Genomic DNA, 144,179 nt, shown 5'->3' with positions numbered 1-144,179 from the left:
TTACAGTGGGCCACTGAAAAACTCTGCCAGTGGGTAGTCTTGCAACATCCAGACACCTTACATAATATTTTGCAATTGTGCTAGATACTATTGGTGGAGCAGAGAAGAAATCTATTCACCTCATTGGTGTAAAATCAGCAGCCCCCAGAGATTCCAGACTACCCACCGCACCCCCACCCATCCGGCCCCCAACCCGAATGAAACACTCATCCTTTACCCCTACTGGAATTTCGCTGACCTTTTTACATAGGGGAATCCTGGTTGAATTTGGCTCCATCCCAAATTTTGGACCACATCTGCAGGTCCACCTTTGTATTACCACTGAGCCCTATTGGAATTTCAGGCCCTAAATGCCAGCTTTTCTTAGTTGGAAGAATTATTGCCTCTGAGCCAAAAGGTCATGGGTTCAAGTTCCAGTATGGAATTTAGCTGACACTTCAGTACAGCACTGAGGGAGTGCTACATTGCCAGAGGTGCTGTCTTTAAGGTGAGACATTAAACCAAAGGTCAGTCTGCCATCTCAGCTGGATATATAAGATCTCAAAACACTATTACAAGAGTAAGGCAAACATTAATTCTTCAATCACCACCACCATTAATAGCACCATTCATTTGCTGACAGCAGATTGGCTGCTGTATTTGACTATATGACAACAGTGAATGTGCTTCAAAAGTAATCCATTGCTTGTAAAAAAACACTTTGGGATGTGATGAGGCACTACATAAATGCAAGTTTTCTTCGGCCTGTTATTTTTCACATGGCAGTAAGTAAGCATAAACATATCAAACAATTTCTGTATAGGCCCAAAGCCGTTTTTCCCTAACTCACTTTTTAATCCTTCTTTATTCTTCTTACTTTGATTATTTGGTTGCATTTTTAATATTGAATTTTCATTTCTGCTATTTATTTTGTCTCTTTTTTCCCCACTGTGTCAAGTGATTTGCCTGAACATTTATGGTCCAAACTGTTTTATTGTATGGATAGCTTTGAGCACTTTCTTTGCTTTTTTGTATTGCTGGTGAGGCCCCAGCTTGACTATTGTGGCCAGTTCTGGGCACCACACTTTAGGAAGGTTGCAAAGTCTTTAGAGAGGGTGCAGATTTACGAGAATTTACGAGAGAGTTGACATATTTACTGAGGCATATGAAAGCATGGGTTTTACGCTAAACATCCGTAAGACAAAGGTCCTCCACCAGCCTGTCCTTGCCGCACAGCACTGCCCATCAATCATCAAGATCCACGGCGTGGCCCTGGACAACGTGGACCACTTACCATATCTCTGGAGCCTCCTATCAACAAGAGCTGGTATTGACGATGAGATCCAACACCGCCTCCAGTGTGGCAGTGCAGCCTTCGGCCGCCTGAGAAAAAGAATGTTTGAAGATCAGGCCCTCAAAACTGTCACCAAGCTCATGGTCTACAGGGCTGTAATAATACCCGCCCTCCTGTCTGGCTCAGAGACATGGACCATGTACAGTAGACATCTCAAGTCGCTGGAGAAATATCACCAACGATGTCTCTGCAAAATCCTACAAATAACCCGTGGGAGCACAGGCGCACCAACATCAGTGTCCTCGTCCAGGCTAACATCACCAGCATTGAAGCACTGACCACACTCGATCAGCTCCGCGAGCAGGTCACATAGTTCGCATGTCAGACACGCGGCTCCCAAAGCAAGTGCTCTACTCAGAGCATCTTCACGGCAAACGAGCCAAAGGTAGGCAGCGGAAATGTTACAAGGACACCCTCAAAGCCTCCCTGATAAAGTGCGACATCCCCACTGACACCTGGGAGTCCCTGGCCTAAATGGAAGAAGTGCATCTTGGAGGGCGCTGAGCGTCTCTAGTCTCAGCGCCAAGAACATGCAGAAATCAAGCGCAGGCAACAGGAAGAGTATGCGGCAAATGAGTCCCACCCATCCTTTCCCTCAACGACTATCTGACCCACCTGTGACAGAGTCTGTGGCTCTCGTATTGGACCGTTCAGCCACCAAAGAACTCACTTCAGGAGTGGAAGCAAGCCTTCCTCGATTCCGAGGGACTGCCTATGATGATGATTGTTATGTATGTAATAATGTAATACTTGCCACCAGAGGGCGCGACTGTTGGAGTCCTAATGGTCACCTACACACACGTGCAGGGTCAGTATAAAAGGTTGGCTGCCATGTTGTTTAGGCACTCTGGAGTTGTAATAAAGAAGACTAAGGTCACACTAAGTTTAGCTCACAGTACTCAACCTCGTGGAGTTCTTCTATACACAACAATTGGCGACGAGTAACAGAATACGAACCTTCACGCAACCATGACTGCCATTGGAATATTAGGGAGATTCGTAGAGGATGATGATTGGGAAGTCTTTGTCAAGCGTCTCGACCAGTACTTCGTGGCCAGTGAGCTGGAAGGAGACAATAACGCGGCCAAGCGCAGGGCGGTTCTCCTCACCGTCTGTGGGCCTAAAATATACGGCCTCATCAAGAATCTGCTCGCACTGACAAAACCAATGGAGAAGGAATATACAGAGTTGTGCACGCTGGTTCAGGACCACCTCAAGCCGAAGGGGAGTATCCTCATGGCCAGATATTGTTTTTACACGTACCATCGCTCTGGGGGCCAGGACGTGGCGGATTATGTCGCCGACCTGAGACGCCTCACGGGACCTTGTGATTTTGGAACTGCGTTGGAGCAAATGCTGCTGGACTTTTTCGTGCTGGACATCAGCCACGAGGTAATTCTTCAAAAGCTGCTGGCTGCCGAAACCCTAGTCCTGAGCAGGGCCATCATGATTGCCCAGGCATACATGGCCACGGATGATAACACCAAATAGATATCTTCTCAACATCGAAGCTCATTGGCAAGTACTATGCATAAAATGACATCACTAGCAGGCTGAACTGCATATGGCAGCGCCTATACGTCTGCGGATTAAGACCTGTGATGATTCAGAGTCCGCCATCGGGGATGAATGTGAATCCATTAGCACCGTGTTGGCGCTGCGAGGGTAATCATCGGGGCCCATCAATGTTGATTCAAGCACTATGTGTGCAAAGGCTGCGCAATGATGGGGCACCTCCAGCGAATGTGCAAACATGCTGCGACATACCACATGGCAGAGGATGATCGATCCGCCGCGGATCACACAGCACAGGCAACTCAACCCGAGGAAGAAGTGTATGAGGTACATACCTTCACCACCAAGTGTCCTCATATAATGCTGAAAGTCAAATTAAATGGAGTTCCAGTATCCATGGAGTTGGACACGGGTGCCCGTCAGTCAATAAAGAGCCATAAGGCTTTCGAGAAACTGTGGGGCAATAAAGCACAAAGGCCCAAACTGAGCCCTATTAATGCAAAGCTGTGTACCTACACCAAAGAGCTCATACCAGTCATTGGAAGTGCGGTAGTATGATGGAGCTGTGCATGACCTATCATTGTGGATTATTCCAGGCAATGGCCCAACGCTGTTCGGCAGAAGCTGGCTAGAAAAGATTAGATGGAATTGGAACGACATCAAAGCAATATCTTCAGTGGATAATGCCTCGTGTGCTCAAGTGCTGAGCAAGTTTCCCTCGCTATTCGAACCAGGCATCGGCAACTTCATAGGCGCCAAGGTACAGATCCATCTAGGCCCCAATGCACAGCCCGTCCATCACAAGGCTCAGGCGGTTCCGTACGTAATGAGGGAGAAAGTTGAGATCGAACTGGACAGACTCCAATGCGAAGGAATCATATCGCCAGTCGAGTTCAACGAGTGGGCCAGTCCAATTGTTCCGGTGTTGAAAAGCGATGGTACGGTCAGAATCTGTGGAGACTACAAGGTAACGATTAACTGAGACTCACTACAGGACCAGTACCTGCTGCCCAAGGCGGATGACCTGTTCACAACATTAGCGGGGGCGGGAAAGTCATTCACCAAGTTGGACCTAACCTCCACCGACATGACGCAAGAGCTGGCTGAATCTTCGAAAAGACTGACACGCATCAACACATACATAGGGCTGTTTATATACCACAGGTGCCCTTTCGGGATTCGGTTGGCTGCAGCCATTTTCCAGAGAAACATGGAGAGTTTGCTGAAATCTGTTCCGCGCACCGTTGTGTATCACCGGTCGTGATACCATCGACCACCTACACAACCTGGAAGAGGTTCTAAGTTCCCTAGACAGAGTGGGACTCAGGCTGAAACGCTCCAAATGTGGTTTCCTGGCATAGAAGTCGAATTTTGGGGGGAAAAGATTGCAACAGACGACATCAGGCCCACAGACTCTAAGACAGAGGCTATCAAGGATGCACCCAGACCACAGAATATGACGGAGCTGCTTTCGTTCCTGGGACTCCTCAACTATTCCGGTAACTTTCTACCCGGGTTGAGCATGTTGTTAGAGCTTTTGCACATGTTACTCCATAAGGGTGATGACTGAGTTTGGGGCAAATCTCAAGACACAGCCTTTGTGAAGGCCAGGAACCTTTTATGTTCAAATAAGTTACTTATACATTATGACCCATGTAAACGTTTAGTGCTAGCTTGTGACGTCTCATCGTACGGGGTTGGCTGTGTGTTACAGCAAGCCAATGTATCCGTTTATGACTATGTTGTCCGCCACAGACCAGACACTGAAAACTGTGCCGATGCTCTCAGCCGGCTACCATTACCCACCACTGGGGTTGAAATGGCGCAGCTCGCAGACTTGTTACTGGTCATGGATGCTTTTGAGAGCGAGGGGTCACCTGTCACAGCTCGCCATATCAGGTCCTGGACCAGCCAGGATCCTGTGCTATCATTAGTAAAGAGTTGCACCCTAAATGGGAACTGGTCGGCCATTCCCGGGGAAATGCAAGATGAAATTAAGCCATTTCACCGACGCAAAGCTGAAATGTCCATCCAGTCGGATTGTCTCTTATGGGGTGATTGCGTGGATTTGCCAAAAAAGGGCAGGGAAACATTTATACGTGACCTACACAGTACCTACCCGGGCATTGTCATGATGAAGGCAATTGCCAGGTCGCATGTTTGGTGGCCCGGCATTGACTCGGACTTATAGTCATGCGTGCATCGCTGCAACACTTGCTCACAACTGAGCATTGCACCAAGGGAGGCGCCACTGAGTCTGTGTTCATGTCCCTCCAAACCGTGGTCCAGGATCCACGTAGATTTTGTTGGCCCCTTTCTAGGAAAGATGTTTTTAATAGTTGTGGACGCTTACTGCAAATGGATTGAATGTGTAATCATGTCATCCAGCACATTCATAGCCACCAGTGAAAGCCTCCGGGCCATGTTCGCCACCCATGGTTTGCCCGACGTCCTTGTCAGCAACAATGGACCATGTTTCACCAGCTCGGAATTCAATGAGTTTATGACCCGCAATGGCATCAAGCATGTCAGGTCTGCTCCGTTTCAGCCCGCATCCAATGGTCAAACAGAGCGGGCAGTCCAAATAATCAAACAGAGCATGAAGAGCGTGACAGATGGCTCCCTGCAGACCCACTTGTCTCACATTCTGCTCAGTTACCGGACGCGATCCCACTTGCTCACCAGAGTTCCCCCGGCAGAATTGTTAATGAAGAGAGCCCTCAAAACCAGGCTCTCCCTAGTCCACCCGGATCTTAATGATCACATGGAAACCCGGCGACAGCGACAGAACATGTACTATGATCGCGTGGCTGTTTCACGTGACATTGATGTTAACGACCCTGTGTTTGTCCTGAATTACGGTCATGGTCTCAAGTGGGTTGCTGGCACTGTTTTGGCCAAGGAAAGGAATAGTGTGTTTATAATCAAACTGCAAAATGGCTAAACGTGCAGAAAGCATTAAGATCAGACCAAATTGCGATTTACTGACAACCAGGAACGACTTGAAGAGGACATCACCATCGATGATCCACCAACACACACCCAACCAGCAATCGACCTCGCTGTCAATCACGAGGATGAACCCACCGTTCCTGACAGTCCGGTCAGACCAGCCGTGGTGCAGTGCAGCAATGGTCTGGCCAACTCACACACGCCAGGGTTTGAACTTAGACGATCAACCAGGGAGCGAAGGGCTCCGGATCGCCTCAACTTGTAAATAACTTGTACCGAAGAATTTTGGGGGGGGGGCGGGGGAGTGATATGTATGTAACCATGTAATACTTGCCATCAGAGGGCGCGACTGTTGGAGTCTTAATGGTCACCTGCTCACACGTGCAGGGCCAGTATAAAAGATTAGCTGCCATGTTGTTTAGGCACTCTGGAGTTGTAATAAAGAAGACTAATGTCACACTAAGTTTAACTCACAGTACTCAACCTCGTGGAGTTCTTCTATACACAACAATGACAATGATGATGACCAGTTATGTGGAGAGACTGGGGATGTTCCCCTTTGAGCAGAAATGGTTCAGGGGAGATTTGAAACAGGTGCTCAAAATCATGAAGGATTTCGATCGAGTAGATAAGGAGAAACTGTTTGTAGTGGCAGAAGGGTCGGTAACCAAAAGACACAGACTTAACGTAATTGGCAAAAGAACCAGAGGTGACATGAGAAAAAGTGAAAGGGAAAAATTTACAGGGCAATGGGGAATGAGCAGAGAAGTGGGATTAATTGGATAACTCTTTCAAAGATCCAGCACAGACACAGTGGGCGAACTTCTGTGCTGTATCATTCTATGATTCTAAAAATGATTCTAAAAATGACAGCAGACTATTCAGATCTGACGAGGACATTTGGCTGACTCTGGGCTACTGCACCTTCCCTTTCTCTCTGTCCGCCTTCAGCCACTACAAGCTGTAGTTTTGAATTCTCTTCCTAAACCTCTGATGTGTTACATTACTTTCTATCTTCCAAGGCCTCCTCAAAAGCTACCTCTGACCACGTCTCAAGGCATTTTTTTTTGCTCACACCTGCCATTTCCAAAATAGCAGTCTAGGCATCACAAAATTATTTTCCTAACTCTTGCTTGGTTTCCAGCTCTCCACTTTTTGAAATGTCTTGAGACCTATTTAATGCTTGCCGGGAATTTCCTTGGATTTGCTCCCTTGTCACCGCTGTAACTTTATCAGAAGTATGGTGGAAACCCTGTTTATGTCCAGCCACTATATCAGTGCAAGTGTTGCTGGTATATTTTGTGATACGGGTACATAAAAGCCCTATGCATGTGCATTCTGTCATGTATCCTACATGTTTACTGCTTGTACTATTACATATGATGTGCCACCAGAGGGCACTACTATGGGAAACTTGTACACCAACTGTATGGTCACTAAGGTGTGCCACCAGAGGGTTACCTGTACAGGTGTGCCAGGCCTAGTATAAAAGGCAGGCCACCATGTGGTAGCCTCACTCTGGAGTTACATTAAATGGACTAAGGTCACTACAGTTCAAGTACAACACATTGCCTCGTGGAGTCATTATCAGAGCATCTGAAGACATAACACATTCCTATGTGTATGATTATCCAGGCAAGCTGATCAACCAATATTCTTTGGTCTCAACTAGTTTGAATAAATTACTTTTAATAAAAACAAATTTTTCACTGAGTTATATTAATGAATACAGGAAAACACTGGGGGGAAAAGTTCAGGTCGTTTGCGCCTCCTGTTAGCATTCCAAGGGAGCGCTAATGGGGCACAAACGACTTTTCGCCTGGGCGCAGTGCCTCTACCGACTCCCACGAAATTCCATGGGGGTTTAGTGGCGCTCCTACCAGTAGCGTCCCGGGCCGCTGCATCGGCGCTAACAACGTCACCACCGTGCGCAGCGACCCATTTTCATCCCGGAGCGAAATTTCGATAGCGCCCCGTGAGGCTGCCACAGGCAATGCCCAAGACAGCTTCACGGGGCACGTACTGGACTGTAGGCCCTCGCAGGGTGAAAATTAAAGGGGAGGTGTGGTGCTGAAAATGTAAAAAAAATGGCCTTCTTCACTTCAGATCGCGGGGTCCGTGCGGCGATGTTACAACCTAGCACTCCGCTTGTATGCCAGGCTGCTGCCACAGCACCCCACTCCCTGGTGCTCGAGTGGTGGCCCCTTCTCCCTCTTGCAGAGTCGGCAGCTTTAATGGGAGGGGAGGACCATGTCTTCCCACTAGCGCTATGCACGCCTCCGCATAGCGCTGAAAGATTCGTGTTGGTTCACGCCCTGGTCCTGTCCCGAGAGGAAGTGGAGCGTGAAAATTGATGCTCCACGTCCTCTCGGGGGCGGTAAGCCCAATTTAGCTCGCGAGGTGGGACCTCTGTGCCCGGCACAGCTGTTACTGCCTCAACTGAGACAAAAAAAACAAATGACTACATTAGTTTAATGTTTGTAATGCAGTCATCAGCGCAAAATGCAAACTTGCCCTAACAGAATTAAAACAAATATTCAATGAATCCAAGCCACAGATTATACAAGGAGCTCTGAAACCTGCAAATCTAGCCTGTCTGCCTGATCAGTATAAGTTAATGCCTGGGGGACAGTATGTGAGTGAAACTAAACAGATTGAAACCTAAATGAAGCTGCACCAAAAGAAACACCTTTTAAAATGAAACTTTCAAAAAAAGTTAAAATTTGTACACATTAAACATAAATAACCTGAAATTCCTGGGACCCCTCTCTGCTGTTGCAAGTGTGGTGGATGGGACTTCAGGCCTCCAGTCTGAAGTACCCTGGTCCTGTCCCAGATTCTGGGGTCAGGGTCATTTAACTAGGGGGAAAAGGCACTTACATCATTGGCAGCATTACTGACCTGTCCGGCACATTCCTCCTTGTATGAGACTATTCCAACATATTAGAGTAAAGTTTCACCTTTGCCATATCTCTAGTGGGCCCATCACATGCCCGTTATAGAACCCACGTGATTGAGTCCATGACCCGTTCTATAACAGGCGGGTGTTCTACTCCACCCATGCGAGGTAGATAGAAATTTACTCCATTATATGTGACTGTTTACTGGAATGTCTTTAATGAAACACTATTGTCTCAAACTGATACTTACGGGAAGGTGGGGAGGGAGAGGAGGTGGAGGGGAAGTTTGCACTCTGGAAACCCCTAAGAATGGGTTTCTTTCAGATCCTGCCAATATTTAACGGCAGCTCCTAATTACCACTTTTGAAATCCTTTCTCGGCTACAGCCAACCAGATTGAGAGGCTGGCTGGCTGTTGGGCGGGTAGGCCTGTAGCACCCGCCAGCAGCCGGGGAGCAGAGAAGAGGGAGGAAGAGATTGGAGGTCAGGGATGGGGAACATCGATGGAAGGCCAGGGGGCCCAAGGGAGATGGAAGAAGATCGCAGAATGAGCCGGTGACCTTGGGGAAGGAGGGGAGAAGATTGCAGGGAGATCTAGAGGAGGAGGGGAGAAGATCGCGGAGGACCCGTGGAGGACATTGGATTATGGGGCAGGGGGGTGGTGTGGTCCAATCACTGGAAAGGTTAACAGGTTTGCTTGGTGGGCCAGGGGGAAGAAGAACTGCTCCTCCTGGCCTACAAGCAATGCTGAAAAGGCACTTACCTCATCCATGAAGCAGTCCTCGCCTCCCTTTAGCTGGTGGGTTTCTGAGACCCGAGAAACCTTGCTGGCCAGCAATAAAGTTGGAACAGAGAAAGAATCTGAGACACATAGCCTCATTAAAATATTTAAATGAGGGACCCATCTCCTGGGAGTGGATTGGTTGCCCGCTCACCATTCCGCCTCTGGTAAAACTTGAAGTGGGCGGATATCAGGTGGGTTAGGGTCGGGTTTGAGATTTTTTACCTTTTTTACTTCCCACCTGACCCAAACCCACCTGCTTATTGGGTTAAAATTCCCCTAAATTCACATTCCTGGAAGCTGCATTTATGGATTTAACCTTTCGCGTGCTGGCACACCAAAGGCGGTGTTGGACTTCATCGTCGATGTCTGAGCTTGTTGACAGTAGGCTTGCGAGGTATGGGAAATGGTCCACATTGTCCAAGGCCTCGTTATTGATTTTGATAAACGGGAGGCAGTGCTGTGTGGTGGGTGCAGGTTGGTAAAAGACCTTTGTCTTATGGATATTTAGTGTATGGCCCATGCTCGGTGAAGGTGTTGACGATGGCTTGGAGTTTGGCCTCCAAGTGTGCGCAGATGCAAACATTGTCTGCATCCTGTAATTCGATGACGGAGAATCAGACCATGGATCTGGTCTGGAGACGGCGGAGGTTGAACAGATTCTTGTTTGTCCTGTAATTTAGCTCCACTCCAGCGAGGAGCTTGCTGAGGGTGAGATGGAGCATTGCAGCAAGGAAAATCGATTAGAACGTTGGTGCAATGACACAGCCTTGCTTGACCCCGTCCGAACGTGGAATGGGTCTGTGGTGGATCTGTTGTCCAGGATCACGGCTTGCATGTCATCGTGGAGCAGGCGGATGATGGTGACAGATTTTTGAGGGCAGCCAAATCTGAGGAGGACGCTCCATAATCCCTCATGGTTGACAGTGTCAAAGGCTTTTGTGAGGTCAAAGAAGGCCATGTACAAGGGTTGGTGCTGTTTCCTGCACTTCTCTTGTATCTGCCGCGCGGTGAAGATCATGTCCATTGTTCCCCCTAGTGGGTGGAATCTGCATTGTGACTCTGGGAGGAGCTCTTCAGCCACAGGAAGGAGGCGATTCAGGAGGATTCTTGCGATGACTTTCCTGTGGTCGACAGCAGGGAGATTCCTCTGTAGTTACCATAGTCGGACCTGTCTCCTTTCTTGAAGATGGACACGATTACAGCGTCTCTGAGATCTCCTGGCATGATCTCTTCCTTTCAGATAAGAGAGATGAGGTCATGAATCCGTGCCAGTATTGCTTCTCCGTCATGTTTTAATGCTTCGACGGGGATTCCATCTGCTCTTGATGACTTGTTGTTCTTCAGTTGTCGGATGGCCTTTCAACCTTGTGCCGGGCTGGGTTTGTGCTGAGATGGTGGCGGGTGGCATGCTGTGGGATGGAGTCATGGACACTCACGTCAAAGACAGAGTCTCGATTGAGGAGATCCTCAAAGTGCTTCTTCCAGTGGGCACTGACTGCCTCTCTATCCTTGATGAGCACCTCTCTGTTCTTGGCCATTCATAGACAGGGTTTTAATATAAAAATAAGTAGAAACATTTAATTTTTCTAAGTTTTAAAACTCTTACGCTGGTAAAAGTAGGCTATATAAAAGCAGGCGTAAGAGTTTGAAGGACATGTGCTGGGCAAATAGCCCAAATCTCTGCCCACGAATGTCCTTTTCACGTGGATGCGTGCGATCCATCAAAAGAAACTTTGACAGATCGCAAAAGCCGGTTCTTGGCACATGCGCATTGCATTGCACGCCGAGAACCGGCATTTGCAAGGCCTCTTTGAGTGCATGCACACATCGTACGCAGCCAGAGAGGCAGCAATTTTCGAACCATTGTGTGCACTTCGAGAGACACGTCAGCATGCAGTAATAATTAATCAACTGTGTTAGTACAGGTGGAGTGTTTTTTGAGACAAGGAAATGCCAGCATTTTCTGTTTTGCTGTGTACACCTATGAGAGAAAAGGTCAGCATAAATTAGCCTTGGATACTTTTCTCATAATGTAAAGGCAAATACATTTTTTGAAACTGCCCATTTGAATACAACCAAATCATGTGAACCAATGGAAAATGTTAAAAATAATTAAAAGTCAGACTGGTTTTATCAAATATGTGGATGTATTATTACTTTGGTAGTACATAAGAACGTAAGAACAGCAGAAATAGAAGCAGGAGTAGGCCACCTGGCCCCTCGAGCCTGCTCCGACATTTAATAAGATCATAGCTCCACTTCCCTGCACATTTCCCATAACCCTTTATTCTCTTATCGCTCAAAAATCTGTCCGTCTTCACCGTAAATATATTCAATGACCCAGCCTCCACAGCTCTCTGGGCAGATAATTCCATAGATTTACAACCCTCTGAGAGAAGAAATTCCTCCTCATCTCAGTTTTAAATGGGCGGCCCCTTGTTCTGAGACTATGTCTGCTAATTTTAGTTTCCCCGATGAGTGGAAATATCCTCTCTGCATCCACCTTGTCTAGCCCTCTCATAAACTTATATGTTTCAATAAGATCACCTCTCATTTTTATGAACTCCAATGAGAAAAGGCCCAACCTACTCAACCTATCCTCATAAGTTAACCCCCTTATCTCCAGAATCAACCTAGTGAACCTTCTCTGGACAACCTCCAATGCAAGTATATCCTTCCTTAAATACGGAGACCAAAACTGTACGCAGTACTCCAGGTGTGGCCTCACCAATACCCTGTACAGTTGTAGCAGGACTTCTCTGCTTTGATACTCTATCCCCCTTGCAATAAAGGCCGACATTCCATTTTCCTTCCTGATTACTTGCTATACCTTCAAACGCACTTTTTGTGCTTCATGCACAAGGACCCCCAGGTCCCTCTGTACTGCAGCACTTAGCAGTTTTTCTCCATTTAAATTATAATTTGCTTTTCTATTTTTTCTGCCAAAGTGGATAATCTCACATTTTCCCACATTATACTCCATCTGCCAAATAGTAGTATCGTAATCTGCAGCCATTCAACTGCCTGCACTGTTTTTAAACATACCTGCCCTTTAAAATATGTCAAATAGTCCCATAGGATCTTTGATGTTGATCTGAATCATTGGAACAGGTGGCATCACAATTTAATATCTTATCCAAGGGACTGCACCTTCAGCAACACAATACTGCACATGTGATTATGTCCTGGAGTGATGCTTGAAACACATAGGGCTCAATTTTCCCCAATACCGTTTTCTGGTGTATTTGAAGAGTTACGCCCGTTATTTTTTGGGCCCGAATACGTCAAAAAAAACTTGCAATTTTACCCATTGTAATTTTTGAAATTGGCACCACACAGCCTGTCCTTTAGCTTTGGGTGGGGTGGAACCTAAGGTCTGCGCGAAAAAAAAAGAGTTTTTTACGTGACTGGATGGGGCGCGCATGCTCAGTACTCCTCCCAGTCTGCATTCAGCCATTTTTAAAGAGCCAGTTGTGTGTGAGAACTTTTCTTCTGAGTGGAAAAAATCAGAGCTGCAAAATGTAACACGACTCAAGGACCAAGAGTTTCTCACATAAGAACACAAGAACATAAGAATTAGGAACAGGAGTAGGCCATCTAGCCCCTCGACAAGATCATGGCTGATCTGGCCGTGGACTCAGCTCCACTTAACCGCCTGCTCCCCGTAACCCTTAATTCCATCATTGGTTAAAAATCTATCTATCTGTGACTTGAATACATTCAATGAGCTAGCTTCAACTACTTCCTTGGGCAGAGAATTCCACAGATTCACAACCCTCTGGGAGAAGAAATTCCTTCTCAACTCGGTTTTAAATTGGCTGCCCGATATTTTGAGGCCGTGCCCCTTAGTTCTAGTCTCCCCGACCAGTGGAAATAACTTCTCTGCCTCTATCTTGTCCATCCCTTTCATTATTTTAAATGTTTTTATAAGATCACCCCTCATCCTTCTGAACTCCAACGAGTAAAGACCCAGTCTACTCAATCTATCATCATAAGGTAACCCCCTCATCTCCAGAATCAGCCTAGTGAATCGTCTCTGTACCCCCTCCAAAGCTAGTATATCCTTCCTTAAGTAAGGTGACCAAAACTGCACGCAGTACTCCAGGTGCGGCCTCACCAATACTCTATAGAGTTGCAGAAGGACCTCCCTGCTTTTGTACTCCATCCCTCTCGCAATGAAGGCCAACATTCCATTCGCCTTCCTGATTACCTGCTGCACCTGCAAACTAACTTTTTGGGATTCATGCACAAGGACCCCCAGGTCCCTCTGAACCGCAGCATGTTGTAATTTCTCCCCATTCAAATAATATTCCCTTTTACTGTTTTTTTTTTCCCCAAGGTGGATGACCTCACACTTTCCGACGTTGTATTCCATCTGCCAAACCTTAGGCCATTCGCTTAACCTATCTAAATCTCTTTGCAGCCTTTCTGTGTCCTCTACACAACCCGCTTTCCCACTAATCTTTGTGTCATCTGCAAATTTTGTTACACTACACTCTGTCCCCTCTTCCAGGTCATCTATGTATATTGTAAACAGTTGTGGTCCCAGCACCAATCCCTGTGGCACACCACTAACCACCGATTTCCAACCCGAAAAGGACCCATTTATCCCAACTCTCTGCTTTCTGTTCGCCAGCCAATTCTCGATCCATGCTAATACATTTCCTCTGACTCCGCGTACCTTTATCTTCTGCAGTAACCTTTTGTATGGCACCTTATCGAATGCCTTTTGGAAATCTAAATACACCACAACCATCGGTACACCTCTATCCACCATGCTCGTTATATCCTCAAAGAATTCCAGTAAATTAGTTAAACATGATTTTCCCTTCATGAATCCATGCTGCGTCTGCTTGATTGCACTATTCCTATCTAGATATCCCGCTATTTCTTCCTTAATGATAGTTTCAAGCATTTTCCCCACTACAGATGTTAAACTAACCGGCCTATAGTTACCTGCCTTTTGTCTGCCCCCTTTTTTAAACAGAGGCATTACATTAGCTGCTTTCCAATCCGCTGGTACCTCCCCAGAGTCCAGAGACTTTTGGTAGATTATAACGAAAGCATCTGCTATAACTTCCGCCATCTCTTTTAATACCCTGGGATGCATTTCATCCGGACCAGGGGACTTGTCTACCTTGAGTCCCATTAGCCTGTCCAGCACTACCCCGTAGTGATAGTGATTGTCTCGAGGTCCTCCCTTCCCACATTTCTGTGACCAGCAATTTTTGGCATGGTTTTTGTGTCTTCCACTGTGAAGACCGAAGCAAAATAATTGTTTAAGGTCTCAGCCATTTCCACATTTCCCATTATTAAATCCCCCTTCTCATCTTCTAAGGGACCAACATTTATTTTAGTCACTCTTTTCCATTTTATATATCTGTAAAAGCTTTTACTATCCGTTTTTATGTTTTGCGCAAGTTTACCTTCGTAATCTATCTTTCCTTTCTTTATTGCTTTCTTAGTCATTCTTTGCTGTCGTTTAAAATTTTCCCAATCTTCTCGTTTCTCACTAACCTTGGCCACCTTATACGCATTGGTTTTTAATTTGATACTTTCCTTTATTTCCTTGGTTATCCACGGCTGGTTATCCCTTCTCTTACCGCCCTTCTTTTTCACTGGAATATATGTTTGTTGAGCACTATGAAAGAGCTCCTTAAAAGTCCTCCACTGTTCCTCAATTGTGCCACCGTTTAGTCTATGTTTCCAGTCTACTTTAGCCAACTCTGCTCTCATTCCACTGTAGTCCCCTTTGTTTAAGCATAGTACGCTCGTTCAAAACACTACTTCCTCACCCTCAATCTGTATTACAAATTCAGCCATACTGTGATCACTCATTCCGAGAGGATCTTTTACGAGGAGATCGTTTATTTTTCCTGTCTCATTACATAGGACCAGATCTAAGATAGCTTGCTCCCTTATAGGTTCTGTAACATACTGTTCTAAGAAACAATCCCATATGCATTCTATGAATTCCTCCTCAAGGCTACCCCGTGCGATTTGATTTGACCAATCGATATGTAGGTTAAAATCCGCCATGATTACTGCCGTTCCTTTTTCACATGCCTCCATTATTCCCTTGATTATTGTCCTCCCCACCGTGAAGTTATTATGTGGGGGCCTATAAACTACACCCACCAGTGACTTTTTCCCCTTACTATCTCTAATCTCCACCCACAATGATTCAACATTTTGTTCATTAGAGCCAATATCATCTCTCACAACTGCCCTGATATCATCCTTTATTAACAGAGCTACCCCACCTCCTTTCCCTTCTTGTCTATCTTTCCGAATTGTCAGATACCCCTGTATGTTTAATTCCCAGTCTTGGCCACCCTGCAACCATGTTTCTGAAATGGCCACCAAATCATACCCATTTGTAATGATTTGTGCCGTCAACTCATATACTTTATTTCGAATGCTGCGTGCGTTTAGGTAGAGTGTTTTAATACTAGTTTTTAAACCATGATTTTTAGTTTTGACCCCTCCTGCAGCCTCTTTATATTCAATGGCCCTTTTTGTTTTTTGCCTTGGGTTTCTCTGCCCTCCAATTGTACTCATCTCCTTTCTGTCTTTTGCTTTTGTCTCCTTTTTGTTTCCCTCTGTCTCCCTGCATTGGTTCCCATCCCCCTGCCATATTAGTTTAATTCATCCCCAACAGCACAAGCAAACACTCCCCCTTGGACTTCCTCACAGGATGAAGTGGAGGCACTAGTTACTGTAATTGAGGGCAGATGGCATGAGCTGGACACCAGCAGAGGTCACATAAAAGTTTCACCAAAAGAAATGAAGAAATGCTGGAACAAACTTTCCCAAGATTACTGTGCAATGGTGACCACCCCAAGGTCCAGATGCCAGTGCAAAAAGAAGTGGCAGGACTTTGGTCAAGCAGTTGGTGTAAGTAATATTTTCATTTATTCACTGGAATTGCAATTGTAAATGTGACCATCTGTATGTCCCACCCAGCAGAAAGACACCCTCATCTTTGCAGAGGAAGATGGCCCACAACAAAAGAGAGAGAACTCGAACAGGAGGAGACCCGGCAAATCTGTACACACTGACACCCGTGGAAGACAGGATCGCTGCTTTGATGGGTCCTGCCTGGAGAACAGCAACCACAATTGCAGAAGCTGGGCCCACATTTGAGGGAGAAGGTAAGTCCTGCAAATTCCACATTCTGGCTTTGCTAAATGTTAAGTACAGCGCGGGCTAGCCATGCTTCGGTTCATGGGAATGTGTCCGTCTGCTATGCTTCAGTTGATGCAATGTGCTATCATTCATCATGGTCCTTCAAATGAGCCTGCTGCCTGCACTGTGAGAGCCTACTCATGCCACCCTGTCCCCTCCTCTGCTGCTAACCATTTGTCTGTTCTGTTACATTTTGCAGAACTTGAGGCCAACCCTGACGAGGCTGAAGCTGATTCAGAAGAAGATTCAGACACGGACGAGCCTGAAGAGGAGAACATCTTCCAATCCCACCTTTGAGACCAAGAGCATGGGGGTGAGGGGGATGGGGAGGGGTAGAATGAAGCCCCCATTGTTGTACTCACTCTGGAGGAGGTGCTAGTGCTGCCCATTGAGGTGCCAGCCCCTTTCCTGAGTGGTGCGAGTGGTATGACATTCCATCGTTTCTCACAGTCCGAGGCTGCGGGTCCCAGTGGGATGCAGCGAGCTTCAACCAGGGCCCCACCGTCCGAGGCTGCGGGTCCCAGTGGGGAGCAGCGAGGCACACCCAGGGCCCCACTGTCCGAGGCTGCGGGTACCAGTGGGATGCAGCGAGGCACACCCAGGGTGAGGAGCGGAAGGAGAGCTCGACAGCGCTCTCCTAAGGTGCAGGATGTAACAGATGTGGTTCAGATGATGGCAATGAGTGGGGAGAGCATTGACCTTATGCAATCACTTCTGGACACCATCGGTGGGGTAGATGATGAGGTATCGGGACTGTCGGGAGAAGTAACAACACTCTCCTGAGAAATGGGAACAGTGTCCGTGCACATTAGGGAGGGAATGTCTCAGGCAGCGGATACAATGTCAGTGAACATTCAGGAGGGAATGTCGCAGGTAGCTGATACACTGTCGGTGCACATGAGGCAGGTAATGTCGGATGTAGTTGAGACGCTGTTGGGGCACATGAGGGAGGGAATGTCGGAGGTAGCTGTTGCAATAAGGGAACATGCACAGACCCTGCAGCCATTGACGGAATCAACTGCCACTCCCACGCCAATCCCCAGACCAGCCTCTGATGAGGCCCAAGCCGGGCCTTCCATATTACCGCCTGCCCACGCCCCCCAACAGGAAGTGCACATTACCCGAGATACTCAGCAGAGGAGGACAAAGGGTTTGATTAGGGCAGGGAAAATGGAGTACGAGAAGAAGCTTGCAGGGAACATTAAGGCGGATTGCAAAAGTTTCTATAGGTATGTAAAGAGAAAAAGGTTAGTAAAGACAAACGTAGGTTCCCTGCAGTCAGAATCAGGGGAAGTCATAACGGGGAACAAAGAAATGGCAGACCAATTGAACAAGTACTTTGGTTCAGTATTCACTAAGGAGGACACAAACAACCTTCCGGATATAAAAGTGGTCAGAGGGTCTATTAAGGAGGAGGAACTGAGGGAAATCTTTATTAGTCGGGAAATTGTGTTGGGGAAATTGATGGGATTGAAGGCCGATAAATCCCCAGGGCCTGATGGACTGCATCCCAGAGTACTTAAGGAGGTGGCCTTGGAAATAGCGGATGCATTGACAGTCATTTTCCAACATTCCATTGACTCTGGATCAGTTCCTATCGAGTGGAGGGTAGCCAATGTAACCCCACTTTTTAAAAAAGGAGGGAGAGAGAAAGCAGGGAATTATAGACCGGTCAGCCTGACCTCAGTAGTGGGTAAAATGATGGAATCAATTATTAAGGATGTCATAGCAGCGCATTTGGAAAATGGTGACATGATAGGTCCAAGTCAGCATGGATTTGTGAAAGGGAGATCATGCTTGACAAATCTTCTGGAATTTTTTGAGGATGTTTCCAATAAAGTGGACAAAGGAGTACCAGTTGATGTGGTATATTTGGACTTTCAGAAGGCTTTCGACAAGGTCCCACACAGGAGATTAATGTGCAAAGTTAAAGCTCATGGGATTGGGGGTAGTGTGCTGACGTGGATTGAGAACTGGTTGTCAGACAGGAAGCAAAGAGTAGGAGTAAATGGGTACTTTTCGGAATGGCAGGCAGTGACTAGTGGGGTACCGCAGGGTTCTGTGCTGGGGCCCCAGCTGTTTACATTGTACATTAATGATTTAGACGAGGGGATTAAATGTAGTATCTCCAAATTTGCGGATGACACTAAGTTGGGTGGCAGTGTGAGCTGCGAGGAGGATGCTATGAGGCTACAGAGTGACTTGGATAGGTTAGGTGAGTGGGCAAATGCGTGGCAGATGAAGTATAATGTGGATAAATGTGAGGTTATCCACTTTGGTGGTAAAAACAGAGAGACAGACTATTATCTGAATGGTGACAGATTAGGAAAAGGGAAGGTGCAACAAGACCTGGGTGTCATGGTACATCAGTCATTGAAGGTTGGCATGCAGGTACAGCAGGCGGTTAAGAAAGCAAATGGCATGTTGGCCTTCATAGCGAGGGGGTTTGAGTACAGGGGCAGGGAGGTGTTGCTACAGTTGTACAGGGCCTTGGTGAGGCCACACCTGGAGTATTGTGTACAGTTTTGGTCTCCTAACTTGAGGAAGGACATTCTTGCTATTGAGGGAGTGCAGCGAAGATTCACCAGACTGATTCCCGGGATGGTGGGACTGACCTATCAAGAAAGACTGGATCAACTGGGCTTGGAGTTCAGAAGAGTGAGAGGGGACCTCATAGAAACGTTTAAAATTCTGACGGGTTTGGACAGGTTGGATGCAGGAAGAATGTTCCCAATGTTGGGGAAGTCCAGAACCAGGGGTCACAGTCTAAGGATAAGGGGTAAGCCATTTAGGACCGAGATAAGGAGAAACTTCTTCACCCAGAGAGTGGTGAACCTGTGGAATTCTCTACCACAGGAAGTAGTTGAGGCCAATTCACTAAATATATTCAAAAGGGAGTTAGATGAAGTCCTTACTACTCGGGGGATCAAGGGGTATGGCGTGAAAGCAGGAAGTGGGTACTGAAGTTTCATGTTCAGCCATGAACTCATTGAATGGCGGTGCAGGCTAGAAGGGCTGAATGGCCTGCTCCTGCACCTATTTTCTATGTTTCTATGTTTCTATACTCGAAAGAATAAACTTGGTACCAACCTGAGAAACACTGCGCCACCGCCAGCGGGCAGGGGTAGAGTCACCAAGACTTAGTGCAGGGGGTAGTCTTAGAATAATGTGGAGGAGAGATGGGTGCAGCCTTTGTTTACTGCTGCTGCTTTTATTGATGTTAAACTAGCGCGAGCTGCTCCAAGGATTTTGAGATGGGCGACTGAGTGACGTCATCAAAATCCTGGTCACCGTTTTGGAGCATGGGCAGGAACATCAGCAGGGCCCAGGTACAGAAGAGTGGGAAGGTCGGGGCAGATGAGCGGCGAGTGTTTGTGGCGAGATGCGGTGAATATTTATGGCAGAGGAGCGGCGAGAGATTGTGGCAGAGGAGGGCATGGGACCCAGAAAATACGAAGGCCCAGAGGCAGCACAGGCCTGCACACACTGCGATATGTGTGCATGCTAGGTCCATGCAGCAGAGCAGGTCTCCAGTCGACTTGGTTAATCCTTGCCACTGGACCAAGACCTAGCTCTGTTAAGCCCGTGTGGTGGCTGGTGTGCAACGGTCACCACACGTTAAAAAAATTCACATACAGGCATCTTCCACCCCCTCAATCAGAGTGCAGGACTGGAACATCGGGTCCTTCATCGAAACATCTGTGAACTCATGAAAGCAAGTCACCCTCGTTCGAGGGACTGCCTATGATGATGATGATGATGACATTGTTGTTATTATAATTGTTGTTACTGTTGTAACTGTTCTCAAATTAAAAGTTTTTTGTAAGTGATGTAAATTTACAAGTTTAAGGGCTAGAACCTCCACTTTTTTTGCCTGCTTAATGCCCATTTTACCACTGAAATGACGTACAACGCCCATATATCGTCCATTTTGGCACAAAATGGAAACTGGCGCGCACTTTTCGGAAACCTATCGCTGAGCGTTACTTTCCCCATGTGCTTAACACCGAGAAAAAATATTACCGGCCGCCCACTTTTTTTGGGCGGGATCAGCAGAATGTCGCGTTACTTTTAGCACGGAATTAACGCCGAGATTCAATATTAGCGCCCGACGAATGTTTTTTGTTGTAAAGAGCATATTTACCCAAACTAACAGCCATGGAGATCGCCCACCGTCAATTTCACCACCTCGCACACATTTCACCCACAATATCACTCGCTCAAAAAACCGCCCACAAAAAGTGGAACTAACCGGAGTGAATCACAGCGTTATGGACGCTATGTTGTAGATCACATGTCACATCCTTTAAAAGGCTGCTGTGCTTCAACCTTGGCAGAGTTCGGATGTACTCTACAGGTTGTTGGAGTTGATGTGAATATCTGTAAAAACATATTAACCACACTGTGACCGATTGGAATTGAAGAGGTGTCTTCATCGGGACATTCTTTGCTTGTGAGCAATCGTTGGAAAACAGAGAGCTACTGCAATGGGGCCTGTTCATTCTCACCCTCTCTTGTGACCAAATACATGCAGCAGACTCGACATCGCCGAAGGAACGCTGCACTGCATTATGTGCCCAATGTACGAAGTGACAGACAGATGAAGAGGACCAGACGTTACACCCTCCGCAATTACAAGGAGAAGCATTCTTACCTCAACTTGCCCGACACCACTTGCCTTCGGAGACTGTGCTTCTACAAAGAGGTTATCACCGAGATATGCCAGCTGATAAGGGCAGATCTGCAGCCTGCCAGCAGCATCAGAACCGTACTGTCCACCGTACTAAGCCTCGGGTTCTTTTCAGGCCATAGTTGACAATATTTGCGGACTTTCTCAGCATGCCACATATCGCTGCATTAGACAGGTCACTGAAGCCCTGTACAGATGCAGGAGGGACTTCAGATCAGCTTCCCTGTGACCAGGGAGGCACAGAATGAGAGGGCTCTAAGATTCTCCAGAATTGCAAACTTCCCCAAGGTGCAGGGAGCAATAGACTGTACGCACATCGCGATGCAGGCACCTTTTCAGGATGCTGAGGTTTCAGGAACCGCAAGGGATTCCATTCCCTGAATGTCCAGCTGGTTGTCAACCACCAGCAAATTATACTGGCAGTGAATGCTCAATATCCGAGCAGCTTCCATGATGCTCACATCCTGCGTGAGAGCACTGTATCTGACTTGTTTAACAATCAGCCACAAGGTCAATGCTGGATGCTTGGGGACAAAGGATATGTCCTCACCACCTGGCTGATGATCCCCCTGCGTGACACCCACACCAAAGCCAAGAGGCGATATGACAAGAGCCAAAGAGCAACTCGCAATATCGTGGAGAAAACCATTGGAGTGCTGAAGCAGTGCTTTAGATGCCTGGACCACTCAGGAGGTGAGCTCCAATACTCCCTGAGCAGGTAGCTCAATTCATGGTGGTGTGCTCCATGCTGCACAACTTGGCTATCAAGAGGGGAAAAGAATTGCTTGATGAGTCTGACAGTCCACCTCACCAGAGAGAGGAAGAGGAGGAAGAGGAGGTGGACGCTGACATCGGGCCAGACAATCAGGCTGATGCTGAAGCCATGCCCCCACCTCCTTGTAGACTGCATGAAAGGGCCCATGGTGGCACGATAGCTGCAAGAGCCTTACGTCAGGAGCTCATCAATGAGCGCTTTGACTGAAAGAATGTTGGTGTTATTTACAAGGCTGACACACTGTTGGGTGTGCAGGTCATATATCAATGGTGGACATCACCTTGGTGACAGTTAAAGTTTAAGTTGATTGAAGTTAAGTGTGATTATACCCTTTGATAAGGAATCACCAATGTGTAATGGTGTAGCTATCTCAGCCAATGTGCTGCAAGGTTTTGTTAAATAAAAAACATTTAAACTGAACATGAGTCTGAAATCATCAGTATTTCTGTACAAATCAACCCTTCCTCCCCCTCCCCCTCCCCCCCCTGCTTTTCCTCCCCACCTCTACCCCTTACCCTCCTGACTCCAAGCCGCCTGGCCGAGGAGGTCCTCAGGCGATGCTTCATTGGTGGGGCGGCGGGGGGAATGGCCAAAACGCTGCTTGGACGGATACGGAGAGTATGGTCCTGAGGTGGGAGCGTGCTCTGAGCCAGAGGCAAGATGTTGCTGCTGGCTCTCATGTGTGGTTGGCAATGCGCCGCTCCGGGACCACTGGGAGCCCTCTGCCACCACCAGCTTCAAGGCCTCTTCCATCTCTTCCATTTTATATGTTATTTGTTGGACAAGTATGTTCTTGGTTCTTAGTAGGCTTTTTGCTGCTGGTGTATCTCCGTCATTCCTCCCACAAGAGCCAAACAAGCACACACCACAGCCACACATGCTTTCAGTGCCTCTGAGCTCCCTCTCTCTCTGTCTCCTCTTCTGCGCATGTCATGATGAGCCTTGACCTCCTGTATCGCGGGAATCGTGTGTTGCCATGCCGTTGCTAAGGACGGCCACATTTTACGACAGAAGCTGAGAAAAATTTAACGCTACCACCCATTTGATATCGCTCGTGGTAACGCCCATTTTCAAAAATGTAAACTAGGTGTTTTGAGAATGGGCAAGAAGCCGGCGATCTGAAAACCCACGCTGGAAATAACACCCATTTGTGCGTGATAAGTTCAAAAGTGGAGATTCTAGCCCCATAAGTTTGTAAGTGATCGTAAACTTTGTAAGTGATCTTGACTGAATAGTTTAAAGTTTGATACGAGAATATTTTTATTAAAGTTAAGTACAAACAAGTGTTAACATTTTGAATAAAATATATATTTTAAATTATAACTGAATCATTTACATTATTTGTTCCATTATTAACACAACTTTTTGAACTAAAGAAGAATCATTTACATTATTTGTTCCATTATTAACATTACGGAAAAGTCCAAACAGTAAACATGGTACATGTGGAATAGTTGTCGCTGAGCCTTCAGGCAGCAAAGCGTTCACGGATGAGCTGCTGGCGCAAGGCTCGAGCAATCATTAAAGGGGCATGATGACCCACCGTGCTCCGGGTTCAGGTAGTTGCATGGCTTCCTCGTCCTCCTCGTCATCTGTATCTTCCTCATCATCATCAGCCACTCTCAGCTCAGGTGGCTCTTCTACTACCAGCTGCTGCCTCATGATGGCTAACTTGTGCAGCATGCTCAACAGTGAACTGACCGACAATCTCAGAGGAGTATTGCAATTAGCCTCCAGAATGATCCAGGTATCGGAAATGCTGCTTTAAGATGCCAATGGTCCTCTATTATGCTGCGCGTCACAATTCATGTTGTATTCTCGGTCAGCTTCCGTCCAGGTTACGCGTAGGGTACCATCATGAGCCAGGTGGCGAGGCCGTCAGCAGCCAGCTCTGCCTTTCTGGCTGCTGCTGAAACATGGCAGATATAGCACTCTCACGTAGGATGAAAGCATCATGGGTGTTCCCAGGGTATCGCGCATCAACTGCCATGACGCGATGCATGTCGTCACAGATGAGCTGCACGTTCATCGAGTGGAAGTCTTTGCGGTTCCTGTATATCTCGGAATCCTCCAAAGGTGCTCGCAAGGCAATGTAGGTACAATCAATGCAGCCCTGTACCTTGAGGAAGCCAGCAATCCTGGAGAAGCCCACAGCCCTTTCACGCATTGTCTGGGCGGTCATGGGGAATTTTATATAGTCATTCCTCCGGGCATATAATGCAGCAGTCTTCTGCCAAATGCAGATATGTGTTGAATGTTGAGAAATGGTGCACACATCCCCAGTTGTGGCCTGGAATGATCCAGATGTATAAAATGAAAGTGTCACTGTAACCTTTACTTCAACTGACAAAGCAGTCCTTCTCATGCATCTAGGGGGCAGGTCTGCTTTTACTAACTCACAGATCACGGTTACCAACTTCTTTGTGGAAACGCAGCCTTCTCACACAGTCTACCTCACTCAGGTGCAGGTATGAACGCCAGTCTCGATATGCCCGATGTGGGTAAGGCCTCCTGCCCATCATCCTACATGCTCTGAGGTTCCTCAGGTGATGCTATCTAATCAACCTTCTCCTCCGCAGCACCATTATGCAGAAGGCTTGCACGAGGTATGGAATTGTCAATATTGCCTCCATAATTAAATTGTAGCTTTGCAACAACCTCAAAACACTAGGACAAAACACTCACACCTCTTCTTCCCTCTCTCTCTCTCCAAGGTGGATGCCCTCGTATGGAGCACACTCTGGTCTGTGCATGCACAATAGGCTTGCTTACAACGGGAAGCTAGGCATTCAATTAAGACATTTGGGACAACAAAGTCTAATGCAATTCTTAAATTTTTGATTTTTTCCAAAGTACCACCCCACTGGAGCGTCGTCCGGCAGAATTGTTCCCTCGCCCGGATACAGGGGCTTGGGGCTTGGCTTCCACCACCCCCCCCCCCCCCCCCCCGGGCTTCTTTTGAAGCCAAACCCCGAGGTCCTGTGTCCGGGCAAGGGAGCGATTCTGCTGGTCGACACTCTGAAGGAATAGAGTGTAATATCTCCAAGTTTGCAGATGACATTAAACTGGGTGGCGGTGTGAGCTGTGAGGGGGACGCTAAGAAGCTGCAGGGTGACTTGGACAGGTTATGTGAGTGGGCAAATACATGGCAGATGCAGTATAATGTGGATAAATGTGAGGTTATCCATTTTGGGGGCAAAAACAGGAAGGTAGAATATTATCTGAATGGCGGCAGATTAGGAAAAGAGGAGGTGCAACGGGACCTGGGTGTCATGGTTCATCAGTCACTGAAAGTGGGCACACAGGTACAGCAGGCGGTAAAGAAGGCAAATGGTATGTTGGCCTTCATAGCTAGGGGATTTGAATATAGAAGCAGGGAGGTCTTACTGCAGTTGTACAGAGCCTTAGTGAGGCCTCACCTGGAATATTGTGTTCAGTTTTGGTCTCCTAGTCTGAGGAAGGATGTTCTTGCTATTGAGGGAGTGCAGCGAAGGTTCACCAGACTGATTCCAAAGATGGCTGGGCTGTCATATGAGGAGAGACGAGATCAACTGGGCCTTTATTCACTGGAGTTTACAAGGATGAGAGGGGATCTCATCGAAACATATAAGATTCTGACGGGACTGGACAGGTTAGATGCGGGAAGAATGTTCCCGATGTTGGGGAAATCCAGAACCAGGGGACATAGTCTTAGGATAAGGGATAGGCCATTTAGGACTGAGATGAGGAGAAATTTCTTCACTCAGAGAGTTGTTAACCTGTGGAATTCCCTGCCGCAGAGAGTTGTTGATGCCAGTTCACTGGGTATATTCAAGAGGGAGTACGATGGCCCTTACGGTTAAGGGGATCAAGGGGTATGTAGAGAAAGCAGGAAAGGGGTACTGAAGGAATGATCAGCCATGATCTTATTGAAGGGCGGTGCAGGCTCGAAGGGCCGATTGGTCTACTCCTGCACCGATTTTTCTATGTTTCTATGTTTTTCTGCCACAAAAAAATCACAGCCTAAAAAAATCGTACCTTAGTGAATTACGCTGACGCAGAAACTTTGGGGAAACTTGGGGCTAGATTTTCCACTTTTTATGCATGTTTAACACCCACTTAATGCCCATTTTACCGCTGAAATGACGTATAATGCCCATATATCGCCCATTTAGTCACAAAATGGAAACTGACGGGCATTTTTCGGAAATTATCGCTGAGCGTTACTTTCCCCATGTGCGTAACGCCGTGAAAAAATAATACCGCCAGCCCGCTTTTTTTGGGCGGAGTCATCAGAATGGGCGAAATCAACGCCCATAATATCGGCCACCATTACTTTCTGCACTGAATTAATGCCGAGATTCAATAATACCGCCCACTTTTTTTTGTCGTAAAGATCATATTTACCAAAACTAGCAGCTATGAGATTGCCCACCGTCACTTTCACCACCTCGCACACATATCGCCCACAAAATCACGTGCCCAAAAAAAACGCCCAGAAAAGTGGAACTAATCGGAACTAATCACAGCGTTATGGACGCCATGTTCTACATCACATGTCGCATTCTTTAAAAGGCTGCTCTGCTTCAACCTCGGGGGAGTTCGGATGTACGCTGGAGGTCATTGCAATTGATGTGAACATCTGTACAAACATCTTGACCATACTGTGACTGATTGGAATTTAATAGGTGTCTTCATTGGGACATTCATTCTTTGTGACCAATCGGTGGAAAACAGAGAGTTACTGCAATGGGGCCTGTCCTTTCTCACCCTCTCTTGATGACCAATTACATGCAGCAGACTTGAGATGGCTGAAAGTACGCTCCACTGCATTATGTGCCCAATGTAAGGCATGCCAGACTGATGAGGAGGACCAGACGTTATACCCCCCACAAGTAAAGGGACAAGCGGTCTTACTTCGACTTGCCCGACACCACGGAGACTGCGCTTCCACAAAGAGGTTATCACTGAGGTATGCCAGCTGATAAGGGGAGATCTGCAACCTACCAGCCCCATCAGTACTGCACTGTCCATCAAGGTCAAAGTCACCACAGTTGTTAACCTGTGGATTCCCTGCCGCAGAGACTTGTTGATGCCAGTTCATTGGATGTATTCAAGAGGGAGTTAGATATGGCCCTTATGGCTAAAGGGATCAAGGGGTATGGAGAGAAAGCAGGAAAGGGGTACTGAGGTGAAGGTTTGAGCCATGATCTTATTGAATGGTGGTGCAGGCTCGAAGGACCGAATGGCCTACTCCTGCACCTATTTTCTATGTTTCTATGTTTCTAAGCACTGTCGTTCTACACGTTGGGTTCTTTTCTGGCCACAGCTGCCGACATTTGCGGACTTTCTCAACATGCCACACATGGCTGCATTAGACAGGTCACTGAAGCCCTGTACACATGCAAGAGGGACTTGAACAGCTTCCCTATGACCAGGGAGGCACAGAGTGAGAGGGATTCTCCAGAATTGCTAACTTCCCCAAGGTGCAGGGAGCAATAGACTGTATGCACATCGCGATGCGGGCACCTTTTCAGGAAGCAGAGGTTTTTAGGAACCACAAGGATTCCATTCCCTGAATGTCCAATTCATTGTTAACCACCAGCAAATTATAATGGTAGTGAGTGCTAAATTGCTGCGTGAGAGTACTGTATCTGACTTGTGTAACAATCAGCCACAATGTCAATGCTGTGTGCTTGGGGACAAAGGATATGGCCTCGCCACTTGGCTGATGACCCCCCGTGTGACACCCACACTGAAGCCGAGAGGCAATACAATGAGAGCCACAGAGCCACTCGCAATATCGTGGAGAAAACTATTGGAGTGCTTAAGCAACGCTTTAGATGCCTGGACCATTCAGGAGGCGAGCTCCAAAACCACCCTGATCGGATAGCTCAATTCGTGGTGGTGTGCTCCATGCTGCACAACTTGGCTATCAGGAGGGGACAAGAATTGCCTGATGAGTCTGACAGTCCATCTCACCAGAGAGAGGAAGAGGAGGATGAGGAGGCGGACGCTGACATTGGGCCAGACAATCAGGCTGTTGCTGAAGCCATGCACCCGCCACCATGTAGACCTCATGAAAGAGCCCCCGGTGGCATGATAGCTGCAAGAGCCTTATGTCAGGAGCTCATCAATGAGCACTTTGACTGAAAGAACGTTGGTGTTATTCACACGGCTGACACACTGCTGGATGTGTAGGTCATACATCAATGGTGGGCATCACCTTGGTGACAGTTAAAGTTTTGGTTGATTGAAGTTAAGTGTAATTATACCCTTTGATGTTAATGAATCACCAGTGTGTAGCGGCGCAGCTATCTGAGCCAATGCACAACAAGGTTTTGTTAAATAAAAAACATTTAAACCGAACAGTTGTCTGAAATCATCAGTGTTTCTGTAAAAAACAATCCTTCCCCCCATGCTTCACCTCCTCTCCTCGACCCCTGTCCCTTCCCTTCCTGACTCCAAGCCACCTGGCCGAGGAGCTCCTCAGGTGATGCTTCTTTGTGGGGGGAGGGGGGATGACAGCTGAACCGCTGCTTGGACAGATACGGGAGTGGACAGTCCCGAGGTGAGAACGTGCTCCGAGCCAGAAGCAAGATGTTGCTCCTGGCTCTCATGTGTGGTTCGCAATGGGAGTGCGGCACCTTGGGATTCCTGGCCTCCACCATCCCTTCCATGCTATATCTTATTTGTTGGACAAAAACTCAGTGCCATCTATGTTCTTGGTGCTTAGTAGGCTTTTTGCCGCTGGTGAATCTCCCTCGTGCCTCCCACAACAGCCAAACAAGCACACACCACAGCCACACACGCCTTTCCGTCTCAGCTCCCTCTCTGTCTCCTCTTCTGCGCATGTCATGATGACCCTTGACCTCCTGAATCATGAGAATCGAGCATTGCTAAGGATGGCGACACTTTACGGCAGAAGGTAAGCGAGATTTAATGCTACCGCCCATTTCATATCGCTCACAGTAACGCTCAATTTCAAAAATGGAGACTAGGCACTTTGAGAATGAGCGAGAAGCCGGCGATCTGAAAACCCATTTTTACCATCCACGCCAGAAATAACGCCCATTTTGGGGTGCAATGCACATAAGTGTAAAATCTAGCCCTTTGAGATTTTTATTTACTCTAAAAAAAGGTGCACGCCAAAAAAATGGCGCAGATATTCGGGGAAAGCCCATAACCTTTGACTCAGACGCAAACATGCTATCAATTGAGCCAAGTCACGTTTGGGTGAGAAGGGAGAATTTTTCTTATGTAAGTATTGCAATAACAACATCATGCATTTATATCGTACTTTTAAGGTATAAAATGTTCTAAGAGGAATGGAATGCTGAGCCAAGAGAGTTTCGAAGGGGTGATAGAAGGCTTGGCTAGAAAGATGGATTTTGAGAAGATTTTTAAGGAAGAAAGAAGTATAAAGGAGGTGTTTAGGAATGGACATCCAGAGAGAACAGTCTCAGTAGCTAAAAACTCTATCATCAATGGTGGACTAAAGAAAGAAGGATGCACAGGAGGCCAGAGTAACGTAATCCAATGGCCTTTACTAATAATTCCAACATGGCTATTTAATAAGTTGAATTCAGTTTTTTTTTTAAATCTGGAAATAAAAAGCTGATATCAGTAACAATAACGAAAAAGCTGTTGGATTGTCATAAAATGTCCTTTAGGAAAATAAACCTGCTATCCTACTTTACTGGCCTATGACTATAGTTACACATCAACGTGGTTCACTCTAAAGTGGCCTAGAAAACCACTCATTTTATCAAACCACAAGAAAGAAGGCTCACCACCACCTGCTGGGGGCAGCTAGAGATGGACAGTAAATGCCAGTCTTGCCAGCGATACCCACAGTGTGGGAGGGAAAGTAAGTCTAGTGGAAGCTGCAGAAGTCGAGTGGAGTGATCTTGAGTTCCTGGAAGTCACTAGATAAATACAAGCCCTTTCCTTTCCTTTGCCCATGCCTGTAGCAGTGCACCCTCCAGACATTTCAAAATCTCAGAGAAGCAGGGTGTCTCTCTGAAATGTGTAAGCAGAGATTTGATTGGCTAGAAGCTTGAACCTGTGTCCCTTGTCTTACTCTCGCAATTTAATTTAAAGTAATATTTCAGATTTACTATTTCCTTTATATACTTCGATAAGATCATATTTCAAATATCTCCTTTCCAGTCAGTGCCTCAGACTAATACAAGGTAAATTGTGGACTGTGATCAGGAAATTCTTCTTTACACAAAGTGATCAAAGTATGGAATATATTTCCAGGAAGATTGGTGAAGGTGAAAACTGGAATCTTTTAAGAAAAAATCCGATACTGAAATGGTGCAATGTTAGGATACCCATTCATTTGTGTCCTTATAAACTGTTGAAAATGGAAGAGAAACTGGCAGAGAAGAGATAGTGGGAAATGAGCCCAATAATTCATGCTTTCATAGACTGTCTTGAAAATGGGAGCAACATTGGCAGAGTGGCAGTGGCACAGGTCTAAAATAATCTGTAACCTCAAATTCCAAAAGCCTGCACTAGCCCAATGAAAAGGAATTATGAATTGCAGGAAGTAATGTTGTCCCCAGAAATCGCCTCTCATTTGGTATAATTGGGGAGAATTTGGTGATTTGAAAATAAATATATCTATTTTAAGTGCCTTTCAGCTATATACCAACATTTACCTTTGTACGACTTGATTGGCAGATATTGCTTTTCATGTGGAAATTCAGGTGCCTTCAAATTAGAGTTACTGTAATGACCTGCCAAGTTTTGGATGTGGGGCTCCCATGTTGGTGGGCTGTGCAACTTAGTGGTTCAGATAAGATGATGTGTGCTCAGGCCTGTACAAGATTTTTAATAGCTCCCTCTCTCAACAGTCATTGCACATGGAACTTCTGAAAGTGGCTTGGTAAATAGCCTCCCAATACTCATCACAAAAGTTTACCCTCCTCCCCACATTTCTTGAAAACATAGAATAGAGTTATGAAATCAGCTTCTCTTCAAAAACCAGGTACAAATATCTCCAGAGTCAACACCATCCTAGAAATCCATCCTAAAAGTCTTCCAGCATAAGGTCTGTGTTGGTCTGGCCCTCTACATCCCTGTTGCATTCTCGGTTGAGGATTTGAATAGGATATTTTATTTATCTCTCATTTATTGATTATGGTAAGCTGCAGCTTCCTATTGTGGAAGTAGTCATATCAGTTTGCTGTGAACTCTTTAACCACTTCCAAATTCTGTCAGCTGCTCCCTCATTTGGGATAATCTGAGATAGCACCCTGAGTGGCAACTTATGGTTTTTTCTTTTGGCTTGAGTTGCTCGCCTTCTATCTCTTGGAGGGAGGAATGGTTAAATCTTTAACTGCTTTACAACACCAAGTTGATTTTGAAATAGACATTTGAGATGAGGATTGTGAGCCTATTTGCCTGGCCATATTCAGAATTCCTGTGTGCAGGTTGCAGGAGAACAATTGAAAATTCTATACAGGTCTTAATATATATCAGCTCATCTGCTCCACTCCACGATGAATGCTGGCCAAGGTTGTGGTGAAGTATCCTCCCACATATTTTACGGATACTTTCACAAATTCATCCATCACAGTGCCACGGGGGACGGGGAACATCTTCACTTAAGGTACATATGGTTTATTTCCCCTTAGTAGGATAGGTATGGGGTTCAAGTTTTGTTGCCCCTGCTATGCTCATAATAAATAATGAAACTGTATACAATGAGCAAGTGTGACTTTAGCTCCTTTAATAAGACTCCAGAGTGTCGGTACCTCGTGGGTGGCTGCTATATCCCAAGGGATGCTGGGATTCCTTGGGACTCCAACAGGTAGGCCCTCTGGTGATAGTGTAATACAGGTTACAAGAGGCTAAATATATAACATCACTCCCCGGTGAAATCAACAGCACACTTATTTACAAGGTGAGACGATCTGGGACTTTTTGTTACCTTGTCGATCGTCTCGGTACAAATGCGGGTGTGGGTGAGTTGGTTAGTTCTTCACTGGACTGTTGGGCAGCCGGCCTTGCTGGGCTGCTGGGGATGGCTTCGTGGTCAACCATGATGTCAGTTGCCACTTGTGTGTGCATTGGAGGGTCAAAGTTGGTGGTGTCTTCTTCGGGTTGTACGTAGCTGTTGGTGAACCGCAATTTGGTTTGGTCCAAGTGTTTTCTGTGTGGTAGTTGAGCAGCACTCAGGACAGCTGGGTCTGCAGGGAGCCTTCCGACACACATTTCAAGCTTTGCTTGATGGTCTGAACTGCCCGTTCTGTCTGGCCGTTGGATGTGGGCTTGAACGGGGCAGATGTGACGTGTTTGATCCCATTGCGGGTCATGAATTCCTTGAATTCAGCACGAGTGAAGCACGGCCCATTGTCGCTGACTAGGACTAGACAAGCCATATGTGGCAAACATGGCTCATAGGCTTTCAATGGTGGCTGTGGACGTGCTTACAGACATTATCGCACATTCAATCCATTTTGAGTAAGCGTCCACGACAACCAAAAACATTTTGCCTAGAAATGGTTCCGCATAGTCCAAGTGGATCCTCGACCATGGTTTGGAAGGCCACGACCACAAAATTAGCAGTGTCTCTCTGGGTGCATTGCTCAGTTGAGAGCAAGTGTTGCACTGGAACACGCATGAATCTAAATCTGAGTCAATGCCAGGCCACCACACATGGGATCTGGCTATGGCTTTCATCATTACAATGCCTGGATGGGTGCTGTGTAGTTCACATATGAACGTATCTCTGCCTTTCTTGGGCACAACCACGCGATTGCCCCACAACAGACAGTCCGCATGCAGGGACATTTCGTCTTTGCGCCTGTGGAACTGCTTGATCGCCTCCTGCATCTCCGGTCGGACACTGGACCAGCTCCCATGGAGGACACAGTTTTTTTACCAAGAACAGTAAAAGATCCTGGCTGGTCCAGGTCCTGATCTGGCGGGCTGTAATGGGGGATTTTTCGTTCTCGAATATCTCCATGACCATGAGCAAGTCTGCTGGCTGTGCCATTTCCACCCCGGTGGTGGGCAATGGTAGCCAACTGAGAGCATCTGCGCAGTTCTCTGTGCCCGGTCTGTGACAGATTACATAGTTGTATACCGACAGCATGAGCACCCATCTTTTAATGTGGATAGAGGCATTGGTGTTAATCCCTTTGCTCTCAGAGAACAGCGAAATGAACGGCTTGTGGTCAGTTTCAAGCTCAAACTTGAGGCCAAATAAGTACTGGTGCATTTTTCTTTACCCCGTAAATGCTTGCCAGAGCCTCTTTTTCAATCATGCTGTTAGCCCTTTCGGCCTTGGACAAACTCCTGATGCATAAGCGACCAATTGCAAGATCCCCGATTCGTTAGCCTGTTGTAACACACAACCGACCCCGTATGACGATGCATCGCAAGCGAGCACTAATCTTTTACAAGGGTTATACAGGACAAGCAGTTTGTTTGAATACAACAGATTTCTGGCTTTCTTAAAGGCAGCCTCTTGTGAATTCCCCCATACCCAGTCATCTCCCTTGTGCAGTAGCGCATGTAGGGGTTCTAGCAGGGTGCTTAACCCAGGTAGGAAATTATCAAAATTGTTACGGAGTCCCAGGAATGACCGGAGCTCTGTCACATTCTGTGGGCTCGGCGCATTCTTGATGGCCTCCGTCTTGGCGTCGGTGGGTCTGATGCTGTCTGCGTATTCTTCTTCCCAAGAACTCAACCTCCTACGCCAGGAAAACACACTTCGAACGTTTCAACCTGAGCTCTACGTGATCCAACCGACGAAGAACTTCTTCCAGATTCTTCAAGTGCTCAGTGGTGTCCCGAACGGTAACCAGTATGTCATCCTGGAAAACCACAGTGCGAGAAATCGCCTTTAGCAGGCTCTCCATGTTCCGTTGGAAGATTGCCACGGCCGACCAAATCCCGAACGGGCACCGGTTATAGATGAACAGATCTTTGTGCGTGTTGATGCAGGTGAGGCCTTTCAAAGACTCCTCCAGCTCCTGCATCATGTAGGCCGAGGTCAGGTCCAGCTTGGTGAATGTCTTCCCTCCAGCCAGGGTCGCAAATAGGTCGTCTGCCTTGGGTAGCGGGTACTGGTCTTGTAGCGAAAAACGGTAAATCGTTAATTTATAATCCCCACAAATTCTGACCGTGCTGTCCTCTTTAAGTACCAGGACAATCGGACTGGCCCACTCATTGAATTCCACCGGCGTGATGCCTTCTCGATGCAGCTTATCCAGCTCAATTTCCACTTTCTCACACATCATATATGGTACCGCCCGAGCCTTGTGGTGGATGGATCGTGTACCGGGAACCAAATGGATCTGCACTTTTGCCCCCGAGAAGCTTCCAATGCCTGGCTCGAACAACGATGGGAACTTGCTCAGAACCTGAGCACATGAGGCATCGTCGATGGACGAAAGCGCTCGGATGTCGTCCCAGTTCCAGCAAATTTTCCCCAGCCAGCTTCTACCAAACAACGTGGGGCCATCCCCTCGCACGATCCACAGCGGGAGTTCGTGTACTGCTCCATCATAGGAGACTTTGACTTCTGCACTGCCAATTACAGGGATTAGTTCCTTGGTGTAAGTCCTTAGTTTGGTGTGAATGGGGCTGAGCTTGGGCCTGTGTGCCTTTTTGCCCCACAGCCTGTCGAAGGCCTTTTTACTCATTATGGACTGACTTGCACCCGTGTCCAGTTCCATAGATACTGGAATACCGTTCAGTTCAACTTTCAACATTATTGTGGACATTTCATAGTGAATGTGTGTACCCTGTACACTTCTGACTCCTCGGTACAAGTCTCCAATTCAGCCTGATCCACAGTGGATCGATCTTCCTCTACAGCGTGGTGGTTTGCAGGGTTTGCAGCTCACCTGCACATTCGTTGGAGGTGTCCCATTGTTCTGCAATCGTTGCACGTATAGTGCTTGAAGCGGCATTGATGGGGCCGATGACCACCTCCACAACGCCAACAAGGTTAATGCCTCGCGTTAACAATTGATGGCGGGCTCTGGGTTATCTGAGGTCGTGCAGCAGCAGCTGGCGTGTACGTTCTGCCATGTATATTTCTGCTCGAAAATGACGTTACTTTGTGCACAGTACTGGCTGAAACTTCTTTACTTTGCGAAATCTGTTTGGTGTTGTCGCTGGTGGACATAAATACCTGGGCTATCGTTATGGCTTTACTTAGATTCGGAGTTTCAACAGTCAACAGTTTGCAAAGGATTACCTCATGGCCAATGCCCAGTACAAAAAAGTCTCTAAACATTTGTTCTAGGAATCCCTCAAATTGGCAATGTCCTTTGAGGCGCCTTAGTTCAGCGACATATCTCACCACTTCCTGGCCCTCCAATCGTGTAGAACCGATATCTCGCCATCAAAACGCTTTCCTTAGGATTTAGGTGCTCCCGGACCAGTATACACAATTCGTCATAGGATTTCTCTGCTGGTTTTGCTGGAGTTAGGAGGTTCTTCAAGAGGCCATAGGTTGTTGCCCCACAGACAGTAAGAGGATCGCCCTTCGTTTGGTAGCATTCTCATCCCCTTCCAGCTCGTTGGCCACGAAATATTGGTTGAGTTTCTCCACGAAGGCCTCCTAATCGTCCCCTTCTGAGAACTTCTCCAGGATGCCTACTGATATTTGCATTTTCGCTCGGTTGTTCATTACCCCGTCGCCAATTGCTGTGCTCATAATAAAGGATGAAACTGAGTACTGTGTACAATGAGCAAGTGTGACCTTAGCTCCTTTAATAAGACTCCAGAGTGCAGGTACTTCGTGGGTGGCCTGCTTATATACCGTGCTCCCAAGTGATGCTGGGATCCCTTGGGACTCCAACAGGTAGGCCCTCTGGTGGTAGTGTAATACAGGTTACAAGGGGTTAAGTACATAACAGCCCCCTCTCTAAAGGTTTTCCATTCATTTTGTTTCTCGAGCGGTTGAGTGAATTTGCCTGCACCACTCCCATACATGTCAACCTGTAAAACTGGAAAAACCTGAGAGCCTCAAAAACAGCATTGATTATATGTCTCTGATGCATCAACTAGTTTTGCCATAACTCTAAGCTGCAGCTATATCCACATTCCATCACAGGCATTGCAGAAGATTGTGGTTAAATTTGTAGCAGAATTTCCTTCACTCTTTGTGGAACAATTGTGGATAAGTATTGGTGCTCTCTGTTAATAATTCTGATTGTTTAAACTGTTTTACAATTGTTTTAAAGTTGTCACGATGATACCGTGGCATTCCTCGCCCCCTCTCCTTGGTTCATTCTGGCACTCTTCTTGGCTTCCCACACCCCTCCCACTCATTATGGCACTCTTCCTTGTTTGTGCTGTCACCCTACTCACTCTCTTATCTTAATTCAAATTGGCACACCTCCCACCTCCCCCACCACCTATTTCAAGGTGCCATGTATCTCTTACCGCCACCCACCCCATTTGTAATAGACAACAAGGTAATGACAGATTTTTTAAACAGATACTTTGTATCCATTTTCAGAGTAGAGGAAGAGGATAAAATACCAGTGACAAAAGGGAAACTAAAAAAAATGAGGGGAGGAACTTATTGGATTCAATATAAGTTACAAAATGGTGATGGATAAAATAATAGGATTTAGGATGGATAAATCTCCAGAACCTGATGGTTTACAACTCAAGGTTGAGGCAATTGCAGAAGCATTAGTCATAATCTTTCAATGCTCTCTTGATTTGGGAATTGTGCCATTAAATTGGAAATTTACTAATGTCACTCCATAATTTAGAACGGTGGGAGAAACAAACCAGGTAATTACAGAGATATATTCCAGTGAGCTCAACAAAAATATATTCCAGTGAAAAAAAAGGGCGGTAAGAGAAGGGATAACCAGCCGTGGATAACCAAGGAAATAAAGGAGAGTATCAAATTAAAAACCAATGCGTATAAGGTGGCCAAGGTTAGTGAGAAACTAGAAGATTGGGAAAATTTTAAACAACAGCAAAGAATGACTAAGAAAGCAATAAAGAAAGGAAAGATAGATTACGAAGGTAAACTTGCACAAAACATAAAAACAGATAGTAAAAGCTTTTACAGATATATAAAACGGAAAAGAGTGACTAAAGTAAATGTTGGTCCCTTAGAAGATGAGAAGGGGGATTTAATAATGGGAAATGTGGAAATGGCTGAGACCTTAAACAATTATTTTGCTTCGGTCTTCACAGTGGAAGACACAAAAACCATGCCAAAAATTGCTGGTCACAGGGATGTGGGAAGGGAGGACCTTGAGACAATCACTATCACTAGGGGGGGGGTAGTGCTGGACAGGCTAATGGGACTCAAGGTAGACAAGTCCCCTGGTCCTGATGAAATGCATCCCAGGGTATTGAAAGAGATGGCGGAAGTTATAGCAGATGCATTCGTTATAATCTACCAAAATTCTCTGGACTCTGTGGAGGTACCAGCGGATTGGAAAGCAGCTAATGTAATGCCTCTGTTTAAAAAAGGGGGCAGACAAAAGGCAGGTAACTATAGGCCGGTTAGTTTAACATCTGTAGTGGGGAAAATGCTTGAAACTATCATTAAGGAAGAAATAGCAGGACATCTAGATAGGAATAGTGCAATCAAGCAGACGCAGCATGGATTCATGAAGGGGAAATCATGTTTAACTAATTTACTGGAATTCTTTGAGGATATAACGAGCATGGTGGATAGAGGTGTACCGATGGATGTGGTGTATTTAGATTTCCAAAAGGCATTCGATAAGGTGCCACACAAAAAGTTACTACAGAAGATAAAGGTACGCGGAGTCAGAGGAAATGTATTAGCATGGATAGAGAATTGGCTGGCGAACAGAAAGCAGAGAGTCGGGATAAATGGGTCCTTTTCGGGTTGGAAATCGGTGGTTAGTGGTGTGCCACAGGGATCGGTGCTGGGACCACAACTGTTTACAATATATATAGATGACCTGGAAGAGGGGACAGCGTGTAGTGTAACAAAATTTGCAGATGACACAAAGATTAGTGGGAAAGCGAGTTGTGTAGAGGACACAGAGAGGCTGCAAAGAGATTTAGATAGATTAAGCGAATGGGCTAAGATTTGGCAGATGGAATACAATGTCGGAAAGTGTGAGGTCATCCACCTTGGGAAAAAAAATAGTAAAAGGGAATATTATTTGAATGGGGAGAAATTACAACATGCTGCGGTGCAGAGGGACCTGGGGGTCCTTGTGCATGAATCCCAAAAAGTTAGTTTGCAGGTGCAGCAAGTAATCAGGAAAGCGAATGGAATGTTGGCCTTCATTGCGAGAGGGATGGAGTACAAAAGCAGGGAGGTCCTGCTGCAACTGTATAGGGTATTGGTGAGGCCGCACCTGGAGTACTGCGTGCAGTTTTGGTCACCTTGCTTAAGGAAGGATATACTGGCTTTGGAGGGGGTACAGAGATGATTCACTAGGCTGATTCCGGAGATGAGGGGGTTACCTTATGATGATAGATTGAGTAGACTGGGTCGTTACTCGTTGGAGTTCAGAAGGATGAGGGGTGATCTTATAGAAACATTTAAAATAATGAAATGGATAGACAAGATAGAGGCAGAGAGGTTGTTTCCACTGGTCGGGGAGACTTGAACTAGGGGGCACAGCCTCAAAATACAGGGGAGCCAATTTAAAACTGAGTTGAGAAGGAATTTCTTCTCCCAGATGGTTGTGAATCTGTGGAATTCTCTGCCCAAGGAAGCAGTTGAGGCTAGCTCATTGAATGTATTCAAGTCACAGATAGATAGATTTTTAACCAATAAGGGAATTAAGGGTTACGGGGAGCGGGTGGGTAAGTGGAGCTGAGTCCACGGCCAGATCAGCCATGATCTTGTTGAATGGCGGAGCAGGCTCGAGGGGCTAGATGGCCTACTCCTGTTCCTAATTCTTATGTTCTTATGTTCTTATGTAGGCCTGTCAGTTTAACATTAGTTGTGGGGAAGATACTCAAATCTATCATTCGGGTGAGAGTGACTGAGCACTTGAACAAATATGAACGAATCAGAGAGTGCCAGCATAGCTTTGTTAAGGTCAAGTCATGTCTGACTAATCTAGTTGAATTCTTTGAGGACGTCACTAATAAGGTAGATGAGGGAGTGTCTATTGATGTTATCTATATGAACTTCCAGAAGGCGTACAATAAGGCTCCACACAAGAGATTATTACCAAAAATGAGCACATGGAATTGGAGGTAGTCTTTTGACTTCGGTTGGAAATTGGTTGGGAGGTAGGAGACAGAGATTGGAGAAAAAGGATATGTACTTTGATTGGCAGGGTGTGACATATGGGCCCTACAATTGAAGTCGGCGGCGTAGCTACGGAGTAGGATATGAACTTACCTTGTGCGAGGCCCGGAACGGTGACTTTCTTTTCAGCGCTGCAGAGTTGTGCGCAGCGTATTACATCACAAAACCAGGAATGCAGCGTACAGCCTGTGCGTAAGGGAAGACATGTCCACAAAAGCTGTCAAAACTAAATCATTCCCACAGAAACTTCTTTCAGTCCCTTCCATTGAAATTATATTTTTAAAACTTCTTAAAACTTCTTACAACTTTTCAAAAAACTTTTAATTAAACTTGTACTTGGACCATATATCAGCATTTTGTTTTTTTTCATCCAAACACAATTAATTAATTCCGATGTGTACCACTTCCTCCAGAGGAGGCAAGCATCCCCAATGGAGTGCTCTCTACACGGGAGTCCTCCCCTTATTTATTGGGGACTTGGCCTGGAGGGTGTTGCATGGAGCAGTCCCGTGCAATAAGTTTTTAAGTCGGTTCACGGACTCCCAGGCCGCCTGCAATTTCTGCGGTCTAGAGGCGTCCGTGTTCCATGTGTATGTTGCATGTGCGAGGTTGCAGCCCCTCTTGCATTATTTGAAGGGGCTGCTCCTCAAGTTCTGGTTGCACTTCAGTCCCACACTCCTGATCTTTGGGCACCGTGTGCGGAGGGGAGCCGGCAGGTCAGAAGACCTCCTCGTGCGACTGCTCCTGAGCATGGCCAAGGTGGCCATCAACCAGTCCAGGCAGCGGGTGGTCGAGGGGGTTGTTCAGCCGGACTGCCTGCCTCTCTTCCACGGTTACATCCGAGCCAGGGTGTCCCTGGAGATGGAGCACGTGGTGTCCACCGATACGCTCGCGGCCTTCCGCGAGAGGTGGGTGTCGGAGGGACTGGAGTGCATCATCACCCCCGGCAACCAAATTTTAATTTGATTTAAGTTTACTGGCAAAAGTTTAATTTGTTTCATGTGTCAGTTTTAGTGTCCTCCCTTTAATCAGGGGGCACTTGTATTCATGTTTGCAACAAAATAGTTGTATACAACTTCCTGTTTTGATACTCAGTAAAGGTCTAACAATGTTTTATCCTCTACAAGTAATGTTGTTGAACTTCAGAAAGAGATTCCCAGCCATATATTCAGTGTTGATTTTCATTTCATTTCATTTCAACTGGTAATAGATAAAACTATTTGCTTTGTTATAGATGCATAATATTAACTCCGCTGAGCTTTTCATTCTGTTAAAGTCATTTCACACTCACATGAACATTGATTCATTTGTTTTGATATTAAAATTGCCAGACCAGTTGGCGACTACCTGCTAGAATGGAACTCATTCAAATTTGTGCGAGTTGACTTTTGAATTGTCTGTTGTGTGATTTTAAGCACCGAGCCCGAAATCATCAGTGATCATGGCAATGGAACTGCTTTATTTATTACTTTGGAATACATCTTGAAAGTTTTATTGTTGAATGTGTTTATAATTAGGCTAAGATTTATATGAAAAAAATCAGAGAAATAAATGTACAGCTAGCTCGAATTGCTGTGATTATCTTGTTCTTTGAAGTAATCTATTTGGTGAAAGTTATAATTTTGAACAGACCAGTGGCAATGCAAATGAGAGATTATGAGAAATAAATCTATACAAAAGGAAGTCTGCAATGTTAAAGCAGATCAGCATGTTTGGGTGTTCTTCAGGTAAAATTATGGACTCAGATTTTTTTTCCATCGGTAAGTCAACTGCAAAATAATCAAAACTCAATTATAAAGAGGCGCCTTGCTCCCTCTGACACTATCTCCATTAAACATTGAACTAAACATTGAACTAATCTATACAAAGGTTTGGCACATTCCCAGATTTAGTTTTATTATCTAATCTGGTTTACCGTTAGTTTAGGAGGTGGAGATATTTGATTTGTTTAATATTCCCAGAGAAAAAAACAGTACAAATTCCATCCCATACAGGCCACAGATACCTTCCTGTCATCAGTAAATGCTTTCATGTGCACGGTTATTTGGAAAGCCGATTTCCGGACCGGGCCGCCGCACGTTGCTCCCTCCAATGCCCCGACCTGCTGATGGTCTTGCAGGGAGCAGCGCGTGCTGCTGCAGGAGGGCGATGGCTGTGAAGCCAGGTCGCTGATTGCAGTGCAGGCAGGCACAGCAGGAGGGGCGAAGGAGCGGTGAGAGAATGTAGAGGGAAGTGACCGGGGCCCAGGAGTGGCGTGAACTTGGGGCCCAGAAGAGGCGAGGGCCCAGGGGCAGCATGGGCCAGCCCACACTGCGATATGTGTGCGCGCTAGGTCCGTGCAGCAGAGCTGGTCTCCAATCGTCTTGGTTAACCCTTGCCACTGGACCGAGACCTAGCTCTGTCAAGCCCGTGTGGTGACTGGTGTGCAATGGCCACCTTACATTAAAAAAATCCACGCACAGGCATCTTCCATCCTTCAACATGTAGTTCAGGACCTGGAATATTAGGTCCTTCATTGAAACACCTGTGAACTCATCCCTTTTTGGCGTGGAAATAAGTCATCCTCATTTGGAGAGACTGCCTATGATAATGATGATATTTGGGAAGGTGTTTGTGTAAGCCGCTAGTTGTATTCGCATCTTGGGGAGAGACAGAGAACAGCCCAGCTGGGTATGCGTGTAGTATGAAGTTGCAGAAGTACTCAACGATCTGTACATTAGGATCCGCAGCAGCACATGTCAAGGTTATTAAAACAAACCACATATCTTGTTTGTTATATTGTTCATTTTTAAGTTGAAAGGACAGAATTGGTCACTGAAATCTGATAGATGTGCACTTTATTTATTCAACTTCCCAAGTAATTAAAAAGAAATTCGACCGACAACAAAAGTTTGCTCCACCAAAATGGACACAATAAACATACACAGTTCTTCTTTTAAGATGTGAAACAGGCTCCTGCGTCTGCTTTCACTAACCGTAAGAAAAATGTCCGTAATTGCTGGGCATTTGGGGGTCAAATAGGCCAACTCTGCGGCAGTAATTGAGATTTCCAAGGCGGTGCGGATCATCTGTCAAGATATACCTTGACACATTGCAAGTTTGGGATTTAGCACATGTGGAAATCCTGTACTTTCGGTATATTGCAAAAGTGGTGATGACGGTGTACTCTGAGAGTATGCTGTCATACCCACCGCAAAATCCAGATCATGATGTTCTGCAGGGATCTATTCTAAGGCCTCAACTTTTCATCATATTTATTAATGACTTAGATGAAGGAATAGAAAGTTGTACATCCAAGTTTGCAGGTGACATTATATTAAAAGAGACAATATATAGTGCAGGTGGGAACAGGAAGCTGCCAGGACCATAGACAGATTAAGTGAGTGGGCAAAACTATGGCAAATGGAGTTCAATTTGGGCATGTGTGAGATCATCCATTTTGGAAAGCATAAATTGGAGTATTTTCTAAATGGTGAGAAACTAGGAACTATAGAGGAGAAAAGAGATTTGGGAGTGCAAGTACACAAATCATTTAAAGCTCGTAGACAGGTACATAAAGCATTCAAAAAGGCGAATGGAATGTTGGGCTTTTTCTCAAGGAGGCTGGAATACAAAAGGAAGTTGTGCTTCAGTTGTACAGAGCCTTGGTCAGACCCCATCTGCATTCTGTTTTGGCACTGCACCTCAGGAAGAATGGCCTTGGCCTTGGAGGGGGTGCAGCGCAGAGTCACTCGAATGATACCGGTGCTTAGAGGATTAGATTATGAGGTTGCATGAACTTAGCTTGTATTTCTTGAATATAGAAGATTGAGGTGAGATCTGATCGAGGTGCTTAAAATGTTAAAAGATTTTGATAGGGTATATACAGAGAAATGATTTCCTCCAGTGGAGGATCAAGAACACAGGAACATAATCTTAAAATTAGAGCTAAGCTATTCAGGAGCAAAATCAGGAAGCACTTTTTCACATAAAGGGTAGTAGAAATCTGAAACTCTCTTTCCCAAAACACTATGGATGCTGGAGAATTGGAGCTTTCAAGACTGAGATCGCTAGATTTTTGTTCGGTAAGGGTATCAAGGGATATGGAGCAACAGTGGGTAAATGGAGTTGAGGTGCAGATCAGCCATGATCTCATAAAATGGTGGAGCAGACTCAAGGGGATGAATGGCTTACTCCTGTTCCTAATGTTCCTATGAGTGAATACTAATGCCCTGTTTTATCAGGAATTGAATAGATAATAACCTTCAGAACCTTTCTTCAGGATATCACTAAATCAGCCACTTTTACTGCTGGAGGTGTTGGGCCAATTTTCCCCAACCCCTTTTTTCGGCGCACTTACCTGGAAACGGCAGCGATAAAAAGGGGCCCATCCTGCCCGCTCTGCCGACTCTCCGGTGTCCCAGCGTGGCGTAGCTAGTGAAGTGGGGGCTGGAGCAACAGGCCAGCGCAGAAAAGACTGCCGGCAGCTGCGCGCATGCGCAGTGAAGTCTGCGCGTATGCTCCTGCCCTCCCAGCGTGTCATATGGGCTGTGAGCAGGACACGATGCTCGCAGCCCTTATCCCAGGCCAAAAGGATGCCACGATCTTCGCCGCATCCGATCCCCAGCCGAGTAGCCTCCCGCACCGGCTGACCGGCCCGCTGACTTCCCGGGACAAGGTAGGACTTCAGTTTTATTTTTTATTTATTGATGGTTGTGCTTGAGAGTTTTGATTGGGTGGGTGGGAGGAGGAGAGTTTTGGGTGGGGTGGGGTGAGAAAGAGTGCTTTGTGTGGGGGGGGCTGGGGGTGGGGGGTGGAGAAAGAGTGCTTTGATGGGGGAGGAGATCTTTAAAAAAAACTTGATTCTGGCATAAAGGTAGGACTTCTATTTTTTATTTGTTATTGATTGATTGCTTATTACTTTTTGTGGTTTGTGTTGTGCTCCTAACACAGATGAGACTGCACACAGGGAGATTAAAGTAACAGTGACCTCAGTCTTTATTAAGACACTCCAGAGTGAGGAACAGGCCTTAGGGGCCGGCTTATATACAATGCTCCCAAGAGATGCTGGGATCCCTTGGGACTTCAGGGGATGCACTCCCTGGTGGCGGAACATGCTTTACAGATACACAACATCACTCCCCCCCAAAGTCAAAGTGAAAACTATTTACAAGGTGGGGCGGTCGGGAGCCTTTCTTTCCCTGGTGGACCACCTAGGTACAAATGTTTGTTCTGGTGTGTTGACTGTGCCCTCGCTGGGCTGGCATGTTGTTGGCCCTGCAGGGCTGCTGGGTGAGCCTGGCCTTACTGGGCTGTTGGGCATGATGGGTTCGATTTCCTAGTCTGGCGTGGTGTCGTTGATCCTTTGGGTGTGTGTTGTGGGCTCGAAAAAGGTGGTGTCTGCTGTGGGTTGTTCAGGGCAGTCTGTGAACCGCAGCCTCGTTTGGTCCAGGTGCTTTCTGCAAACTTGTCCATTGTCTAGTTTGACTGCAAAAACCCTACTCCCTTCTTTAGCTATCACCATGCCTGCGATCCACTTGGGACCATGTCCATAGTTTAGCACATACACAGGATCATTCAGATCAATTTCCCGTGACACAGTGGCGCGACCATCGTTTACATTTTGTTGCTGCCGCCTGCTCCCTACCTGATCATGCAGGTTGGGGCAAACCAGCGAGAGTCTGTTTTAAGTGTCCTTTTCATGAGTAGCTCAGCCGGGGGCACCCCTGTGAGCGAGTGGGGTCTCGTGCGGTAGCTGAGCAGTACTCGGGACAGGCGGGTTTGGAGTGAGCCTTCTGTGACTCATATGAGGCTCTGTTTGATTGTTTGTACTGCCCGCTCTGCCTGCCCATTGGAGGCTGGTTTAAACAGGCCCGAGTTGACATGTTTGATCCCATTGCGGGTCATGAATTCTTTAAATGCGGCACTGGTGAAACAAGGCCCATTGTCACTGACCAGTATGTCAGGCAGGCCGTGGGTGGCAAACATGACCCTCAGGCTTTCAATGGTGGTGGTGGCGGTGCTTCCCGACATTATTTCACATTCAATCCATTTTGAAAAAGCATCCACCACCACCAGGAACATTTTACTGAGAAACGGGCCCGCATAGTCGACATGGATCCTCGATCATGGTCTAGAGGGCCAGGACCACAAACTTAGTGGTGTCGCTCTGGGCGCATTGCTCAATTGAGCTCACACGCGGCATTGCCGTACACAGGATTCTCAGTCAGAGTCGATACCGGGCCACCATACATGGGATCTGGCTATTGCTTTCATCGTTACTATACCCGGGTGTGTGCTGTGGAGATCCGAGATAAACGTCTCCCTGCCCTTTTTGGGTAGCACTACACGGTTACCCCACAACAGGCAGTCTGCCTGAATGGACAGCTCGTCCTTTCGCCGCTGGAATGGCTTGATTAGCTCTTGCATTTCAACGGGGATGCTGGCCCAGCTCCCATGCAGTACACAGTTTTTTACTAGGGACAGCAGAGGATCTTGGCTGGTCCAAGTCCTAATCTGGCGGGCCGTGACAGGTGATTTATCATTTTCAAATGCTTCCATGACAATTAACAAGTTTGCAGGCTGGGCCACCATGAACAAGTTTGCAGGCTGCGCCATTTCCACTCCCGTGGTGGGCAATGGTAGCCGACTGAGAGCATCCACACAGTTCTCGGTGCCTGGCCTGTGGCGGATGGTATAGTTATATGCTGATAGCGCGAGTGCCCACCTTTGTATGCGGGCTGAGACATTAGTATTTATCCCCTTGTTTTCAGTGAACAGGGATATGAGGGGCTTGTGATCGGTTTCCAGCTTGAGGCCAAACAGGTACTGATGTATTTTCTTTACCGCAAACACACACGCTAATGCCTCTTTCTCAATCATGCTGTAGGCCCTCTCGGCCTTAGACAAGCTCCTGGAAGCATATGCGACAGATTGCAACTTCCCCGCAACGTTAGCTTGTTGTAATACACACCCAACTCCTTACGACGATGCATCACATGCTAGCACGAGTCTTTTACACGGGTTATACAATACAAGCAGCTTGTTGGAGCATAAAATGTTTCTGGCTTTCTCAAAAGCAATTTTTTCCCCATACCCAGTTCTCACCTTTACGCAATAACACATGTAGGAGCTCTAAGAGGGTGCTTAACCCCAGTAGGAAGTTACCAAAATAGTTGAGGAGTCCCAGGCACGGCCGCAGCTCCGTGACGTTCTGTGGCCTGGATGCGTTCCTGATAGCCTCTGTCTTGGCGTCTGTGGGCCGAATGCCATCTGCCGCGATCTTTCTCCCCAAAAACTCCACTTCAGCTTCCATGAAGACGCATTTCGACCTCTTCAGCTGCAGCCTTACGCGATCCAGTCGCTGGAGGACCTCCTCCAGTTTTTGAAGGTGCTCGACGGTGTCCCGACCCATGATCAATATGTCGTCCTGAAAAACCACTGTGCATGGTATCGACTTGAGTAGGCGCTCCATGTTTCTCTGGAAGATCGCTGCAGCCGACCAAATTCCAAACTGGTATCTGTTGTAGATGAACAGTCCCTTGTGCGTGTTGATGTAGGTGAGGCCCTTCGAACACTCCTCCAGCTCCTGCGTCATGTAGGCCGAAGTCAGGTCAACGTCTTGGTGAATGTCTTGCCTCCTGCCAGCGTCGCAAATAGGTCGTCTGCCTTAGGTAGTGGGTATTGGTCCTGTAGCGAGAAACGACTAATAGTTATTTTATAATCGCCGCAAATCCTGACCGCGCCATCACTTTTGAGTACTGGAATAATTGGGCTGGCCCACTCGCTGAATTCCACTGTGGAGATGATGCCCTCGCGTTGCAGCCTGCCCAGCTCGATTTCCATTCTCTTCCTCAACATGTGAGGTACCACTCGCGCCTTGTGGTGAATGGGTCGTGCCTCTGGGACCAAGTGGATCCGCACCTTTTATAATTTGTGTTTTTTGTGCCCTCAAAAAAAAACAAGGGGGCACTTGATTGAACGTTTTTGGAGTGTGACCCCCCTTTAAGCAGGGGCATTTCTTTTCAGACACAACAAAAATAGTTGTAACTGGACTGTACGGACTAGTAGATCCCAGGCCAATCCTACATCCAAGTTGGAACCTTCTTTGTCTGTGTATATAACACATTGACATGCTGAGTTAGAAAGGGAGCCCTGTGCAGTATTTGTAAAAATATTTATATAAATGTAACATATTTGCTCTTACAGTACAAACAAGGTGCGAAAGAAGGCAAAATGTATTGAAAAATGTTATTGTATTACTTATCAAAAACAGTGTTAACACAAGTTGATAACAATGTAAAACAGTTTCAAAGGGGATAATTTGATTACGAGCATAATAGAAATGCCTATTTTATATTTTCTGCACAAGTCCACATATGCATCTTTTACCTCAAGTATTTTAGTAAAGCAATTTCATTTGAACAAAATGCAAAAAGTTCTTATATGCCATCTGCAGTTTTAAACCTCTTTAAGAGGCTGCTGTAGCTGTCTCTGTGCTTTACAGTGCACCAGCTAGCTGCTGCAAACACCTGCAGAGGTCTTTAAACTCAGTTCTCCTTTCCTTACTTAAAAATAAATTGGGTGGTAAACTTCATGTTTGTGTGGTGTATGCAAATTAGAAGTTTTAAGCAAACAAAATCATTAGTGAAAAAACATCCCCTGAATGCTAAGCTGGAGATCCTGTGGAGAGCCAGGTGCAGTCTATAAGACAATGAATTCCCACTTGAAGAAGAAGCCAGCTCTATTTAAGTACTTCAATCTAAAGTACTGAAAAGTCCAAAAAGAGTATAGTGATAAGCAACTGTATATTTATGTATATGAAACTAGCCACTCTGATTGTTGGGAGAGTTCACAGATGCATATGCTGGGTATGTAAATTTTCTTTTTCTTTCCATTAAAGATAAAAATAAGGCCCATTTTACGTGACATTGGCACAAAACCGCATGAATGTGACAGTCCAAGGAAAAGTCAAAAATACCAGGAAATATTAAAAACACAAAATAACTAACAGCAGAAAAACATAGATTTCTAGAACATCAGTTTAAATATATATATATATGTGTAAATCACGATGCGTGTGCATGCTAGAATATTCCAAGTCATCGTGAAAAAAGGATAAATGGCCCCAAACTATGAATCCAGTATTGTAGAAACATGTAAATAACCTCAACTGTCCATGTCACTATTCTTCTTCTGTGAGTTGGGCTTCACAACAATTATATACTTCTTTTGATTTAATTTTTTCATTCTCACGTCTTTATGACTTTTTTAATTGTCTTTCTATTTCTTTTCGCTCACAATCATCTGAGTGGAGACTCATGCTCTCTTTGTATAGTATTTTAATCAGTGGTCATCAGAGATAATTTCACATAATCAAAATCATTGCTGATTAAATAACTTCTGTGCATTGCAACCTGGGATGCATGCAAAATGTTACATATAAATTTGAAACTATTGACTATCGCTAATACCCTACATATACTATGCTTTGCATAATAGACGAGGTCCATATTTACTCAAAATCCACGACCAAAAATCTAGACTAGAAATTGTGTGGGGTTTAATCGCCTCCCGTTACCACCAGAATCAGGTGAAAAAATGGCGGCCGCCCTTCTGCCAACTAGCAGTGGGTCCCGCGGTGGCTGCTATATTCGGATGGCTGGCAGCACCACTGATATTAGTGATTGCGAAAATCATGAAAATGATACAGATCGTGACGTCAGTGAGTGTGCAACGCTCACATGACGCCCAATCTGCTAGTTTGGTGTTTGCTGTTCAACTTACCAGCAGGCCTTAAATGCGACGAGCTGAGCAAGCATTGCCATGTAGGAAGGAGGCTCCAGCAGTGGTATTTAAAGGGATCATCAGCAACTACTTGCATTTAACATGTTTGTTTAGTTTGACTGGCTTTGTGCAATTTTCTGTAACTCCATTAGCTTTATAAACTTCTTTCAAGGTTATAAGGTAACAGGAAGTGCTGATGCAAGTGGAGAATGCCTTAATTATTATTTTAGGGCTTCTGGTCACAACACTGACTCACAGTCATGGGGGCTCTACTGGCAGTCCCCCTCACCCTCAGATGCACGCAGAGGGAGGAAGAGGAGGGCTCTCAACAGAAGGCCTTACCCACCTTCCGAGAGCACTTCTCTTACATCCACTTAAGTGAGGAGCAATATACTAGGAGGCTACGCTTCACCAAGGAGGTGGTCACAAAACTCTGCCATCTCCTGCAACCAGACCTGCAGCCTGAGAGCAAGGCAATCATGGCTCGCCCAGTGGCAATCAAGGTCACCGTGGCCCTTAATTTCTTTGCCAGTGGATCCTTCCAGTCTGCAGCAGGAGACATAGCTAACATCTCACAGTTCGCCATCTATCACTGCATCTGGGTGGTCACTGAGGCTCTACACCAGGAGAAGTGACTATGTCGTCTTCTCTCTGAGCAGAGAGAAACAGGACTAGTGTGCATGAGGCTTTGCCAGAATAGCAGGCGGCAGGGTGCCATCGACTGCACCCATGTGGCTTTGCGGGTGTCGTATAACAATCCTGAGATCTTCTGTAACCGCAAAGTCGAGCACTATCTTAATGTACTGTTGGTGTGCGACCATGCCCAGTGCTTCCTGATGGTCACTGCCTGCTATCCTGGCAGCAGCCATAAAACCTTCATCCTGCTTGGAGACAAAGGCTATCTGCTGTCCCTCTGGCTCATGACTCCCCTCTACAACCCCAACACTCATGCCTAGCACTTATATAATGAGAGCCTGCTTCCCCCAGGAACATCATCGAGCAGGCCACTGGGCAACTGAAGCAATGGTTCTGCTGCCTTGATTGCTCGGCAGAAGCCACTCAGTACATGTCGGAGCGGGTGTCCCATTTCATGGTGTTCTGTTGCATGCTTCACAACTTGGCCATCAAGAGGGCGTGACGCTTGCCAACAGGGATTGCGGAGCAGCTCAGGAGGAGACAAGGGAGAGGAGGAGGAGGAGGGGGAGGAGGAAGAGAAGTAAAAGAAAGCAAAAGAATTAGCATGGATAGAGGATTGGCTAACTAACCGAAAACAGAGAGTCGGGATAAATGGTTCATTCTCGGGTTGGCAATCAGTAACTAGTGGGGTGCCGCAGGGATCAGTGCTGGGACCCCAACTATTTACAATCTATATTAACGACTTAGAAGAAGGGACCAAGTGTGACGTAGCCAAGTTTGGTGACGATACAAAGATGGGAGGAAAAGCAATGTGAGGAGGACACAAAAAATCTGCAAAAGGACATAGACAGGCTAAGTGAGTGGGCAAAAATTTAGCAGATGGAGTATAATGTTGGAAAGTGTGAGGTCATTCACTTTGGCAGAAATAAAATCAAAGAGCAAGTTATTATTTAAATGGAGAAAGGTTGCAAAGTGCTGCAGTACAGTGGGACCTGGGGTTACTTATGCATGGAACACAAAAGGACAGTATTCATGCACAGCAAGTGATCAGGAAGGTCAATGGAATCTTGGCCTTTATTGCAAAGGGGATGGAGTATAAAAGCAGGGAAGTCTTGCCACAGTTATACAGGGTATTGGTGAGGCCACACCTGGAATACTGTGTGCAGTTTTGGTTTCTATATTAACGAAAGGATATATTTGCTTTGGAGGCAGTTCAGAGAAGATTCACTAGGTTGATTCCGGGGATGAGGGGGTTGACTTATGAGGAAAGGTTGAGTATGTTGGGCCTCTACTCATTGGAATTCAGAAGAATGAGAGGTGATCTTATCGAAATGTATACGATTATGAGGGGGCTTGACAAGGTGGATGCAGAGAGGATGTTTCCACTGATAGGGGAGACTAGAACTAGAGGGCATGATCTTAGAATAAGGAGCCGCCTATTTAAAACTGAGATGAGGAGAAATTTCTTCTCTCAAAGAGTTGTAAATCTGTGGAATTCGCTGCCTCAGGGAGCTGGGATATTGAATAAATTTAAGAGAAAAATAGACAGTTTCTTGAACGATAAGGGAATAAAGGGCTATGGGGTACGTGCATGGAAGTGGACCTGAGTCCATGATTGGATCAGCCATGATCGTATTAAATGGTGGAGCAGGCTCGAGGGGCCATATGGCCTACTCCTGCTCCTATTACTTATGTTCTTAAAGAGAAGGAAGGGTGGAGGCAGGTAGCCAATCCCTCTTCCAGACGGGCTGTTGAGAACACATCATCAGACGCTGATTCCAATGAATGAAATCCCAGATCCCCGTTGCTCACCACATCCCCATCATACCATCCCACTGCCATAGACTATCACAGCATCCTCCTGGGCACAAATCTGAAGTGAGAACCACCACAAAAGATTCTCGCCAAAATTAATAAATTTATCAAAAATCAATTCACACATATTTACAATAATATTAACTATTCATCCTTGTATAATCCCTTAATGCCTGATGTTCAGGTGCCCTTTTCTGTCCTAGTGCTCCTATGAAGTTTTCCCCCAGTGGCTGCATCTTGGCTGCTGGAAGGCTACTGAGTTTCCACTCAGAGAGACTGCAGATGGCCTTGCAGGACAACCTCGAGCAGCTCTGGCCCTAGAAGGTCCGGCTGCAGACTGCACAACCTTGGCATGGGCAGCAGCAGTCTGGGCTGGCTGGCTGGCTGGCTGGCTGACAGGCAGTGGCAAGGGCAATGGCGAGTGGCAATGGTGGGAGTAGGAATGCTGTCATCGATAGAGGACAGCAGAGTCCTGCTCCACTGACCCACTGCCACTCCCCTGGGGTGGTGCCATTGTTGGAGTGCAGAATGCTGGGCTGCTGCGACATCCTGTGATCAACAGTGGTCATCATCGGCGGTCCCTCGTATCGAGGATGACTTGCTTCCACGCCAAAAGGGGATGAGTTCACAGGTGTTTCAATGAAGGACCTAATATTCCAGGTCCCGATCTACATCCTGAAGGGTGAAAGATGCCTGTGCGTGGATTTTTTTTATCATGTGGTGGTCGTTGCACACCAGCCACCACATGGGCTTGACAGAGCTAGGTCTTGGTCCAGTGGTGAGGATTAACCAAGACGACTGGAGACCAGCTCTGCTGCACGGACCTAGTGCGCACACATATCGCAGTGTGGGCTGGCCCACGGCCTCTTCTGGGCCCCGAATTCATGCCTCTCCTGGGCCCCGATCATGTCGCTCCTTGATCACTCGTCACTCCTGCGCCCTGACCTTGCCGCACCTGGGCCCCAATCACATCGCTCCACGATCTCTCGCCGCTCCTTTGCCCCGGCCGCGCCGCTCCTGCTGTATCTGCCCATGCTCCAATCAGCGACCTGGACCTTGATGACAACCAATCCAGTTGCCCTCTTTTGCTGCTGTCGCCATCCTGCACCAGCTAGCTCTGTACCTTACAGTGGTATGCCGCCACGATGTCCAGGGACCGCCGCTCCTTTTATTGCCCTGACCTGCCGCTGACGGTCTCTCGCATCCACAACAGTGGTAAACCCAGCCACAATGGAAGCAGTCCAATTTGAGTGGCATCAAGCTGAGACTGCATGAGAGCGGTCTGCGCATCCACTGCAGCTCTATGATGTTGGCTCGCTTCCGCCTGTGCTGCAATGTCAGCCATGACATCATCCATCACACGCACTATCACATCTGGGTCGACACGGTCTCTTCGGGAGTCTTCCATTATTTCCAGCCTGGAAATCCTGGGCCCCAGCTCTGCACAGAACCCTGTGCAATGTTGGAGGCAGACTCCTCCATGCTCCTTGATATTGCCACGGGGCTCTCGGGTAGCCTTGCCATTGCACCTAGCAATTCGATGTGCCTGCCCATCACCCTTCTTCTACAGGCCTCCCCATCGATCTCCTTATCTGAGTCCTTTGCAGCAGAACTCTCGTGTGAACTTACTCTCTGGGGAGCTGGCCCCTAAGTTACCCTTTCTCCCTGGCCTTGCTGCAGCCACTTGTGCTTGGTGCCTCATCCTGTGCAGATCCCGCTTCTACACGAGCCTCTAAAGTACGCTCAGTGCCAGTTTCTGAGCTGGTGTCTGTGAGTGACAGATGAGTGGTGCTGTGTCTTTTTCTTCTCCCCCCTCGTTCTTGTGCATCACCTCGGGCACAGGCTGCTCGGGTGCTTGGTCATGATTATCTGAAGGCAGAAAGGAACAAAGGTCGGGTTATGTTGAGGGGAGGTAGGGGGAGCAGGATATGCTGCAGACAGCATCAGCAGCTTGAAAGTGAGAAGTGATTGTGGAATAAGGGGGAAGTGGGATGTGAGAAGAAGGATTTGGAATGAGCATACTGTTCTTATCCACAAGAGGTTCATGGCCATATCCCATTTCTAGGCCGCAGTATTTTGTTCTGGTGCAACTGTCAACTGTGCAGAATTGGAGAAGACGAAACCAATTAACGGTGATCGTTTCATTTTGACACTGTGTAGATCTAGTTGCAGTATAGCTGCAAACCACTTCTGAGCTTAGTATAGTGAGGCCGACAAGTGGCATCTCCAGGGAATGGAGGAGAATTTAACACACTACTTGACTGAGTTCATGTTCTACTGCAATTTTGTGTGGAGGTATTAAATGGTGGAGAATAAGCACCTCCCCATAGGGATAGAAGTTGGAGGGACTCATAGAATCATAGAAAATTATGACACAGAAGGAGGCCATTCGGCCTATCGTGTCCGTGCCAGTCAAAAAGGAGTTACCCAGCCTCTAATCCCATCTTCCAGCACTAAATCCGCTGACCTGTAGATTACGGCTCTTTACGTGCACATTCAAGTACTTTTTAAATGTGATAAGGATGATGAGATGATCATCTCTGAGCTGCTCTTCTATGGCAGTTGTTTGAGAATTGCATTGGCATATCTTAAGAATAAGTTGCTCTGACTCCAAGTGTTGCACAACCTGAGTGGAGGGGACGGAAGTGGTAAAAGAAAAAAATAAACTTTGTAAATCCGCTTGTGTGATGCATAAACAACACAAAAAAATAACACTTTTCATGATGGCACAACTGCAGTAGCTTTGATGAGTGCTGTTTCTGTTTGGAAACTGCTAATTAATAAATGGAGCTGTTCAGTATAAACCAGTCAGCTAAAGTGAAGTCAGCTGAATTAAATTATAATTATAAATGTTATAAGGGGACTTATCAATGTCTCTCAATCATCCCCTTTGCATTTTATAGTTGAAAAGCAAAGAAGTTATGCTAAACGTGTATTGAACCTTGGTTGGACCACACGGAGTACTGTGTACAGTTCTGGTCTCCATATTACAAAAAGCACATACAGGCATTGGAGAAGGCGCAACAATGTTTACACTAGTACTGAGAGGTTATAACTGTCAGGAAAGACTGAATAGGCTGGAATTCCTTTCTCTAGGCAAGGGAAGGCCAAGAGGTGACCCAATAAAAGGTCTTTAAAATTATGGGATTCAAAAGGGTAGACATAGAGATATTTCCACTTGTGGGGGAGTCCAAAACTTGGGGTCATAAATATAAGATAGTCACTAATAAATCCAACAAAAAGAATTCAGGAGAAACTTCCTTACTCAGAGTGGTGAGAATGTGGAACTTGTTACCACATAGAGTGGTTGAGGTGATTAGCATAGATGCACTGAAGGGGACACTGGATAAGTACATGAGGGAGAAAGGAAAAGTAGGATATGCATAAACACTGGCATAGACTTGTTGGGCCAAATGGCCTGTTTCTGTGCTGGAAATTCGATATAAAATTCAACATTGCCAATACCCATAAATTTCAAAAAAATGTCAATGCTCACAATTCAGGTGAAAATTTAAACTTGTAGAAAGCAATATTTAAATACTGCAACTGCTTGGCATACATTAATATAAACTCCTGCAAATCATGGGAACCATATGTAATTTGTGAGTAATGGTAACACTGAAAGCTGTTTATTATTGGTCATTTAGGAACAGACAGTTTATACATTATTTCATCTGATGTGACATAATGGATAGCACGGTGGCCTGTGGGTAATACTCACTCTTCATTATTTCAGTGGATTAGAATTTTATAATGTTACAGTAGTGAAGATTCTGGACAAGATAATCCCAAGCAACCATTTATCGTTATAAAATAGTGTAACAGGGGCTGAGCTGCTGATAGGTGCAGGCATCTCCTTTGATAATATTTAACATTGTGATTCAATAGGATAACGCAACAGATCTAGGCTTAAATAAATCAAGCCACAACCAAGAACAGCTGATAACTGGTGTATTTATTTCAGGTATTAGGGATCCTTTATCGCTCCTCGACAAAATTGTAAACAATTTCCTTTATTTGAGAAACAGAGCCAACTGTTTTATGTAGCTGACAAAAAACTTCCAGTCTCTCCAGTTAGAACTAAAGACATGAGCAACCTGTACTGTAATTTATGCATTAGATTTATTTCATAATACAGCAGTCCTTTAAAATCAACTCTCAAACTGCAATGCAAGAGGTGTTAATATCTAGGTATTACCTTCTTCTAGAAAACATTTCTCTTTAATGCTTCATTAAATCTGTTTATTCCACATTCTGTCAATCTGTATGTGTTAACTCAAATGGTCTGTTTTTGACACCTGACAATAAGTGAACCATAATCTTATATTAGCCTTTCAAAGATTATTAACTTGAGGAACAAAAGCCCCTGGGGCGTCAGTTTAGACCTACTCCAAGGGGGCAGTTATAATCCATTTCTAATCTTTAAAATATATGGTCCTCTGCTTATGGCACATAAGTCACCCATTCTGATGGAGGGGACGTTCGACCAGTTCCTTCATGCCACTGTAAATTGCCAGTCTATATATTGCATAAATTATTTAAAAGAGATGTTTTACCAAACAGTTCTAATAGCAAATATAATTATCTGGTATCCATAATGAGCTATGCAGAGAGAGTAGGTTGCGGCTGTTAATTATTCGAATAAAAGCTTCCAGGGTGATGCCAGGCTGAAGATTTTTCAGTAGCACATCTGGCATTCTTTGTTAGAGAGACAAAAAAGCTCATTTATACTTTTTTACTCTCAGACATAATGGTAGAGCATATGGTTTCAATTCCACATGGCGCAATTTTCCAGTCTTAGCTATGCCACGAGGGGAAGAGGTTGGGTGGCCCAGGGACTACCTCACAGAGCGGATTTAAAAAACAGAAGATTTTGTGACGATTTTGGCGCACTTCCAAATGCAAAGAAATGGAGAGGTGCAACAGGATAGCAGCAGTCTGTCCAACCTGCTCCCTGGTCATTGCATGGTTCAAGCATATTGAGACAAGAAAGTAATAGTGGAAACAAATCAGATTATAACTTAGAATAATTAAAATATCCAAAGTCTGTTTGCACAATAATATGGGACTGAAATTGTCCTCCTCACCTAACTCTTTTTGCCGTTCAGTGCCACTGCAATGGATGCGGCGGCCATTAGATTGAAATTCAGAATTTTTGCTGGAAAAAAAAGCGGTGTGGTATTGGTGGCGGGAACGGGCTGTTTGCAGCAGTGTAGGTGCGGAGTGGCCGATTGGGCCACAAAATTCATCTGGTGCCGATTTGCTGCTAACATGCCAACTGCTCCCTGGCCTTCTTCAAAAGCTGGTTTTGCAGCTAGGCCCTGAGCAGGGAATCAGTTTCTTGCAAAGACATGGCGAATCCAGGAGGAACAAGGAGGGCCACCAGATTTTCTGATGCGGAACTCAAGACCCTGATCGAGGTTGTGGAGGGAAGGAGGTGTGTTCTTTACCCCGACACAGGCAGACTGACTCGCGCTGTGTTCGTTAATGCTTGGAGAGAGACAGCTGGAAGGCTGTCGGGGACCTCCATTCATGACCGCACCGCCACTCAATGCTGCAAAATGACATAATTTGACTGATGAAAGTGAGTACGTTTCCCCAACTCCTCACCTTCCATCTGCGAGCCTCTCCTTCGCCTTATTACCAACCTTCACTATGTAATCACTGAGGCAACATTTGCTTGTTGAGGCCTCTATCTATGTGTGCATTCTCGCAAAGGAGGGTCTCTTTCATGTCAGAGTTACACCTGCATGTAATAGACCCACACTTGCACTCATTGCCTCATGACACTGCTACTCAGAAACCCTTATTTACTTTGCAGGCCAAGGTTTCTCACAACTGTATAGAGCCACAGAGGTGGTGGCGAGCCAGATATGCAGCAGCTCACTCATCTGAAAGAAAGGGTTCAGTCGGCCCACATGTTGCCTTCCCTGTGGCCGCCGATCGTGTGGATCCAGCTGGGGGCAGCATCGATAAGTGAAGGCCTTCCTTTAATGCCATCTCTCCCTGAAAGTGCAAGCGCCTACCACACGTTTGCTTATGATTGTGTGCAAGTCGCAGGCTGCATGGTGCAATGCCCTACCTCACCCTCACGGGTGCCCTTGTGCCATTTATGATTGCAGATGAGACCGCGAGTGTGAGCCAAAGCCAGGATGACAGCCTCGACACCACTGCGAGCCAAAGCCAAAAAGAGACCGAAGAGACCACTGGAAGTTAAAGCCACGACGACAGCATTGAGACCAATGGGAGCCAAAGGCAGGACGGCACCCAAGAGGCCACTCCATCTATTGGTGGCATGTCCGATGATGCTGAAGAGGGGGACACTGCTGGCAGCACTGTGTCACTGCTTCCTACACTCTCACGTTCCAGTTCAGTTACTGGGAGTATACGGTCGGGAATGTTAGATTTAGCAGAGGGATCTGCACTGGGTGATGCATCGGGGCCTAGCGGGCTGCAGCATGATAAAGGGCAAAGGCAACCTGGGGTGCCATCTCTCTGAAGGGTGAGTTCGCACACGAGTTCTGCTGCAGAGGATTCAGACGAGCCCATCAATGCTGGGGCTTATGAAAGGAGGATGGAGGCCATGCATTCCCAAATGTTAGGGTCAATGGCAAGGGTGCCCGAGAACCTGTCTTAAGTGGTGAGGAGCGTGGAGGAGTCTGCCCCCCACATTGTGGACAACTCTGTGCACACCATGGAGCCCATCATTGCCAGTGTCCGGGCAATGGTGGACTCCCAGATTAACCGTGCGGATCTAGCTGTGATGCTGTGTCTCGTGGGCGATGTGGCAGCTGCCATTACAGCACAGGAGCAAGGGAACAAACGTCTGAGTGCTGCTTTGGAGAGGATGGCCGTCGCCTTGAAAGCTCAGAATGCTCTCATGCACTCTGGACAACAGACCTTGGAACGTTTTACTGCTGTCGTCTCTGGTGGCATCGAGACTGTGTCTGCTCTCATGCAGTCTCAGCTGGATGCCATGTGAGATCTGACTGTTGCCATGGCGGCTGGGTCCACCACTGTCTACGGGGGACCTTCCGTTATTGCTCCACACCATTGACCTGTGCTCCCACAGATTGGTGTGGATGGTGAGGAGTTGCCCCGGGGGAGTGGCGCAGGCTCCTTGGGCCAGGATCCTAATGTGCTCTCTCAGGATCACAGCGGTCCTGAGCCCAGACCCTGTCACTCCTCTAGGCATGGGATCACCCCAGCCAATCCCAACTGAATGCACCGAGGAGGATGCTGCCCAGTCTGCAGCCAGCCCTTCTGGTCGAGGGCGTCCTGGAAGGACATCTTGAGCTTCTACACCTGAAACACAGCAGATTTCCCAGGCCCATGACGCAGCAACAAGGGAGACACTGCGAAGTAGTTCGCAACACCTACACGGCAAACGAGCCAAAGGTGGGCAGAGAAAACGCTTCCAGGACACCCTCAAAGCCTCCTTGATAAATTGCAACGTCCCCACCGGCACCTGGGAATCCCTGGCCCAAGACCACCCTAAGTCGAGGAAGAGTATCCGGGAGGGCGTTGAGCACCTCGAGTCTCGTCGCCTAGCGCATGGAGAAACCAAACGCAGGCAGCGGAAGGAGCGTGCGGCAAACCAGATTCCCCGCTCACCCTTTCCTTCAACGACTGTCTGTCCCACCTGTGACAGAGACTGTAATTCCCATATTGGACTGTACAGTCACCTGAGAACTCACTTTTAGAGTAGAAGCAAGTCTTCCTCGTTTTTAAGGGACTTCCGATGATGATGATGATGAATTGCCTAAAAGGGCTTGTAAGGAAATGCACAATGGTGATAAACTATATATTTTTTTGCACCTTTCTTTCTTGTGCAATAAATCTTTATTTTGTTTCAATATCTGTGCAGGTCTCTCATTTCACTGTGGCCAATGATGTGTGAGAGGGCTCATTTGGGTTGCCCATGGAGATGCACAGATAAAGGGTCAAGTGCGCAGGAACTCATCGGAAACAAGCAGCAATTAGATGGTTTTGCACTTCCCTTGCAGGGTATGGATGGCGTTGCCACCTTCTGCATGGCCGGCGACCGCATCCTGGTCCTCCTCCTCCTCCTCCTGCACCTCCTCCTCAGGTGGTACTGCTGCCTCGTCCTCCAATGGTTGTGCCCTCATGATTGCCAGGTTGTGAAGCATGTAGCAGCTGACCACGAATTGTGAGACCCACTGAGGCGAGTACTGCAACACTCCTCCTGAGCGATCCAGGCAATGGAACCTTTGCTTAAGGATCCCGATGCACTGCTCAATGAAGCACCTAGTGGTTGAATGAGGGTCATTGTAGGCTGGGGTTGTGAAGGGGATTCAGCAGCCAAGTGCACAGTGGGTAGCCCTTGTCTCCAATAAGCCAGCTGTAATCTTGGTTTGGGCCAGTAAACTAGCTGGGCACACAAATCTGGCACAGGATGAAGGCATCATGGCTGCTGCCAGGAAACGGGGCATCAACTGCCATGATTTTTTGGTGGTGGTCGCACACCAGCTACACTTTGAGGGAGTGGAATCCCTTGCAGTTTCTGAACATGTCGGGATTGTTCTGTGGCGCCCTCAGTGCGACGTGGTTGCAGTCTATGGCGCCCTGAACCCTGGGGAAGCCCGCAATTTGCACAAATCCAGTCTGCCACTCCAACTGCTTCTCCTTGGTCATCTGGAAGGATATGTAGTCCCTCCTCCTCTTACAGAGAGCATCTGTCACTTGACAGATAGAGCTATGTGCGGCAAATTGCAAAATGTTGGATATGTCTGTTGTCACACCTTCGAAAGATCCAATGGCATAGAAATTGAGTGCTATGTGGTTTATTCTCTATGACATCACAAACACACAGACTACAAGATGGCTCTTAACACAGGAACTTATCAGGTGACCTGTCACCTAATGCCTTTATTGCATTTACAGCAATAGCATTACCATAGTAGTCCACTAATTGGAGCAGTAGTCCACTATATTATACTTCTCCCTCCTGAATGAAGAAGTAATTATAACAATCATCATGCATAACTTGCATGGTTATACATAACAAAAGATATGAACTTATTTTGCCATATTTACAAATCAAACTTAACTACTTGTTTTCTGTTTCAAAGAGGATACCTTCACTCTCGAACAGAACCTTCCAAACATCGTGTCGAACTTAGACTCATTCTAGGCTGATCCTGAGGAAAGTTTTCCTCCAAGGAATACCCTTGATCTACATTTGAACTCTCTATAACTTCAGACTGTTTGCCTGCCTGACTCAGACTCAGACTTAAATTCTGACTTTTTCTTGAACTTGTTTCTTGTACATCAGATATAAGATTTGCTACTTGTTACAAAATTATCTGATGAGTCAGAAATAATTGAATCATTCCAAATTCCAACTCCTTCCACATCTGTAGGTAAAATATGATCAATGTGAACAAACCTAACCTGTCCATGATCAAACATCTTGACCAAATATGTGCGAGGACCACACATCTTCACTATTCTTCCTGGTAACCACTTTAACCACTTATGGTGATGGTTCTTCACTCTCACCTCCTGATTCAATTTCACACTTCTCTGTCTTACTCTACCTCTATCATGATTCTTTTTCTCTCTTAATTATTTCTCTTGTACGGACTGCAAGTTTGGCTTTCGTGGCTGTCATTTGAGAAACAATTCTGCTGGTGTTCTACCAGTAGTTGTATGAGGAGTATTACAATAAGTAATCAGAAAATTAGCCAATTTGTGGGCCAACGACAACTGCAATTTCTTTGGATTTGGATCCAACATCTGTTTGATGAGGGCACGTTTTACAATTTGTACTCTGCGCTCTGCTGTACCATTTGCTGGAACCTTGATATTTTTCACACTGTTTCTGCTTGTGAACTGCACAAATTCTTCTGAACAAAATTGTGGTCCATTATCAGACACAATTTCTTCTGGGAGGCCATATGAAGAAAATAATCTTCGCAAATTGTCCAGTGTTTTACTTGCTGTTATTTTCCACATCGGAAACACCTCTACCCACCTCGAATGGCTATCAATCACAATGAACAATTGCTGCCCTTCTAGCTCAGCAAAATCGATATGTAACCTTTGCCACCACTCTGGGAGGCCATTTCCATGGCTGTAATGGTACTGATTGTGGTTTCTTGCTTACCGATTGACATGTTGTACACTGACTAATGATGTACTCTATATCTTTATCTAGGCCTGGGCACCATAAGTAACTGTGTGCAAAACTCTTGGTCAAGCACATTCCCAGGTGCTGGTCATGAAGATCTCCTAATAGTTTGGACCTGAATTTATTTGGTATAACCACTCTTGCACCTCACATGATACAATCTTTATCCACTGATAATTCATTCCTATGAACAAAGAATGGATGAATATCTTTCTCTGATATCTGGTTTGGCCAGCCATTTGCTATGTAATCATGCACCTTTGACATAACTGGGTCACATTTGGTTGCTCTACCAATCTCTTTTGCTGTGACTGGCAGTTCATCTATATATGAAAAATAGAACACTTCTTCCCTATTGGGTGGCAACCTAGACATAGCATCAACATTACTGTGATCAGCTGATCATCTGTTCTCAAAGTCATACTTATAGCTTGACAAAATCAAAGCCCATCTCTGCATTCGAGCTGCAGCTAATGTTGGAACTGGGGACATTGGATGGAGGATTACTGTCAGGGGTACACTTATGACCATACAAGTATTTGTAGAACTTCTTGACCCCAAAGATTAATGCCAAAGCTTCCCTTTCAATTTGTGCATAATTATGCTCACTGGCACTGAGAGTGCGTGAAGCAAAAGCAATTGATCTCTCCTCCCCAACAAGTAGTACGAGAGATCACTGCCCCAACTCCATATGGAGAGGCGTCATATGCTAGCTTGATCTTCTTAGGCATGTCATAGTGAACTTAAATGGTGCGCTCGACCAATTGGCTTTTACACTCCTTGAACGCTGTGTCACATTTTTCTGACCACTTCCAATAAGAACATAAGAATTAGGAACAGGAGTAGGCCATCTATCCCCTCGAGACTGCTCCGCCACGCAATAAGATCATGGCTGATCTGGCTGTGGACTCAGCTCCACTTATCCGCCCGCTCCCCATAACCCTTAATTCCCTTATTGGTTAAAAATCTATCTATCTGTGATTTGAATACGTTCAATGAGCTAGCCTCAACTGCTTCCCTGGGCAGAGAATTCCACAGATTCACAACGCTCTGGGAGAAGAAATTCCTTCTCAACTCGGTTTTAAATTGGCTCCCCCGTATTTTGAGGCTGTGCCCCCTAGTTCTGTCCTAGACCTGTTTTTTCAACAACTCATTCAGTGGATGTAATACTGTAGCCAAATTTGGTAGGAACTTCTGATAATAGTTCAAAAGACCCAAAAATAATCGAAGTTCAGAAAGTCTTGGGAGTGGGTGCATTTCTAATTGCATTCAGCTTTCCCTTGGTTGGATGTAAATAATTTTTGTCTACTCTGTGCCCTAAGTACTCCACTGAGTTTTGAAATAACTCACACTTGCGAACAGTCACTTATACTCTGTGCTTCTCTAGCCATTTGAGGACTTAATTCAATATGTTATTATGAATTTGCCTGTTTGGTGCTGAAATTAGTATGTTATCTAAATAACATACTACCCCTTCAATACCTTGCAAAATCTGGTGCATCAACCCTTGGAATATGGCGGGAGCGGAAGACACTCCAAATGGTAGCCTATTAAATTGATTTGGGCCTAGATGAGTATTTATAGTTAAGCATGATTTGGACTCATCTATTTCAAGTTGTAAGTAGGCATTTGTGAGATCTAACTTTGAGAAGATCTGACCACCTGTCAGCATTGTGAACAAATCTTCTACATTTAGAACATAGAACATAGAAAATAGGTGCAGGAGTAGGCCATTCGGCCCTTCTAGCCTGCACCGCCATTCAATGAGTTCATGGCTGAACATTCAACTTCAGTACCCCATTCCTGCTTTCTCGCCATACCCCTTGATCCCCCTAAAAAGACTCAGAAAGGGCAAGCAGAGAGAAGGGAAAGTGTACAAGGAAAGACTGTTGTTTCTCAGTCAGTTTCAGAGCTGTGAAACATATCTAGTTAAAGACCTTGTTAACTGACAGTGAGTTTAAATACTGAGTTATTTTAGAACAGGTCCACAGTGAGATTTGAAACCACAACCCCTGGTTTACAAGACCTGTGCTCTAACCCCTGAGCTATTGAGCCACCTGTATTGGGGAGATTACCCTCTAGAACCTTGTTTACGTTACTTCATAATCACCACACAACCTTACCTTACCAACTGACTTAGATACAACAGCAATGGGTGTAGCCCAATTACATAGATCTATCACAGAGATAATTTTCTCAATCTCTAGTCTTTTGAGTTCTTGCTCATCTGAATGCATATGGTATGGGATGTAACTTGCAGTTAACTGTCTTTCTGTACTCTGACACTCAGCTTGAAGCCTTGGATCGGACTGCCTGTTTCACAGAACAGCTTCGCATACTTCTTGATGACATCATTCTTTGATTCAAATCTAGTTTCAACTCGAAAAATCTCATTCCAATCCAGCTTCAGTGATCCCAACCAATTTCTTTCTAGTAAGGCAGGCTTGTCTCCAGCCACCACCCTAAGAGAGGCAAGCTCTGAAATTGATCCTTGTATTTCACCAGTACGGTGGTATGACCTACCACAGGACTTTGCTCTCCTGAATAGCCTTGCAGCTCTACCTTGGATTTCGCCAATGGGAAATCACACAATTTGTCGAGATATTGCGATTCCGGTACTACGCTGACGGATGTACTAGTGTCGATTTCCATGGGTATCTTGGTTCCTGCAATGTCTACTTGGATGACGATACTTCGCGAGATACCTTTGTGCGCCTGATGACATGTATCTCTTCGTCCTGTTGCTTTTCTTCCATCCTATGTAGTCTCAGGGATTTCTACTTCTTGCCTTGAAAGTTGATTTATTCTTCAGTCGGCATGCCTTCGCAAGATTTCCTGCAGAAGAAACGCTCTGTCTTCACATATGGACAACTTTGAGCAATGTGTTGTCCCAGACACCGATAGCACGACTTCAATGCTCTTTTACCTTGACCAGTTGCTGAGGCCTTGGGACCCAACTGCCTTTTTCTTTTAAACTGCAGACAATTCACCTTGGTTTTCTGATGACTGGAAATGGCTCGAAATTCTTGGAAGTATTGGTCAGCCATATCCATTGAGTTAGCTGTCTGACAAGCTAAATCAAAAGTCAAGTTAGGAGTTGTCAACAACTTTCTTCTGATCGCTTCATTTTTCATCCCACAAACAAAGCGGTCACGCAATGCTTGGTCCTGTAAAGTTTCCGAAATTACAGTGAATGGGTAGCTTTTTTACTGCTACAATGTACTCACTGATACTTTCGTCAATTAACTGATCTCGTATTCTAAAATGATAACTTTCAGCAATTTCCAGGGACTCAGGACTGTAGTGCTGTTCTAACTTGCTTAGAATCTCCGTAAGTGATGTGTCCTTTGGCTTGACGGGAACAAGCACATTTTTCAGGGTTTCATGTACATCTCGGGGCCTGCTCCCATCAGGAAAATAGCCCATTTTCTTTCGAAAACAGCCCGATTACTGTTTTCATCATCGGGGACTTCAATGATACTATTTGCGGTGAAAAACATTTCTAGCCACTCCACATACACTCCAAAAGTCTCTCGGTTGAGTTGAAATTCACCCAAGCGCCCTATTATTCCCATAGGTGCGGCCATCTGGACTCTGCCAAGTGTGCTTGTAATTTGCCTTGGATTTTTAGCTGTTCTGCAACACAAATACCTCTCTAGTTACTTTGCTGTTTGGTTGGAATCATCCACTCACAAAAGTTTCAGCCCGGGAATCAAGGAATCCGATCCCATGTCACTAAATGTGGTGCTATGGTCACTTTGGATACGTCGGTTAGAGCTGTCCTCAATCTTATTTGAGGCTGGAGCTCTGGCTGCAGGTGATTGCGCAGCTCCCTCACGAAGTCCTTCAGGAATCGAAGTCTCCAGAGACATTGATCATCCGTCAGGTCCATGTACGAAAACTGCTGCCTGTAGACCTTTACACGATAGGGTCTTCTACACCCCATGTCTATGCTCGCGTCTTCCTATGGCAGCTGCCTCATTGCCTTCTCCCTCATGTTCTTGCTGCTCCTCACCCTCTGCAGCCTGCTGTTGGCAAGCATCGGCCTCCTGTGCATCCTGCCGTCTCTCGATTTTGTGCACTATCTGATGCGGGGAGTCAGCATACCTGACCCTCCTCCTGACAACAGGTCCTTCCTGGGTCATCTGTCTGGGTTGAGGTCTGTTGTCATCTCCATGGGCTTGTACATGTTCAGCAGCCATGTCTGCTGGGACCCTTGCCCGCTGCCTCTGGAGCTGTTGGGAAAAAAAATATGACGGCCTGCATTAAACAGACAAATTTAATGGAGGCTGTACCACCATTTTACACACATTGCAAACACAGTGCACCGAAGGAAAAAACCGTTGGGGGCACCGAGCTGGGTCCGGAAGATTTTCTAAGGTGAATTTTGCTTGCGGGGCAGGACATCAGCAGTACGCACTTTGATCATGCACTTAGGAGGGTTCGGCAGCAGCGGGGCAGATATGGGATCTGCTGGAAAAACCACCAAGCAGAATTTTGTGAGCGCTGGCTATTTGACTACAAATCGGCGGCCATTCCATACCGCCACTTGGCCGCTACTTTCCGGTGGTAACAAGCCTTATCAGGAGGCTGAATTTCGGCCCTTTGGTCTCCTTACCTACTTGCCATTGAGGGAGTGCCATGAAGGTTCACCAGACTGATTCCCAGGATGGGTGGAATGTCCGATGAGGAGAGATTGAGTAGACTTGGCCTATATTCTCCAGAGTTTAGAAGAATGAAAGGTGATCTCATTGAAACTTACAAAATGTTTTCAGGGCTTGACAGGGTAAATGTAGGGAGTATGTTTCACCTGGCTGGGGAGTTTAGAACCAGGGGCCACAGTCTCAGAATAAGGGGTCAGCCATTTAGGACTGGGATGAGGAGAAATTTCTTCACTCAGAGGGTTGTGAATCTTTGGAATTCTCTACCCCAGAGGGCTTGTGGAGGCTTAGTCGTTGAGCATATTCAAGACAGAGATCGATAAGATTTTTGGTTATTAAGGGAATCAAGGGATATGGGGATAGTGGAGTTGAGCTGGAAGATCAGCCATGATCTCACTGAATGGCGGAGCAGGCCTGAGGGTCCAAATGGCCTACTCTTGCTCCTATTTCTTAGATTCTTATGTTCTCATAGACTGCGCAGAAAGAACAGAGAGATATTTGGGTAATACTCCCACAACTCCGCTATCAGCATTGTGAGGATCACCACTGATCAGAAGATTAACTGACCAGCCATATCAACACTATGGCTACAAGAGGACAGAAGCTGTATATTTTGTAATGAATAGCTTACCTTCTGACACCTCAAAGCCTCCGCACCATCTAATGACTCAAGCCAGGAGTCTGCTGGAATGCTCATCACGCACTGGAATGGCCACAATAACACTCAAGAAGTCTCATCATCATCAAGTACAGAGCAGTCCAGTTGATCAGTGTCCCGACCACTGGATTCAATATCAATTTCTTCCGTCATTGGTGCACTTTGGCTGCAGTATGTAATACCTACAGGATGCATTGCCACAACTTGCCAAGCTTAATCTCCAGGCATCTCCCACCCCTGTGGCTTCCACCACTGAAGACAACAGCAACAATATTGTGGGAACACTACCACCTTAAAGTCACACACACCATCCTGACTTGGACATGTACCACTTGAACCTGTTCTGCCATTTAATAAGATCATGGCTGATCTGATCATGGACTCAGCTCCACTTCCCTGTCCGCTCCCCATAACCCTTTATTCCCTTATCACTCAAAAATCTGTCTATCTCTGCCTTAAATAATATATTCAATGACCCAACCCCGACAGCTGTCTGGGACAGAGAATTCCATAGATTTACAACCCTTTGAGAAGAAATTCCTCCTCATTTCAGTTTTAAATGGGCGACCCTTATTCTGAGACTATGTCCCCGAGTTTTAGTTTCTCCTATGGGTGGAAACATTCTCTCTGCATCCATCTTGTCAAGTCCCCTCATTATCTTATTTGTTTCGATAAGATCACCTCTCATTCTTCTGAACTCCAAGGAGTAGAGGCCGAACCTACTCAATCTATCTTCATAAGTCAACCCCCTCATCTTCGGAATCAACCTAGTGAACCTTCTCTCAACAGCCTCCAATGCAAGTATATCCTTTCTTAAATATGGAGATCAAAACTGTACGCAGTACTCTAGGTGTGGCCTCACCAATACCCTGTACAGTTGTAGCAGGACTTAATAAGAACATAAGAAATAGGAGCAGGAGTAGGCCATACGATCCCTCGAGCTTGTTCCGCCATTCAATACGATCATGCCTGATCCGATCATGGACTCGGGTCCACTTCCCTGCCCGCTCCCCATAACCCCTTATCGGTTAAAAACTGTCTATCTCTGTCTTAAATTTATTCAATGACCCAGCTTCCACAGCTCTCTGTGGCCGAAGTCCAAACCATCGTTGCCATCTTCACTGAAGCATACGATAGACTGGGCCTTACATTAAACATCTGTAAGTCAAAGGTTCTCTATCAACCTGCCCCCACCAGAGTACTGTCCCCGATTATCAAGATCCATGACGAGACCTTGGACAGCGTGGATCACGTTCCATACCTTGGGAGCCTTCTGTTAGCCAGGGCAGACATCGATGACGAAATTCAACACTGCCTTCAGTGTGCCAGTGCAGCCTTCAGTCGACTGAGGAAAAGAATGTTTGAAGACCAAGATCTCAAACCCAGCACCAAGCTCATGGTCTACAGAGAAGTAGTGATACATGCCCTCCTTTATGCTTCAGAGACATGGACTATGTACAGTAGGCACCTCAAAGCACTGGAGAGTACCACAAACGCTGCCTCTGCAAAATCCTTCAAATTGGCAGGATAGGCCACCAACATCAGTGTTCTCTCTCAGGCCAACATCCCCAGCATGGAGGCATTGATCACAGACAATAAAGGAGAAGCAACAGGGCAATGCAAAGGAACTCTGCAAGAAACACAGATATGAACAGGGAGGAGCGAGATCAAGTAGTTTAATTGAATCAGTAAACTGATGAAGATATATAACCACACACTCCAGAAAATGGCAGCAGCGGCCCCGCCAAATGCACTTCCTCCCCTCCCTTCCTTTTGCAGGCTGGGCTGTGGTCGGGTGGTTGGCCCACAATGCGCTGGGTTGGAGTTCGGGCTCGGTGTGTGGGGGAAGGACGGGGACTTGCTGACAGAGTGTGAGAGAGAGGGGGCAGGACAGCAGGGCGAGAGTGCCGCCCCGCCCCGCCCTGCCCTCCAGTCGCCGAGGGCTCCGGCGGCCGCCACCAGTTGCGCCTGGGCTGAGCGGACACCACCGAAGGGAGATGGTGCGAGGCGGCCGCAGGAGCTGACCCACCGGCTCGGGCTGGCCCAGCGAGCCGGAGCGGCTTCGAGCTTTGGCCGGAATGTAGTGGCTGCGTGTCCCGAGTGCGGCGATGGTGAGTGAGAACAAACCGAGAGCCCCCTCCTCTCCTCTCCTCTTCCTCACTCCCTCTCTTTCCCATTCCACGCCGCCCTCCTTTTTGCAACAGACCCAGGGACAACTTTATTTGAAGTGAAGTTCCGAAATGCGGCAGCCCAGGCCGCGCTAGCCCGGGTGCTGGTTTCCTGGAAGCGGCTCACACGACAGTCTGAAAACAAACTTTCATTCTCGTCCACCCGCTCATATCACTCGAGTTAGAGTTACCGTGCAGGCTCTCGGCATCACTTCGATACTTGGTGTCCAGAGATACTTCCGAAATGTACTTGTTTTGTGTTTTAATGGCATTGTTCACCCGCAGACACTCGGGGGACCGGAATAACTAACTTCTTGTAACGGTAGCGGCCACTGTTGCCATTCTGGAGGTCAGTGTAGGTTATGCTAAAGCGCCGGAGTCCAATTGTTCCAAGTGCACCCGAGTCTTTGAAGTATTTCACTTTCAGCCTTGTGCTAGAGAATGGCAGCCACGCGGCAAGATCTTTAGGCTTGTAAAATATTGCTGCTGTTTCGATTTTATTCTTGAAGCGGTTTTACTTTTGCGAGGTTTAGCCAATATTTTTCTGAATTTAAATAATATTCAGGATCTCTTGGAGCAGTTATCCTGGAGGTACTGGGTACCTGAATTTACGAAGGAAACAGTGAGGAGTCGTACTTTATGCTAGGTCAAGATGGGTTTCTGGTTTCTGTACTTGCACATAACAACAACGTATTTATCTTGCACCTATAACGCAGTAAAACGGCCCAAGGCACTTCACAGGAGTATTATAAAACAAACATTTTGAAACCGAGCCACATGAGAAATTGAGGCAGGTGACCAAAAGCTTGGCCAAAGAGTTAGTGCTTTAGGAGCATCTTAAAGGAGGAAGGAGAGGTTTAGGCAGGGAATTCCAGAGCTTAGGGTCTAAGAATATAAGAAGTAGGAGTAGGCAATATAGCCCCTCGAGCCTGCTCTGCCATTTAATATGATCATGGCTGATCTGATCATGAACTCTGGTCCACTTCCCTGCCTGCTCCCCATAACCCCTTAATCCCTTTATTGGTTAAGAAACTGTATATCTCTGTCTTAAATTTAAGAATGTCCTAGCTTCCACAGCCCTCTAGGGCTGTGAATTTCACAGATTTACCACGATCAGAAGAAATTTCTCATCAGTTTTAAATGGGTGGCCCCTCATTCTAAGATCATGCCCTCTAGTTCTAGTCTCCCCTATCAGTGGAAACATCCTCTCTGCATCCACCTTGTCAAGCTCCCTCATAAGCTTATACGTTTCGATAAGATCACCTCTCATTCTTCTGAATTCCAATGAGTAGAGGCCCAACCTACTCAACCTTTCCTCAGAAGTCAACCCCCTCATCCCCGGAATCAACCTAGTGAACCTTCTCTGAACTGCCTCCAAAGCAAGTATATTCTTTCTTAAATATGGAAACCAAAACTGCATGCAGTATTCCAGGTGTGGCCTCACCAATACCCTGTATAACTGTAGCAAGACTTCCCTGTTTTTATACTCCATCCCCTATGCTAAAGGCCACGATTCCATTGGCCTTCCTGATCACTTGCTGCACCTGCATACTAACCTTTTGTGTTTCATGCACAAGTGCCGCCAGCAGCGCGACCTCAACTACGACACGCAGCTCCTGTTTGTGAACTTGGGGGGTGTCAGGACCGCCCTCCGGGAGCTGCCTGTCTTTTACAGGGAACTCATCAGGGTCTGGAACAAAGTCTCCACCAAGCGCAGCTCTCCGCCGGCTGGAGTGGCGGCCGTCCTGCAGGAACCGCTGCTCGGGAATCCGTACCTCCACGGCCGAGGCTTTATGTGGCGGTCGGAAGAGAGGGCTGTGGCTGGTGAGGTGACCAGGGTCAGGGACCTGCTCGATGGCGGAGGAGCGGGCTGGATGGCGCCAGACACGCTGGCGCGGCGCCTAAATTCTGCCAACGTCCGCCACGCGGCCGATGCCATCGAGTCGCTAAAAACAGCTCTGGGCCCTGACTCCGTTAGGTGCATCGAGGAGGCTCAAGCACGTGGGGAGATCCCGTCCGAACTGACCCCCGTCCGGACGGAATTCCTCATCGGCGCCAAACCCCGGAACGTCCCTCGGGGGCCGGCGCCTCACAACTTGAGCCGCCTCGGGGAAATCCCCTCCGTGCTTTTCAGTTCCGCGCGGAGGGGTTTCCTGTACGGGCTGCTCCTGCACACCCTCAACTTTGCCATCCTCGCCGGCCGTCCGGACACGCCATGGCGTACCATCTTGCCGTCCGGAGGAGGCGGGGGTCCCCGATGGAGGGCACTCTACGCAGGGGTCCTCCCGCTATTCATCGGGGACTTGGCCTGGAGGGTGGTGCACGGAGCAGTGCCGTGCAACAAATTTTTAAGCCGGTTCACGGACTCCCAGGCCGCCTGCAATTTCTGCGGTCTGGAGGAGTCCGTGTTCCATCTTTTTATGGAGTGCACAAGGTTGCAGCCCCTGTTCCACTATTTGAAGGGGCTGCTCCTGAAATTCTGGCTGCACTTCAGTCCCACTCTCCTGATCTTTGGGCACCCTGTGCGGAGGGGAGCGGGTAGGTCCGAAGGCCTCCTCGTAGGACTGCTCCTGGGCACGGCCAAGGGTGCCATCAGCCGGTCCAGGCAGCGGGCGGTCGAGGGGGTCGTTCAACCTGACTGCCTGCCTCTCTTCCGCTCTTACATCCGGTCCAGGGTGTCCTTGGAGATGGAGCACGCGGTGTCCACCGGTACGCTCGCGGCCTTCCACGAGAGGTGGGCACCGGAGGGACTGGAGTGCATCATCACGCCCGGCAACCAAATTTTAATTTGATTTTACGTTTTTAAGTTTAATTTGTTTTAATTGCCGGTGCTTTTAGTGTCCCCTTCCCTTTTATAGGGGGCACCGGAGAAATTGTGATTTTAGTGCCCAAAAAAAAACAAAAAAAAAACAAAAAACAGAAAAAAAAAACAAAAAAAGGAAAAAAGGGCTTTGTAAATGTCTGGTGTGTCACCCAGGTCGGGTGGCACAGTTTAATGTTTATGTTTTGCAGGTAGACTCTAAAAGAGTTTCATGCACAAGTGCCGCCAGCAGCGCGACCTCAACTACGACACGCAGCTCCTGTTTGTGAACTTGGGGGGTGTCAGGACCGCCCTCCGGGAGCTGCCTGTCTTTTACAGGGACCTCATCAGGGTCTGGAACAAAGTCTCCACCAAGCGCAGCTCTCCGCCGGCTGGAGTGGCGGCTGTCCTGCAGGAGCCGCTGCTCGGGAATCCGTACCTCCACGGCCGAGGTTTTATGTGGCGGTCGGAAGAGAGGGCTGTGGCTGGTGAGGTGACCAGGGTCAGGGACCTGCTCGGTGGCGGAGGAGCGGGCTGGATGGCGCCAGACACGCTGGCGCGGCGCCTAAACTCTGCCAACCTCCGCCACGCGGCCGATGCCATCGAGTCGCTAAAAACAGCTCTGGGCCCTGACTCCGTTAGGTGCATCGAGGAGGCTCAAGCACGTGGGGAGATCCCGTCCGAACTGACCCCCGTCCGGACGGAATTCCTCATTGGCGCCAAACCCCGGAACCTCCCTCGGGGGCCGGCGCCTCACAACTTGAGCCGCCTCGGGGAAATCCCCTCCGTGCCTTTCAGTTCCGCGCGGAGGGGTTTCCTGTACGGGCTGCTTCTGCACACCCTCAACTTTGCCATCCTCGCCGGCCGTCCGGACACGCCATGGCGTACCATCTTGCCGTCCGGAGGAGGCGGGGGTCCCCGATGGAGGGCCCTCTACGCAGGAGTCCTCCCACTATTCATCGGGGACTTGGCCTGGAGGGTGGTGCACGGAGCAGTGCCGTGCAACAAATTTTTAAGCCGGTTCACGGACTCCCAGGCCGCCTGCAATTTCTGCGGTCTGGAAGAGTCCGTGTTCCATGTTTTTATGGAATGCACAAGGTTGCAGCCCCTGTTTTATTATTTGAAGGGGCTGCTCCTGAAATTCTGGCTGCACTTCAGTCCCACTCTCCTGATCTTTGGGCACCCTGTGCGGAGGGGAGCGGGTAGGTCCGAAGGCCTCCTCGTAGGACTGCTCCTGGGCACGGCCAAGGGTGCCATCAGCCGGTCCAGGCAGCGGGCGGTCGAGGGGGTCGTTCAACCTGACTGCCTGCCTCTCTTCCGCTCTTACATCCGGTCCAGGGTGTCCTTGGAGATGGAGCACGCGGTGTCCACCAGTACGCTCGCGGCCTTCCGCGAGAGGTGGGCACCGGAGGGACTGGAGTGCATCATCACGCCCGGCAACCAAATTTTAATTTGATTTTACGTTTTTAAGTTTAATTTGTTTTAATTGCCGGTGCTTTTAGTGTCCCCCTTCCCTTTTATAGGGGGCACTGGAAAAATTTGATTTTAGCGCCCCAAAAAAAACCCAAAAACCCCCCAAAAAAAAGGGGCCTTGAAAATGTCTGCTGTGTCACCCAGGTCGGGTGGCATGGTTTTAATGTTTTATGTTTTTGCAGGTTAACTCAAAAGAGTTTCATGCACAAGTGCCGCCAGCAGCGCGACCTCAACTACGACACGCAGCTCCTGTTTGTGAACTTGGGGGGTGTCAGGACCGCCCTCCGGGAGCTGCCTGTCTTTTACAGGGACCTCATCAGGGTCCGGAACAAAGTCTCCACCAAGCGCAGCTCTCCGCCGGCTGGAGTGGCGGCTGTCCTGCAGGAGCCGCTGCTCGGGAATCCGTACCTCCACGGCCGAGGTTTTATGTGGCGGTCGGAAGAGAGGGCTGTGGCTGGTGAGGTGACCAGGGTCAGGGACCTGCTCGATGGCGGAGGAGCGGGCTGGATGGCGCCAGACACGCTGGCGCGGCGTCTAAATTCTGCCAACGTCCGCCACGCGGCCGATGCCATCGAGTCGCTAAAAACAGCTCTGGGCCCTGACTCCGTTAGGTGCATCGAGGAGGCTCAAGCACGTGGGGAGATCCCGTCCGAACTGACCCCCGTCCGGACGGAATTCCTCATTGGCGCCAAACCCCGGAACCTCCCTCGGGGGCCGGCGCCTCACAACTTGAGCCGCCTCGGGGAAATCCCCTCCGTGCCTTTCAGTTCCGCGCGGAGGGGTTTCCTGTACGGGCTGCTCCTGCACACCCTCAACTTTGCCATCCTCGCCGGCCGTCCGGACACGCCATGGCGTACCATCTTGCCGTCCGGAGGAGGCGGGGGTCCCCGATGGAGGGCACTCTACGCAGGGGTCCTCCCACTATTCATCGGGGACTTGGCCTGGAGGGTGGTGCACGGAGCAGTGCCATGCAACAAATTTTTAAGCTGGTTCACGGACTCCCAGGCCGCCTGCAATTTCTGCGGTCTGGAGGAGTCCGTGTTCCATGTTTTTATTGAGTGCACAAGGTTGCAGCCCCTGTTCCATTATTTGAAGGGGCTGCTCCTGAAATTCTGGCTGCACTTCAGTCCCACTCTCCTGATCTTTGGGCACCCTGTGCGGAGGGGAGTGGGTAGGTCCGAGGGCCTCCTCGTAGGACTGCTCCTGGGCACGGCCAAGGGTGCCATCAGCCGGTCCAGGCAGCGGGCGGTCGAGGCGGTCGTTCAACCTGACTGCCTGCCTCTCTTCCGCTCTGACATCCGGTCCAGGGTGTCCTTGGAGATGGAGCACGCGGTGTCCACCGGTACGCTCGCGGCCTTCCGCGAGAGGTGGGCACCGGAGGGACTGGAGTGCATCATCACGCCCGGCAACCAAATTTTAATTTGATTTTACGTTTTAAAGTTTAATTTGTTTTCATTGCCGGTGCTTTTAGTGTCCCCCTCCCCTTTTATAGGGGGCACTTGGAGAAAAAATTCGATTCTGTGCCCAAAAAAAAAAGAGCCTTGTAAATGTTGGTGTTTCCCCCAGATCGGGGGGCACGGTTTAATGTTTTTTGTTTGCTCCTAAAAAGAGTTTCATGCACAAGTGCCCCCAGGTCCTGCTGTACTGCAGCACTTTGCAATCTTTCTCCTTTTAAATAATAACTTGCTCTTTGATTTTTTTTTTTCCTGCCAAAGTGCGTAACCTTACACTTTCCAACATTATACTCCATCTGCCAAATGTTTGCCCACTCACTTAGCCTGTATATGTCATTTTGCATGTTTTTTGTGTCCTCCTTACACATTGCTTATCCTCCCATCCTTGTATCATCAGCAAACTTGGCTACGTTACAATTGGTCCATTCATCCAAGTTGTTAATATAGATTGTAAATAGTTGGAGCCCCAGCACTGATCCCTGCGGCACCCCACTAGTTACTGATTGCCAATCCAAGAATGAACCATTTATCCTGACTTTCTGTTTTCTGTTAGTTAGCCAATCATCTATCCATGCTAATATATTACACCCAACTGTGTGAACTTTTATCTTCTTCAGTAACCTTTTTATGTGGCACCTTGTCAAATGCCTTCTGGAAGTCTAAATACACCACATCCACTAGTTCCCCTTTATCCACCCTGTTTGTTACATCCTCAAAGAATTCCAGCAAATTTGTCAAACATGACTTCCCGTTCATAAATCCATGCTGACTCTGCTGGACTGAATTTTGCTTTTCCAAATGTCCTGCTACTGCTTCTTTAATAATGGACTCCAACATTTTCCCAACCACAAATGTTAGGCTAACTTGTCTATAGTTTCCTGCTTTTTGTCTGCCTCCTTTTTTAAATGGGGGCATTACATTTGCAGTTTTCCAATCTGCTGGGACCTTCCCAGAATCCAGGAAATTTTGGTAAATTACAATGAATGCATTCACTATCCCTGCCGTTAATTCTCTTAAGGCCCTAGGATGCAAGCCATCAGTTCTGGGGGATTTATCCGCCTTGAGTCCTGTTATCTTACTGAGTACCACCTCCTTAGTGATTGTGATTGTGTTAAGTTCCCGCCTCCCCCCGCCGCCTCCAATAGCCCCATGACTATCCACTGTCGGAATATTGTTAGTGTCCTCTACCGTAAAGACTGATACAAAATATTTGTTCAGAGTTTCTGCCATCTCCATGTTCCGCATTACTAATTCCCCTGTCTCGTCCTCTAAGGGACCAACATTTACTTTAGCCACTCTTTTCCTTTTTATATACCTATAGAAATTCTTGCTGTCTGTGTTTATATTTTGTGCTAGTTTACTTTCATAGTCTATCTTCCCTTAATCATTTTTTTTAGTCACTCTTTGCTGGCTTTTAAAAGCTTCCCAATCTTCTGTCCTCCCACTAGTTTTGGCCACTTTGTATGCCCTTGTTTTTAATTGGATACCATCCTTTATTTAGTTAGCCACGACTGACTATCTTTTTTCTTTTATACCCTTTCCTCCTCATGGGAATATATTTTTCTTGAGAGTTATGAAATATTTCCTTAAATATACACCACTGTTCATCAACTGTCCTACAATATAAGTAGCCTTTCGTCTTCTTAGGCTGTCCTCCGGAGTCGAGATGACTTTCTTCCATACTAAAATGAGTTCTAAGGTGACTGATGAGACCAATGTGGGATTTGCAGTCTCCAGGTCCTGAATTTCATTTTAAAGGGTGGAAGATGCGAGAATTATTTTATCGTGGGGTGGCTGTTGCACACCAGCTGCCACATGGATTCGACAGAGCAAGATCTTGGTCCAATGGCAAGGGGATCCAAGACGATTGGAGCCCAGGCTCTGCTGCATGTCCCTAGTGCGCGCACCCACACCCACACCCTCCCTCCCTCGGGTCCCCTCTCCCTGGTTTTCAGATATCGCAGTTAGGTGAGCGCATTAATCCTCTGACATTATAACAGTGACTACACTCAAAGTATATCATTTGGCTGTAAAGCACTTTGAGACGTCTGGTGGTCGTGAAAGGCGCTATATAAATCCAAGTCTTTCTTCCATTCTTTTCCTATATGTCATCTTACAGGTGTCAGCTGTGCTCCAACTCTATTTGCTACACTCCAGTCCCAGGCCGAGTGGAACACTGTAAACAAACCATTGCCAGGCCTTTGCTTAAATTTGTCAAGCACCAGCTCTTGGTCCCTGGGCTACGAAGGATAGGAATCAGGCAGGGGTCCCTCTTTGAACTGTCTTCCAGTGACTTCCCCCTACTGGAAAGTGCAAGTGTGTCAACATTGATCAGAGTCACTTAGTTCAATTAATATCATTTATACTCCCATAATGATACAAAATAAAAATGTTTAAAAAGCTTAAGGCACGACCACCAATGGTTGAGCGATTTAAAGTCAGGGATGCTCGAGGGCAGAATTAGAGGAGCACAGATATCTCTGGATGGGGTGGTTGGTTGTGGGGCTGAAGTAGATTTAGAGGTAAGGAGGGGGGAGGAGAGACCATGGAGGGATTTGAAAACCAGGATGAAAATGTTGAAATTGAGGCATTGCTTAACCGGGAGCCAATGTAGGTCAGCGAGCACAGGGGTGATGGGTGAAAGGGACTTGATAAAAAGTTAGGACGTGGGCAGCTGAGTTTTGGATGACCTCAAGTTTACCTAGGGTGGAATGTGGGAAGCCAGCCAGGAATGAGTTGGAATAGTCAAGTCTAGGGGTAACAAAGCCATGGATGAGAGCTTCAGCAGTGGATTAGCTAAGGCAAGGGCGGAGATGGCCAATGTTACGGAGGTGGAAATTGGCGGTCTTAGTAACGCTGCGGATGTGTGGTCGAAAGCTCATTTCAGGGTCAACTATGACGGCAAGGTTGCAAACAGTCTGGTTCAGCCTCAGACAGAAGTTGGGAAGAGGGATGGAGTCAGTGTCTAGGGAACTGGGTTTGTGGCGGGGACCAAAAACAATGGCTTCGGTCTTCCCAATATTTAATTGGAGAAAGTTTCTGCTCATCCAGAACTGGATCTGACAAGCAGTCTGACGATTTCAAGACTGTGGAGGCATACATGTGGAAACTGATGCTGTATTTTTAGATGATGTCGCCAAGGGGCAACATGTAGATGAGAAATAGGAGGGGGCCAAGGATAGATCTTTGGGGGCCACCAGAGGTACCGATGCGGGAGTGCGAAGAGAAGCCATTGCAGGTGATTCTCTGGCTACGATTATAGATAAGAATGGAACGATGCGAGGTTCCTACGTAGTCATAGAATCATAAAAATTTACAGCACAGAAGGAAGCCATTCGACCCACTGTGTGTGCCTGTCAACAAAGAGTTATCCAACCTAATTCCACTTTCCAGCTTTTAGTCCATAGGCTTGTAGATTATGATACTTCAGGTGCATATCCAAGTATTTTTTAAATGTGATCAGCGTTTCTGCCTCTACCACCCTTTCAGGCAGTGAGCTCCAGACCCACACCACCCTCTGGGTGAAAAACATTCTCCTTCACTCCCCACTAATCTGTCTACCAATTACTTTAAATCTAGGCCCCCTGGTTATTCACCTTAATATGAATATTCAGAGCTCCACTAACTTATTTAGAAAGACAGTATAAAAAGTTTGTTATGCACCAGTTGAAGTTACTGAAGTAAAAGTAATATGCAGTTATCATCTTCAGGTGGTCTTGGAGCATTTCTTTAAAAAACTTGGTTTGTCCTCTGGTTGTCTTGAACTGGATGCACTGCAGATTGTGTTAATGTGATCTGAAAACTGTCAAATTGACTTGATAAAATTGCTAAGGTATCCTCTGCTGCATCTTTTAGTGATAATTTATGCCCTGTTGTTGCTGACTCATCAAACAGTGGAAATAATTTGTAACCTTATCAATATCCTCCTTGCTGGCTTCCTGTTCTCCACTCACACTCCAACTTGTTCAAAATCCAGTTGCCCATATCCTGTCTTTCACTAATTCACGTTAACCCATCACCCCCATGTTCACGGATCAACACTGGCTCCCTGCCTCCAAATGTGTTGAATTTAAAATCTTTATCCTCCCTTCTAAATCACACCACAGCCTCACCTACCCTATCTCGACAACCTTCTCTACCCTTGTGTCTTCTCCTGTGTCCTTGGCCTTCTGTGTATGGCCCTCCCTTTGTTCTACCACTCATGGCACAATCTTCAATCAATTAGTTCAACTCTTCTGAACTCTCTCTATGCCATTCAGTTTCTCCTTTTTACTCTCCCTGTTATAAACCTTCTGAAATCCATCTTTTCAGCCAAACTTTATCCTAGCTCTCCCATCTTGGCTTGTCATCTGCTTCTGTATTTCTTTTATGTTTATTTTATTCTCTACTCCTGGCCCCCCTCCTTCCATAAAGTAAATTTGGATGCTTTCTACATTAAAAGCGCTCTTTAAATGCAAGTTGATGTAGCGTTGAGCCCTGCAAAATATAAACGTAAGACCAAAAGCATAATCTAACACTAGTTGCTCATAAGTGGTGATGCGTGGATGGGAAATGTATGACTTTGATAGTCTAGAGAACCAAACATGAGAGGGGAAGCAGGATTTGTTTTTATGAAAATAGACTACAATGTTAATTCGTGATCTCATACTAAAGGATCCTCTGGGGAAGATTGATTATAATATGATTGAGTTTTGAGAGTGACATACTTCAGCACAAAACTATAGGGCTGGACTTTCGGCACATCACACATTTAGCACCCATAAAAGCACTGAGATGCAGGCTATTGCCCATATTTGCTGAAAAGTGGAAACTACGCCCGATTATGGCCCAGATTATTGTCGAGCGCTACTTTCGGCATTTCGGCCGAATGATCGCTGGCTCAAAAAGACGCTGAAGAAAAGCTGCAATCACCTGACCTTAACTCGGCACTATGGGGAGGATCTGTAGTAAAAGGCTGCATCAAGTGCTTGTTGGGAGAATCAGTTTGAGAGTGATTTTAAGGGTCTTTTTGACTCTTGCCAATCATCTAATCACATTTGTATTGGTTGAGGACAAATTAAGGGCATTTATAGTGATGGGGCCTGTAATTTCTCAACCAGTATTGATCACTAATTGCATGCTGCAGAATAGAGATGGGAGAAGGTATATTGGAGAGCATTATGTGCCCAAAGAGGTGGTAGACTGCTGCAGAGAAGGAGACATTGCATCCAATGCATTTACAGGGATAAGCGATCATACCTGGACTTGTCTGAACTCGTGCGTTAGAAGGCTAAGCTTCCGAAAGAAGGTTATCAGTAAGATGTGCCAGCTGATTAAGGGAGATCAGCAGCCTACCAGCACCATCGGGACCGTACTGCCCGTTGAGGTTAAGGTTACTGCGGCACTTTCCTTCAACGTATTGGGCTCCTTTCAAGCCTCAGCTGGCGATATTTACGATATCTCTCAGCATGCCACACATTGCTGCATTCGACGGGTGACGGAAGCCCTTTACGCACACAGGACGGACTTTATAAGTTTCCCTATGACCAGGAAGGCACAGACTGAGAGGGCTTTGGGTTTCTCGTGAATAGCAAACTTCCCCAAGGTGCAGGGAGCAATAGACTGTACGCACATCACCCTGCGAACACCTTTACAGGATGCAGAGGTGTTTCGGAACCGAAAGGGATTCCACTCCCTGAATGTGCAGCTCGTTGTCAATCACAAGCAAATAATCATGGCAGTAAATGAAAATTTTCCAGGGAGCATCCATGATGCGCCCATCTTGCATAAGAGCACTGTGTCTGACCTGTTTAAGAGTCAGCCACAAGGTCACGGTTGGATGCTGGGGGATAAAGACTATGTCTTTACCTGCTGGCTGATGACCCCCTGCATAAGCCCAAGACCAAAGCCAAGAAGCGCTACAACGAAAGCCATGTAGCCACATGCAATATCGTCGAAGACAATTGGAGTTCTGAAGCAACGTTTCAGATGCCTGGACCACTCTGGAGGCAACCTACAATACCACCCTGAACAGGTCGCTGAGTTCATTGTGGTGTGCTGCATGTTGCATAACCTAGCTATCGGGAGAGGACAACAATTCCTTTGATGTAAGTTAAGATAAAATGTGAGAAGTTACATACTAGTACATTGCTGTAATGTCAGGGTTAATATTAATCATGGATTTCCCCCCCCCTCTGGTCCACAGTTCAAATAGAAGGAGAACTAGGGTATGTCATCCCATGAGGAAGGAAATGGAGTTCACCTCAATTGGCTGATGGATTTTATTTTCTAAACCAACAGGGGCTGGAATAAAAGAGAGGTTCATTATGTTATTGATGGGGACCAGGTCCCCTGTTCTTTCTGTCAACCCCTGCGGGAAAAGTTCTTTGCCTGGAAAAAAAAAACCGTGTATGCGCTACGGACGCCAGCCTTGCACGACTGAATTCCCATCGCTATGGCCCATTTCACATCACTAAGGCTATCGTCCAAATTAAAAAGGCAAAAATGGGCGATATTCCAGCGATCCTGAAAAATAAAAAAAGCACTAAGGCCGGAATAGCGATCATAGTGGAAAGTCTAGCCGATAGTCTTAAACTTAAATAAAGCCAATTGCATTGGTATGCAGGGCAAGTTTGCTAAGGTAGATTTGGGAAATTGAATTACAAGGTATGACGGTAGATAAGCAGTGGCAAACATTTAAAGAAATATTCCAAAATTCTCAATGAATATACATTCCCTTGAGAAATAAAAACTCCATGGGAAAAGTGATCCATCTGTGGCTAACTAAAGAAGTTAAGGATAATAGATTAAAATAGATGACTCATAGGGCCCAAGTTTCCACATGATTTGCGCCTGATTTTTAGGAGCAACTGGTGGAGAACGGACTATCTTAGAAATTGCAATTCTCCACTTTTTTTTCTGCAGTTCTAGTCAGGTAGAACAGTTCTACTTTGGAACAGAATTTTTTCTTCAAAAGGGGGCGTGTCTGGCCACTGACGCCTGATTTCAAAGTTTCCACAGTGAAAACGTACTCCAAACTAAAGTAGAATGGAGCAAGTGAAGATTTTTGTAGAACTGAAAAAACCTGTTCTACACATTAAAAAATCAGGCGCAGATTACAAATTAGGCGTCCAGAACGAGGTTGGGGGGAAGGGAAGTCATTAAATTCTATAATAAATCCTTATTTATACTTATACAAATAAATCCAATCTGAATAAACATTTATAAGCAAAGAAAAGATTAAATAAACCATCTTCCTACCTGTGTGAAAGTGCTTCAGGCAGGCCTTTCGGGACCGAAGGCTGAACCGGCCGGCCCGAGACTTCGGGCAGGGCCCGTCCCCAGCACCAGAACTACGGGTCGGAGGAGAGGGGGGGAGAGAGAGGGGGAGGGGGAGAGAGAGAGAGAGGGAGAGGGAGAGAGTCCAGGGGAGGGGGGGGGGCGGGAGCGCGGGTCGGGTTGGGTCCAGTCGCGGGGAGCGGGAACAGGAGCGCTGGTCGGGGGGGGAAAAGCGGGTGTCGGGTCGGGTCCGGGGGAGAGAGAGAGAGAGAGAGAGAGAGAGAGAGAGAGAGAGAGAGAGAGAGAGCTGGCCGTGGGAGGAGCCTTATTCACGTAGCCCCAGTGATGCCATTCAGCCAGGGCTAGGGGCTGCGTGCTTCGGGCCCCTCCCACACAGTTCGGCGCCTGGAGCTACTGCACTTGCGTGCCCACTGTTGCGCGCATGTGCAGAGATCCCGGCACTGTTTTCAGCGCAGGGACCTGGCTCCGCCCCCCCACAGCTCGTGCTGGCTGCACCGAGGGCAGAGAACCTGCAGGTAGGTGGAGAATACCGAGGATTTTTTTAGGCGCACTTTGTGGCGCGAAAAACGGGTGTCCAGGTCGGGACTGTGCCGTTCTAGGCGCATGTGGAAACTTGAGCCCATAATGTTGCGAAGTATAGCAGTAAGCCTAAGGATTGGGAGAGCATTAGAAACCAGTAAAGGATGACAAAAAATTGATGAGGGAGAAAATAGAATAAGGGTTAAACAGGCAAGAAATATAAAAACAGATTTTGAGATTCTACAAGTATGTAATAGGGAAGAGAGCAGCAAAAGTAAGCGTTGGTCCCTTAGATGCTGAGAAAGGAGAAATTATAATGAGGAATAAGGAAATGGCAGAGATTTTAAACAAATATTTTGTATTTGTCTTCACAGTAGAAGACCCACCAAGCACAGCAAAAATAATAGAGAGCCAAGAGGCGATTGAGATTGAGGAACCTGAAATAATTAAGATCAGTCGAGAAAAAGTACTTGAGAAACTCATGGGACTAAAAGCTGACACATCCCCTGGACCTGATGGCCTGCATCCTAGGGTTCTAAAAGAGTTTGCTGCAGAGATAATGGATACATTAATTGTGATCTCCCAAAATTCTAGAACAGTCCCAGTGGATTGGAATGTAGCAAATGTAACCCCATTATTCAACAAAGGAGGGAGAGCAAATACAGGTAACTACAGGCCAGTTAGGCTGACATCAGTCATCAGGAAAATGCGGGAATCCATTATTAAGGCAGTGGTAACAGGGCACTTAGAAAATCATCATATGATTATGCAAAGTCAGCATTGTTTTATGAAAGGAAAATCATGTTGAACAAACTTATTAAAGATTTTTGAGAATGTAACTCACAATGTAGATAAAGGGGAAATCAGTGGATGTAGTACATCTGGGCATTTGATAAGTTGCCACACAAAAGGTTGTTGCCTCCAACCCCGTGAGCCCTTATTTCCTGTAATATATTAGCATGGATAGAGGATTGGTTAACGGACAGAAAAATTTGTTGATAATGCAAAGCTAGGTAGGAAGGTAAGCTGTGAGGAGGACACAAAGAGCCTGCAAAGGGATATAAACAGGTTAACTAAATGGGCAATAAGGTAGCAGATGGAGTAAAATGTGAGGTTATTCACTTTTTGGTAGCAAGAATAGAAAAACAGAATAATTTTTAAATGGTGAGAAACTATTAAATGTTGGAATTCAGAGAGATTTGGGTGTTCTCGTACAGGAAACAGTGTTAGCATGCAGGTACAGCAAGCAATTAGGAAGGCAAATGACACGTTGGCCTTTATTGCAAAGAGGTTAGAGTACAAGAGTAAGGAAGTCTTGCTGCAATTGTACAGGGCTTTGATGAAACCACACCTGGAGGACTGTGCATAGTTTTGGTCTCCTTATCTGAGGAAGGACATACTTGCCTTAGAGGCAGTGCAACAAAGGTTCACTAGATTGATTCATGGGATGAGAGCATTGTCCTATGAGGAGAGATTGAGTAGATTGTGTAAAAGCGCAACCTAGTGGACTACTGATGTATATAACAATAAAGCATGTGCTGTGCAGTTCTTGCCCAGAAGCCATGTTGTGCAGTTGTCTGTAATGCTGCGTCTCAAGATACCACAGATTGGGCTGATACTCTGTGGAGCTTAAAAGAATGAGGTGATCTCATTGAAACATATATAATTCTGACAGGGATTGACGGGGTAGATGCTGATGGGTTGTTTCCCCTGGCTTGAGAGTTTAGAACTAGGAGGCATAGTCTGAGGATAAGGGGTCGGCCATTTAAGACTGGGATGAGGACGAATTTCTTCACTTGTGAATCTTTAGAATTCTGTACCTCAAAGAGCTGTGGATGCTGAATCGTTGAGTATATTCAAGGCTGAGATAGTTAGATTTTTGGACTCACGGGGCCGGATTTTCGGGGGTTTTTTTGGCGAAAATGTTAGCGATACATGAAACTTGCCATTTTCGCTGCGCTACCATTTTTAGACCAGACTTTCAGGTTTTATGTTTCGTTAAGGGAGGGCATTGCACGAGGATTCACGGCGCAAAAACATGTGTTTTGCCAAATTTAGTCTGGGGCCGGGAGCACTGCGAGAGAGGCCTGGGGGAGGCGGGGTAGAAATCAAAAATCATTTGCAAGACTTACCTATTGAATCACTGAAAAAAAATTTAAAAATTAAAACTTTAACTTGCCTTTTGCAAGTTTTTATACTTACCGCTGCTGGCAGGGCTGCACCGACAGGTTTGACCTGCCGCTATTCTGAGCGTGGCGTACAGGTTGGGAGAGTGCCGAAAGTCCGACAGTAACGCAATCCACGGCATTGCACGTCGGCGCACCTTTCCACGGTGGTATGTCCCATCACTGCCGCAAACAAGCCGAGGATTGTGACCGGGTTTTCGCTGCGGAGGGTCAAATCGTGGCGCAAACCCGTTTGCAAACTTCACAAAAATCTGGCCCTCGGGGTATTGAGGGATATGGGGATAGGGCAGGAAAGTGGAATTGAGGTTAAAGGTCAGTCATGATATTGAATGGCAGAGCAGGCTCGAAGGACCGTATGGCCTAATCCTGCTCCTCACTGTTATGTTCTTGTGCTTTCAAGGTTACATTACACTTATTTGTGTTGTGTACAGTTGAAGCATCAGGTGCTTTTTCAGTTGACAAAAGGATATTAGGAGGCTAGCAAGGAAGATCAAAAGCAATTCTAAACTCTGAGTGCATAAACAAAGAAAGTCTTGTCATTTTCCACTAAACCAAAAAAACATCAGTGATATGACCTGTTTGCTACTTGTGCCGATTTCAGGTTTGAGCAAGTGATGCATTCATCCTCAGGCAATGGTTCTCCTGCTTTGGGAGGGGAAGGCAATGAATTATCTGTGATGCGTTTACTAAGCATTCACATTTCTGTGACCGTATGTTAGCATTAATGGAAAATGATTGCGAAAATGAATGGCATGTGATCACATGATTTTTTTAAAACTTCACCACAGTTTTTTTTTTTTAAAAACCTAGTTTATTGAAACAGTAGTTTTGGAACCTGGGCTATTGGTGTAGAATTGGTGTTCATTACTAGAGGGGGAAAAAAAGAAAGACTTGCATTTATATACCCTGACCTTGGGACATCTCAAAGCACTATACAGTCGATGAAGTACTTTTGAAGTGTAGTCACTGTTGTAATATAGGAAACGCATCAGATTGTGCACAGCAAGCTCCCACAAACAGTAATGTGATGATGACCAGATAATCTTTTTTTTGGTGTGATGTTGATTGAGGGATAAATATTGGCCAGGACACCAGGGATAACTCTTCAAAATAGGGCCATGGAATTATTTACGTCCACCTGAGACAGCAGGCAGGGCCTCGGTTTAATATCTCATCCGAAAGACAATATCTCTGACAGTGCAGCACTCCCTCAGAACTGCACTGGAGCCTAGATTTTTTTTGTGCTCAAATCTCTGGAGTGGGAATTGAACCCACAACCTTCTGACTCAGACGAAAATGCTACCAACTGAGCCATGGCTGACAGAGGATAAACAAAGATATAACTTGCATTTATGTTGCATCTTTCATGTCCTCTGGCTGTAAAACACTGAGATAGCCTGCCTATCAATTACTTTTGAATTGTTGTCACTGTTATGATCTGGGGAAATGTGATAACCAATTTGCACACAGCCATACCCCATACACAGCAATGAGTGCTGTTTGTTGAAAGGTAAACATTGGCCAGGATACTGGGAAAACTGCCCTGCTCCTCTTTGAATACCCGTAGTACCATGGAATCTTTCATGTTGACCTGAACAAGCAGAAGGAGCGTCAGTGTAATGTTTCATCCGAAAGGTGTCACCTCTGACAATGCAGCACTTCCTCAGTGTTGCACTGAATTGTCATCCTAGATTATGTGCTCAGACCTTGAAGTGAGGTTTGAACCCACAACTATCTGCCTCAGAGGTGACAACTCTCTTTCACTGAGCCAAGCTGACAATTAATTTCAACACCGATATTGTATAATTGCCTCCAGCTACTTCAAGATGTGCAGATTTGGGTTAAGTATATATACTGCAGAAATTATTCCTGGTGTGGTCACTGGTGTCTGCTATTAAAATTGTTCCACACAGATGTCTCCAGTAATTTCTTCAAATTCAAATCTTTTCAAGTCCATAGCTTTTAAATATTCCAGTTTTCTTGACCAGTGTAATTGCCTCCAATCCATTCGTATCTCGAAGTGCAAAATACTTGGGTAAGAAAAGTAGCCTGATTTACTCCTTACAAAAATTGATACTCTCTGTACTGACTTCAGACATGTGCTGATTAGATTGTCCTTTAGGCACTGAAATTGTAAAGGTAGATACAAACCTACAAAAATGACAGACAGGGATAGACCTACTGGCCCATCCAGCCTATCCCACACAGATGTGATGCCTTATGCACAACAATACATACACTCCCCACCCAAATGGAGCAATGAATGTTCTATGATTGTATGAATGTAATCTCCTGGGAGAGGCAAGAGAACAGATTAAAAATACCCAGGCCATTATTAAGAAAAACAACTATACATGATTTGAAATGTAGAAGACAATATTTGTACATGCAGACAGTGAGGTTACAATATTGCAGGGTAATTGAGTGAACTCTATTATGGACCACACTTTTTTTATTTTTATACAATACTTATTTGATTGGGTAAATGGGTGACTGTCATTGTTGACCATTCTGGCCCATTGTTGACATTATGAAGTGCAGCATAGCAACTAGAACAATAATGTGGTAACAATGCTGTTATTTTCACAACTGCAGTGAGAGCTGCTCCTTCTCATCTTGCTTTTTTTGGTTAGAGGGCTTGGGAAGGTGAGCAGGAAAATATGTATATGATTGACTTCAAATTAAAAGTTTCATATTGTATGTTAACAAATGGCAAGGGAAGTAAAATGATGAGGTGTACATAAGTAGGTTCATGGAATGCATGAAATTAGTTATGCTGGGATTTCGTGATGAAGTTCTTTTGCAGTTCTGTTAAATTAGTTCGCAAAATGTGCAATTGTTCACTTTGCCACATTGCAGTCTACTATTTATCTCTTCCCTCTCCCTACCACAGTGCTCGTGTATGTGTTGAGGTGCTAAATTCATGTCACTGCATCAACACATTACAATCAGAGAGGAGAATGATGGAGGATAAAAAAAAGTTAATTTGTGTTGCACAGCTTTCCTGGAGTTGTCCCCCTTTGGGTTTGAACTTGTGCATAGCAATTAAGAGTTAACACTTTGTGACTTGTCAACCAGGTTAGAGAAACTAGCCAGGTATTTCACTAACTAGTTTTACCACAGTGTTGAGAGTAGACCAACTGCTGGGGTAGGTCTGCAAAAATCTAGACCAACCCACTACTGGATGACTTGGTTGTATCTGAAAAGATTTCAAAGGCAGTCAGAATACTTACTGGCTCGGATTGTTAACCTAATGAAGAACGAATAAGGGAATGGAATCTGTTTTCATTAATAAAGAGAACATTTCAGCACAACACAGAAGGATATCAGATTGACACTAAAGCAGGAGGGAGATGAAAGTTACATCTGGATAAGGACCCTTGAGCTGGGTAGGCTAAATGGCCTTTTGAAAGTCGCTGCAAAATTCAGTCTGTTATTTTCTGCTATTTCATGTCTCCGCTTGACTTGATTGGTAGCACTCTTCTTGAGTCAGCAGGTTGTGAATTCAAGTCCCACTCCAGTTTTTATTTCAAAATGAGCACATATCTAGGCTGACATTTCACTGTAATACTGAGGGGATGCTGCATTGTTGGAGTTCCTGTCTGCATGTTTCAGAAGCTGCAAGAGATCCCATTGCATTACTTGACGGGCAGGGAGTTCTCCAGGTGTTTTGGCCAAGGTGTTTTCCTGCCCTTGAAAGAGACAGCAATGCTGGCAGTTTAACATTTATCGGGTTGAGATGGACGACGTTGCACCCAGGGGTTAGAAACATAGAAACATAGAAATTAGGTGCAGGAGCAGGCTATTTGGCTCTTCGAGCCTGTACCTCCATTCAATAAGATCATGGCTGATCATTCAACCTCCGTACCCCTTTCGTGCATTCTCTCCATACTCCTTGATCCCTTCAGCTGTAAGGGCCATATCTAACTCCCTTTTGAATATATCTAACGAACTGGCCTCAACAACTTTCTGCAGTAGAGAATTCCACAGGTTAACCACTCTCTGAGTGAAGAAGTTTCTCCCCATCTCGGTCCTAAATGGCTTACCCCTCATCCTTAGACTGTGACCCCTGGTTCTGGAACTCCCCAGCAACGGGAATATTCTTCCTGCCTCTAAAGTGTCCAATCCCATCAGAATTTTATGAGTTTCTGAGATCCCCTCTCATTCTTCTAAACTCCAGTGGCTACAAGCCCAGTTGATCCAGTCTCTCCTCATATGGCAGTCCTGCCATCCCAGGAATCAGTCTGGTGAACCTTTGCTGTACTCACTCAATTGCAAGAACGTCCTTCCTCAGATTAGGAGACCAAAACTGAACACAATATTCCAGGTGAGGCCTCACCAAGGCTCTGTGTACAACTGCAGTAAGACCTCCCTGCTCCTATACTTAAATCCTCTAGCTATGAAGGCCAACATGCCATTTGCCTTCTTCGCCGCCTGCTTCACGCATGCCAACCTTCAATGACTGATGTACCATGACACCAAGGTCTCGTTGCACCTCCCCTTTTCCTAATCTGTCACCATTCAGATAATCTATCTTCCTGTTTTTACCATCAAAGTGGATAACCTCACATTTATCCACATTATACTGCATCTGCCATGCATTTGCCCACTCGCCTAACCTGTCCAAGTCACCCTGCAGCCTCTTGGCGTCCTCCTCACAGCTCACACTGCCACAGCTTAGTGTCAACTGCAAACTTGGAGATATTACATTCAATTCCTTCATCTAAATCATTGATATTGCAAATAGCTGGGGTCCCAACACTGAGCCCTGCGGCAGCCCACTGGTCACTTCTGAAAAGGACCCGTTCATTCCTACCCTCTGCTTCTTGTCTGTCAACCAGTTCTCTAGCCACGTCAATACATTGCCCCCAATACCATGTGCTTTAATTTTGCACACCAGTCTCTTGTGTGGGACCTTGTCAAAAGCCTTTTGGAAGTCCAAATACACCACATCCACTAGTTCTCCCTTGTCCACTCTACTAGTTACATCCTCAAAAAATTCTGGAAGATTTGTCGAGCATGATTTCCCTTTCATAAATCCATGCTGACTTGGACCGATCCTGTCACCGCTTTCCAAATGCGCTGCTATTGCATCTTTAATAATTGATTCCAACATTTTCCCCACCAACAATGTCCGACTAACTGGTCTATAATTCCCTGTTTACTCTCTCCCTCCTTTTTTAAAAAGTGGTGTTACATTAGCTACCCTCCAGTCCATAGGAACTGATCCAGAGTTAATAGAATGTTGGAAAATGATGACCAATGCATCCACTATTTCTAGGGCCACTTCCTTCGGCTGCATCCCAGAGTACTTATCAGGCCTTGGAGATTTATCGGCCCTCAATCCCATCAATTTCCCTAACACAATTTCCTGACTAATAAGGAGTTCCTTCAGTTCCTCCTTCTTGTTAGACCCTCGAATCCCTAGGATTTCCGGAAGGTTATATGTGTCTTCCTTAGTGAAGACAGATCCAAAGTATTTGTTCAATTAGTCTGCCATTTCTTTGTTCCCCATTATAAATTCACCTGATTCTGACTGCAAGGGATCTACGTTTGTCTTCACTAATCTTTTTCTCTTCATATCTATAGAAGCTTTTGCAGTCAGTTTTTATGATCCCTGCAAGCTTCCTCTCCTACTCTATTTCCCCTCTCCTAATTAGACCCTTTGTCCTCCTCTGCTGAATTCTAAATTTCTCCCAGTCCTCAGGTTTGCTGCTTTTTCTGGCCAATTTATATGCCTTTTGGATTTAACACGCTCCCTAATTTCCCTTGTTAGCCACGGTTGAGTTAGCTTCCCCGTTTTATATTTACTCCAGACGGATGGACAATTGTTGAAGTTCATCCATGTAATCTATAAATGTCTGCCATTGCCTATCCACTGTCAACCCTTTAAGTATTATTTGCCAGTCTATCGTGGCCAATTCACATCTCATACCATCGAAGTTACCTTTCCTTAAGTTCAGGACCCTAGTCTCTGAATTAACACTGTTACTCTCCATCTTAATAAAGAATTCTACCATATTATGATCATTCTTTCCCAGGGGGCTTCGCACAACAAGATTCCTAATTAGTTCTCTCTCATTAGACAACACCCAATCTAGGATGGCCAGCTGTCTAGTTGGTTCCTCGACATATTGGTCTAGAAAACCATCCCTCATGCAGTCCAGGAAATCCTCCTCCACTGCGTTGCTACCAACTTGGTTAACCCAATCTATATGTAGATTAAAGTCACCCATGATAACTGCTGTACCTTTATTGCACGCATCCCTAATTTCTTGTTTGATGCCATCCCCAACTTCACAACTACTGGTTGGTGGTCTGTGCACAACTCCCACGAGTGTTTTCTGCCCTTTGGTATTCCGCAGCTCTACCCATACAGATTCCACATCATCCAAGCTAATGTCCTTTCTTTACGATTGTGTTAATTTCCTCTTTAACCAGCAATGCTACCCCACCTCCTTTTCCTTTCTGTCTATCCTCCCTGAATGTTGAATACCTCTGGATGTTGAGTTCCCAGCCTTGGTCACCCTGGAGCCATGTCTCCGTAATCCCAATTATATCATAATCGTTAATAGCTGCCTGTGCAGTTAATTCATCGACCTTATTACGAATACTTCTCGCATTGAGACACACAGCCGTCAGGCTTGTCTTTTTGACACTCTTTGTCCTTTTCGAATTTTGCTGTAATGTGGCCCTTTTTGATTTTTGCCTTGGGTTTTTTTGCCCTCCACTTTTACTATTCTCCTTTCTTTCTTTTGCTTCTGTCTCCATTTTGTTTCGCTCTGTCTCCCTGCATAGGTTCCCATCCCCCTGCCATATTAGTTTAACCCCTCCCCAACAGCACTAGCAAACACTCCCCCGAGGACATTGGCTCCGGTCCTGCCCAGGTGCAGACCGTCCGGTTTGTACTGGTCCCACCTCCCCTAGAACCGGTTCCAATGTTCCAAGAATTTGAATTTCTCCCTCTTGCACCACTCCTCAAGCCACGTATTTATCTTGGCTATCCTGCTATTTCTACTCTGATTAGCACGTGGCACGGGTAGCAATTTTTGAGGTTGTAATGTAAAAGTTAATTATTCATACAACATACTCTGCTTCTGCGTTATTTATAATTCTAGTGTTTGAATAGTAAATACTGTCTAAATATTAACTTGTTGATGTGCACTGTACAGTGATACCTTTTTGTATTTATCAGATGTGATTAAACTGTGAGCGAGCACAAGATGAGGCTCTACATTTCTAATGGTGGTAGAGTGGCCACCTTGTCTGTGCGTGTATGTATATCTTGACAATAAACATTCTACGTCATGAATGAGTGTCAATTATTTTCTTCCTCATTGGTTATGTGTTTTATCTTTTTTTCTTTCTATAAACAAATCTTTTCCTCAATTTAAATTTTCTCCCCATTCACAATCTATCAAAAAATGTGATACAGTCACCATAAGAATTCTTCGCCCACACCTTGACACACCTTTTTCTTTCTTTCATCACCTTGGTTCTAACAACCTTCTCGCCCCTTTCACAAGCCCTAGATCTTCAGAATATCCATATCGCAGGTACAGCTGTGTTTTCCCCCTCGCTCTTCAGCTGACGGCCACATTCAGAGGCCTGATTTAAAAACCAGCCAATAGCACGTGTGCAGAAGTCACTTATTGGAAAATCTTACCATCTCCAGGAACCACAATGTGACAAACACGCATACTTTCTGCGATTATTGTTTAGTGGCTGTTCACTAGAATGGAATGTGGTGCCCTTCCCTCTAGTCTCCATTACACAGAATTTACAGCACAAAAATAGGCCATGTGGCCCAACTGGTCGATGCCAGTGTTCATGCTCCACACAAGCTTCCTCCCACTCTACTTCATCCAGCCCTATCTGCAGTAACAGCTATGAGCTTGATATTTCTCTGATTTTTGTGAAAGTAACACAGAATCTTTAGTTTAGCAGATCTTCAGTTACCAAGTTAAAAGACTCATGTTTGTTTGTTTATACAGTTGCAAACTGCTAATTATTATTCTTTTGCCTGCCTATCAGTTTGTGTCAAGAAACGTACATATTGTGCTGAACTGCATTTTACGACTTTAAAAAATAATTCTGGAAAGTCAATTTTATCATGCACTGGGTCATCAACCTTATCAGAAAAACATTACCGGTAGCAATTGGAAAGCTGGTTAATAAAACTGAAAACGTTTGATAATTAAGTTCTGGCCCTCTATTATTAATTTGAAACTACATGATCGCAAAGGCAAACTATGGATAAAAGAGGGCATTTAGCTATCTAGCTCATCCTTCTCTCGAAGTCTGATCCTTCTATAGAAGCCTACGAATGCCCGTCTGCTTCCCAGATCACGACATTTAATGGTCTCTTGACTGATTCTGGAGAAAGATGGTAACTGTTGGACTACAGCCGTTATTCAATTGGAAAAAAACTTTGCAGCAAGTTACTGTTTTGCTTTAATGCTTGGGTGTATGGGAATGTAGAAGGATACAGTAGAGCATATATAATTTTTAAATAAAGTGGTTAATTCAGACATTTTCACAGTAAATAATTAACAGATGTTGCAGACTACTAAAGTAAATGGGGTAACATTGATGGCAGTAGAGGTTGATGGTAGTCGAGATGGGATCAAGTTTGCCACTAAAGTAGCCATTTAAGTACTACATGCTATTTTTCATATATAATTAAGGGAGCCTTTTCATAGGCTTTGAAATGAGAGACCATCATCGCTGTGCCCACACAACTAATGCACAGTTTCCAGAACTGGCATCAATGTGAAAAAGTTAAATGGTTTGGAAGTTCTGCGCTTTTATCGCTTTACTATTTGGTCTCAGGAACAGGCACTGAATCAGTTCTAACTAGAATACGTGAGCAATCACTTTTGTAAATATGCATGAACAAGCACAGTCCTTGGATAACTGGATCTGCTCTAGTTTGAGTAAATATCACTAAATATTTTAACTAAGTTGAGATGGTAGTCTACTCCCTATAATTCAGAGCCACTTAATGCAAATTATCTGACAATTACATTTTTTTCGGCACTAAATTGCTCCTTTTATATTGCTTAATTTTAATTGCTGTAAAATTAAAAAATTAAACACAAAAAAACAATGAATCATCACGAGTAGACTGTCGATCAGTTCTGCCAGTAAGACAAAAATGTGGTCTGTAACATAGTAACAAAATAAAACCAATTTCTTTCCCCAAACCCCTGATAGTTAAGCTGTTACAGGTTCCCACACGTTCCCGTGATTTAGGAGCAGGACAATCACCTTGCTCCCATGCTCCAACTGGAATCAATATAAGCTGTAATACCCATAGTTCCTATTACATCTGGCAAATCAAAGCTGTTCCCCAGCAGCACCACAGAGGTGTGTCTTTTTAAAACACACTCTGATAGTACTGTTCATAGCAAAAGGCACTAAATAGGACTTTAAAAAAAATTAGGCTTTCCATATGATCTAACTTATTATTTTTCACTTTCTCCCTTTCTTCCTCCTGCATCTATTATTCTATACTTCTCTTTTTTTCCCGTCCATTAGACTTCAATAGAAAAGACAGTCATTTTTTTTTAATGTAACAAATCCATGATTTTGTCTGTGTAAAGGTAGATAGAAAAATTAGCTTTGTGTATAGTGCCGTGGGATCTATTACATCCACCTGAGAGGGAAGATGGAGCCTCGGTTCAACGTCTCAGTTGAAAGATAACACCTCTGACCATGCAGCACCCCCTCAGTTCGGCACTGAAGTGTTAGAAATAAGAACATAAGAACATAAGAATTAGGAACAGGAGTAGGCCATCTAGCCCCTCGAGCCTGCTCCGCCATTCAAAAAGATCATGGCTGATCTGGCCGTGGACTCGGCTCCACTTACCCGCCCGCTCCCCATAACCCTTAATTCCCTTATTGGTTAAAAATCTATCTATCCGTGACTTGAATACATTCAATGAGCTAGCCTCAACTGCTTCCATGGGTAGAGAATTCCACAGATTCACAACCCTCTGGGAGAAGAAGTTCCTTCTCAACTCGGTTTTAAATTGGCTCCCCTGTATTTTGAGGCTGTGCCCCCTAGTTCTAGCCTCCCCGACCAGTGGAAACAACCTCTCTGCCTCTATCTTGTCTATCCCTTTCATTATTTTAAATGTTTCTATAAGATCACCCCTCATCCTTCTGAACTCCAACGAGTAAAGACCCAGTCTGCTCAATCTATCATCATAAGGTAACCCCCTCATCTCCGGAATCAGCCTAGTGAATCGTCTCTGTACTCCCTCCAAAGCTAGTATATCCTTCCTTAAGTAAGGTGACCAAAACTGCATGGAGTACTCCAGGTGCAACCTCACCAATACCCTATACAGTTGCAGCAGGACCTCCCTGCTTTTGTACTCCATCCCTCTCGCAATGAAGGCCAACATTCCATTCACCTTCCTGATTACCTGCAAACTAACTTTTTGGGATTCATGCACAAGGACCCCCAGGTCCCTCTGCACCGCAGCATGTTGTAATTTCTCCCCATTCAAATAATATTCCCTTTTACTGGACTTTTTTTCCCCCAAGGTGGATGACCTCACATTTTCTGACATTGTATTCCATCTGCCAAACCTTAGCCCATTTGCTTAAACTGTCTAAATCTCTTTGCAGCCTCTCTGTGTCCTCTACACAACCTTAGATTAGCTTAGATTATGCGTTAAAGTCTCTGGAGTGGGACTTGAATCCACAACTTTCTTACTCCAGAGGTGACCGTATGAGCGAATTTCATTTGTGCTGTATAAATTTTAAAGCCAGGAGTGAGTTTCAAGATGGCTGCCAGGCTCTGACAAGTCTAACTTCTGGAAGATTCCTTTTGACTTTGACTTCTGAACAGTATTCAAGTGTTAAATATGGCAGGAAGACTTTGATTTGGAGGTGCAAATGATACCATCCTTTGGATTATTCAAATGGGATGGAACTGTCAGAGGAGGTATTAAGCCATGAATATATAATTTTCTTATGTCTACACAGAATTTGGCATGCCTTCCAGGCAGTTTAAAGGCTACTGGGGTATTTAAGCCTCTGGCCTGAGAGATTAAGGGAGAGAGGGACCAAAGGCAGTGATAAAAGTGTGGGAACCAGAGTAGTTCTTGGTGAAATAAAATGGAAAGCCAGTGCTGAAGCACTTTTCAGACTATTGGTAAATTAACTTATTACATTGGGTCAGGCAGCATCTGAGAGAGAAAAACAATTAACGTTTCAGGTCGATGACCCTTTGTCAGAACTGGCAAATGTTCGAAAATAAATGATTCTTAAGGAGCACTGAAAGGGGGAGGGGAAGAAAGAACAAAAGGGAAGGTCTGTGATGGGGTGGAAGGCAGGAGAGATTAGAGAGAGAAAAGGGATGATGGGCCGAATTGAAATGGTAATGGCAGAAGTTGGAAAAAGGTTCGTCTCGATATGGCAGAATAATGACCAGCTGCCATTGGAGACAAAGAGAAAAAAAAACAGAAGATCGGGGGGGGCGGAATTGTTGAACTCGATTTTGAGTCCAGAAGGCTGTAAAGTGCCTGAACGAAAGATGAGGACCAGCACCTGGATATTATGTTTTTTTACTCTTTGTCTCCAAAGACAGCTGGTCAATATTCCGCCATTCACACCCTATCTAGACTAACCTTTTTCTAACTTCTGCCATTACCATTTCATCCCTTTTGTCTCTCTCATCTCTCCTGCCTTCCACCTTACCACAGACCTTCTCTTTTGTTCTTCACCCTCCCCCTTTCAGTGCTCCTTAAGGAATGTGTTCTTTTCGAACATTTGCCATTTCTGACGAAGGGTTATCGACCTGAAACATTAACTCTGTTTTTCTCTCCACAGATGCTACCAAACCCGCTGAGATTTCCAGGATTTTCTGTTTTTATTTCAGATACCAGCATCCGCAGTATTTTGCTTTTGTAACTTATTACATTCACTGATGTCAAGGGCACAACTTTGCTTGAAAGATCAGGCCCTTTACTGCTGTTGTTGTATCAAAGATTATTTTTTGTAAGTGAATCTAGTTGAAATGAAATCCAAGCCCAATCTGAATGTGGTGCATTGATAATACCGTTTGTAGATAAAAGTACAGTGAGTACTCGTGATCTAGATTGCGTGAATCTTAGAATATGAGGTATTTGCAGGGGCAAGCAACTGCAAGACTGCAGCTTCTGGTTTGCAGTGTCACAAGATCCATTTCCAGGAAGTGGCATAACAGTCATGTGAGTGACACTAGCCAGTTCTTCAGTACTATATAGATAGATGTAGAAAGTCCAGCAAAACGGGACATCAAACGGAAATTTGAAATCATAGCAGTAATATTTATCACAATTTCTCTCAAGACATTATTTTTTCACAAGGATCTTGTGCCTCAAATAGTAATGTAAACAGACAGGGATGAATTTATAAATGTTGGCTGGGTTTTCTTCTTCTGCACTTAATAGCCCATAATTTTCCAACCATTAAAGTGAAAACCCTGGCTGTTGAGTGCAGAGATATAATTATTGTTCCCATAAGATTTAATTAATTTTTAGTAGTACTCTTTTATAATTTTTTAAAAAAATTAGGCAACAAACAAAACTGCTGGTTCAATCAAGATGCAATATGCTCATACAGTTGTGTGCAAAGTTAGAATTGTTCAATTAATCCCGCTCCCCCTATCTTTCCCCATAACCCTGTAATGTTTTCCCCTTCAAATGTTTATCCAATTCTCTTTTGTAAATTACTGTACAATCTGCTGCCACCACCTGTTCATGCAGTGCATTCCAGATCATCATAACTTACTGTGTTAAGAAAAAATGTTTCTTCATATTGCCCTGGTACTTTTGTCAATCACCAAAAAGTCTGTGTCCTCTGGTTACTGACGCTTCTGCTACTGGAAACAGTTTCTCCTTATTTGTTTCTCCTTATTTGTTCTATCAAAATCATTCCTGACTTTGAACACTTCTATCAAATCTCCTCGTAGCCTTCTCTGCTCTAAGGAGAGCAATCCCAGCTTTTGACGTCTCTACACTTAACTGAAGTTCCTCATCTCTGGTACCAGTCCAGTAAATCTCTTCTGCACCTGCTCCATGGTCTTGACATCCTTCTAAAAGTGTGGTGCCCAGAATTGAACACAATACTCCAGCTGGGTCCAAACCAGTGTTTTGTAACAGTTTAGTGTAACTTCCTTGCTTTTGTACTCTATTCCACTAATAAAGTCAATGATCCCAGATGCTTTCTTTTTAACAATCTTTTAAATTTGTCCTGCTACCTTCAAAGATTTGTATACATACATTCCCAGGTCTCTCTGTTCTTGCACCCCCTTTAAATTGGTATATTTTAGTACATATTCTCATAAATTTTGGCAGGAAGAATCACTTCATACTACTTTGTGTTAAATTTCATCTGCTATAAGAACCTAAGAATTAGGAGCAGAAATGAGCCAATTGGCCCCTTGAGCCTGCTCCACCATTCAATGAGATCATGGCTGATCTTCTAACTCAACTCCACTTTCCTGCACTGTCTCCATATCCCTTGATTCCTTTAATATCCAAAAAATATCTCTATCTCTGTCTTGAATATACTCAGACTGAGCCTCCACAGCCCTCTGGAGAGAGAATTCCAAGATTCACCACCCTCTGAGTGAAGAAGTTTCTCCTCATTTCAGTCCTAACTGGCTAATCCCTTATTCTGGGTCTGTGACCCCTGGCTCTAGACTCCCGAGCTAGAGGCAATATCCTCCCTGCATCTACCCTGTCAAGCCGTGTAAGAATTTTGTATGTTTCAATGAGATCACCTCATTTCTTCTAAACTCGGGAATTTAGGCCAAGTCTACTCAATCTCTCCTCATAGGACAATCCCCTATGCCTGGAATCAGTCTGGTAAACCTTCATTGCACTCCCTCAATGGAAAGTATATCCTTCCTTGGATAAGGAGACCAAAACTGTACACAATAATCCAGGTGCGGTCTCACCAGGGCCCTATATAACTGCAGTGAGACATCTTTACTCTTGTACTCAAATCCTCTTGTAATAAAGACCAACATACCATTTGCTTTCTTAATTGCTTGCAGTACCTGCATGTTACATTAATGATTTAGACGAGGGGATTAAATGTAGTATCTCCAAATTTGCGGATGACACTAAGTTGGGTGGCAGTGTGAGCTGCGAGGAGGATGCTATGAGGCTGCAGAGTGACTTGGATAGGTTAGGTGAGTGGGCAAATGCATGGCAGATGAAGTATAATGTGAATAAATGTGAGGTTATCCACTTTGGTGGTAAAAACAGAGAGACAGACTATTATCTGAATGGTGACAGATTAGGAAAAGGGGAGGTGCAACGAGACCTGGGTGTCATGGTACATCAGTCATTGAAGGTTGGCATGCAGGTACAGCAGGCGGTTAAGAAAGTAAATGGCATGTTGGCCTTCATAGCGAGGGGATTTGAGTACAGGGGCAGGGAAGTGTTACTACAGTTGTACAGGGCCTTGGTGAGACGACACCTGGAATATTGTGTACAGTTTTGGTCTCCTAACTTGAGGAAGGACATTCTTGCTATTGAGGGAGTGCAGCGAAGGTTCACCAGACTGATTCCCGCGATGGCGGGACTGACATATCAAGAAAGACTGGATCAACTGGGCTTGTATTCACTGGAGTTCAGAAGAATGAGAGGTGATCTCATAGAAACGTTTAAAATTCTGACGGGTTTAGACAGGTTAAATGCAGGAAGAATGTTCCCAATGTTGGGGAAGTCCAGAACCAGGGGTCACAGTCTGAGGATAAGGGGTAAGCCATTTAGGACCGAGATGAGGAGAAACTTCTTCACCCAGAGAGTGGTGAACCTGTGGAATTCTCTACCACAGAAAGCTCTTGAGGCCAATTCATTAAATATATTCAAAAGGAGTTAGATGTAGTCCTTCCTACTCGGGGGATCAAGGGGTCTGGTGAGAAAGCAGGAAGGGGGTACTGAAGTTGCATGTTCAGCCATGAACTCATTGAATGGCGGTGCAGGCTAGAAGGGCCGAATGGCCTACTCCTGCACCTATTTTCTATGTTTCTATGTTAACTTTCAGTGATTCATGTACAAGGACACCCAGGTCCCTCTGAATTCCAACATTTCCCAATCTCTCACCATTTAAAAAATACTCTGCTTTTCTATTTTGCCTCCCAAAGTGGATAACTTCACATTCCTCGTGGATGGCCAGAGGTTTGGGAAGCTTGGGCAGCAAAGAACGACTAAAAGAATAATAATGAGAGGAAAGATAGATTATGAAAGTAAACTAGCATGAAATATAAAAACAGATATTAAGAGTTTCTACAAGTACACAAAAAGGAAAAGAGTGGCTAAAGTAAATGTTGGTCCCCTAGAGGATGAGACTGGGGAATTAATAATGGAGAACAGGGAAATGGCAGAGACTTGGAACAAATATTTTGTATCGGTCTTCATGGTAGAAGACACTAAAAACATCCCAATAGTGGATAATCAAGAGGCTATAGGGAGGGAGAAACTTAATTCATTCACTATCACTAAAGAAGGAGTACTCGGTAAAATAATGGGACTAAAGGCGGACAAGTCCCCTGGACCTGATAGCTTGCATCCTAGTGTCTTAAAAGAAGTGGCTGCAGAGATAGTGGATGCATTGGTTGTGAACTACCAAAATTCCCTGGCTTCTGGGGAGGTCCCAGCGGATTGGAAAACCACAAATGTAACGCCCCTATTTAAAAAAGGAGGCAGACAGAAAGCAGGAAACTATAGACCAGTTTGCCTAACATCTGTGATTGGGAAAATGCTGGAGACCATTATTAAGGAAGCAGTAGCGGGACATTTGGAAAAGCATAATTCAATCAAACAGAGTCAGCATGGTTTTATGAAAGGGAAATCATGTTTGACAAATTTGCTTGAGTTCTTTGAGGATGTAACAAGCAGGGTGGATAAGGGAGAACGAGTGGATGTGGTGTATTTGAATTTCCAGAAGGCATTTGATAAGGTGCCACATAAAAGGTTACTGCACAAGATAAATGTTCACGGTATTGGGGGCAATATATTAGCATGGATAGAGGATTGGCAACTAACAGAAAACAGAGAGCCGGGGTAAACTGGTCATTTTCCGATTGGCAAACAGTAACAAGTGGGGTAACTAGTGGGGATCAGCAAACTATTTACAATCTATATTAATGACTTGGATGGAGGGACCGAATGTAATGTAGCCAAGTTTGCTGATGATACAAAGATGGGTGGGAATGCAAATTGTGAGGAGGACACAAGAAACCTGCAAAGGGATATAGATAGGCTAAGTGAGTGGGCAAGAATTTGGCAAATGGAGTGTAATGAGGGAAAATGTGAGGTTATCCACCTTGACAAAAAATAGAAAAGCAAATATAATTTAAATGGAGAAAAATTGCAAAGTGTTGCAGTAAAGAGGGACCTGGTGGTCCTTGTGCATGAAACACAAAAAGTTAGTATGCAGGTACAGCGCAATGAGGAAGGCAAATGGAATATTGGCCTTTATTGCAAGGGGAATAATGTATAAAAGCAGAGAAGTCCTGCTACAACTGTACAGGGTATTGGTGAGGCCACACCTAGAGTACTGAGTACAGTTTTGATCTCCATATTTAATGAAGGATATACTTGCATTGGAGGCTGTTCAGAGAAGGTGCACTGGGTTGATTCCGGAGATGAGGGGGTTGGGTTATGAGTAGGTTGGGCCTATACACATTGGAGTTCAGAAGAATGAGGTAATCTAATTGAAACATATAAGATAATGAGGGTACTCGACAAGGTGGATGCAGAGGAGATATTTCCACTCATAGGGGGAAACTAAAACTAGGGGACACAGTATCAGAATAAGGGGCCGCCCATTTAAAACTGAGATGAGCAATTTCTTCGCTCGGAAGGTTGTACATCGATGGAATTCTCTGCCCCCAGAGAGCTGTGGAGGCTGGGTCATTGAATATATTTAAGGTGGAGATGGACAGAATTTTGAGCGATAAGGGAATAAAGGGTTATGGGGAACGGACAGCGAAGTGATCTTATTAAATGGCAGAGCAGGCTCGAGGAGCCATATGGCCTACTCCTCTATTTCTTATGTTCTTATGTTCCCCACATTATATTTCATTTGCCATGTTCTTGCCCACTCACTTAGCCTGTCTATATCCCCTTGAAATCTCTTTACATCCTCTTCATAACTAACATTCCCACCTAGCTTTGTATCATCCGGAAACTTGGATATATTACATTTGGTCCCCTCATTGATATAGATTGTAAATAGCTGGGGCCCAAGCACTGATCCTTGGGACACCCCACTAATTACAGCCTGCCAAACCGAAAATGACCCGTTTATTTTTACTCTTTGTTTTTTGTCCGTTAACCAATCCTCAATCCATGCTAGTATATTACACCCAATCGCATGATCCCTAATTTGGTTCAATAACATCTTGTGTGGCACCTTATCAAATGCCTTATGAAAATCCAAATACACCAGATCCACTGGTCCCCCTTATCTATTCTGCTAGTTACAACCTCAAAAAACTCAATTTGTCAAACATGATTTCCTTTTCATAAATCCGTGTTGACTCTGCCCAATCCTATTACAGGTTGAAACTCCCTTATCCGGCACCACCCCTTGTCCGGCACCATTCTTGGCTGCTGGGTGGTACATGTGCAGAACTTCGACCCCCCTCCCCGCCCCCCCCCCAAATTTCCCATTTTCTTTTTAGGCACAACGGTGATACTTTTCCTTTATTATTTAATTCAGTCATTCACCTCAACAGAAAATCCACACACTTACTAGAAAGAAAGTGATTAGCAGCAGCAGAACTCCCCTCAACCGAGAACACCTCGGGGCCCACTGGCCCGCCAACACCACACTGACTGACTGGCTGGAACGACAGTCAATCAGTGTGCGAGCACACTGAAAACACGTGACCTCCCCTTATCTAGAAATATCCCTCATTTGGAACAGGCCAGGTCCTGAGGATTCAGGATAAGGGAGGTTCAACCTGTATTTTCGAATTGCCCTGTTACCACGTCCTTAATAATAGATTGTAGCATTTTCCCTATTACTGATGTCAGGCTAACAGATCTGTAGATCCCCTTTTTCTCTCTCCCTCCTTTCTTTACCAGTTTGTCTATGTCCTCCTGAAGTCTGTTACTCTCCTCCTCATTGTTTGCTACATTTCCATGTTTCGTTTCATCTGCAGACTTTGAAATGATGCCCTGTATACCCAAGTCCAGATTATTAATATATATCAGAAAGAGCAGGGGTTCTGAGACCAATCCCTCTTTTTTTTTCCTTCAGTCTGAAAAATAACAGTTCACTACTCCTCTCTGCTTTCTGTCCCTTAGCCAATTTTGTATCCATGCTAGCACTGTCCCTTTAATCTCATGGGTTTTAATTTTGCTGACGATTCTATTACGTGGTACTTTGTCAAACACCTTTTGAAAGTCCATATTCACATCAACTGTCCATCAATCCTCTCCGTTACGTCATCAAAGAACTCGATCAAGTTAGTCAAACATGATTTGCCTTTTAGAAATCCGTGGTGACTTTCATTTATAAGTCCCCACTTTTTCAAATGCCAATTCATTTTGTCCCGGATTATGAGCTGGATAGTTACGTTTCCTCACTACTGATGCAGAGCTGACTGTCCTGTAGTTGCTGGGTTTAACCCTATCTCCTTTTTTTAAACTGTCGTGTAACATTTGCAATCCTCCAGTTGTACAATTATGTTTGAAGTCAACTTATACAAATAACCTTGCACAATTCACAATTCTGCTATTGTGGATGTTTGCGGATGTGCAGGTTGATTTTGAAAAATTTTGTTTCTTCCTTATTATAGTGAGTGGCATTATATGGGTTGAGGGCTTGAGGGACATATTGACTTCTTGAGGGAATGTCAATGTACTTATCTTGGCCCTGTGGTCACTAGTATCTCTTGTCTGAAGTGACCAGAGGCATGAGGAAGCCTAGAAGATGCTTGATGGTGTGGTACTGCAGGTCATAGCCCCATCCAGCATTTCTTTGGAGAAACTGGTTGAATCTCTGAAGTTTGTGTTTGAGACCTTATGAAATGGAGCAACAATACTTTGTACTATTATGATGCCATTCACAGCAAAATGTACTAAAGAGTTACACAAGGTGGAGTGGGGAAATTTGAAATTGGGTGAAAGTTTAGGGGAGGTAACAAAGCATAGTTAAAGAGGTAGGCTTTGAAGATGTGAGAGGTATAGTGAGGCGGTAGAGCTTGGGAAAAGAGTGCCAAAGTGCAAGTTCGAAATGTGTGAAGGCTCTGCCATCAATGGTGGGGCAAGGGGCAGAGGGCAAGGCTATGTGCAGTAGATCGGAGTTAGAAGAATGGAGAATACAAAAACGGATAAAGCTACAGGCAAAAGTGGAATGAGCTATAGAGCAATTTTGTAAATGAAGATGAGGATTTTGAAATTAATCCATTGGAGGATGGAAACATAGAAAATAGGTGCAGGAGTAGGCCATTCGGCCCTTCGAGCCTGCACCACCATTCAATAATATCATGGCTGATCATTCACCTCAGTACCCCTTTCCTGCTTTCTCTCCATACCCCTTGATCCTTTTAGCCGTCAGGGCCATATCTAACTCCCTCTTGAATATATCCAATGAACTGGCATCAACAACTCTCTGCGGTAGGGAATTCCACAGCTCTGAGTGAAGAAGTTTCTCCTCATCTCAGTCCTAAATGGCTTACCCCTTATCCTGTGGTTCTGGACTTCCCCAACATCGGGAACATTCTTCCTGCATCTAACCTGTTCAGTCCCATCAGTATTTTATATGTTTCTATGAGATCCCCTCTCATCCTTCTAAACTCCAGTGAATACAGGCCCATTCGATCCAGTCTTTCCTCATATGTCAGTCCTGCCATCCCGGGAACTAGTCTGGTGAACATTTGCTGCATTCCCTCAATAGCAAGAACGTCCTTCCTCAGACTAGGAGACCAAAACTGAACACAATATTCCAGGTGAGGCCTCACTAAGTCCCTGTACAACTGCAGTAAGACCTCCCTGCTCCTATACTCAAATCCCCTAGCTATGAAGGCCAACATATCATTTGCTGCCTTCACCGCCTGCTGTACCTGCATGCCAACTTTCAATAACTGATGTACCATGACACCTGGGTCTCGTTGCACCTCCCCTTTTCCTAATCTGCCGCCATTCAGATAATATTCTACCTTCATGTTTTTGCCACCAAAGTGGATAACCTCACATTTATCCACATTATACTGCATCTGCCATATATTTGCCCACTCACCTAACCTATCCAAGTCACCCTGCAGCCTCTTAGCATCCTCCTCACAGCTCACACCGCCACCCAGCTTAGTGTCATCTGCAAACTTGGAGATATTACACTCAATTCCTTCTCTAAATCATTAATGTATATTGTAAATAGCTGGGGTCCCAGCATTGAGCTCTGCGACACTCCACTAGTCACTGCCTGCCACTCTGAAAAGGACCCGTTTATCCAGACTCTCTGCTTCCTGTCTGCCAACCAGTTCTCTATCCACGTCAATACATTACCCCCAATACCATGTGCTTTGATTTTGCACACCAATCTCTTGTGTGGGACCTTATCAAAAGCCTTTTGAAAGTCCAAATATACTTCGTGAAGAAAGTCAATAGAGGTTGGAGATGCAGAGATGATTAGTGAGCAGATGTAGTGCGAGATAGTTTGCAGATGGCAGAGTTCTGGATGAGTTGGAGTGTTGTAGAATGGAGTGTAAATAGAGGGCCGAGGACAGCATTGGAGAAATCAAGCCCAGAAGTGACAAAGATATGGATGAGGATTTCAGTGGGAGTTGGAATGAGTTAGAGATGGATACTGGCAGTACTGCAGAGGTGGAAATGGACAGTGTTGGTTATGGACTGGATGATGAACATGTTTCATCAGGGAATAAAAATTAAAGATCAATACTGAACTTTGTAAATGCATAGATAAGTTGTGAAAATGTGCATTCCAATTACTTTGATGTTTAAAATGATCATAACAGCCCTGAGTTTAAGTTATTCTGAAGTGCTTTGATGCAGTTTAAGTGTTGTGGCTACAATTTGTTGCTCAGTCAGTTGGTGACCCTTGATTGATGCCATTTCCTATGTGGGAAGGTAAGCCAGCAGCTGAATTACCCGGAGCACTCTTTTACTTGGAGAGCAGCATTGGCAAAGCTTTGGAAGTGAATTGTTTGCCTTGTTTGAGGAAGGATGTGTGGGTATAATGACCAAAAAAAGAGAAATAATTATACATTTAAAAATAGAGCATTGTGCAGGAGAAGAAAAATTGGGCTGAACGAAAGCCCAAATTGTCTTGTCTATGGCCAGATCAGCTTTACTGGGCATCTTTTGATTTAAGAAAATCTGAGGCTGCTGTCGTATTTTGTTCAGTTGTTAGGTTTCACTGGTTTTTATCTAATGGCCTTTTGAGAACCTGTTATCTAATATATGTGACTGTCTCCTTACAGAAATTCCAACTACATTCTGTCCTTAAATGTCCACAAGAACAACATTATTGAAGCACCATGAAGATCACAATGAAACGAAAATGGACCTGGCTTATGAAGAGCTCTATTCTAATCAGTCTATTGTGGATTACTTATGTCATCATAGAGCTGTCAATCTCCACGTTTCACAACTCTGCTGGACAGAGCAGTAGTAAAGAGAGGAAGAAATGGGCTGATTCTAATGATGAGCAAAGTGAGGATCTGTCACACCCTGTGTATGAGAAATCCACTCTTGATCTGAGCAGTCCAGGGGAGTTTGGTAAGGCTGTGCATTTGCAGCTGAATGCCGATGAGAAAAAGCAAGAAGAGGAGAGTATTGAGAGATATGCTATTAATGTTTATGTAAGTGATAAAGTATCGCTGCATCGCCACATCCAGGATGAACGGATGCATGAGTAAGTGTAGTTTTTTAATGCTTGATGTGTTTAATTTACTAAAAGAAATGTGGGGTTTAAATTTGTCAGACTTGGCACTGATGCTTCAAGTTAAAAATGTTAGTTCTATTCCACTGAAATGAATAGAATATGTGCCTGTGAATGAAGTTATAAGGTGGCAATAGTAGTAGTGTTGTTTATCATTAGTTTCTTATCAAGGAAAAATGGCAAACAGATTTAAGTTGTCAAACAAGGCTTAAAAAGTTCAATTTGCCAATTAGTCCTCAATGAGTTGTTTTCCAGCTTTGCCAAGCTTGGTTTAGCCCAGCTCCTATCTTGCATTGTTTGTTTTCTATTTTTCTGCACCTGATCACTTAGTGCCCGTTACAACTCTTTTTCCTACAATGACGTTTCTCATCAATCTCAAGCGCACGTATGTAACACTTGCTCGGCACGAGAGAGGATTTATCCATGTACAATGTGTAGCAAAATCATAAAGGCTTTCTTTTATAAATGCACTTAAAGATTTCAATACACCTAGCAGAAAGAGGCTAATCTCTGTAAAACAGAAAGGTAAAACTGCAAATGCTGGAAGTGCACAGCAAGTCAGTCAGCATCTGTAAAGAGAAAAGACAACTTCTGAAATTTCAGGTGTGTGCCCTCCATCAGACTTCTTCTGCCAGCTCGTGAGGAAAAACTTTTAAAGCCTTTTTCAACAGCTGCCAAAAGTGCTCAGCCTTGCACTGTGAGGATGTTTCTCGTTCTGGCAGGAATTAAACAGTTTAGGGAAACTGAAAAGTTTCACGTGCAGTTTGTGGGGAAGAATTTAATTCACTGTAATTGAATTGAATAATATTTCTGATGTAATGGAATTTGTTACCATTTATAGTGAAAATATTAACATGAAGAGTGATGTGTTGTGCACCAATTAACAAAAACTGGTGCCAAAGTCGTAAAGTACTTGATCTCATTGCACTGACTCAATCTATTGAACTGCAGTTTAATTCTTTCTAGGCACATTGGGATAGTGTGTTGGATAACCATGTAATGGGGAGATGGACCTCTGATTTCCTTCCACTCTGCTGAGTTCCAACCACAAGCTGTACAGGGTTTAGTTGCAGGAATCATTTCGTTCTCGAGCGCAGTTTGTCTTTCTTTTGTGAAAAGTGAATTTATTTGAGATCACAAGTTAACAACTTGAAGCCACTAAGGGCTAGACTTTCCATCGGTTTCACCTTGCTACTGCCTAGTTACCGCCCATTTAACCGCTGAGATTAAGTCTAATGCCCATTTTCCCTAAAAATGGAAACTAACGCCCATTTATCACACATTTATCATCAGCGTTAGTTTCGGCGTAAAGTTAATGCCGATAATTAGTTAAACTGCCTGCCCATATATTTTTTTTAAATTATGACGTCATCAATCGTGCATCGCCCAGAAGACTGTTTAGAATGGAAACTAACGCCCGGAAACCGCCCAGAATATCGCCGAGCGTTACTTCCGGCATCTCGCCTATATATCGCCGAAAAAAATCGCTCGCCCAAAATAATCGCTGAAAAAAAGCTGCCCACACCTGACCATAACCCAACGGTATGGACGCCATTTTGTAATTCGGAGGACTTTTCATAAAAGGCTGCTTCAAGTTCTGGGAGTTTTTAATTAATTTGTGAGTGCTTTTAAAATCTGAACAACCATCTAACCATATTGTGGTCAATTAAAATTTTTATTTAAGTTTTAGGAGGACAATTTATTAAATCTGAATACATATAGTAATCGGAATGGGGCTTGTAATTTCTCAGCCAGTATTGATGACTACTCACATGCTGCAGACTAGAGATGGGAGAAGGTTTATTGAAGAGCATTATGTGCCCAATCAAAGAAGTGGCAGACTGATGAGGATGAGGAGGAGGAGACCTTATACCGACGCACTTGCAGGGATAAGCAGTCATACCTGAACTTGTCCGAGAACACGTGCTTTAGGAGGCCTTGCTTCTGAAAGGAGGTCATCAGTGAGATATGCCAGCTCATTAAGGGAGATCTGCAGCCTAACAGCACCATCAGGACTGCACTGCCCGTTAAGGTCAAGGTTACTGCGGCACTTTCCTTCTATGCATTGGGCTCCTTTAAGGCCTCAGCTGGCGCCATTTGCGGTATCTCTCAGCACGCCACACATTGCTGCATTCGACAGGTCACTGAAGCCCTTTACGCACACAGGATGGACTTTATAAGCTTCCCTATGACCAGGGAGGCACAGACTGAGAGGGTTTTGGGTTTCTCCAGAATAGCAAACTTCCCCAAGGTGCAGGGAGCAATAGACTGCACGCACATCGCCATGCGAGCACTTTTTCAGGATGCAGAGATGTTTCGGAACCGAAAGGGATTCTACTCCCTGAATGTGCAACTCGTGTCGACCACAAGCAAATAATAATGGCAGTAAATGCAAAATTTCTAGGGAGCATCCATGATGCGCAGATCTTGTGTGAGAGCACTGTCTCTGACCTGTAAGAGTCAGCCACAAATATACGGTTGGATGCTGGGAGAATGAAGGGTATGGCCTTGCCAGCTGGCTGATGACCCCCTTGCGTAAGTCCCAGACAGAAGCCGAGAAGTAATACAACTAAAGCCACATAGCCACATGCAATATTGTCGAAAAGACAGTTGGAGTGCTTAAGCAGCGCTTCAGATGCCTGGACCACTCAGGAGGTGAATTACAATACCACCCTGAGCAGGTCGCTCAAATCATTGTGGTGTGCTGCATGTTGCATATCTTAGCTATCAGGAGGGGCCAAGAATTGCCAGATGGGACTGCCGGTGCACCTCGAGAGAGAGAGGGGTGGACGAGGACCTCTGGGAGGACAATCAGGCTGACATTAAAACCATGTCCTCCACCCCACTCGAGACCGCAGGAAAGGGCCTGTGGTGGTTACGCAGCTACGAGACTGTTGTGTCTGCAGCTCATAAATGAACGCTTTGCGTTACGTTGGTGACAGTTACAGTTGATTTACGTACATTTAATCTTTGCCTTTCCTGGTCTGGCCTCGCCAGTGTTTGCAAACTTTGTATATGCTTATCGTTTCTGCTATCTGAAAACACTGCACAACAAGGTTAAGTTAAATAATTTTTTTAAACGTTATTACTCAAAAAAAATTCAAACAAACACATCAGTTAAAACCCAAGTACCCCCCTCCCCCGCCCCAACAGTGAAACATTTATAAATAACAAATTTTATAAACAACAATTTTTATGAACACTCATGCACCCTGCCCCACCCCAACAGTGAAAATGTTTTAAATGAATGATGAACAGCAACAACAACATACTTTAAACAATTCAGACACCCACCCACCAAACATTCACAAATGTTTTAACATAAACAACAACCGAACCCTCCCTCCCTATCTGGGGCCACACCCCTCCTTTCCTCTTCGCCCCCTCCCCCCGTGTCTGTACCCCACCTCTTCCCCTCCCCCTGCCAACTCCAAATCGCTTAGCAGCAGTGCACCTCGAGTGCTGCTTTGGTTTGGTGGGGGGGGGGGGGGGGCGGTGACGGCAGATCCATTGATTGGGCAGTTGATGGAGAGGCCGTGTCCGAGGAAATTTCCTGCGAGCCAGAAGCAAGAGCTTCTTCCTGACTCGCATGTGTCACTAACTAACAATGGGGGTACGGCACCTTGGGGTGTAGTGCCATATTCCGGGACCACTGGCTGCCCTCTGGCACCCGTGTTCCCGGCTATTCTGTCCAGTGCCATTGCTATCCACGTCCTCTTCTCCTGAGACGATTGCGGACAGAATGGCAACCTGGCCAGATAATCTTACCCATTGCTTGGAGGAGCTCTCGACCAATGTCGACGCTTGTCCTTGACAAGTTCACCATGTCCACACTCGGATCCACCGGTCTCTGAGCAGTCCGACCTCGCCGAACCAACCTCTGCGGGGTCGGCGCAGGCAATGGAACCACCTTGGGTGCCCTGCTGTAAACCGCTTGGCCCCGCCATCTCCTCGGTTGAAGAGGACGTGGCCACAGGAACACATGAGGAAAGGACTGCAGGCTCCTTCACCTCCCTGTCCTCAGTGGAGAGGAGGACCTGCAGCAAAACGGGCGAGACTCTTGCCTCCTCGTCTCCAGAGACAACGACAGAAACCTCCGCAGACTGACGAACCTGGTGCGCCTGGGGTAGCTGGAACGCCTGTGCTTGTACTATCTGGGGAGCTAGAAAACATAAATGAGGTAAGTAAAAGAGAAGGGGATGAGAATGCTTACGCTATGCAGGCAAAAGCATGAGGAGCAACACTACTGCTATAAATATACTAACGGACATCACATATAATTAACATCACGATAGTACAGAATCTGCATGGAAAACAATGATATTTCATGATTCCATCATTAATTACATAACATTACATCAATCATATAATACAGAAATGAATGGCATTAAATTACTTTAAATCACCCAATGGTTTATACATTACTCACGTGGCGCGAGAAAGGGTTCAGCACCTTGCACGGGTGGCCGACCAGTTGTGCTCTTCTGAGTCTGCGACGGGGCTTAGATCTGGTTGGCCACCACCCGTGCGCCGCTGCTCAGCCCTATTCTTGAAAAGCTTCTTCTGCAAAGGTGACGAGCATGGAATGCATAAGATCATTGCTAGGTACTTTTACAGATAAAACAGATAGCAGATTACTGACTTTTAAAAATTTTTTTGGACAACACAACACACAGACAATCCACAATTCGTCATCCCATGCTAATCATTGTCACTGTTAACATTATGTGCTATTACACTTCGCATGCATGGTTATATCTACCGTCTGAGAATAACTTGAATAAGATCGAGGTTTGGATTAAACGATTACCAGCCTAACTACAATACATCAGATCTGCATTTAAATTGATCATTCCAATTTATTGTATAAATAAATGTAATACTTACACTGCCGGAACCAACCAGATCATTCCAGCGCTTGCAGCACTGGTTGGGCTCTTTGACTTTGTGCGTGCTGGCTGAAATCACCTCGGCAATCTCTGCCCAAATCCGTTGATGCACCCTGGGGGGTAGTTTCCCATGATCATCCCGGGTCAATTGTGCCCACCGATTTTCAGCTTCTGCCACTAAGGCAGCATTGGCCTCCTCAGTAAAGCGCTTTGTGTGCCTACATCCTCCCATCTCTGCCGCTCCACCACTTCCTCCTCCTCTTTGCTCATCCTTATTTCACTAATATCCATTTTAATTGTTTTTAATCCAGAAATCGCAAAAACACCAATCAACGAAAACACCACAACAGTCCTTCACCAGCTTCTCTCTCTCGCACTCTCACACTCACCTCACTCACTCACTCGTGTGTAGATGACCCCTAACCACCTGAAACGCGGGAAAAGACAGTTGCCACGGACGCCGGCCTTACACGACTGAATAAACCATTAACGCCCATTTCATATCGCTACGGCTAACGTGCAAATTAAAAAGTGGAAATTAGCGGGTTTGAAAATGGGCGATATTCTGGCGATCACAAAAAGTATATAATCACTAATGCCGGAAATACCACCCACTTTTCAGCGATCTGGAGACTAATGCAAAGTCTAGCCCTAAGAATGAAATGTGCTTTTTGGGCTAGAATGTATTTCAATCAATATCCAGAATGTAACTATTTTAAGTTACATTTACTCTATTATAAACACATTTTGAAATGGGTAAAATATTGACTCGCAGATCTGAGAAAATTCTTAAATCTATAGAGCCATACTGCATATCTTCTTTAAAGTTTGAAAAATTATTTATTTTTGGTTCCCTTTTGCCACTTGCCATTCCCGGGGTATGCAGTCAGGTCAACAATCTGTTCCTAGTGTCACTCTGTAATCAGCTGCAAGAGAAGTCAGAGCAATTTGATGTAATGGCCTCTGTCAATTTCCTTTATTCATTTATCACCTTGTGGATAAGTATCTCCACTTCAATATATCTTTGAGATTGAGAGCTTGCTGCATGAAGAATTGCTGTCCTATTATTCTGTGATGTAGTGTTCAGGCATATCAATCTGCTCCACTGCTGTAACAGATTCGTCTACCTGAACATTCAGTTATTCACCTGTACTGAGCCCTGCAGAACCCCACTGGAAAACGCTTTCCAGTCACAAAAACACCTGTTGGCCATTACCCTTTGCTTCCTGCCATTGAGCCAACTTTGGATTTACAAAAGCAAAATTCTGCGGATGCTGGAAATCTGAAATAAAAACAAAATGCTGGCACTACTCAGCGGGTCAGGTAGCATCTGTGGAGAGAGTTAACGTTTTAGGTCGATGACCTTTCGTCAGAACTGAAAAAAAGTTGCACATAACCGATTTTAAGCAAGTGCAGAGTCAGGGACAAGGGAGGAAAGAACAAAAGGGAAGGTCTGTGATAGGATGGAAGAGAGATTAAAAGACAAAAGGGTAGATGGTGTGAGGCAAAAGGAGATGGTAATGGGACACTGCCCATTACAACGCTCCACTCCCATTCCCTCTGTCTTCAGCCTCCTACACTGTTCCAATACAGTTTAACAGAAGCTCGAGGAACAACACCTCTTCTTTCAATTAGGCACTTTACATCCGGACTCCACACTGAGTTCAACAATGTCAGATCATCATTACCTCTGCCCCCATTGTTTTCGGATCATAGCTGTTGATGAGTCTGCTATTCCCATTTACACCTCTTCTAGACCAATCTTTTGTTTTTTTTCTTTTTACATTACCATCTTCTTTTGTTTTGCACCATCGTCCCTTTCGTCTTTTAATCTCCCCTGCCTTCCACTCTATCACAGCCCTTCCCTGTTGTTCTTTCTTCCCCTGCCCCTTTCCCTGCCTCTGCACTTAAAACCTGTTGGGTCTCTTTTTTTCAGTCTGACGAAAGGTCATCGACCTGAAACGTTAGCTCTCTTTCTCTCTCTCAGATGCTGCCTTACTGAGTATTTCCAGCCTTTTTGTTTTTATTTTGGATCTAACTTGCCACTTTCCCTTGGATCCCATGGGCTTTTACTTTTCTGATCAGTCTGCCATGCAGGACCTTGTCAAAAGCCTTGTACACTACATCAAATGCTCTACCTTCATTTACCCTCCTTGTTATCTCCTCAAAAAATTCACTCAAGTTCATCAGACAGTTCTATTGAAGCACAATTAGTCATCATTTACAAACTGGGCGATTTCTGGTTTCTTGTGCAGTAACTCTTAACTTTGGACAGTTCATGAAAGTATTCCATAAATCAAAACTAAAATGTTGCTTGAACAACCTCTAGTTGGTCTTGTCGGAGCTTTGTATTTAAAGTACTTAAAAATGACTAGGATGTGTTTGATCATGTTGATGATCTACTTCATTTCAGGTGCAGAGCAAAACAATTCAACTACAGGAAGCTTCCTACCACTTCTGTAGTTATTGCATTTTATAACGAGGCCTGGTCTACACTCCTCCGCACAATTCATAGTGTACTGGAAACGTCTCCTGCTGTTCTCCTAAAGGAACTCATACTGGTAGATGACTACAGTGATCGAAGTAAGGAAGTACATTTTTAATTTTTTTATGTTTTTGTGATATTTTCAGACCAAGAGATACCACATAGGAAAAGCACATACTTAAAGAAAAAAACTCTTAACAGGGAAAAAACCCCAACTTTTTTATTACTTTTTAAAAAAAAAAATAAGAACTAAATTGGAAATTTAAGGAAAATAGGATGTTTTGGCAGAAAATATATGGTGGTGACTTTCCCCATTTTCTTTGCACTCTCTTGTCCTGTTTTTCCTGTTCAAATATCCTATTTTCCCACATTACAACAGTGACTGCACTTCAAAGTACTTAATTGGCTGTAAAGCGCTTTGAGACATCCGATGGTCATGAAAGGTGCTATATACATGTAAGTTTCTTTTTATTTTGCCACCTGATTGTCCTTCTTCTGAAAAAAACTCCTGGCTAAGCAACAATTCCTAGCAGCCTTTGGTACTCCCCCAGTTTGCCTGTTCGTGTGCAAGCTTGAACAATGTGTGTTGCCTGTAGTGATCATGATAGCCAACTTCACCCCTGCCCTCTGTTGGTGCCCAAATAGCTTATTTCCAGCATTGGAGTTCAAAAGCAGGAACCTTGACTAGTGCGTGTGTTTTTTTCCATTGCTAACCTCCGGGATATGGAATGTAGTTTGTAACAATGCACTGATGCTCCAGGCAAGATTTACTTTTCTTTTTAAAGTGGAGCAGTACTTCCTATCCATACATTTGTTTGGGAAATAAATAGTCACCTAGGAGTTCTGCTGTATATTGAGCCAGTAACACATTATTTGAAGGTTGTCAGATTTGGATCAATATGCTGAAATGAGGAGGATTTAGTGATAATCCCAAGTATCACTGGGGACTCAGATTAGATATCTGTGGGTCTCATGATCATGTGGCAAAATGATGAGTGGTAGTTCTGAAATTTGAAAATTTAAAGAAAAAGAATATTTACCTTTGTACTTGCATCAATCTGTCCAGAAGGAGAAACATTTCTGGAATTGTTTTGAATCTTGTAATCTTCCTGGGAAGAAATTTTGGATAATAGGATTTGGTCAGTTGTATGTGCAATTATTTGTAGAACTACCCATCTCAAAGCTGTTCAAATTTTTTATGATCATCCTCATAACAAAGAGCTTAACAATGTAATGCCAAAATTTCATAACTCGAACAAAAGTTGCTAACTTTGTATGTAAACATCACAGGAATGCTTTAGTCAACAATGCCCTGATTACTAATATTGGTATATAGAAAAATTGCTTTACTATTGCAGCCTTGTATGAAACTCTGCTCTGCACTTACCTGAAAATTATCAAAATACATACTTATATTATTAATTATTGAATATTTTAGTTTTTCTGAAGTCCCAACTGGAGCAGTATATCAGTAACCTTCAGCGAGTGCGTCTCATTCGAACCAATAAGAGGGAGGGACTAGTACGTGCCCGTTTGATTGGTGCTACTTTCTCGACTGGAGATGTGCTCACATTTCTGGATTGTCACTGCGAGTGTGCCCCTGGCTGGTTGGAGCCACTGTTGGAGAGGTAAGATTATATATGGTCCTGCTATATTTGGCTGTTGGGGTTGGTGCTTGTCGACCGCGGCCCACCTCACCTGATTTTCACAAACTACATGAGTTCAATGTGCCATTTCCTCTTCCATGTCTCTTTCCCACTCCCCCCGCTCCCCCCTCCCCACAACTTTAAAATGCTTCCATTCATAGCAGTTGTGAAAGTTATTGTAATCTGCCACTGGTGTACTGGTTACAGTATGCACTACTGCATAATTCACAACTAACCTGTCATTTCTGGCTTACTTTGCTGGGACAAAACAATTAGCAGTAACTACGACCAACAGAAGATGTAGGATTTAGATATGGATTAAGTCTGCGACTGTATTTATTGAAATATTTTTATTTTTAGGATTCGGGAGAATGAGACTGCTATTGTATGCCCAGTAATTGACACTATCGATTGGAACACTTTTGCATTCTACATGCAGACGGGAGAACCGATGATTGGTGGATTTGACTGGCGCCTTACTTTCCAGTGGCATAATGTCCCTGAACATGAAAGAAAACGAAGGAAATCAAGAATAGATCCAATTAGGTAGATACATTTTGATTAAAACTGTAATAGAACATATTCTTTGCAGCACTGTCCTTAAAACATATTTTAAATGAAAGGAAGACTGAAGCATCTGAAATACAATAGTCTGACTGATTTTTACAAAAGGCAACTTCAAGTTTTACAATACGGAATGTCACACGTTTGTTTATAGTTTTATTCCATTTAACACTTGTTGATCCACTGTAAAAATGTCAGTGATAATCATTCATAACAAGCACTGAAAATTATAGATATTGCATGTGGAATGGGATAGTAATAAAGAACCTATTTGTATCCTACTTGGAGCAACTGTGTACAGGAGCTGCCACTTATGATGTAAAGTATGCCACTGGGAACCAGTAATTGGAATTCATTGAGAGAACATATGAAAGAAATAAGCATCCCCTCAGATTTTATTTCAGTATTAAATCTGTGGTCTAATTTGTTTTAAGACTGTGTATCCTGTTGCTGTGTTATTGTTGACTCCATGTTGGTGTATGGTTCCATAGACATATTGACCCTCCAGTACACTGCCTAAGCGGCTGCTGCTGTTCGTTGAGTCAAGTCGTTGAATGTTTTCAGGCTATTATACCGTGAGGAACATCACAGTTGAGCCAGAATCTGTCTTCACCCTATCGATGCAAAATTACTGAGTGGAAATGAGGAGCAGGAACCCTGGCTGAATTGCTAACTCTCTTCTCCCCAGTCTATTGTAGCTGAAACAAATTGCAGTACCCCAGTTGCCACTCTGGTTAAGATCAGCAAACTCAACACATACCAGAGATTCAACCTGGAACTCTGGTCTCTTATGTCACAGCTGCACACTCACTTTACCTGCTGAACCATCAGGAGACCCTGAATCCTATACCTTTTAACACCAATATAATCAATTCATTTGCTCTTTTTCTCAGCTGTTTCATTTTTTTATCAACAAAACTAAGTATGCACAATTGAAAAAATACATCTCTCATCAGATCACCTACTATGGCAGGGGGGCTGTTTGCTGTCAGTAAGAAGTACTTTGAATATCTGGGCACCTATGACACAGGGATGGAGGTCTGGGGAGGAGAGAATCTAGAAATGTCTTTTAGGGTAAGTATTGTGCCATACAGTTGTATTTATATGAACCCACAGCTACCTTCTGTGCCTCTCTTGGCATTACCTGTAAAGTGCATCAACAAGCCCATCATTGCTTCCTTATGAGCAGCAACCGATTAGCTAGTTGGGGGCTAATCTCACCAACCTTTTTCCAGTCCTGCTCATTCCACCCACCACTGCCCCATTGGACACTGCTAGTGGATCAAAATCACTGCCTGGTCTGCATTTCCCTTCAGAATGTGTTCACTTCTGAACAAGACCCTTGCCATCCACAACCCTATCCACTTACTTCTGTATCCACCTCTGAACAAATTCTGCCCCCAGAACACTTATAACTGCACTTTCAAATTCCCAACTATCTATCCTTTGGCCCTCCATTCGCCTCAATACTTCTGCAGTTGTCGATCTGCTCAACCATTCCCTCCCCTCAGTCTTTCATGCCCGTGTCCCCAGCAAAAAACGTTACACTCTCCCACCTTGGTTGTTCCCCTAGTATGGCCCCATCTTCACTCCCTCAAGCCCTAGGATTACTATTTGGGCATAACTACCAGTTACATATAGAGTTATTGTATTATTGTTTGAGGGGAATACATATTACTAGTAATATTTAATTATCGGTGTAGTTTCAGTGAGTTACTGCTGGGATCAAAGTTCCTCCCACCTCTGATTTCCTCCCTGCAAATCCCTTCCCACTTCAGTTTCCCCTCTTCCCCACCCTTGGTATACCCTTCTTCATCTGTTTACGAATGGTGTCCACCTGGTTCTTGAAACTTCTCGCAGAACAGTTGCTGGTACGAAGCCATGAGAAAAGATACTCAATTACAGGGGAGTATAAGGGAAATGCAATAACAATTGCAGCTGTCAGTGATTAGACCACCAACCAGAGTTGGCAACCCTGCACAACCTACCCCCACCAAACTCCCCCTTTTCTGACTGACATTTTATGTATTCCCCGGCTTCACACCTCCATTGTCAGCTGTACCTTCAGCTGCCTTGGCTTTAGTTCTGGAATTCCTCCCAACCCCCAACCCCCCAATTTTTCTGATTATATCTCTGTGAAAAGCCTTGGGGTGTTTTCATAAGTTAAAAGGTGCGATATAAATGCATGTTAAATAAAGAGTGGGCATGGGCATGAAGGGCTGAATGGCCTCCTGCGCTGTATGCTTCTATTCTATGTTGTACTTTGCTAATGGTATTTCTTGTGTTAATTTGTTTTGAAATTACTTCAAAAGGTGTGGCAATGTGGAGGCACCTTGGAAATTGATCCTTGTTCACATGTAGGCCACGTTTTTCCAAAGCGTGCACCTTACGCTCGACCAAATTTCCTCCAAAACACTGTGCGAGCAGCTGAGGTGTGGATGGATGAATACAAAGTACATTTTTACAACCGAAATCCTCCAGCTAAAAAGGTACTGAGCAGTAAGATATCCATATTGTGTTCAGCATCCATAGTTTACTGTGGAGCCTCCATTATCTGCCATAGTGGAGGGGATTTCCCTCGGTGGAACTTGGAGACTGTTGGATGGGAGCAAGTTTCACAGACATGGGAATGGAGCTAAGTGCAATACAGATAACAAAAATAAGGTCATTTCATTCACCAAGAAAAATGAAATCCAAACAGCAAAAGATTACTGCGCTGTGCAACGATACTTTGTTCCATTGTAAAAATATGCCAGATAATCTGAGATGGTCGATAATGAAGGTTCCATTATATTTAAGTGTCCATAACTATCCCTGTTTTAAAAACATTAAAATTGAGCTAAGTGCCAAATTTTACATAGTTTCTTGAATGCTGTCTGAGTTACAGAAGTCATGACATTGAAAGTATTTAACATTATTATAAACATGGTGATTAACAGACTGATGGAAGGAAGCAGGTTTTACTTGTTCATTCCTTTCATGGCTCACTGAATAGAACATAATGGTAAAGACAGATCAGAACTGTAATGGAATTAATTGTAGAATATTCCCTTGTTCAGTATGAAGTTAGAACAATATGAAAATTCATCCCACCTGCTGTGGAATTGTGAACTAGTACATGTCCTATCTCTCTGAGAATGTGACACCAGGATGTGCTTTGCTCTTTTCCACTTGGGGAGGGGTGAAGAGCAGGATAGGCGGAGAAGCCGTGTGCTCAGAGGATAAATTCGTTAAATTATTCCCAAATTTACACTATGCAATCTGCCACTAGCCACTGAGCTAGAAGTGACTGTTCGTAATGATTGTGCTTGACTCTTAATACTCTGAACTGGCCTGGCAATCCAAACCCTGATATACAATTGCTACAGAACACAATCATAACAGCAGTCAGAGATAGACCCATTGGCAACAACCCAGGTATCGCTTCAGGACAAAACTGAGGCAGTCGCAGCCCAGTTGACCCTGCAAAGTCGTCGTCTTCAAAATTTGGGAACTAGTGTCTAAGTGTCATTGTACTCAGAGTCATGTCTTTTAACCAACATCCCAGGCTCCACCATTATCTCTGGATACATCCTATTAATAGAGAGTAAAGCAGAAGCAGTTAATCAGTGTGAGATTTTGAAGGGTTCACTGTAGGGAGTATTTTTTTATTCCAGGAAAAATATGGAGATATTTCTGAAAGGAAACTGCTCCGAGACCGCTTAAAGTGCAAGAGTTTCGACTGGTATTTGAAGAAGATATACCCAGAATTGCATGTGCCAGAGGATCGTTCTAACTGGCATGGAGCGGTAAGCAGACGTATCTTTTATCCCTCCGAAACCATTTCTGCCCCTGTTTAAAGGGAAAGTTAATTCTAATGGGCAGTTACAAGAGCAAAATACTGCGGATGCTGGAATCTGGAATAAAAACAGAAAATGCTGGAAATTTCAGCGGCTCAGGCAGCATCTGTGGAGAGAAACGGAGTTAACGTTTTAAGTTGATGCCCCTTCATCAGAACTGGAGAGTGTTCGGAAAGAACAGATTCTTAACCAGCACTGAAAGGGGGAGGGGAAGAAAGAACAAAAAGGAAGGTCTGGGATAGGTTGGAAGATGGGAGAGATTAGAGAGACAAAAGGGATGATGGCTTAAATTCAAATGGTAAAGCTAGGAGTTAGAAAAACATTAGTCAAGATCGGGTGTGAATGGCGGAATAATGACCAGCTGCCATTAGAAACAAGGAGAAAAAAAGAAACAAACAGGCTCTGGGTCGGGGGGGGGGGGGGGGGGAGAATGATTGGCAGCGGCTGCGCTCTGAAATTGTTGAACTCAGTGTTAAGTCCAGAAGACTGCAAAGGGCCCAAACAAAAGATGAGGTGCTGTTCCTCGAGCTTGCATTGAGCTTTGTTGGAACAGTGTATGTTATGTATGTAATTATGTAATACTTGCCACCAGAGGGCACGACTGTTGGTCCTAATGGTCACCTGCACACACATGCAGGGCCATTACAAAAGGTTGGCTGCCATGTTGTTTTGGCACTCTGGAGTTGTAACAAAGACGACCAAGGTCACAATAAGTTTAGCTCACAATACTCGGCCTCGTCGAGTTCTTCTATAGACAACAATTGCCGACGAGTAACAGAATACGAGTCTTCACGCAACCATGGCTGCCGTTGGAATATTAGACAGATTCATAGAGGGTGATGATTGGGAAGCCTTTGTCGAGCAGCTCGACCAGTACTTCGTGGCCAACGAGCTGGTAGGAGACACCTGAGACGCCTCGTGGGACCTTGCGATTTTGGAACTGCGTTGGGGCAAATGCTGCGGGACTTTTTCGTGCTGGGCATCAGCCACGAAGTCATTCTTCGAAAGCTGCTGATTGCCGAAACCCAAACCTGAGCAGGGCCATCGCGATTGCCCAGGCATGCACGGCCATGGACAATAACACCAAACAGATATCTTCTCAACATCGAAGCTCACCGACAAGTAAGTACTGTGCATAAAATGACGTCACTAGCAGGCCGAACTGCATATGGCAGGACCTATACGTTTGCAGCTGCAAGACCTGTGATGACTTGGAGTCTGCCATCGGGGGCAAATGTGAATCCATTAGCACCGTGTTGGCGCTGCAGGGGTAATCATCGGGCCCATCAATGTCAATTCAAGCACTCCAGGCAGCGCAATGATGGGGCACCTCCAGCGCATGTGCAGACGTGCTGCGACCTATCACGTGGCAGAAGATGATCGATCCGGCGCGGATCACGCAGCACAGGCAACTCAACCCGAGGAAGAAGTGTATGGGGTACAAACCTTCACCACCAAGAGCCCTCCGATAATGCTGAAAGTCAAATTAAATGGAGTTCCAGTGTCCATGGAGTTGGACACTGGTGCAAGTCAGTCAATAAAGAGCCAGAAGGCGTTCGAGAAACTCTGGGACAATAAAGCACAAAGGCCCAAAATGAGCCCGATTATGCAAAGCTGCCTACCTACACCAAAGAGCTCATACCAGTCATTGGAAGTGCAGCAGTGAAGGTATCAAATAATGGAGCGGTGCATGACCTATCATTGTGGATTGTTCCAGGCAATGGCCCAATGCTGTTCGGCAGAAGCTGGCTAGAAAAGATTAGATGGAATTGGAAAGACATCAAAGCACTATCTTCAGTGGATGACGCCTCGTGTGCTCAAGTGCTGAGCAAGTTTCCCTCGCTATTCGAACCAGGCATCGACAACTTCACAGGCATCAAGGTACAGATCCATCGAGGCCCCGATGCACAGCCCATCCATCACAAGGCTCGGGCGGTTCCGTACATGATGAGGGAGAAAGTCGAGATTGAACTGGACAGACTCCAACGTGAAAGAATCATATCGCCAGTCGAGTTCAACGAATGGGCCAGTCCAATTGTTCCAGTGTTGAAAAGCGATGGTACGGTCAGAATCTGCGGAGACTACAAGGTAACGATTAACCGAGTCTCACTGCAGGACCAGTACCCGCTGCCCAAGGCGGATGACCTGTTTCCAACGTTAGTGGGCGGGGGGGAAGTCGTTCACCAGGTTGGACCTAACCTCCGCCTACATGACACAGGAGCTGGCTGAATCTTCGAAAAGATTGACGTGCATCAACACGCACAAAGGACTGTTCATATACCACAGGTGCTCTTTTGGGATTCGCTCAGCTGCTGCCATCTTCCAGAGTAACATGGAGAGTCTGCTGAAATCGGTTCCACGCATCGTTGTGTTTAAAGACGACATCCTGATCACAGGTCGTGACACCACCGAGCACCTGCACAACCTGGAAGAGGTTCTAAGTCGACTAGACAGAGTGGGATTCAGGCTGAAACGCTCCAAGTGTGTTTTCCTGGCGCTAGAAGTCGAATTTTTGGGGAGAAAGATTGCAGCAGACGGCATCAGGCCCACGGACTCGAAGACCGAGACCATCAAGAATGCACCCAGACCACAGAATGTGACGGAGCTGCTTTCGTTGCTGGAACTCCTCAACTATTTCGGTAACTTTCTACCTGGGTTGAGCACATTGTTGGAGCCTTTGCACATGTTGCTACATAAGGGTGACTACTGGGTTTGGGGCAAATCTCAAGACACAGCCTTTGAGCAGGCCAGGAACCTGCTATGTTCAAATAAGTTACTTGTACACTATGACCCATGTAAACATTGAGTGCTAGCTTGTGACGTCTCATCGTACGGGATCAGCTGTGTGTTACAGCAAGCCAATGTATCGGGCAATCTCCAACCGGTTGCATACGCGTCTAAAAGTCTCTCTAAGGCTGAGAGAGCCTATAGTATGGTCGCGAAAGAGGCGTTAGCATGTGTATATGGGATTAAGAAAATGCACCAATACCTATTTGGATTTTGGTTTGAGCTTGAAACTGACCACAAGGCGCTCATTTCGCTGTTTTCAGAGAGCAAAGGTATAAATACCAATGCTTCATCCCGCATCCAAAGATGGGCACTAATATTATCTGGTTATGACTGCTATTCACCACAGACCAGGCACTGAAAACTATGCCGATGCTCATAGCCGGCTACCATTACCCACCACTGGGGTTGAAATGGCGCAGCCCGCAGACTTGCTACTGGTCATGGATGCTTTTGAGAGCGAGGAGTCACCCATCACAGCACGCCAGATCTGGACCAGGACCAGCCAGGATCCTGTACTATCATTAGTAAAGAGTTGCGTCCTAAATGGGAACTGGTCGGCCGTTAACGGGAAAATGCAAGATGAAATTAAGCCGTTTCACCGATGCAAAGATGAAATGTCCATTGTGTCTTATGGAGTAATCTCGTGATTTTGTCAAAAAAAGGCAGGGAAACGTTTATACGTGATCTACACAATACCCACCCAGGCATTGCCAAGTCGCATGTTTGGTGGCCCGGCATTGACGCGGACTTGGAGTCATGCATGCATCGCTGCAACACTTGCTCGCAACTGAGCAATGCACCAAGGGAGGCTCCACTGAGTCTGTGGTGATGGCCCTCCAAACCGTGGTCCAGGACCCACGTAGATTTTGCCGGCCCCTTTTTGGAAAGGTGTTCTTAGTAGTTATGGATACTTACTCCAAATGGATTGAATGTGTAATCATGTCATCCAGCACGTCCACAGCCACCATTGAAAGCCTCCGGGCCATGTTCGCCACCCATGGCTTGTCCGACGTCCTTGTCAGTGACAATGGACCATGTTTCACCAGCTCGGAATTAAACAAGTTTATGACCCGCAATGGCATCAAGCAAGTCGGATCTGCTCCGTTTAAGCCCGTGTTTAACGGTCAAGCGGAGCGGGCAGTCAAACAATCAAGCAGAGCATGAAACGCGTGACGGACAGCTCCCTGCAGACCCGCTTGTCTCTCATTCTGCACAGTTACCGGATGTGACCCCACTCGCTCACCAGGGTTCCCCCGGCAGAGTTGTTTATGAAGGGAGCCCTCAAAACCAGGCTCTCCCTAGTGCACCCGGATCTTAATGATCACTTAGAAACCCGGCGACACTGGCAGAACATGCACCACGATCGAGCAGCTGTTTCACGTGACGTTGATGTTAACGACCCTGTGTTTGTCCTGAATTACGGTCATGGTCCCAAGTGGGTTGCTAGCACTGTTTTGGCGAAGGAAGGGAGTAGGGTGTTTATAATCAAGCTGTTAAATGGCCAAACGTGCAGAAAGCATTTAGATCAGACCAAATTGCGATTTACTGACAACCAGGAACGACTTGAAGAGGACATCACCATCGACGATCCACCAACACACACCCAACCAGCAATCGACCTCGCTGTCAATCACGAGGATGAACCCACCGTTCCTGACAGTCTGGTCAGATCAGCCACGGTGCAGTGCAGCAATGGTCTGGCCAACTCGCACACGCCAGGGTTTGAACTTAGACGATCAACCAGGGAGCGAAGGGCTCCGGATCGCCTCAACTTGTAAATAACTTGTACTGAAGACTTTGGGGGGGGGGGGGGGAAGTGATATGAATGTAACTATGTAATACTTGCCACCAGAGGGCGCGACTGTTGGAGTCCTAATGGTCACCTGCACACACGTGCAGGGCCAGTATAAAAGATTGGCTGCCATGTTGTTTAGGCACTCTGGAGTTGTAATAAAGAAGACTAAGGTCACACTAAGTTTAGCTCACAGTACTCAGCCTCGTAGAGTTCTTCTATACACAACAGTGTAGGAGGCCGAGGACGGAGAGGTCAGAGTGGGAATGGAGTGGAAAATTATCATCATCATCATCATAGGTAGTCCCTCGGAATCGAGGAAGACTTGCTTCCACACCTGAAGTGAGTTCTTTGGTGGCTGAACAGTCCAATACGAGAGCAACAGACTCTGTCACAGGTGAGAGAGATGGTCGTTGAGGGAAGGAGTGGGTGGGACTGGTTTGCCGCAAGCTCTTTCTGCTGCCTGCGTTTGATTTCTGCATGCTCTCGGCGTTGAGACTCGAGGTGCTCAGCGCCCTCTCGGATGCACTTCCTCCACTTCGGGCGGTCTTGGGCCAGGGACTCCCAGGTGTCAGTGGGGATGTCTCATTTTATCAGGGAGGCTTTGAGGGTGTCCTTGTAGCATTTCCGCTGCCCACCTTTGGCACTTTTGCCGTGAAGGAGCTCAGAGTAGAGTGCTTCTTTTGGGAGTCTCGTGTCTGGCATGCGGACTATGTGGTCTGCCCAGCGGAGCTGATCGAGTGTGGTCAGTGCTTCAATGCTGAGGATGTTGGCCTGAATGAGGACGCTGATGTTGGTGCACCTGTCTTCCCAGGCGACTTGTATGATCTTGCGGAGACATCGTTGGTGGTATTTTTCCAGCAACTTGAGGTGTCTTACTGTACATGGTCCATGTCTCTGAGCCATACAGGAGGGCAGGTATTACTACAGCCCTGTAGACCATGAGCTTGGTGGCAGTGTTGAGGGCCTGGTCTTCAAACACTCTTTTCCTCAGCCGGCCGAAGGCTGCACTGGTGCACTGGAGATGGTGTTGGATCTCGTCGTCAATGCCTGCTCTTGTTGATAGGAGGCTCCCGAGATATGGGAAGTGGACCAGTGTGTCCAGGGCCGCGCCGTGGATCTTGATGACTGGGGGGCAGTGCTGTGCGGCGAGGGACAGGCTGGTGGAGGACTTTTGTCTTACGGATGTGTACCATAAAGCCCATGCTTTCGTATGCCTCAGTAAACACATCGACTATGTCCTAGAGTTCAGCCTCTGCATGTGCGCAGACGCAGGCGTCGGCTGTGTACTGTAGCTCGACAACAGGGGTTGGGGTGGTCTTGGATCTGGCCTAGAGAAGGCGCAGGTTGAACAGGTTCCCACTGGTTCTGTAGTTTAGTTCCACTCCTGCGAGAAGCTTGTTGACTGTGAGGTGGAGCATGGCAGCGAGAAAGATTGAGAAGAGGGTTGGGGCGATGACGCAGCCCTGTTTGACCCAGGTCCGGACGTGGATTGGGTCTGTGATGGATCCGTTGGTGAGGGTCATGGCCTGCATGTCATCGTGCAGCAGGTGGAGGATGGTGCCGAACTTTTGGAGGCATCCGAAACATAGGAGGGCGCTCTAATTAAAGCACCAGGCGACCGGAAGTTCAGGGTCACACTTGCGGACTGAATGGATGTTTTTCTGACGAAGGGTCATCGATCCGAAATGTAAACGCTGCTTTCTCTCCACAGATGCTGCCTGACCTGCTGAGATTTCTAATGGGCAGTTACCTACTTAGCTTCTCTCTTCAAGGGAGGAGCATTTTTAAAAGGTCTGGGGAAAGGCAGGAGAATAGGACTAAATGGATAATTCATTCGCAGATTTGAAGAAAGCATGATGGGCCAAATAGCCTCCTGTGCTGTAAAAATACGATTCAGCATAGTTTAAAAAATAATAGCGCGTTTGGAGGAGTATATTTTACCCATAAAACTTACTTTATCTGCAATAAACACTTTAGATTGAATTAGTTACCGTAGCATCATAGCATTTTTTTTAAATTATTTGTTTCTGGGATGTGGGCATCGCTGGCAAGGCCAGCACTTATTGCCCATCCATAATTGCCCTTGCGAAGGTGGCGGTGAACCATCTTCTTGAACGACTGCAGTCCTTGTGATGAAGGTACTCCCACAGTGCTGTTAGGACGGGAGTTCCAGGACTTCAGCCCAGCGACAATGAAGGAACGGCAATATATTTCCAAGTCAGGATGGTGTGTAAGATGGAGGACTTGCAGGTAGGTGATGGTGTTCCCATGTGTCTGCTGCCCTTGTCCTTCTGGTTGGTAGAGGCCATGGGTTAATGAGGTGTATAGAAGAAGCCTTGGCAAGTTGCTGCAGTGCATCTTGTAGATGGTCCACACTGCAGTCACGGTGCGCTGGTGGTGCAGGGAGTGAATGTTTAAGGTGGTGGATGGGACGCCAATCAAGTGGGCTGCTTTGTCCTGGATGGTGTCGAGCTTCTTGAGTGTTGTTGGAGCTGCGCTCATCCAGGCAAGTGGAGAGTATTATAACACACTCCTGATTTGTGCCTTGTAGATGGTGGAAAGGCTTTGGGGAGTCAGGAGGTGAGACACTCACCACGGAATACTCAGCCTCTGACCTGCTCTTGTAGCCACAGTATTTATGTGGCTGGTCTAGTTAAGTTTCTGGTCAGTAGTGAGCCCCAGGATATTGATGGGGGATTCGGTGAGGGTAATGCCATTGAGTGCAATGGGGGGCGGTACTTAGACTTCCACTTGTTGGAGATGGTCATTGCCTGGCACTTGTGTGGCACGAATATTGTTTGCTACTAATCAGCTCAAGCCTAAATGTCATCCAGGTCTTGCTGCATGCGGGCATGGGCTGCTTCATTATCTGAGGAGTTGCGATGGAACTAAACACACTTCAATCGTCAGCAAACATCCCCACTTCTGACCTTATGATGGAGGGAAAGTCATTCTATGCACAGAAACAACATTCGCACCAACGAATTCTGTGCTGGTATTTCTCTCCCCACGGAGCCACCTAGTCTAATCTCACTTTCCTAGTTACTCCCCATACTCTTTCAAGCACACCTCTAATTTCTCAGGCTATACCAGACTGTGCACAACCTTGGCATGCTATCTGGGCCCCACATTGAGCTTCCGACCCAAATCCTCTCCATCACAAAGTCCCCCTACTTCTACCTCCATAATATTGCCCATCTCTATCCCTACCTCAGCTCACCTTTTACTGAAATCTTCATCCATGATTTTGGATTGCACGGAGACTGATGGCTCTTTATTAAGTACAGTGCAGATCTCAGTAAGAATATTTTTTTAAGTCCCAAAGAAATTAGTTATCAAACGTCATTAATCAGATATGGCAATTCAGGCCGTACTGTGCCTAAATATTTAGGTATAAATTTATAACTGGTATAAATGCAGGAATTTGTGTTTTCTGATCTTGTGCATGGGGATGTGGCACTATGTCAATGGGCTAAGTGGAGTTTCAGAAGACATAACTTGGGAGCGGTGCAAACGATTGAGGAAATTTGCATATAACGAGGTTCTGGCGCTATTATGCCAACAATTACAAGGAAATTCTAGGCCTTGGACACTAATCAGATCGCTGTCTATTTTCAGCATCGAAGGACTGGGGGAAATAAAAAGCTTTGTGTGCCAACGTTATGTGGCTGAGCACATCTAATTGCATGGATTTTAAATTTGATGCAATACTGTGATAACTATGAGTTAAGTTGCATCAATGCTGCACCAGCTATATTTTTAGTATGTTGAAAGGCCATCTGATTTGAACACCGTTTAATATTTACTCTGCTGTCTCACTGGAATGTTAACCATTCACTCGACACCTAGATATGTGAATGGATCTGACTCAGAATATATTCAATGTGTTGCTTTTACTGGATAGTTTTTAATAATGGGACACTTCTTCAGATTCGCAGTGAAGGGATTCACTCAGAATGTCTGGATTACAATGCACCAGATCATAGCCCTGTCGGAGCACATCTGTCTTTGTTCGGGTGCCACGGTCAAGGAGGGAATCAGGTGGGCACTACTGTTTTTGTAACCATTCTGGTCTTGGGACTTTCTCATTGTAATTATGTAGAGCAAGAAATGTCTTGTATGTTTTAAATATTTGCATTGAGGTCTTTTAAAATCATGTGCTGGAGAACATGGCCAATATTTTATAAAAGGAAATGTAGCAGCTTTTACTTGAAAGGTAATATTGGCAGGAATAGGGGACACAATAAAACTTCAATATAACAATTTGGATTTCACAGCATTGAGGGATGAGTGAGGCAGTATTGATGAACTGATGCGCTGTAACCAGTTTTTTTTTAAGGGGCATTGTCAATAAAATGGATAGCTACTTTGCATCATGAACATATATCAATTACTTTGGCTGAGATTTCCACTGCAGTTAATGTGTGCATTACCTACAGGGGAAGCGTTCTGTTGAACACATGGATCAATTTTACTGTCACTGAATATGGCTTTGAACACAGCAGCATTGTTCAATCATGAAAGTACTCAGGACATAGTTTTATACAATTTTGGGGTAGGGAAGTCGAATACAGTAAAACCTCATTTAAGCCAGAAATGTGGGGTACATAACAATAAGTGGGATTCAGCTTGCAGGGAACATAAAAACTGACTGCAAAAGCTTCTAAAGATATGTGAAGAGCAGAAGATTAGTGAAGACGAATGTAGGTCCCTTACAGTCAGAATCAGGTGAATTCATAATGAGGAACAAGGAAATGGCAGACCAATTGAACAAATACTTTGGTTCTGTCTTCACTAAGGAAGACACGAATAACCTCCCGAAAATACTAGGGGACTGAGGGTCTAGCGAGAAGGGGGAACTGAGGGAAATCCTTATTAGTTAAGAAATGGTGTTGGGGAAATTGAAGGGACTGAAGGCCGATAAATCCCCAGGGCCTGATCGTCTGTATCCCAGAGTACTTAAGGAAGTGGCCCTCGAAATAGTAGATGCATTGGTCGTCATTTTCCAACATTCCATGGACTCTGGCTCAGTTCCTATGGATTGGAGGGTAGCTAATGTAACCTCACTTTTTAAAAAAGGAGGGAGAGAGAAAACAGGGAATTATAGACCAGTTAGCCTGACATCAGTGGTTGGGAAAATGTTGAAATCAATTATTAAAGATGTAATAGCAGCGCATTTGGAAGGCAGTGACAGGATCGGTCCAAGTCAGCATGGATTTATGAAAGGGAAATCATGCTTGACAAATCTTCTAGAATTTTTTGAGGATGTAATTAGTGGAGTGGTTAAGGGAGAACTAGTGGATATGGTGTATTTGGTCTTTCAAAAGGCTTTTGACAAGGTCCCACACAGGAGATTAGTGTGAAAAATTAAGGCGCATGGTATTGTGGGTAATGCATTGATGTGGATAGAGAACTGGTTGGCAGACAGGAAGCAAAGAGTAGGAATAAACGGGTCCTTTTCAGAATGACAGGCAGTGACTAGTGGGGTGCCACAGGGTTCATTGCTGGGACCCCAGCTATTTACAATATACATTAATGATTTAGACGAAGGAATTGAAGGTAATATCTCCAAGTTTGCAGCTGACACTAAGCTGGCTGACAATGCGAGCTGCGAGGAGAATGCTAGGAGGCTACAGGGGGACTTGGACAGGTTAGGTGAATGGGCAAATGCATGGCAGATGCAGTATAATGTGGATAAGTGAGGTTATCCATTTTGGGGGCAAAAACACATAGGCAGAATATTATCTGAATGGCGGCAGATTAGGAAAAGGGGAGGTGCAACGAGTCCTGGCTGTCCTGGTTCATCAGTCATTGAAAGTTCGGTACAGCAGCGGTGAAGAAGGCAAATGGTATGTTGACCTTCATAGCGAGGGGATTTGAGTATAGGAGCAGGGAGGTCTTACTGCAGTTGTACAGAACCTTGGTGAGGCCTCACCTGGAATATTGTGTTCAGTTTTGGTCTCCCTGTCTGAGGAAGGACGTTCTTGCAATTAAGGGAGTGCAGCAAAGATTCACCAGACTGATTCCAGGGATGGCTGGACTGACATATGAGGAGAGACTGGATCAACTGGGCCTTTATTCACTGGAATTTAGATGGATGAGGGGATCTCATAGACATGTATAAGATTCTGATGGGACTGGACAGGTTAGATGCGGGAAGCATGTTCCCGATGTTGGGGAAGTCCAGAACCAGGGGACATAGTCTTAGGATAAGGGCTAGGCCATTTAGGAATGAGATGAGGAGAAACTTCTTCACTCAGAGAGTTGTTAACCTGTGGAATTCCCTGCCGCAGAGAGTTGTTGATGACAGTTCATTGGATATATTGAAGAGAGAGTTAGATATGGCCTATATGGCTAAAGAGATCAAGGGTTATGGAGAGAAAGCAGGAAAGGGGTACTGAGGGAATGATCAGCCATGATCTTATTGAATGGCGGTGCAGGCTCGAAGGGCCGAATGGCCTACTCCTGCACCTCTTTTCTATGTTTCTATGTTTCATTCTCTGGTTGGCAACTGTGGTTGGGAAAATGTTGGAGTCCACAGTGGCGTGTCACAGGGATCAGTGCTGGGACCCCCAACTATTTACAATCTATATTAACGACTTGGAAGAAGAGACCGAGTGTAACGTAGCCAAGTTTGCTGACGATACAAAGATGGGAGGAAAAGCAATGTTTGAGGAGGACACAAAAAATCTGTAAAAGGACATAGACAGGCTAAGTGAGTGGACAAAAATTTGGCAGATGGAGTATAATGTTGGAAAGTGTGAGGTCATGCACTTTGGCAGAAAAAATCAAAGTGCAAGTTATTATTTAAATGGAGAAAGATTGCAAAATGCTGCAGTACAGCGAGACCTGGGGGTAATTGTGCATGAAACACAAAAGGATAATATGCAGGTACAGCAAGTGATCAGGAAGGCCAATGGTATCTTGGCCTTTATTGCAAAGGGGATGGAGTATAAAAGCAAGGAAGTCTTGCTACAGTTATACAGGGTATTGGTGAGGCCACATCTGGACTACTGCGTGCCGTATTGGTTTCCATATTTACAAAAGGATATACTTGCTTTGGAGGCAGTTCAGAGAAGGTTCACGAGGTTGGTTCCAGGAATGAGGGGGTTGACATATGATAAAAGGTTGAGTAGGTTGGGCTTCTACTCATTGGAATTCAGAAGAATGAGAGGTGATCTTATCGAAACATATAAGATTGTGAGGTGGCTTGACAAGGCAGAGAGGATGAGACTAGAACTAGGGGGCATAATCTTAGAATAAGGGGCCGCCCATTTAAAACTGAGATAAGGAGGAATTTCTTCTCTGAGGGTTGTAAATCTGTGGAATTCGCTGCCTCAAAGAGCTGTGGAAGCTGGGACATTGAATAAATTTAAGGCAGAGATAGACAGTTTCTTAACCGATAAGGGATTAAGGGGTTATTGGGAGCGGGCAGGGAAGTGGATCTGAGTCCATGATCGGATCAACCATGGCCTATTTAGGTCTATTCAGAACAATGTGACTTGAAAACATCAAGTCAAACCGGTGACTAAGCTATGAATGAAAGACTGGATGACATACTTCCCATTTGAATTTTGTGTGTGAGGGGTTAATTTGAACATTGTTTTGCTGCAGTTAATTTACAAAACTTATTACTTTTCTTTGGGGAAAAAGAGAGATGGGCCAAGTAATGAGTGATGTGAATCTGAATTAGTCGAACCACAGTAGGTGAATCGGTCATACAGAATAATTTTTTTCTGTGTAAGAGAGGTGAAAGGCACATGTGTCATCAGTTCTACCTAATTGGCTCGTCCTCAAATTACACTTCCAGTATGCAGAGTTCCAACAGAGGCATTTGTTACTGGTGATTAACAGCAAATAGTGAAATGATAAGGTACGTTTTGCATTGTAATGGTTGTTATTAACTCCAGAAGGATGCATCATTAACAATACCACAGAAAACCAAACTTAAGTCTAACTGTTAAGAGCCTGAGAATAATTTTACACCAACTCGGTGTTGTTCCCTTTCCTTGTTGGTGTAAATTATAAAATATTTTTTCTTGTCATTTTAATAAAGCAATTGATAATTTTACTACTTTCAGGACATGTTATTTCATACACAACTTTTCTTGCTTTAAAAACAGTATTTTGAATATACATCTAGAAGGGAGATTCGCTTTAATTCTGTGACTGAACTGTGTGCAGAAGTGATTGAAGGACAGAATTCCATTGGAATGAAGTATTGCCCAGCCGATAACACTCCTGTTCTGGAGTCTATTACATGGGAATTTAAACCTGTAAGTAATTAACTTATAACTATAAAGAAAATATATGCCTGCTTGTTACTGATGTACCACATGAATGTGCAATAGATAAAACTATTATTGATTTACAGGATGGAACGATCTTCCACCCCAAATCCAACAAGTGCATTACTGCTAATCGCACTCCTGAAGGACGGATGGATGTGGAAATGAGACTTTGCAATTCACAGGACAATAATCAAATCTGGCATTTTGAATAGAAGGACTATTCACAATTTTCCAGAGCAAACCTACAAAATGCTTTGACTTAAGTACCTATCAAAGTCAGATCAATGGTAAATGAACAGTTAATATTTAACGCACAGAAGCTAAATACAAATTGTATCACCGTTGTGCCTAAAAAGACACCTGCGGGAGGTGGGGGAGGAGGGTAGGGGCGAAGGTGCTCGGTTTGGGTGGATGCTGTCTGTTTTTGAATGCCAGTCATTCTGCGTGGTATTTGTTTCTTGTGTCTGATTCTTGGTTCTCTGTGGGTTTTGATTTTTTTTTTTCTTCCTTGACCACTGCTCCAGATAACTGAAACTAATCAAACTGCTTTGTGGATTAAATTAGTCCATGTTGCTGTATGATTTGTACAATCTTGCATGATTTGCTTTTCTATTATTTTTAAAAAGGGAAAAAAAGATTGCAGGCTTCAATCTAGACCAAATGAAACAATTCACTGTTTCAGAATGTAAAGAGAAATTTTAGATGTCAAATTTTTACTGAATTTATAAAATGTGGTTTAACATACAAATTATGAAAATGGTAAAAGGGTTAAGCAGTCTAAAGAGCACTTGCAATGCAGGAGCAAAGGGACAGAACAACTTGTGCAAATAAAAAAAAAATGCATGAAATAAACTACTGTATTTTAGAATTCTGTACGAATAAATTATTGTTTTTAAAAAAAACATTTTTGTGCTGATTACCAGTTCATAAAGCACACACTGCTTCTATTGATAAACTTGCATAAAACCATGATGCTTCTACAGTATTTTGCTGATGCAGTCTTGCATAAAAGTATACTTCTTTACATATTGCTTAGAACTATAATACTTTTGGACCATAAGGCTTCATGATTCAGGAGAGAAGCCAGAACAAATCTGATCATTTCATTCTTGTCTGCTGATTAACATTTAATAGACAATATTTAATGACTAACAGAATAAATAATTTGGTAACATGGAGTATTAGAATGTAGGATTCATGCCGACAATCATCTCAACCATCATCAATAAGGATGCTCCCCCGCCAATGGCTCAGTGCCACAGAATAGGAAGGTCCCAGGTTTGATCCTGTTTCTGTGCTGATAGCTTGAATGGCTGTGGAAGTGCAACAACTGGCCTCAGGGAAAATTTACATTCCTCTTTTTATTTTTTACCGATTGATTCATTCTGGAAAGCGTCTAGATGTAGGGGATGGACAGGATTAGTCTTGGCAATGGTGCATCCTACACACTGGCTATGGTAGTGTAATCATTCTGTTACTGGACGAGTAATCCAGAGGCCTGGACAATCTAGAGATGGGAGTTGAAATCTCACCTTTGCAGTTTGTGAAGTTGAATTCAGCTTGTAACCATGCTGGTGACCATGAAGCTATCGGATTGTCATAAAAACCCAGCTGGTTCACTGATGTCCTTTTGGGATGGAAACATGTTGGTGTCGAGTTTCTGCTTTGTTGGTCGCAAATTGTGACCAAAATTGTGCTAGTTTTAGGAAGTGAATTATTTTCTCCTTTCCGCTCCAACTCATTTGCATATCACTGAATGCAAAAGTCTGCCATGAACCCAACTCATTTGGACAGCGTTTTAGAATGTAATTTTTTTTTAAATTTTAAAATTTGCTCTGAAAAATATTCCATGATCTATTTAAGAGTGGTAACTTGGTGCAGTTTTATTAATACAGCTGAAAATGGGTTTATCACAAAAGCATTTTAATTAGTATCTAGTCCACCACTTGAGTAACCTGATTTTAAATAGATGAAAATTATTTAAAAAACACATACAGATCCATTTGCTAGTTATATTGGTGTACAGTAGTCAGAATTTTTTTTTTTTAAAAAGGACCAGAATTTGCGGTGGGAGGTGTACCTCCTGGAGATATTTTTTAAAAAAAAGAAAAAAATCTGCACCTAGCTTCAGGCTCTTGATCTTCGGAGACTTCGGGTTGGGCCTGCAGGTGAACGCCTGCATAAAAGCCCACGGATCCCAGGGATGCAGGCGGTTCACAAGTTCACTAGCTTCCCTCAGAAAGAAGGATTCCTAATGTGCTTTTGAGGATTCCATTTAGGAACGGAATCTGTATATGCATATGAGGAATCCCCACAGTATCAAATAATTCATATAACTGGAATAAGAATAAATGTTCCCATTTTCCAATTGACTAAAAGCCCCTTCAATTAAGCATTCACAATAAAAATTTAATTTTTTGAAAAATAATTTTAATCTGGGCCAAAATTAACAATCTAATTTTAAATGTGCATCATTTTATTTTTAAATTTTTCAAGATTGATATTATCCCCTACACTGGTGAAGGTTTTTGTGGGCAATAGTTGAACAAATAGCCCAACTCTGCGTCAGCGAAATGATTTTAGGTTGGTGCGAGAGATCTGTCAAGGCATACCTTGACAGATCGCATGTTCCAGGTTTTTGCGCATGCGCAACCCATGCAGAAATCCGGAACTTTTTGGGGCCTTTTATAAGGCTTACGATGGATCAGCACTGCAAAATTCAGGCCATTATGTTCAAAAGCTTTTAAAATATGCCTATCAGTGTCCCACAGGCAGCCAGGCCCACCAGAGGTGACGGCACAGTGGTATACAGTTAGGAATGTGTGACCCTGGGATTCCTCAACATTGGCTCTGGACCCTATGAAGTCTCATGGGCAAAGGAACCTCCTGCTGATTACCAGCTACTCCCCTCCCTCAGCTGATGAATCCATATTCCACCATGTTGAACACCACTTGGAAGAAGCACTGAGGGTAGCAAAAGCACAGAATGTACTCTGGGTGGGGGACTTAAATGTCCATCAACAAGAATGGCTTGGTAGTACCACCACTGACCGAGCTGGCCAAGTCCTATAAATAAAATTTTTAAACTTGACCACAGGGCTGCCTTTTTCAGATAAATATTCAAAGCCTAGGACACAGTAAGTCCTTATGCTGAGCTCCTGTGAAGCGCCTTGGGACGTTTTACTATGTTAAAGGCGCTATCTTAAATACAAGTTGTTGGGCTTGCAACAAGTGGCGAGAGAACTAACATGGGGGAAAAACTTGACCTCATACTCTCCAATCTACCTGTTGCAGATGTATAGTGGTAAACAATTAAACATGACTGCATTGATAGGAGTGACTACTGCACAGTCCTTGTGGTGATGAAATCTTCACACTGAGGAAACCCTCAGTCATATTGTGTGGTACTATCACCGTACTAAATGGGATAGATTAAGAACAGATCTCGCAGCTCAAAACTGGGAATCCATGATGTACTGCTGGCCATCAGCAGCAGCAGAATTGTACTTCACTGCAATCTCTACCTCATGGCCCGGCATACCCCTCACTCTACCTTTACCAGCGAGCCAGGCAACTAACCCTGGTTCAATGAGGAATGTAGAACAACATGCCAGGAGCAGCACCAGGCCTACCTGAAAACGAAGTGCCAACTTGGTGAAGCTACAACACAGGACTACATGCATGCTAAACAGCAGGAGAAGCATGCTATAGACAAAGCTAAATGATCCCTCAACCAATGGATCAGATCAAAGCTCTGCAATCCTGGCACATCCAGTCATGAATGATGGATAATTAAACAACTAGAGTAATAGAGGCAGAAACCCGAGAGTCATTTATGAAACAATTGCTATAATGAGGTGAGGTATGGTGGGTGGGTGGGGTGGGGGGGGGGTAAAATATCTGGATGGATGAACTAAGGTGGGCCCAATGGCCTTCCTATTCTGTAATTATCTTGTGATTAACAGAAATCAATTGCTGCAAATATTGATCGAGGTAACAGACTAGAATAGCTGGTTTGGATGTAATGCTTGCAGGCCTATAACTGATATCATTCTGAAATGGGAGGGAGAACAGCCAGTTGTCGTGGTGCACATTGGTACCAACGACATAGGTAAAAAAAGGGATGAGGTCCTACGAAATGAATTTAAGGAGCTAGGAGCTAAATTAAAAAGTAGGACCTCAAAAGTAGTAATCTCGGGATTGCTACCAGTGCCACGTGATAGTCAGAGTAGGAATCGCAGGATAGCGCAGATGAATACGTGGCTTGAGCAGTGGTGCAGCAGGGAGGGATTCAAATTCCTGGGGCATTGGGACCGGTTCTGGGGGAGGTGGGACCAGTACAAACCGGATGGTCTGCACCTGGGCAGGACCGGAACCAATGTCCCAGGGGGAGTGTTTGCTAGTGCTGTTGGGGAGGATTTAAACTAATATGGCAGGGGGATGGGAACCAATGCAGGGAGACAGAGGGAAACAAAAAGGAGGCAAAAGCAAAAGACAGAAAGGAGATGAGGAAAAGTGGAGGGCGGAGAAACCCAAGGCAAAGAACAAAAAGGGCCACTGTACAGCAAAATTCTAAAAGGACAAAGGGTGTTAAAAAAACAAGCCTGAAGGCTTTGTGTCTTAATGCAAGGAGTATCCGCAATAAGGTGGATGAATTAATTGTGCAAATAGATGTTAATAAATATGATGTGATTGGGATTACGGAGACGTGGCTCCAGGATGATCAGGGCTGGGAACTCAACATTCAGGGGTATTCAACATTCAGGAAGGATAGAATAAAAGGAAAAGGAGGTGGGGTAGCATTGTTGGTTAAAGAGGAGATTAATGCAATAGTTAGGAAAGACATTAGCTTGGATGATGTGGAATCTATATGGGTAGAGCTGCAGAACACCAAAGGGCAAAAAACGTTAGTAGGAGTTGTGTACAGACCTCCAAACAGTAATAGGGATGTTGGGGAGGGCATCAAACAGGAAATTAGGGGTGCATGCAATAAAGGTGTAACAGTTATAATGGGTGACTTTAATATGCACATAGATTGGGCTAGCCAAACTGGAAGCAATATGGTGGAGGAGGATTTTCTGGAGTGCATAAGGGATGGTTTTCTAGACCAATATGTTGAGGAACCAACTAGGGGGGAGGCCATCTTAGACTGGGTGTTGTGTAATGAGAGAGGATTAATTAGCAATCTCATTGTGCGAGGCCCCTTGGGGAAGAGTGACCATAATATGGTGGAATTCTGCATTAGGATGGAGAATGAAACAGTAAATTCAGAGACCATGGTCCAGAACTTAAAGAAGGGTAACTTTGAAGGTATGAGGCGTGAATTGGCTAGGATAGATTGGCGAATGATACTTAGGGGGTTGACTGTGGATGGGCAATGGCAGACATTTAGAGACCGCATGGATGAATTACAACAATTGTACATTCCTGTCTGGCGTAAAAATAAAAAAGGGAAGGTGGCTCAACCGTGGCTATCTAGGGAAATCAGGGATAGTATTAAAGCCAAGGAAGTGGCATACAAATTGGCCAGAAATAGCAGCGAACCTGGGGACTGGGAGAAATTTAGAACTCAGCAGAGGAGGACAAAGGGTTTGATTAGGGCAGGGAAAATGGAGTACGAGAAGAAGCTTGCAGGGAACATTAAGGTGGATTGCAAAAGTTTCGATAGGTATGTAAAGAGAAAAAGGTTAGTAAAGACAAACGTAGGTCCCCTGCAGTCAGAATCAGGGGAAGTCATAACGGGGAACAAAGAAATGGCAGACCAATTGAACAAGTACTTTGGTTCGGTATTCACTAAGGAGGACACAAACAACCTTCCGGATATAAAAGGGGTCAGAGGGTCTAGTAAGGAGGGGGATCTGAGGGAAATCTTTATTAGTCGGGAAATTGTGTTGGGGAAATTGATGGGATTGAAGGCCGATAAATCCCCAGGGCCTGATGGACTGCATCCCAGAGTACTTAAGGAGGTGGCCTTGGAAATAGCGGATGCATTGACAGTCATTTTCCAACATTCAATTGACTCTGGATCAGTTCCTATGGAGTGGAGGGTAGCCAATGTAACCCCACTTTTTAAAAAAGGAGGGAGAGAGAAAACAGGGAATTATAGACCGGTCAGCCTGACCTCAGTAGTGGGTAAAATGATGGAATCAATTATTAAGGATGTCATAGCAGTGCATCTGGAAAATGGTGACATGATAGGTCCAAGTCAGCATGGATTTGTGAAAGGGAAATCATGCTTGACAAATCTTCTGGAATTTTTTGAGGATGTTTCCAGTAAAGTGGACAAAGGAGAACCAGTTGATGTGGTATATTTGGACTTTCAGAAGGCTTTCGACAAGGTCCCACACAAGAGATTAATGTGCAAAGTTAAAGCACATGGGATTGGGGGTAGTGTGCTGACGTGGATTGAGAACTGGTTGTCAGACAGGAAGCAAAGAGTAGGAGTAAACGGGTACTTTTCAGAATGGCAGGCAGTAACTAGTGGGGTGCCGCAAGGTTCTGTGCTGGGGCCCCAGCTGTTTACATTGTACATTAATAATTTAGACGAGGGGATTAAATGCAGTATCTCCAAATTTGCGGATGACACTAAGTTGGGTGGCAGTGTGAGCTGCGAGGAGGATGCTATTAGGCTGCAGAGTGACTTGGATAGGTTAGGTGAGTGGGCAAATGCATGGCAGATGAAGTATAATGTGGATAAATGTGAGGTTATCCACTTTGGTGGTAAAAACAGAGAGACAGACTATTATCTGAATGGTGACAGATTAGGAAAAGGGAAGGTGCAACGAGACCTGGGTGTCATGGTACATCAATCATTGAAGGTTAGCATGCAGGTACAGCAGGCGGTTAAGAAAGCAAATGGTATGTTGGCCTTCATAGCGAAGGGATTTGAATACAGGGGCAGGGAGGTGTTGCTACAGTTGTACAGGGCCTTGGTGAGGCCACACCTGGAGTATTGTGTACAGTTTTGGTCTCCTAACTTGAGGAAGGACATTCTTGCTATTGAGGGAGTGCAGCAAAGATTCACCAGACTGATTCCCGGGATGGCGGGACTGACCTATCAAGAAAGACTGGATCAACTGGGCTTGTATTCACTGGAGTTCAGAAGAATGAGAGGGGACCTCATAGAAACGTTTAAAATTCTGACGGGTTTAGACAGGTTAGATGCAGGAAGAGTGTTCCCAATGTTGGGGAAGTCCAGAACCAGGGGTCACAGTCTGAGGATAAGGGGTAAGCCATTTAGGACCGAGATGAGGAGAAACTTCTTCACCCAGAGAGTGGTGAACCTGTGGAATTCTCTACCACAGAAAGTAGTTGAGGCCAATTCACTAAATATATTCAAAAGGGAGTTAGATGAAGTCCTTACTATTCGGGGGATCAAGGGTTATGGCGAGAAAGCAGGAAGGGGGTACTGAAGTTTCATGTTCAGCCATGAACTCATTGAATGGCGGTGCAGGCTAGAAGGGCTGAATGGTCTGCTCCTGCACCTATTTTCTATGTTTCTATGTTTCTATCATGCTTGATATCATGTGCAGCTTCTTGTATTCTGGATAGATGATGTATTCCTCCAAGATTTTAAAGATGCAACCATCATCACTCTATGTAAAGAGAATAATTACGAGTGTGGTATTAAAAGGATATCTTTTCTATCTGAATATAGTTGTGTGCATCAAATTTCAGACATCTGACAAGCTCTTCAACTTATACAGACAAGTTTGAGTAGAGCCTATTAGAGACCAAAAAGCGAACTTATGTGTGGAGACGGAAGACATGTGTATGGTTCTTAATGAATAATTTGCGTCTGCCTTCACACGAGCGGGACAATGCAGACATTATAGTTGAGGAGTGTGAAATATTAGATAAGATAAACAGAGAGGAAATATTAAGGGGTTTAGCATCTTTGAAAGTAGATAAATAGGCAGACCTGGATGAAACGTATCTCAGGCTGTTAAGAGAAGCAAGGGAGGAAATAGTAGAGGCTCTGACCATTACTTTCCAATCCTCTCTGGCTACAGATGTGGTGCCAGAGGACTGGAGGACTGCTCATTGTACCGTTGTTAAAAGTGGGAGAAAGTGAAAGACCAAGTAATTACAGTCCAGTTAGCCTAACCTTGGTGCTCGGCAGATTATTGGAAAAAAAATCTGAGGGACAGTGTTAATCATCATTAAGAAAGGCAGCATAGTGTTTTTTTTAAGGGAAGGTCGTGTCTGACTAACTTGATTGAATTTTTTGAGGCGGTAACAAGGAGGGTTGATGAGGGTAGTACATTTGATGTCGTCTGCATGGACTTCAGCAAGGCTTTTGACAAGGTCCCACATGTTAGACTGGTCAGAAAAGTAAAAGCCCATGGGATCCAAGATAAAGTGGCAAGTTGGATCTAAAATTGGCTCATTGGCAGGAAGCAAAGAGTAATGGTTGACGGGTGTTTTTGTGACTGGAAGGCTGCTCCCAGTGGAGTTCTGCAAGGCTCAGTCCCTTACTTTTTGTGCCATATATCAATGATTTAGACTGATACAAAAATTGACTATACGGTTGATAAAAAGCTCTCGATATGACTGGTCAGGTGGGCAGAAATGTGGCAAATGGAATTCAACCCGGAGAAGTGAGGTAATGCATTTGGGGAGGGCTAAAGCAAGGAAATACAAAATAAATTGTAGGATACTAAAGTGTAGAGGAGCAGCTGGACCTTGGAATGCATGTCCACAGATCCCTGAAGGTAGCAGAACAGGTAGCTAAGGTGGTTAAGAAGGCATACTGGATACTTTATTAGCCAAGTTATACAGTATAAGAGCAGGGAGGTTATGCTTGAACTGTATATACACTAGTTAGGCCATAGCTCGTGTACTACATGCAGTTCTGGTCACCACATTACAGGAAAGATGTGATTGCACTAGAGAGGGTACAGAGGAGATTTACAAAGATATTGGGCTCAATTTTCCCCAGTTTTTGCTCCATTTTTTTGGTGCAGGCTCCTTTGTCTGGCCTAACTTAAAAATCCCTAGTTTCCCCAATCAATTTGCACCAGTGTAACTGACTTAGTTATGTTTTTTAGCTATGTTTTTTTTTGCTCAAAAAGGGGCATTACCAGCCAGTTTTAGCCATTTAGGCAACTTTGGCCAGCTTATAGTTACTCCATTTCTACTTAGGCCAGCGTATGTGGCCACCCGAGAAAACCCTTGTGGAGAGTTAAAGAAAATAGCACAGGTAAGTACATCGGAGGCCATTCGGCCTGGAATAGGGGCGGGAAGCGTAGCAGACCTGGAGCGGCACGCGCTTGGGACCAGGGGGGGGGTGGGTGTGGGTGTGGGTGGGGGGGGGTGTTGGTGGTTGGGGGGGATTGGGGGGGGGTGGGGTGGGTGGTGTGGGGGGTGGAGGGAGAGAACTGGCCGGTATCGCTGGGGGGTGGTGGGGGGGTTGGGGGTGGGTGTGGTGGGGGGTGGAGGGAGCGAACTGGCCGGTATCGGGTGGGGGGTGCGTTGGAGGGTGGGGGGTGGAGGGAGTGAACTGGCCGGTATCGGGCGGGGACCACACAGCGAGCAGCGGGAAGGCACCAGAGAGGCTGGCAGGGGGAGGATACTCACCGCAATGGACCAGGAAGGCACCTGACTGGGGGGGGGGGGGAAAGAGAGGTCACAAGACTCTGGATGAGGGTGGGGGGGGGTGAAGAGAGGTCACAAGACTCAAGGGAGGGGGGGAGGGAGAGAGAGGAGAGGACAAAAGATCTTTGGGTGTGGTCCATCCATACAGATCTTGGGGAGAGAGAGAGAGAACTGTGAACCTGTGCTGCCTGCTACCTGTGTCAGAAGGTTGCGTTTCCGCAGAGAATTTGTCTGTGAGATGTGTGAGTTGCTGAGACCAGACCTACAGCCGAGAAGCATCAGGTGGACTGTTTTGTCAGCTAAAGTGAAGGTTACAGCTGCACTTTCATTCTATGCCTCCGGATCATTTCAAGCTACAACCGGAGATGTGTGCACCATCTCCCAATATGCAATGCATGTCTCCATTTGCCAGGTCACAGCTGTACTGTATGCATGGAGGAATGACTTCAAGTTCCCAATGACTGCCCAAGCAATCCGTGATAGGTTGTGGGGTTCTCGAGGATAGCTAGCTCCCAAAAGTACAGGGTTGCATTGATTGTGCCCACATCGCCTTACGAGCACCTTTGGAGGATTCCAAAATGTTCAGGAATAGAAAAGGCTTCCACTCCATTAATGTGCAGCTCGTGTATGATGACATGCAATGCATCATGTCAGTTGATGCAAGATACCCTAGCAGCACCCATGATGCATTTATCCTAAGCAACAGTGTTATATCTGCCATGTTTCAACAGCAGCCAGAAGGGCAGAGCTGGCTACTGGAAGACAAAGAGTACGGCCTCGCCACCTGGCTTATGATGCCCCTACGCGTAACCCGGAAGGAAGCTGACTGGGAATACAACATGTCGCACGTTGCGACGTGCAGCATCATAGAGAGGACCATTGGCATCTTAAAATAGGGTTTTCGATGCCTGGACCATTCCAGAGGCTACTTGCAATACTCCCCTGAGATTGTCGGTCAGTTCACTGTTGTGCGCTGCATGCTGCATAACTTAGCCATCATGAGGCAGCAGCAGCTGGTAGTGGAAGAAGATCCACCTGTGGTGAGATAGGCTGATGATAATGATGTGGAAGATGCAGGTGACGAGCAGGAGGAGGAGGAGGAGGAGGAGGAGGAGGAGGATAATGACAAGGATGAGGAAACCATGCAAGTGCCTGAGGCCGGAGCATGATGACGGAGGAGGGCAGGTGCTCCTTTAATGATTGCTCGAGCCTTGCGCCAGCAGCTCATCCGTGAACGCTTTACTGATGCCTGAGGGCTCAGCGACAACTATTCCACATGGACTTGTTTACTGTTTGGAGCTGTTCCGTAATGTTGTGGAACATGATTCAGTTTTAATGTAAAATATATTTTATTCAAAAGTTTACTGTAATACAAGAATAATTTTATCAAACTTTACTTTAATATGACTCTTTAAGATCACTTAAAAACTTTA

General features: G+C 45.3%; 1 protein-coding gene across 2 annotated transcripts; it reads left to right on the top strand.

Moving 5' to 3' along the window:
* The first annotated feature begins 68,874 nt into the window (after nt 1–68,874).
* Nucleotides 68,875–134,018, top strand: poc1bl (POC1 centriolar protein homolog B (Chlamydomonas), like). Of its 2 annotated transcripts, none has more exons than XM_070881090.1 (11): nt 68,875–69,162; nt 106,390–106,823; nt 114,153–114,322; nt 115,663–115,852; nt 116,231–116,416; nt 117,391–117,508; nt 118,747–118,923; nt 120,091–120,222; nt 128,789–128,899; nt 132,982–133,134; nt 133,233–134,018. In XM_070881090.1, the coding sequence occupies exons 2-11, from the start codon at nt 106,447–106,449 to the stop codon at nt 133,359–133,361; spliced, it is 1,743 nt and encodes a 580-aa protein (XP_070737191.1). In that variant the 5' UTR covers nt 68,875–69,162; nt 106,390–106,446; the 3' UTR covers nt 133,362–134,018. The 2 variants fall into 2 exon arrangements, with proteins under 2 accessions (XP_070737191.1, XP_070737192.1); XM_070881091.1 differs by lacking the exon at nt 68,875–69,162 and adding an exon at nt 96,792–96,938.
* Nucleotides 134,019–144,179: the final 10,161 nt, after the last annotated feature.

Source organism: Pristiophorus japonicus, chromosome 5 (genome assembly GCF_044704955.1).
Source record: "Pristiophorus japonicus isolate sPriJap1 chromosome 5, sPriJap1.hap1, whole genome shotgun sequence".
NCBI classification, from domain to species: domain Eukaryota; kingdom Metazoa; phylum Chordata; class Chondrichthyes; family Pristiophoridae; genus Pristiophorus; species Pristiophorus japonicus.
Note: the sequence above shows the minus strand (reverse complement) of the source record. Positions and strands in the feature narration are given on the sequence as shown.

Bases quoted from the DNA above. Each gene is read 5' to 3' on its own strand.
- poc1bl (XM_070881090.1), top strand. From the start codon at position 106,447: ATGAAGATCACAATGAAACGAAAATGGACCTGGCTTATGAAGAGCTCT. The intron at 106,824-114,152 runs GTAAGTGTAGTT...ACTTCATTTCAG, and splicing joins CAGGATGAACGGATGCATGA to GTGCAGAGCAAAACAATTCA. The intron at 116,417-117,390 runs GTAGATACATTT...ATCTCTCATCAG, and splicing joins TCAAGAATAGATCCAATTAG to ATCACCTACTATGGCAGGGG.